The sequence below is a fragment of the Elgaria multicarinata genome, chromosome 2 (assembly GCF_023053635.1).
Source record: "Elgaria multicarinata webbii isolate HBS135686 ecotype San Diego chromosome 2, rElgMul1.1.pri, whole genome shotgun sequence".
NCBI classification, from domain to species: Eukaryota; Metazoa; Chordata; class Lepidosauria; order Squamata; family Anguidae; genus Elgaria; species Elgaria multicarinata.
Window position 1 is genome coordinate 165,962,824 of NC_086172.1, and position 121,896 is coordinate 166,084,719.

Consider the following 121,896-nt stretch of genomic DNA (forward strand, 5'->3'; position numbering starts at 1 on the left):
AAAGTAAATGATAGCAACCAATGAGTGCCAAAGGCACACAACTACTATAATAATGTAGTAAATACTAAAAAAACTATTTATTTTTATAACTTAATAAACAACCACAACAGTCATAGAACGCATTAGAATAGTGGTTCCCAATTGGTGGTCTGCGTAACCCACCCAGGAGGTCCACCATGGCTTGGCATTTGAAAAACAATATACAATTGTAGAAACATATAATCACAAAATCTCAGCAATACCACCTTCAAAGCAGTTGGCTACAATTCACAGGCAAGTTCCTTTTAAATGCAATCTCAAACACGTCACTTATTTCAGCTCACCCTAAAAACCGTGCCACTACACAGTATAGCATAAGTATATGGATTTAAAGCATCCATTTTTCAGAAGCAGGTAAGATTCAAGACTCAAGTACATTTTACACAACTGTTTCACATGCTAAGGAAATTTTGCAGAACTGCATCACATGCAAGTGAAATGGCCCAAAGTTATTTCCTTGTCTGGAGAGCTATGTAGAAACAGTGAGTAGCAATGAAGATGCAGGGCAGTTGTTAGATATCAAGATGTCTATCACATGAAAACACTTTCAGACAACATGTAAAATTACTGGCAAGAAAATGATAAGGTTTAGAATATGTCTAAAGTCATGAATGGCCACCTTTATAACTTTGATCTTGCATTTGCAATGCAATGCATAGCTACTGGGTTTAAAGGCCCAGAGCAGTTTCCATTAAAGATAATGGTTTTTGCAGGTTCAATGCTAATCTATTATCTCCATGGCACAAGGAATTATATTAGGGCGTGGAAAAGTAAAGGATAACTGGCATTATTAATATCATATTATCAGCATCAACAGCAAGAGACGGAGCCTTATTAATATTAAAATCACCATGCATTACACTCCGGCAAGAGACGGAGCCTTATTATAGCATCACCACCCATTATCAACAGCAAGATTATTATTATTATGATTGTTTATTTATATAGCACCATCAATGTACATGGTGCTGTACAGAGTAAACAGTAAATAGCAAGACTCTGCCGCATAGGCTTACAATCTAATGATTGTAAGGAGCATTTTTAACATTATCACCACCCATTATCACATCACCAGCAAGAGTTTTATTAGCATCACCACCCATTATCTGGACACGTAGATACTGGGAAATAAGTTTGCATGGTCTTACAACCCGGGCTAGTTTCCCTGGACCCCAAGCCTTGGTCAAATGTACCTGTTTCCCCACACATCCAGCATGGGAGCCCAGCCATCTAGCATGGGGAAAAGTCCTGCAATAATAATAATAATAATAATAATAATAATAATAATAATAATAATAATAATAATGGAAACACACTCTGTGTACGCTCAGAGGAGCTTTAATATACTTCATTGTATTTAGCACTTTAAAAATATGGACAAATGGAAGAGAAGGTGCATTTTTAACATTACATCACCATTATCCATTTTTCAGGGACAAAACTTGTAAAATAGCCATTTTAAAGTGGCTGAAGCAATGAAGCCCCTCTCTCAAGCTCTAGCCTCCCCCCGCCTTTCCCTAGCCCTGCGTCCCAGCCTCTCCCCCCTCCACCTCACCACCCCCATGCCAAATTAGGGAGGATGGTGGCCTTGCCTTGTCCTACCTTTTCCCACGTTGTCGTTGCAGAGTTGCCTCCTCCCTCCTCACCTCGTGTCCTGCTGCTGCCTGGTGCGTGGCTGGTGGATGTCCTCCATCTTTCTTCCGCTTCCGCTTGACCGGCCCACGCCTTGCCCTGCCAGGTTGTCCTGGCCCTTATGGCTTCCGTTGTCCTCCTGACCACCTTGGTCCGCCACCACGCTGCTTCCCCCCCCACTGCTTGTTCTGCCCCCCCCCCGGTTGCCTTGCCATTTGTCTTGGTGGCGGCGGGCCGGAGGCACATTTCTCTCTCCCCCCCCCCCAAACAAACAAGAGGGTGTGCAAAGCAAGGTTAAAATGATGCAAAGGGGGTATGTATGTATGTAACCTTATTATTTTCTCCCCTTTGTTCCACTGACTTGCTCCGCGCCGGGACGGGACGGGATGGGACGCGCCTCCCGCCTCGTTGCTTGTCCTTGCTGCGGCTGCGGCCGTGCCGGGATGGGCCGCGCCAGGCCGCGCCGGGCTGCGTCGGGCCGCGCCACCCGCCTCGCTTGTCCTTGCCGCGGCTGCGGCTGCGCCGGGATGGGCAGCGCCAGGCCGCGCCGCGCCGCGACGGGCTGCGACGGGCCGCGCCGCCCGCCTCGTTGCTTGTCCTTGCCGCTGCGGCCGCTTGTGTGTTCTTGGCGGCGGCGGGCCAGTCCGGTGGTGACAGCGGCGGCGGCGCCACAAGTGGCGGCATTTGCCGCAGATTGCCCTCACCTCGCCGCCTCCGCCCGCCTCTGCCTCGCTTGCTTGCCTTGCCAGGGCAGGGCCTGTTGTTTGATTCTAAAGATGGCCGCCGCTGCACCCGAAAAAAACGCTGCAGACAAGTAACGCTGCAGTCCCCCCCCCCCCCGCCCCAGTGTTTCAGCGGCCCACTCCGGATCCTCCGGATCGTGCTGTTTCCCCGGTGGTTACCGGAGTAATCCGGTGCCTATGGGCACCCTAGAAAGGGGTGAAATTGGAGGGTCAGAGTGGATTGCCGAGTTGGAAAGAAGAGGCCATGGATCCACTGGATACAACAGTCTCTTTGTTCTTGCCCCCCAGCACAGAAGGGAAGTTCCGCTGGCTCTGAGGCCCATCAAATGAAATACTCCTTTCAGGAGGACAGAGAGGCAAAATATATCTGCACCGTTCCTCCCATCCTGCCAGCAAGAGTTTGACAGGGATTTGGATGGATGGAAGCCACCAAAATGGAGCACTCCATCATTTAGGCTAAGAGCCAATAGAATTGCACTCTTACTGAATTGTAATAAAAAGCACCCCAATTGGCTTATATAAGTTCAATAGCAAGCAAGGCAGCCCTTGGCCACAGTCTTATAATCTAAAAGACATGACACAAAAGAAAAAAGGGAAGGGAAGGAAGACCCAGGAGAGGGAAGTGGAAGCAAATTTGGGCTCCAGTTTTTAAAGTCACAATGTTCTTACAATAACCAAGGGGAGGAGAAGCCAAATGAAACTAGTCTCCCAGTAGAGCCAATGGAGTGGGCACCGCTGTCCTATCACTCACTCTGCTGCAGCCAGATGGAACGACCACATAAATGAAGAAAAAATAAACCATATGCTGATACAAGACACTCCAGGGATTGCACCAAATTTAAATATCTTTTTGCCTGCCTACTCAACACTGTTTTGAAACTCAAAAGCTGTCAATAAAAGCTTGTCCAATAAAAGACATCACTATTTTGTATTTCACATTCATGGCTTTTCTTCACAGTCAATAGTTAACCCTTGAGTAGAAGTTCTCTTCAGCTCTTTTTATCCCCAAAAGTGGAACATATGACATGGTTTATGTTGGAGTGGCAGCTGAAGGAAGAAAGGATGACTTTATCACAGCCCCAAGATGATTTCCAGCTGGAGTCATTGGAAGCCAAATGCATTAATTTCAGCTACTCTGTCATCCACTCTCAATGCAATTTGTGCTGATCTCTGTTGTTACTTCTCTTTAGCAACTTTATGTTCCAATACTGTATGTGGTCTGGGATCAACAATGACTGAAGTACATTATGCTTCCTGCTGACAGATGCAATTTCTTGAATTGTTTCTGAATAAGAGATTTCTAAACCACAAGTGTACCAAACAGAAAAGCATGCATCTCGTTACGAACATTGTGGTGTGAATGCATGTGAGGATGTCCTGTTTACAACATTAGCTTCTGGAGAAAGCAAGCTGGAGTTTGACTACCACCATAGCAAATCATCATCCATGAAAGAGATTTAGGCCTTTGCTAGACCTACCAGTAAATCTGTGCTGGATGAGGGGAGACCCCACGATGCAAGTATCACGGGATGTCGCCCTAGTCTACACGTCAGGCACAACGAGCTCAAGAAGTGACCTGTCGTGTCCACCATTTTTTTTAAAGGAATGAAGCGCACGGACACTTGTGCACCAAGGAAAGTGGGTTGTTGTTGTTGTTTAAAAACGGGTTTCCCCGCTCCCCCCACCCAGCTCCTGGGAAGCGCTGTACCCCGTGCACGGCTCACGGCTCCGCGGCTTTTCTCGTGGTGAGCCGGGAAAAGCTGCGAAAATGGGCCACACGCTCGTGGTCTCGGGCTCAGCCCGAGATCGCAGGAAAGAGCGGGCCCAAAGGAGTAGGCTATATCCTGGGGCCAGGCAGGGTTGATCCCTGCCTGAGCTTGGGATCGATCCCCTGTGCATCATCTGGACGCACAGGGACGATCCCGGGTATCAGCCCGGGATATAGCCTGGTCTAGCAAAGGCCAAAGAAGCATTCACACATTGCACAGCAACAAACCAATCTTTGCCACAAGTGTATGTCTGTTCAACAGGGAGCTACTGTGCATCCCAGCCTCTGATGTGCGTAATTGTATTTTCAAACCCTTCTTTGTCAGATTCACGTTGAACTTTTTTGGTGCACACATTTAAAAACAGATCATATGCTAAACCTAAAAACATATTGTGTGGACAGTAAAGGGGCATCTATGTAACATTTATTATCTGATTTAATTGAACAGGGTCCTTGAAAGAAGCCAGCCATTTAACATTTAAAGTACAGATATGCACTAAATGGAATGGTAAAGGAGGCTGGGTGTAGAAATATATCAGGTAGTAGAATCAGAGTTACGGAGCAGAAGCCTAGAGCACACATTATATTAGCCAACAGCACACCGCAGTGATTAATATAACCTATGCTCACTATGATTTTTAAGATGCAGCTAGCTTGATATTATTGGCTTACCTTTTGAAAGGGCAAAATTCCATTCTGGAATTGTTATATGTATATGTATTTGGAATTGTCACTGTCACTCTCCAAGCTCCACTCACTTTCATCCTGCCTGATTAATGATTGCCCAATCATTCAGAAATACCTGAATTGTAGTCTAAGGGAACCTTCCAGTACCTATCCATATTAGAGCAGAGAGGTGGCAATTAATCTCCTAGAAATAAGGGGGTCAGCCTGTGCTCATGCTCTCTGAGAACACAAGTTTGTAGTTTTGGGTTTCTTCAAGACCTAGTTTTGGACCTGGATGCCCAGGTGATAGCTATGACCAGATTTGTCTTTGACCAGACTAGGATGCTGTGACAGCTATGCCCATTTCTAGAGAATTCATTTCTGGTTATGGTAATGTAATCAACCATCTCTTCTCAATGGGCTATTTTTATGTATTCCAAATCAAGGATTCTAATACAAAGTCTCTAGAGCATGGGCAGACATCTTGTGGCCCTCCAGATGTTTTGGTCTATAACTCCTATCAGTTTTTATACTGTTGTTTTTATGTTTTTGATGGTTTTTAAATTTTGTATACTTTTTCATGTTTACCATTTTTAACTGTTGTAAACCGCCCAGAGAGCTTCAGCTGTGGGGCGGTATATAAATGAAATAAATAAATAAATAAATAAATAAATAAATAAATAAATAAAAATAGGCAGAATAGCCAAAGATGAAGGATGATGGGAATTGTAGGCCAAAACATCTGGAGGGATGTAAGTTCTCCATCCCTGTTCTAGAGGGACTCTATGCAAAGGAATCTATGCAAAGGCTAAGAAATTCTACCAATCCCTTACATAATACAGTGTCTTGTTTAATCAGTATTTAAGTACCATCACATGTAATACTTGGTAAGTCCAAATAAGCTGAAACCAAATATTAATTACTGTCCACTTAAGTCAGTCTCCTTTGTGCGCACTCTTTCTCTTGCAACTTTCTCTGCTGCTTTATTTTGCTTGGTTCTTTCCTAGGGTGACTATATGGAAAGGAGGACAGGGCTCCTGTACTTTTAATAGTTGTTTAGAAAAGGACATTTCAGCAAGTGTCATTTGTATGCATTCAGCATCCAGTGAAAATCCCTCCATCACGATAGTTAAAGCTGCAGGAGCCTTGCTTTTTTATATCTGGTCTCTCAGGGCAGATAGTGTATTCTTATACAGACTAGTGTATAGTGCCATGGGCACTAATATTCCTGCTTCTTTCCCAATTTTTCTCCCTCAGTCCCCTCACCACAGAGGGGCTCGTTAATAACACAAATGTGGCTCATGCATAGTGAATCCCCCTCTAAAATTTGCATGTGGTGCAGCTCCACCCCTCCCTCATGCCTCCCGATTGGATGCCTCCATCCCCTTCCCCCTTCCTGCTGGTGGTGAGAGTCTAGGTGTGGCTGCGCCCAGGATCCGCCTCCGCATCACACTGATTAACCAAGCAGGGCTGTCCGTCATTCTGCTGGCAGAGGGGCTGCCCTGCCTGTTTCGTATGGAGGAATTAATTGCTGTTAAAGCTTGAGCTTTGATTGAACTTTCCAATTTTCTGCACATCTGCATTTCTCAAGCTTCAGTTTAAAACAAAAATGAGCAAAATCGGCCTGGTAAATCTGGAGTAATAAGCCTTACACTATCATACTCTTATATAAGATATAAAATGTGATTCTTATAGGCGGGGTTTACTCTGGCTTATTTTTATGTTTTATGTCTCTTATTGTAGCTGTTTTTAAATTGTTTTATTGCTGGCTATTATTGTGGTTTGTTCTTTTTGTATATTGTGTTTTTATTGTATTTTAGTATTCTTGTAAGCTTCCTTAAACTTTGTGAAGAAAAGCAGTGTCTAAATATTTGAATACATCTTAATTTGATTTAGCATGTTAACAGGAAGGATTTCCTATATTTACTTAATTGGCTTTTCACAAGCTCTGCCTGCCTCATGCTGTTTGTAGTGACTGGTAAAATATTGATTTGTCCGCACTTCCTCCAGTTTGGGCATTTCCCCCCCCCTTATTAAAGGGTGGGACTACAGTTTCTTAGGAGATTTAGATTCATGTAGCTTTTGTGGGGAGCGTTTGTAGCTGTGGGTTAATTTTCTTTGCTCTGAGAGAGTCCTGGAACTAGGGTGACTTTATGAAAAGGAGGACAGGGCTCCTGTATCTTTAACAGTTGTATTGAAAAGGGAATTTCAGCAGGTGTCATTTGTATACATGTAGAACCTGGTGAAATTTCCTCTTCATCACAACAGTTAAAGCTGCAGGTGCCCTGCCCTCTTTTAAATCTGGTCACTCTAGTATAGCTCCTGCACTTTAACTGTTGTGATGAAGAGGGAATTTCACTGGGTTCTCCATATATACAAATGACAGCTGCTGAAATTTCCTTTTCTATGCAACTGTTAAAAATACAGGAGCCCTGTCCTCCTTTTCATATGGTCACCCTACCTGGAACACAACTCTATTTAAAGGCCTTTGTATTTTAGAGATATATAGCTTAAGGAAGAGCATATGCTACCCCAATGGGGTATGGTAGGCAGTATCCAACAGGGCACAACTGTTAATGTAAATTGGCACTAGTGAAAACTTTTGCACAATGCCATTCTCTTGGTGTTGCTTCAGAATTTACACTACTGCAACATAATTTATATCAGTGGTTGCACCCCATTGGTTATTGCTGAGAATATTTTTAAAACAATATTTCTGTTTATGGCCAGTATCCAGTGGTGACTGTCCACAAGCAGGGCCCACCAACACTTCTCTTCCACCACCGGACAGTTCCGCCAATTCTGTTGCGCAAGAGGGGCCCACACTGCTTGCACATCAGAGATTTAACACTTCCAGGGGGCAAGCCCCCAAATGAGCAGAAGCATAATTTCTAGAACAGGGCAGGTTGGTGGAGCAACCTTAGCTCTGTCAACCTGCCCTGTTCCAGAAATGACAATTTCTGCTTGTTTCAGAAACGCTAAATCTCCATTACACAATTGGTGGGGCCACTTGTGCAACAGAATTGGTAGGGCTGGCCACTTTGTGCAAATTAAAACATATGGGTAATGCCTGGTAGTCCAAGTATAAGAGCTTCACTGTAGCAAGTGATCTCTATCCTGGGGGCTGTCTATACTCAGTCAAAGCCTCGCAGTAGCAGTGAATCTGTGCAGCGTCAATTATATGACGGAGGGCTTTTCCATGAAGCTGCGCAGTAAAAAAAAAGTCAGGGCCTTACCCAAACATTTTTGGTGGGAGCAAGGTCACCCCGGCTCTTCCACCATCTCACCTTGCTCTGTGGCCAATCCAGGGGGCAATCCCGGCAGAAGGAGACTGGTAATTGGTCGTCGAAAGCCAGGAAGAGGGCAGGGTGGTGACTCTTGTACCTGTATGACCACCAGAAACCCTGTGCTCCGTCTTTGGTGTTGGGACTACCCCAGGTAAGTGAAACCACAGGGTTTGGGGGCAACACGGCACCAAGTTGGCGCTGTGAAGTCAGCTCCCTGTCTATGCATGCATGTAGAATTATCCCTTAAAATTCATATGATGGTACTATACCTAGAGAAGCACAAGGCACTCCGAATGCTCCTATCTGTGGAAGTGGTATGTTTACTGTGTTTCCTTCTGCTCCTGCTGTAATTAAGACTGTGCCATTTGGTTTAACCAAAGTGTCAAGTCTAAGTGAGGATGGTACCATTCAGTTTTCACAATTGTAATAAAAACACAGTATCCCAAAGTCTTGCACAGTTGGAGGGACAGTTTAGACATTGGGCTCATCTACACCAAGCAAGATATTCCACTATGAAAGTGGTATGAAAGCGGTATATATAAATGAGAAACAACAACTTTTTTTAATAAAGAAATTCTGTCGGAGGGGACAGTCATTCAGTCTGTGGGATCAACAGGAAGGTTAGTGCAGTTCTCTCACTTTCTCTTTCTTTCTGGGGATGGAGAAAGGAAATTCTGCACGTTTTCCCCATAAAGGTAGTTTGGCTGAAACTGTGCTTTATCCAAATACCCAAGGGGCCTTTTTCTCTGTTGCTTTGTTGATGGGTAATGCACATCTGAAAGATAACATCATGCAGTTCTACTACATTAATCACTAATTTCTGCCTACCCAATTTCTCTGGGGAACCAAACTATTTAAGGGCTGCATCACATTAACAACCAGATTCTAATACAGCTTTGGAAAATTTAGTTTGGCATCAATCAAGTGGCTTCAGGATGGTGTAAGAGAGCTGTTAGATGACACCAGAAGGGATCCAAGTCAAGGAAAAGTGCTTGAGCTGTAAGTGAGGAGTGGGCATTTTTTCTGAGGGCTTAAACCACGTTACATCAAGCATGCACTTTCAACTTGCCACTCTCTTTTTTAAAAGCAAAACTACCCACAGGCACCTCCAATCTCAATCAGGACTACACTGCAAGAGCAGGAATCACAGAATCATAGGATTGTAGAGTTGGAAGGGGCCTATAAGGCCATTGAGTCCAACCCCCTGCTCAATGCAGGAATCCAACTTGAAGCATCCATGGCTGTCCAGCTGCCTCTTGAAGGCCTCTAGTGTGGGAAAGCCCACACTATCTTCCTAGAGAATTGGTCCCATTGTCGTACTGCTCTAACAGTCAGGAAGTTTTTCCTGATGTCCAGCCAGAATCTGCCTTCCTGTAACTTGAGCCCGTTATTCCATGTCCTGCACTTTGGAGGGTTAACTCTTTCCCTTATGTTGCTTTTTCCACTGAAAATCCCTTCTCCCCATAGTTGTTCCTTGCCTACATTTATAAGTAAAAGGGATGTGTAAAGGTAGAAGGGGGTGGAATATGGAAAAAGTTTACATTTCTGTGTGTGTGTGTGTGTGTGTGTGTGTGTGTGTGTGTTAAATGTCGTTAAGCTGCCCTCAGCTCAAATGCATTCAAATAAATAAAACACGTTATGATAGAAGGGCTGCTATAATTTCTGTGGAGAAAAGGGCAGCTGGTTTCTGCTGTCCTTCATTTTATTCTATTTCGCTGTGGGAGGCTGTCTATCTGGCAAAATAATAGTACTTTTAAACAATTCATGTCCATTTGTTCCTTCATGCTCTATCATTATCTCAAGTCTCTTTTGTTTTGTTTTTGTTTTTACAGGAAAGGTAAAATAAAGTGAAGTGAAGTGATTCACCTTAAGTCAAACACAGTTAAGCGACTCAGAGGCTGCCTGCACACTCCTCTTCAGCAGGGAGTGACATTTCTGTGTTCTGTAACAAACAAGTTACAGATGCTGCTGCTGCTCTGAAGGAAATTGTCACAAGGGTCCCTAAGCAAGTAATTTCTCTTTCATCAGTTGCTAGAGTATGGCTGTGTTTGGACAACACAATAGTTAACGGTGGGGTAATAATCAACTTGACAGTTGTTTATCTAAGGCTTGTTGTTGTTTATTTGTTCAGTTGCTTCCGACTCTTTGTGACTTCATGGACCAGCCCACGCCAGAGCTTTCTGTCGGCCGTTGCCACCCCTAGCTCCCCCAAGGTCAAGTCTGTCACCTCCAGAAATACTCCCCACATAACATGATAATAATCAACCGTGGTGTGGTTAGAATCAGCATTGAGTTGGCTATTAGTCCATGCTGAATTGACTCACTCATCCCCAACCCTCTCCTCCCCCCTCAGTCCTCCTCCTACCAGCCACTGCTCCCCCACCAGCCACTGCTGCCGAAAAACTGTCATGCCAGCTGGAATAGAATGGCAGCTGCACCTTTGACTGCTCTTGCCTTGTGACTCAGTGGCCAACGAAATAATTAACAGTGGCTCACGAAGTCACCAACGGTGCCCGCCACACAACACAATAACCAATGGTGGTCCAAATAGCCAACCCTGCACAACGTTGGTTCTTTGTGTGGGTTATTTCAGCCAAATAACCAGCCGTTGGTTAAAAAAATCCCTCCACACAACACGATAACCCATGGTGGGTTTAATAACCAACGGTCGACTATTTAAACCACCATTGGTTATCAAGTTGTCTGAACTCAGTTATTATGTGTCTGTGCTGGAAGTTCACTCTTGGCTAATCTGGGGTAGAAGAGCACAAGCTCCCAATCTGGGTTTCCAGAAATTTCCAGGATTAAAGGACAACTACAGAGGGATATGTATAACAAATATATATTAGGAAGTTGGGTCATCTGAGAATTGGGGGAGGCATGTAAACCTCTTTGCTTTCCCTGTGCCTCTTGCATCTACTACCAGGAGCCATCCTACGAAATCAGCAGCAATTCAGGTTAAAAAGAAGAAGAAAAGAAGCCTTGCCCTGTGACAGCTAACATCTGGCTGCTCTAGCAGCATTTCTTGATAAGAACATAAGAACATAAGAAGTACCCTGCTGGATCAGACCAAGGGTCCATCTAGTCCAGCACACTGGTTGGTTCACACAGTGACCAACCAGCCATCAGCCAGGGATGAACAAGCAGGACATGGTGCAACAGCACCCTCCCGCCCATGTTCCCCAGCAACTGGTGCACCCAGGCTTATTTCCTCGAATACTGGAGATAGCACACAACCAGGGCTAGTAGCCATTGATAGCCTTTGTCTCCATGAATTTATCCAACCCCCTTTTGAAGGCATTCAGATTGGTGGCCATCACTACATCTTGTGGTGGTGAGTTCCGTAATTTAACTATGCGCTGTGTGAAGAAGTACTTCCTTTTATTTGTCCTGGATCTCCCACCAATCAGTTTTATGGGATGACCCCGGGTTCTAGTATTTTGAGAGAGGGAGAAAAATGTCTCCCTATCCACATTCTCCATACCTTTTATAATTTTGTATACCTCTATCATGTCTCCCCTTAACTTCCTTTTTTCCAAGCTAAACAATCCCAGTTGATGTAACTTTCCCTCGTTGGGGAGATGCTCCAGCCCCTTAATAATTTTTGTTGCCCTTTTCTGCACTTTTTCCAGTTCTATAATATCCTCTTTTAGGTGTGGTGACCAGAACTGTACACAGGATTCTAAGGCCATAGCTAGACCTAAGGTTTATCCCTGGATCGTCCAGGGGTCAAACCTGTTCATCTCTAGGTGACACACAGGGGATCCAGTGCTCAGGCAGGGGCGAACCCTGGATTATCCCAGGATAAACCTTAGGTTTAGCTGTGGCCTAAGTGTGGTCACACCATCGATTTGTATAAGGGCAGTATGATACTGGCCGTTTTATTCTCAATTCCTTTTCTTATCGTGCCTAATGATCATGGCCATTCTCCTCCGAGACCTGCTTATGATTCATAAGTAGTTGGAACATCTGAGAACCAGGGAAGGCTTGCAAATGCCTTTGTACCTTCAGTGCACAGGTGGGAGCAGAGGATGACATCTGACAGGTCATGGACATACTTCTTCACACGGTGCATAGTTAAGCTGTACCACAAGGTATAGTGATGGCCACTAACCTGGACAGTTTTAAAAGGGGATTAGACAAATTCGTGGAAGATAAGGCTATCAATGGCTACTAGTGATGGTGGTTCTATATTACCTCCAGTATCACACGTCGTGTGGCTCTGTACACCAGTTCCTCGGGAACACAACCAGCAGAGTGCTCATGTCATGTTTGTTACCTTCAGATATTGGGTCTGATCCAGCAGGTCTCGTCTTCTGTTCCTATGGGGAAAACTGGCTCAAGATATTTTGCGGCCCCCCGACCCCAAGTGAAGAGGCTTAGCAATCGAGGCTTGATCCGTTATCTTAGCATCTAAAACAGAAAACTCCACAAGCTCCCAAAGTTAATAATAAATTAAATTTCCAGTTCCAAAGCGGTTGCCTAGGGTGGTCACATCACTATGCCTAATGGTACAGGCAGATCAATACACATATGGACACTATAATGCAATTAGCAAAAGTTCTCAAGTGAAGATGGAAATAGCCTGCCCCCTTGATTCTGCCTTCCCAAACATGGAGATTTTACTCATCCATTGGAGACACTTAAGAGGGAGGTTAAGTTTCAGAAATTTCAGGTCATATCATGAGAACTGGAAACACTTAATGGCAAACAACCACAGGGGAAAGCCATGAGCCAATGAAAATGCAACTTAAGGTGCAATCCTATGCATGTTTAGATGGAAAAAACCCTACAACTCCCAGCATGCCCCAGCCAGCATGGGAGGACTTTTTTTTGTCTAAATATGCATAGGATTGTGCCCTAAGTCTCCTGTTTTCATAGAAAAGTAAAACAGGATACTGAGAGGTACTCTTGGCACCAGTGGTTTGATTGCAGCATCCCTTGATAAGACCCTAGGATGCTAATAATATAGAGCATCTCTACATTAAGGGGAATTCATGTTGCTTATCTGGGGCTTTGCACTTCCTGCTTCTTTTGCACAATTGTTATGGGCTGCAATACAAAGGTGGAGAGGGGCAACCACAGGGTTTGAAATGAATACTTTTGCTGGATATTACCACATTAAAAGTGGTTCTTTTAATAGTGGGATTTCCAGGGAATAGCATGGATTATGTCCTGGTCCTTGACAATGTTGTGTAATAGACACTCCAACTTCCATCAGTGGCCAATCACGACTGTGCAATAAATTCCTCGTTTAGACAGAAACTCTCCTTCCTTGAACATTCGGTTTGACTAGTAGTGGGTAGAAATAACCACCACCTATCTGTTCATTAATTCGATGAAAGCAGGAAAAACAAAATAATGGGGAAAATTACTGTTACGTCCCAACTCTTACACTAAAGACAGCTCAAGTCGATAGACATACTAATGAAAACAAACCTGGGAGAAAGAGTAAATGGATGATAATGGTCAAGCTTTCTCTTGCCTGTGGGCTACTCTATCATTAGCCTGCCACTGTTGAGGAAGACTGGGAAGCACAACCTGCTGCATTTGACTTTTGCCACGGAAAATGGTGCAGCTATGTGTTTTACTGTGGTGTTAATTGCTTATTAAAATGCTGCATTTTTCTTCTTGGGTGATTATTAACTGCATGCATCCCTCAGCAGAAACTCTCCTTTCCGTTTGTGTTTGATTTGCACTCACAGCCCCCCTAGTGCAGAGCCTAGCCAATTGCTTTTATGTATTGATATTTGTTGAGATTTAGAGGTTTTCTGGAGGCTGCCCAATTGCACACCAGATGCATTGCAGAATGGTAAAACTGGCCACAGGCTCACACTCCAGTGCTGTGCTGTGCTGTTATTCTTGCCTTTCTATTAAGCCATTCTTCTTTACGGAAGGTTTTATGAGTAAGCCTTCCTTTTGATTACAAGCCACCAATTTCTATGGCCCTATGAGAATACACGTGATTTTCTTAGATACCAGTCCTGATTTATACCTTTGAGAAACCCAGCCTTGTCCCTGTCTACCAAATGGAGGTCTTGACAAAGTTTACATCTATCCTTCCAAGTCCATGCTTGGGGAATACTTTTATATGGAATTATCCACCATCTACTATACTAGTTGGGCTAGGCTGCCCATTGCACAGCATTACTGGCTGTGATCAAACTGAAGCTCAATTAAATCAAGATGGATGTACTGTTGGTGTGTGGTGTGATGAAACAAGGAAGAAGCCTGTTTTGGACTCGATTGGAAATATCAGGTTTGCAGCTGGGAGTGTGTTCTTAGATCTGGCCCATCCTTGGATGCCCAAGTAGCATCAGTGGCACAAATACTGCCTTGAGAGGGTTCCACCCTTAAAGGAAGCATAAAACTATTTTTAAATAAAATGAAATAAAACAGCCTTTTGCCACTAAAGGGACGTCATCAGACGGGTGGATTTTCGCATTTTCCTACCATTGCTATGGCCTCCTGCTGCTGTCCCACAATAGAGATGATCTCATTACATGCGGAGAGAAAGAGGAAGCAGCAACGATCACATGGGCCATTCAGAGCAATTTTTTATTGCTCTGCTTTTCCTGCACAGATAGCAGGAAATGATGGCACATTCCGTTTTTTGTTTGTTTTTAGAAGACGGATTAAAAGGGGTCTATTTTGTGAGGGGAAAATGAGTAGAAGGAGCAGGAGGTGCGTGGGAGGTGGACTACGTCATCTAAAGGACGCACAAACATCTGTAAGTGGGCAGTAGCGAGCATGCGATAAAACACTCGTCTGATGACACTCAAGGTTTGCACACTGGCTGTGATCTCTACAGACATATCCCAGCCAATATTATTCATGCTTTGGTAACATTCAGGTTAGACTATTTCAATGCATTGTATTTGGGACTACCTTTGAAGACTTCAAAAATGTCAGTTGGTCCGAAATACTGTTGCCAGGCTGTTGAGTGGGCCGGGCCACACAGAACATCTCTCACTAGTGCTTAAAAAGCTGGCCTAACTGCTGGTCCATTTCTGAGTACCATGCGAAGTGCTAGTGTTAATCTTTAAAGCTATGGTTTTCGTACACGTTGAACCTTGCATCCTATGAACAGGATCATACAAATTCTTCACCATGTGGTTACCTCTGGGTGGGTCGACTCAGGGCTCCATCACTCCTACCTTTTTTTCCTGGTTTGCCTCTCCAATTTCCACCTTCGTTTCTTTAGGGTGTCAAGCTAATGGTCTCTTTCACATGTGTTTGTGGTATCACCACCCCTTCTCCTTCCTCCTCCAGTTCATTGGTTCTTGTCATTGATGGACATTGTGATGGACAGGCGTCTTCCCTCCTTCGCTCTGGCTTTGTTGTCTAGCATATTACCAATTTAATGTTTCTTTGGCTGGGTGCTGTTTCTGTGGCAATGAGAGTGGGGTTGGAGCAGCAAAAGTCCATTCAACTGAGTCAGCACAAGCCTGTTTGTTCAACATGGCATGCTGGAGGAGGAGAACCGCCGCTCCCCGCCCTCCTCTTTTGTCAGCAAGGCCTCCCTTCAAAGCACCCCCCCCCCAACCAAGGACATAGCACGAGGATGGCAATTCATGGGGGAGGAAGGGCGCTTTAATCCCACAGGGAGGAAATAAGCAGGACTTTCTCCACTCTAGGAAAACACAGAAAATGGAGGGGAAGCACCGCGCTGTATGTGAGCACCACGCTGTAAAACAGCAAACCAGGCATGATGAGAGTGTGATAAAATGCTGGTGTGATAGAGCCCCCAGTCCACAATCTTGGTTATATTTATATAGATCCTTTTCACAGTCAACAAGAAAAGAGGATTAGTATTGCTGCAGCAAGAGACAATAGATACAATCCAACTGTATTATATGCACACAGCAGCTACGCACATATAGAGCCCTCTGTAAGACCCAATAGTTATGCTGATCTGCAGTTCAGCACGCAGGGAGCACTTTAATAGCCCCTTGATTGGTAGACTTGATTACTTCGAGCTTCTTTGGATTGAGAGGGAAATTGCACTTCTTTCCTGTGGCTTTGCTTCCTGCTTCTCTTGTGCAATTGTAATGGGTCACATTACATGGATGAAGAGGGGTGACCACATGGTCTGTAACTGAAATCGTGCCCTCCTCTTGGTGCTTGACCTCTAGTGGGTGTTTTGTAGCACAACATAGGTTGCACACGGTAGGAAATCCCATGATATTTCAGAAGAATCTGGATATCTAGAGGGTGGGGTTTTTTTAGAACTAAATAATCAGGGGAAGGTGTGGGAGACATGCAGGAAGTTGATGTTGTTGTCAAAAGGACCTGCAAACTTCCATGAGTGGTCAGTCGTGAGTGCCTCATTTCACTCATGCGAAGAACCCCTTCATCTTTAAAGAGATCTCTATCTGCACCACACTGGTAGATTGCCTGGGGTGAGGCATGGCACATTAAGCTGATGTGGTTCCACTGTATGTAACTGAAAGGACACATGTGTGGAAGCCTGCTTCCTAATGAATATTGATCCTGTAGTCCATCCAAGCGATCACATAGAAAGCCTTTCTCCTTTAATAAAATCCCATATTTATAGAAGCAGAAGATGTACAGGGATAAGTGTCTTCCCCTTGTAGAAAATTGGCAGTATCAGTAAACTGCTCTTACTGTTCACCTGTTGGGAGATCGGGAAAAGTGTTACAAATCCCTCCGCTCAGAATGTGTCCTCTTTTTGTCTTCAGAGAAAGAAAATTGTTATGAAAGCACATTTCTCCTTTTCCATTTGTTCACATTACAAGTTGCAATCACCTTTCAGCCCTTTCCTGACTCAATATGAACTATGCTGGGATAGAAAAGGAGCCACAACTGAGTTTGTCCGAAAATAATAAATAATAATAACAATACTCATTCAGTGGCCAAAGTATAATGAAAGATAATTTCTGTTAGCTGATTTCTTTCAAGAACATTAATTGGGGGAAAAGCGACCCATTTGATGCTATTATTAGTAATTATAAGATAACGGGCATTTCAGAGAGGGAATGAGCATGAACGGATAATACACAGCAGTTATATAGAATGTTACCATTTTACAAACAATGAATGAAATCCAATTAATTAAGGCTTAATGATATCTCCCAAAACAATTTCAGTACAGCATTCTGATGGACCTAATCTAAAACCCCAGTTCCTTTGGAGCAGTTCCATTAACATTAATAGGACTTCTTTGGAGTAAATGGTGGATTGCAAGGGTTTTTTTTTTTTTAGCTTGGTACACCTAGCATTTGCTGTGCAGGCAAATATGTGTTGGGGATGGGAGGTGCTGATGGGATGTCTTAGCTACTGTATTTATCCCCCCTTATTTTACTTCCCTTTCATATTTCCCCCCAAGAGTTTTCAAAATTACCAGAGTAATGTGAAGATGTCTCTTGGGTTCCTATACCACGCTGGTAAATTTTAGAGACACACAGGGACATCCTTGCAAGTTACACCCTTTGTCCTTTCATTCATCACACTTACATGCACCACTCTTAGAATCATAGAATAGTAGAGCTGGAAGGGGCCTATAAGGCCATTGACCATGGCGGCACCAGAAAAAAAAAATGGGGGGGGGCACAGAAGGGGCAAAGCATATTTCTAGGTGGGCGGCTTGTATCCCACATGTTCAGATCTCTGAAAGAAAAATAACGGTATATCTCACACTAAAACTGCCATCCCCTTGACTACAAGGGCTGTTGGGGTCAGTAAGTTCCTCCTTCACCCGTCTCACTACTGTGTGAACCAAGATCCCACGATTTCCACCACCCCACAGGGTTTCAGTTAGGAAATGTGGAATTACATGGGGGAGAAAAAACAGTCATCACAGATACAGTGGCCTTCCAGAAACTCTCAATCTGAGGGACACAAAAGCCATGAATTCATTCACACAATGAGCAACTGGATATTGATTTATTAAAAGTTTTTTTTTATGTATTGCTTTATAGACTGAGCTCACAAAGCACTTTACATGGCATTTTTAAAGCAATGAAATTTATAAAACTGTGCAATCAAAAACAAAAAAAGACGAACAACTCTTTGTCTTGGAGAAGCTGATTCTGTTTCTTCTCTTCTCAGGGCAAGATGGGAGTCTGCATGCCAGTGGTGCCACCCTCCACTGGGTCTTGGATACTGGTGCAGGTCTACAGTGCCCATAAGGTGCCTCATTAGGACACCATCCCTGTGGCTCATTGAGCCTGCAATGGGGCAGAGAGAGGTCTTAACTCCACACAAGTGCTGGGCACAACATGTGCCAGAGGAGTGAAAAAGGCTACATTGCATCAAACTGGAAGCCCTGTGCCTTATTTTAATGGGAGAGGTGGTTAACTCCGCCCCTGCTGGAAGTCCGATCCCATCCCTGGAAGTCCCACTTCCGGAGTCCAGCCCCAGAAGGAGGGATCATGGGATGGGGGTCATATGACTCCTAGATGAAGTCATCATACCTCCATGGACCAATAGGATGGGGGTAGAGACCCCTTCTGTACATACGGGGGACCGGAAGTGACCGCATAGGGGCCATTTCTAACCCCATGCCCAGAAGTCCTACCCTCGAGGAAGGGATCATCTGATGAGGTCATGTGACCTGTCTACAAACTCATCCTGCCACCTCACCCTCTTCAGCCACCATAGCATGAGGAGTTTGTAGAGGGGGTCACACGATCCCATCAGGTAAACCCTCCATCCAGGCCAGGACTTTTGAAATTGTCAATGCTTGGGATGGGGTTGGAAATGATCCCGCGTCTGCTACCGTGCCTTCCGGACTTTGCCCTGTGATTGATATTCTGTTCTACTGACCCTTGGACTCCTTCCGGACTGTGTAATGCATGTGAGCGGCTGACTGTGTTTTGTCCCCTGACTGCTATGTTGACCCCTCCTACCTAAGCCTGAACCCCAGTTAGGGATGTCGGGGAATCCATGTTGGGGGTGGAGCTTCACAAGCTTTTGTCAGCTCATTCCCATGGACGCCATTGTGTCTTCCACCAACTGGCCCCACTCAGTGTGCAATGAGCTAGGCCAGCCGGAGGAATTCATTAAAAAAAATGTCCAAATTTGGCTGCAAATTATGCAAATCTGCATAATTTACAGGCAGAATGTATGCAAATCCCTATTTGCACACATTAAGCCAACCAAAATCTGTAAACTCGCATGACTCGGGTCACAAAAGCTAACCAAGTCAGGTGTGCCACGGAAGTCCAGCAAGCTGAAAAGGGCCGGATTTCTTGGCGACAGACATCCCTAACCCCTGTATCTAACTGCTTCCAGTGCCCCACATGTATGGCAGGGGCTTAATGGACAAATTCATAAAGTAGTCACATGACCCCCATCAGGTGATGCCTCAATCTGGGATGTCCATGGATGGGGTGGGGCTTCTGGCACATCTTAATCACCCACATGTTTAGTTTTTTAACGGTTTTTAATGCTTTATGTGTGTATGTTCTGTGTTTTAGAGTTTTAAATTTTGTATACTCGTTTTTATCTTAATTTTAGAATTTCTGTAAACTGCCCAGAGAGCCCTGGCTATGGGAGCGGTATATAAGTGTAATAAAATAAATAAATAAATAAATAAATAAATAAATAAAACATGTGGGGCTAAACCCCCCTTTGAATAAGGGGGAGGGCTTAGAGTTTGATGTGAGGTAGCCTTTCCAGGAGTCCCTTGACCTCTTCACTCTGTCTCCCATTGCAGGTTCTCCCAGTGCCAAGTCCAAGCACCTTTCGTTGTACCACATGGAGACAGAGATGGGGAGGAGGTTGGAGATGTTCCCTTGAACAGGATGAAGGGAGGGGCATTGGCTGCGAATGCTTCCTCCCCTGAAGCGCTAGGAATGGCTGTCCTCACTTGGTTTCAGGCCCAGGGGAAGCGGTGAGCACACAGTTTTTCCTGATGTCCAGCCAGAATCTGGCTTGCTATAACTTGAGCCCATTATTCCGTGTCCTGCACTCTGAGATGCTCAAGAAGAGATCCTGGCCCTCCTCTGTGTGACAACCTTTCAAGTATTTGAAGAGTGCTATCATGTCTCCCCTCAGTCTTCTCTTCTCCAGGCTAAACATGCCCAGTTCTTTCAGTCTCTCTTCATAGGGCTTTGTTTCCAGACCCCTGATCATCCTGGTTGCCCTCTTGTGAACCCTCTCCAGCTTGTCTGCGTCCTTCTTCCTTTGCTTCAGATGATTTACACATGGCTCTTATGAACTCGTTTATCCAGGCTGTATATAACGGTCCAACTTATTTAGCTTCAGCAATAGAAGTGCATCCTGTGGTGTCAAACCATTCTTGAATTTACCACTCCGGGTATATCTTAGCCAGAGTTTCCCACACTTTTGGAGCTACTTCCCATGACTGTGGGGCTCACAGCAGCTTATCTATATGTCAGCTTCCTACAAAGCTGGTGATAAGCATCTGCCATCATGTGCATATTAAAATTTTTAGTGGGAGAACTGAGTGGGGTGTGTGTGTAGAGAGGGCAGGGGATCATAGGGTCACCCTATTTTAAACAGTGTGCTGGGTTGAGCGCATTGGCAGAAAGATGGTATATAGATGTAGCAAGCAAACAAAAATGCATTCAAAACAATGTTTGCAATGACATGCAGAAAGAAAAATCATAGAATCATAGAATCATAGAATAGCAGAGTTGGAAGGGGCCTACAAGGCCATCGAGTCCAACCCCCTGCTCAATGCAGGAATCCACCCTAAAGCATCCCTGACAGATGGTTGTCCAGCTGCCTCTTGAAGGCCTCTAGTGTGGGAGAGCCCACAACCTCCCTAGGGAATTGGTTCCATCGTTGTACTGCTCTGACAGTCAGGAAGTTTTTCCTGATGTCTAGCCAGAATCTGGCTTGCTTTAACTTGAGCCCATTATTCCGTGTCCTGCACTCTGGGAGGATCGAGAAGAGATCCTGGCCCTCCTCTGTGTGACAACCTTTTAAGTATTTGAAGAGTGCTATCAAATACTAATATTAGATGCCAGCTGCATATAAATATTTATTTATTTATTTATTTATTAAATTTTTATACCGCCCAATAGCCGAAGCTCTCTGGGCGGTTCACGAAAATTAAAACCACAATAAAACACCCAACAGGTTAAAAACACAATTATGAAATACAGTATAAAAAGCGCAACCAGGATAAAACCACACAGCAAAGTTGATTATAAGATTAAAATGCAGAGTTAAAACAGTAAAATTTAAATTTAAGTTAAAATTAAGTGTTAAAATACTGAGTGAATAAAAAGGTCTTCAGCTGGCGACGAAAGCAGTACAGTGTAGGCGCCAGGCGGACCTCTCTGGGGAGCTCGTTCCACAACCGGGGTGCCACAGCGGAGAAAGCCCTCCTCCTAGTAGGGGATCATGAGCAGGAAGACATCATGCAGCGAACTGCTTCCGGGAGACCAGTGGTTAGGTGATGAATTGGCCCTTGGTTTAATGCTCACTCTACACCAGAAGTGGGATACCTTGAAAAACTGCAGCGGGTTCAAGGCAGACTGCACAGCCCGTAATGGCTCTGCAATGGCTTCTGGCTGCAGTGAAGTAAGGTGGGAGAAGCAATGAAAGAGGAAGGAATTACAGCTCAGTAGTGACGTGCAGACTTTGCATGGAGAAGCTTCCCGTTTCCATTCCTGGCATCGCCACTTAAAAAAAAGGAGTTGGTAGCAGGTGAAGGAAAAGACCTTAGCCTGACACCCTGGAGAGCTGCTGACAATTAGAGTAGGTAATATGGGACTAGTCTGGCCTGTTATGAGGCAGCTGAATATAAAGTCAAAGATGTATACAGAGTGTGAGAGTTCAATGCAGGCTGGATGCACTTCTGTTCAAAGTCACCAAACGAGTTCATCTTCAGATTTGCCATGTTCAAAATCCTAATACCTGGATGAGAGCGAGTGGTGTTTTTGGCGATGGTTTCGGGGAGTGCCACAGTGGGAATCTCATAAGGTTCAGACGTACACAATTTGTGTGACCCCTTATGCCAAACACAGCCTACCAGTCATATAAAAATAAACCTAACTTGATGAAGAAGAGATCTATTGGACCATTGGAGCGCTGTATTTTTTTTGGGGGGGCGCACATGTTGTATGCTTGCAGTAATGCTCATATTCCTTTTTTCTGGGTCGTTTGAGACACAGATGTGACTTTTGCACTGTGTAATATTAAAAAGTAGTGTGAGATTCAGCCCTTGTTGATGGGCTACAGTCCAAATCATGCTTCAGCAGAGACACATGAAGTGCACCCTTCTTCCCGATAAGGCCTCATTCATTGAATTTGGGTTGGGCGAGTGTCCAGGCATCATCATCTTCAATTGTGGCCCTCCCACAATTCCACACCACTTCTCCAGTCTTTTTTCTTACCAGGAAAGAAAAGCTAGAATAGCTGTGCAATACTTGTTGATTGTCAACATTAGGAGCCCTCTGTCTGGATACCCACAGATTCTGAGCGTCATCAGATAGGGGTGAAATTGCCTTTCCTTAGTGTCACTTCCCCCCACCCCCACCCACTTCTGTCCCACAATTCTTCCTCTTTCTTCACACGGGGAAGAAAGAGGAAGTAAACAATGACCACATGGACTATTCAGTGGGTGTTTTTATAGCGCTGCTTTTCCTGTACACAGCAGGAAATGGAGGCACATTTCACTTCCCCCCCCCCCCAAAAGACACTGGATTTAACGGGGGTCTTATTTTGTTGCAGAAAGAAGACCAGAAGGAGCGAGAGACACATGGGCAGTGGATGTCAGTGTCAAAAGTACCCGCGATAAAACGCTCATCTGATGACGTTCTCTGTGTCTGAAGTAAGAAAAAAACTTCTATCGCCCTCTTAGCTGCCTTATAGTCATGCAGAGTCTCCTTCAAATTCCAAAGTGTCATATGATCCTGGATAGTCCAAAGGTTGTTGGGAGATCAAGAGGAGACAAAGTCCAAGTAACAAGCTGTGAAATGAAGGCTCTGCTTTTCTTCTTCATTTTCTTACATCTCCTTGGTAAGTACCGTAATGGTGAGTAGCTTCTAAGACTGGAAAATGGAGGCAAAATCATGTCTCTCCTCTCATTGCGCTTCTGTGCAAGAGAACCATCGATTCTGCAGTTCGTGACATATTTAGAATTCAGGCAGAAAAACTCATTTCCAGATGGACAAAGAGAAAGTATTGGAGTAGTTAGTGATCTACATATCCAGCACACTCACTGCAGCTCTGCAGCTTGGATTTTTCTTTCTTTGCTTTCTATTCCTGCCTACCCACCCTCCCCTTTCCATATGTAAAGCCTGAAGCTATGCAGTGTGAGCTGACTTCTGTTGAATATGCATGGCTATTTAACATTCAAAGACCATGATTCCTCAGTGCAAGAACTGATTAAAGCAGAAGGAAGAATATTTATAGAAATGTAAAAATCTGCATTAAGGTAACAACACTATGGCTGTCCGTGTGAAATTTGATGATGATGATGATGATGATGATGATGTAAAAAGCAAGCATCATAATGCATTAGAATCAAGCTACAAACAAACATTTACTTCCTTAAGATAAAATCAGTTTGCCCCTGCTGAGAATGTGGCAATATTATATTGCAATTTGCAGCATTTTATCATATAAAATAGCATGGTAATTACACAAGAAGGAATAACATGCAATCAAATAAATTGAATGTTTCTCCTGCACAGTAATGATAATAATACTGTATTTCAAATGTTCAAAATGCTTAATCTTATCTCATTAAGTTTTTACAACAACCTTGTAAAGTAGATCAGTATTATCTTTAACCGCCCAGAGATCTTCAGCTATGGGGCGGTATACAAATGTAATAATAATAATAATAATAATAATACAGATGGTAGACAGCAGTTAAGAGAAGAGTGACTTGCCTAAATCTGTGTTTTTTAAATGCAGACGTAAGTTGAGATTTGAAGCAAGAACCTCCCGGCTGACAGCTCACACTTTCAACCCCTACACTATGCTATGTTTCATATTTGTGACATTTTGTGAATTAGTATTTGTTTTGAAAAGGTTAGAAAAAAAATAAGTGAACGAGCATATCATTCACATCAGGTCATAGAGCAATTTAAGCATATGCATCTTAATGTTAATTTATTGATGGCACAATCAAGGCATGTAGCTTGTTGTTTTGTTTCACTTGACAGCAAGGTTTGCTCTGGTGTTCGACAGGGTGGATGACACCCTATCTTAAGCACCATGCAATGGGGAGTTTGAAGTATATGCCGAGCTCATGGATTCTATTACCGTCCTGCATTGCAGTTCATTTTCCAAGGCTGAATTCTCACTGAAGTTGTCAACCAGTGCCTGGGCTGTACCACTTTAGACTGCACATAGAGGCTTGCATGACCAAACGTTCCTCCAAACAAAAAACCCATTTCCTCTACACGGACAACTAGATGCTTTGTTTTGTATGTGCCCACGCTTTATTTTTTATATGGGGGAGCTTTCAATCAGATGAGTCCCCGCCTCCATATCACCTGCAATGATATAACCCACAGGTTTATCATCTCAGTGAGGACTAAACTAGAAAAGATATCTCATAGATCTCTTTAAATTTAAGCAGATAACAACTGTGGGTATGGAGCCATTGGGTCTGGACTGGGAAGGATGGGTTTCCTTGCTCTTTCCCCAAGCACCATTTTCTGAATGAAAATTGTCCTCCCTCAAAAGCTGCTCTTTTTTCCCATAGGGAAAACCTATCTCTGTCATAGGCGTGCTCAAGGGGTGTGCTGGGTGTGCCCAGGCACACCCTAAGATCTCAAGCAATAAGCACCAAATTGAGAGCAGGCATTGAGTGGGGATCCAGATGCAGCAGGAACAGTCTTCCAGCTGCTCTGCTGCCACGCTAGAGAACCACTGCCTCAGAGAGAGCACCTTTGCTCCCAGCATCAGGAGCAAAAACGAATCGCTCTGCTTGGAGCCTCGTAGCTGGGAGCTGCAATTCAAAGAGGCCAGGAGGAGGGTCCCTAAAAACGAATATCACCTTGTAAGCTCCTCTTCTGGCCAGTGTTACCACAAAGTCCCACCAATGTTGGGGCTTGAGGAGCTTCTCCTCATCCCCCGCCCCCACCTGCAACAGCTTTCCCACTGTCAGGCAAGCTGAATGTGGACTAGGGCATCAGTATCTACAGTTGCTTATTTTGTCAGCCACCAGTAGCTATTTCATCAGCCACAGAGTCGCAAGGCAAGAGCAGTCAAAATGGCAGCTGCCACTCTAGTTCAGCCGGCAGGATAGTTTTTTCAAAAGCAACGGCTGATGGGATACTAGTATTTAAGGTGACCCTATGAAAAGGAGGACAGGGCTCCTGTATCTTTCACAGTTGTACAGAAAAGGGCAATTCAACAGATGTTATTTGTATGCATGCAGCATTTGGTGAAATTCCCTCTCCAGTGACCAGATACAAAAGAGGGCAAGGCTGTTGCAGCTTTAACTGTTGTGATGATGATGGGATTTCACCAGGTTCCCCATATATACAAATGACACCTGCTGAAATTTCCTTTTCAATACAACTGTTAAAGATACAGGAGTCCTGTCCGCCTTTACACATGGTCAGCCTATATAATAGTGAGAGAACTGGGGGTGGGGAAGGGCAGGGAATAAGTGAGTCTGCTTCAGGGGGAGAAACGCTGTTCCACCAAGGGTGAGCTATTCCACCTGCTCCCTTCCCCCCCCCACCTGGAGGCTTTAAAAGCAAGGCTGGAGCTGAAGAGAGGTGCTGCTTCAGAGGGAGAAATGCTGTTCCACCAAGGGTGAGCTATTCCACCTGCTCCCTTCCCCCCCCACCTGGAGGCTTTAAAAGCAAGGCTGGAGCTGAAGAGAGGTGCTGCTTCAGAGGGAGAAATGCTGTTCCACCAAGGGTGAGCTATTCCACCTGCTCCCCTCCCCCCCCCCACCTGGAGGCTTTAAAAGCAAGGCTGGAGCTGAAGAGAGGTGCTGCTTCAGGGGGAGAAACGCTGTTCCACCAAGGGTGAGCTATTCCACCTGCTCCCTTCCCCCCCCCACCTGGAGGCTTTAAAAAAGCAAGGCTGGAGCTGAAGAGAGGTGCTGCTTCAGGGGGAGAAATGCTGTTCCAACCAAGCTTTCTTTTCTTTTTATCTTTTTATCTGGTTTGTTTTGCTGTGAACTTGTATTTAGTATATTTTTGAGTATTATTGTGATGTTGCTGATTACTATATTGTTAAATATTGTTGTAGTTCTAATTTTTGTAAACCGCCCAGAGAGCTTTGGCTATTGAGCAGTATAAAAATGCAATAAATGAAAAAAATGAAAATAAATGAGTCAAATCAGCAAATCAGTCAATGCTGATTCTAATCCACACCATGCTTGATTATTATCATATTGTGTGGGGAGTACTCCCTAGATAAACAACTGTCATGTTCACTATCATGTAATTCTTGCCTTGCCTAATTTAGTTCCTGATTAGGAAATCTAAATCATGATGGCCATTTCATGCCGGATCCACCATTTTATGATGGAATCGCCATTTTAATGCACAGCGCTAGGCCTCTGTAAAGAAGAAACAGCCTACAACTCCCAGCATGCACTGCCTACGAGGGCTGAACCTACCGGAGCCCAGGAACAGTGGGCACTCGTGTCCTCCCTGCTGCCGCCAACATACGTGCCTGCTTGCAAACGCGATAGCCTGCTTGCCACCGCAATCAGTTGCTCATCGGTGCGATCGCCCATTCCCTGATGTGATCCAAGATACTCCAGTCCCTGGAGGGGTCATTGCGCATTCTGCAGGCACCCTGCAGGCACCTGCTTTCCCTGGGAGCCGCCCACTTCCTCAGGAGAAGCAGGTGGCTGCAGAGCACCTGAGGAATGTGTGACGAATATTCCAGGGACTAGAGTATCCTGAATCGCGACAGGGAGTAGACGATTGCGTTTGTGAGTGGGCAATCACAGCAGTGGTACTGGGAAGGCCACAAGTGCCCACTGTTCCTGGGCTCATTTAGGTTCAACCCACCCAGGCAGTGCATGCTGGGAGTTGTAGTTTCTTCTTTACAGAGGCCTAGGGCTGTACATTGAAATGGCAGTTCTGTCATAAAATGGTGGTTCTGTCATAAAACGGTGGATCCATCATGAAATGGCCATTGTGCACAGCCCTAGTCCCGAGATGTAGTGTCAAGCAAGCAGGAGTTGTGCAAGTGTATCTCAATACCTTTTCCTTGCTTTGAAGGGATCCATGGCGGATCTTGGATTGGGCCTGTGATGCTGGGCGAGGTCAGGTTAATCTTTTCTCTGGTGGCACTTCCCAGAGTTCATCCCCTCCAAAGCTGTTTTTTGCTGTGGAGGAGATAAAAGACAGTTACAATATGGGTACCTGTGTCTCCCATCACCCCACCGTGGGGCTAATAGAAGCTGTTGAGGGGGACAATATTGATAAGGGACATGACACAGAGAGGCCTTAGCTAGACCTACCTGAAAGTCTGGGATGGAGGAGTGAAGATCTCGCATTGTGATTAACGCGAGATCCCTCCTCTGTTTACACGTAAGGTGTGACGACCTCAGGAAGAGAGGTGTTGTGCCCGCCATTTTTTTCATTTTCTTAAAGGACCGGCAGCACACGAACGCTCGTGTGCAGAAGGTAAGTTTTTTTAAAAATTTAATTTGGTTTCCCCGTTCCCCCCACCCTAACCCCGATGTAATCGCATGGAGCGGGGTCAAATTGCGGAAACGGGCTACACGTTCCGCGGTCTCCGGCTCAGCCCGGGACCGCGGTAAAAGCAGGCCCAAAGGGGAGGGCTATATCCTGGGGCAAGGGAAGGATGAGCCCTCCCTGATCCCAGGATCCCCTGTGCATCATGTGGACGCACAGGGACGATCCCGGGGTTCGCCCCAGAATATAGCCTGGTCTAGCTAAGGCTGGAGACAGGATAGAACCTCCCTCCTCCAGAACCCAATCTAATTCAGGGAGAGGGCAAGGGCTTCTTCAGTTAAAAGGATCAGGCAGCAGGTGATGGAAAATCTTCTGCCTGAAACTCTGGAGAGCCATTGCCAGACGGACAGCACTCAGCTAGATAGTGACCTGGAATAAAGCAGTATCCTTCATTTCTCTCAGGGCGGAAAGGAGGGGTCTGGGCTGCGTCCCCCAAGAAAGGACTATGCCTCTTGCTTACGGAATTAATATCTACTGTTCCATCTTTGTTGTTTACTGGTTCTGAGAGTGTGTTATGTCATCATTCAGAATCAGCATTGCTTCCTTCTCTCTAGGGATGTCTTGCATTTAGCTAATTGGAAACCATATAACTGAAAATGCCCATTATTACCACTTAATTAACAAAGAAAACCCCATAGTTTCTACTGCTTTCTTGTCCAAAACCAATATCTCAAATAGGTATGGAATAAATATGTCTCTCTAAGAATTGTTTTACATTTTTATAGACTTCACACTCTGATGTCAAGTTTATTTTTTTATATATATTTTTACATTGGATACACATAACCTGCCTGAAGCCCAAGAGCTAGGAGTCCAACTAATTAAAGCTCTTACCATGGCAGGCCCACCAGGGCATCGTAGCCCCAGAAAACACTTCAATGGTTATGAGTCATGCAGTCCGCTTATTCAGAGTCTCTCTTTCGCTTTGATGTGACCTGTAACTCGGTCACTGACAATGGATGCTAAGTAATGTGCACTCAATGAAGCAAATGAGCTCAGGTACTGGGGTGTGTGTGAATTTTTTGGCTCTGAGGGGGCTTGATGGGTCGAGAGTGTGAGGGGGAGGGGTTGTGAGGGATGAATTTCTGAAAGGACTCCTGTTTTGAGCTGGGTGTTAATAAGCAATTTCTGTGATAGAGGGGATGTGAGAAACAGGTTCTATTTCTGCCATATTTTTTATTGGGAGTCTGCTTTCTTTTCTATGTATCTGTTCCTCACATATTTATTTATTTATTATTGCATTTATATCCCACCTTTTTCCCCCCAAGGAACCCAAGGCAGTGTTCATAATCCTCCTCTCCATTTTATCCTCACATCAACAACCCTGTGAGGTAGGCTGGGCTGAGAGTCTGTGACTAGCCCAAAGTCACCCAGTAGGTTTCCATGGCCGAGTGGGGACTAGAACCCGGATCTTCCGACTCCCAGTCCAACACTTTAGCCACTACACCACACTGGCTCTCATATGATGCTTCCCACCCACAAACTCCCACCTCACCCTCTGTCCCAAGATGGCTTCTTTGCTAGTTGAGGAGGATGTGGTCCTGTAGCCAGGGGTGGACTATGGGAGCCCTGGTCCCTCTAAATTGCCTCTGCCCCTCCCCCTAAATTTTTGTACAAACAAATAATTAGAAACTTGTTTTTAATAGACCTGTAAACAATGTGAACTGCCCACCTACTTTTTTGCCAACCCTCTGCCCCCGAACCTTTAGGCTGGCTATGCATCTGGAAGGATGGCAAGTGAAAACAGTTGTTAGTAGCTTAACAACCACCAGAGCTTAACAACCTCTCATAACTCATAAGTTATGAGTGGCTGAAGAAGTATATCTGGAGATTAGCAGGCTGGCAGTACCAAATACCTCCTCCCTTTCTTAAAATAACCCTCCCCAATACACTCAACAAGCACAACAACCCAGCCAAGGCCTAAGCATACTGACAGCAGAATTATTGGCCTAGGAGGAGGTTGCATGTTGAAAGTCAACATATTATCGCCAACATGTAAACTTTCCATGTACTCAGAAGGTTTAACCTAGCCTTCTTCCTGTGACTCTAGCTTTCCACCTGCAGGAAGATCAATTTTAACATGAGGAGCAGTCAAGGAAAGAAAACTCCAGCAGTAACCTGAAGTGGTTGAATTCAGGAAAGATTGAATCACATCTGAATTGCCTTTCAGCCAGTGCCAAACAGCATCAGCGTGCATTAGCTATTTATTTATGTATTTATTTGAGATGCTTCTATACTGCTTTAAAAATAACATCTCGAAGCGGTTCACATATAACCGCCACACACCTGCTGGCCATGCCTCCTGGTAGCTACGGGTTCTCCATTATTGTGAAAGGGTGTCTCAGTGTGTGTAAATGTTATTTATTTATTTATTACATTTCTATACTGCCCAATAATTGAAGCTCTCTGGGCACTTCACAACAATTAAATCCATAAAACGCAGCATGATGAAACATTAAACAACTTTTAAAAGTTTAAAACTAGAGTATAAAGCCAAAGTAAAAACCAGCAGCAATACAAAGATTATAAGTAGCACTCCTTTATGTGAGCAGGAGGGCTGATTGATTATTTATTGCCTCAAGACTACAGCCTGCCCAAGGTGGCTTACAGTATAAAACATACATATGGGTAGGGTGACCATATGAAAAGAAGGACAGGGCTCCTGTATCTTTAACAGTTGCATAGAAAAGGGAATTTCAGCAGGTGTCATTTGTATATATGGAGAACCTGGTGAAATTCCCTCTTCATCACCACAGTTAAAGCTCTATACTAGAGTGACCAGATTTAAAAGAGGGCAGGGCACCTGCAGCTTTAACTGTTGTGATGAAGAGGAAATTTCACCAGGTTCTCCATATATACAAATGACACCTGATGAAATTCCCTTTTCAATGCAACTGTTAAAGATACAGGAGTCCTGTCCTTTTCATATGGTCACCCTACATATGAGTGACCATATGAAAAGGAGGACAGGGCTCCTGTATCTTTGAGCATCATCACACTGGGGGAAATAGTATTTCCTTACCGTCATTTCTCCACACTTCCTCGTTCTTTCCGGAGGGGTAAAAGGAAGTAAAGAAAGACCACGTGGCGTATTCAGAGGCTGTTTTTATCGTACCGGTTTTCCTGCACACAACAGGAGATTGCAGCACATTCTATTTACGTCAGATTAAATGGGGTCTATTTTGCTACGGAAAAACAAGTGGAAGGAGCAGAAGGCGCATGGAAGGCGGACATTGTCATCTAAAGGATGCGTGCACATCCGTAAGTGGGCAGTAGCGTGCGTGTGTCTGATGAACCCCTTTAAGAGCTGTATTGAAAAGGGAATTTCAGCAGGTGTCCTTTGCATGTGTGCAGCACCTGGTGAAATGCCCTCTTCATCACTACAGTTAAAGCTGCAGGAGCCCTGCCCTCTTTTGTATCTGGTCACTCTAGTATAGCTCCTTCAGCTTTAACTGCTGTGATGAAGAGGGAAATATCACCAGGTGAAATTCCCTTTTCCATATAACTGTTAAAGATACAGGAGCCCTGTCCTCCTTTTCATATGGTCACCCTATAATATCAATATAAGAAGTTCATAAAATGAATCATTTTGAACAAAATCAGGAATAAACAGTAACAAAAGCAGCAGATGTAATAACAGAAAAATCCTTTCAATTACTGACAAAAATAATAATAAAATGGTTTTAAAAAGTGTCTTAACTTAAGTACAACAGGTGGAGGCAGTCATATATCTCTTGGGAGAGAGTCCCGTAGTGCAGGGGCTACCACTGAGAAGGACCCATATCTAGTGCCTGCCAACCTTACAAAACTTAATGGTGAGTCGGCAAGTAGGACCTCTGGCAATGATCCCAAAACATGGGCAAGTTTATAAAGGTCCTACAAATAACCTAGACCTAATATATTAAGGCTTTAAAGGTCAAATTGGGCCCAGCATTGGGCCCAACTTGAACACACCAGAAACCAGTGCAGTTGGTACAAAATTGGTGTCTAGCTCCAAAAAGTACTCAAGCAGCTGCATTCTGCACCAGTTGAAGTTTCCGAGTTGTCTTCAAAGGCAGTAGAGCCTATTACAGTAGACCAGTCTGGATGTAACTATTTATATATATATATATATATATATATATATATATATATATATATATATATATATCCTGCCCCTGTTGGATTTGCAACCTGCAAAGGAGGCTAAAGGTAGCCAATTCCTGGTGGATTTTGCTACCACTGGATCATGAGAATGTGCAGGCAAAATGCAGCAAATTCTGGCAAAGATGTATACTCCCTGCTTGATTTTGCTGCACCTTATCCAGGAGAGGGGAAGGATATAGGTGAAAGATAAGCAAATCCTGGCAGGATTTCTGCCCCTATCAGATTTTAGGGATTTTGGTGGAAGAGTGAATGAGCACAACATAAATGCACATCTGTTGCTTGATTACAGCCAGCTGCTTATAGACTCCTTTTCGTTCTTTATTTTTAAAGTACATTTTGATGAATGTCCCTGTTTCCAGCAACAAATCTAAGTATCCCTGATTAGCTTTCCAGCAGCTTAACTCGAAGCCCAGAGTAGCATTGTGCTTCAGGGTGAACTGGTGATTTTTGCTCAGGAAATCTAAGTAATCTCAAAATTTGTAGTGGTACAAAGAGGATGTCTTCCTGCTTGCATCAATGAATGATGCTAGAGGCCCATAGTGTGAACTTTGCCGGCTATGCTATTTTTCTTTTGTCTTGGTGGGAGAGACTCAAATAATTGGATTTTTGGCTTGAGAAAGTCTTATTATGATTCCTGCTCTAATGGAATTGCTACCCACTTCTCCCAGTCGTCTTCTAACTGTGCCCAGCCACCCTCATCAGACACTGCCATAAAAATGGCCAACAACACAAAGCAATCTTTTATCCCTCTTGGAAATAAGACAGAGGTGGACATATAAGATCTGTTCACACATTCTTCTGAATGCTCGTATGGGGGGAAATGGTCAGTTGTTTTCACTCCTGCCCCACAAATTTTTGGGTGGGGTGGGAAATCTGAGAGCATCATCAGACGAACATTGTATTGCACACTCCTTACTGGCCACTCATGGTTTTCGAGGGTCCTCTTGATGACGACATCTACCTTCTGCACATCTCCTGCTCCTTCTGGTCTTTTTTCCGTCTTAAAATAAGACAGGAAAAAACCCTATAATGAGACCTGCCGTCATTTCCTGCTGTGTGCAGGAGAAGCAGCATGATTAAAATGTCCATTGAATGGGCCATGTGGTCGTGGCTTGCTTCCTCTTTCTTCCCCGTGTGAAGAAAGAGGAAGCTGTTTGTTGCTATTTTGGGACAGCAGCAAAACTCAAAGCGAAGGTAGGGAAACGCGATCCCCCTCCATCTGATGATGCTTTGATAGAGCCTTCATGAATACAAATTCTACATGCATAGGCTCTGTCGATGCCATTGCAGCCCCTTGAATAGGCAAGGTCCACATACAGTGGAGGAGACAATCTACACTTGTCTAGATGAAACGTAACAAGTTGGCAGAGATGACGTCAGCAGTCACGTGATGCTGTTGTTGTTACGTTTCTTCTGACTTTTAAAACCATTCCACTTTCCATTAAAATCATTTTAATACTAACAATGTGCCCCAACCTTTCGTTGTTTTCAACGCCGTGTTTCAAAGTCATGTCTCGTGACCATGGTCTTTGCTTCCTGTGAACAGCAATTTTGGCTGAAGTGGGAGTGTTGTGTGTTGGGGAGGTTTTAATCTTGCTCGCCCAGCGATCCCAAGCAGTCTGGGAACAGTGATTTTGGCTGTGTTGAGATCACTGGAGTGGGGAGGTTAAAGCCTCTCCCCAGTGATCCTGTGTGTGAGAGAGGGGGGGGGAATATGTGTGAATGGCTATGCAAACGGCCAAAGGCAGAGGCGCACAAGTGAGGGCTTTGCTAGATGAGGGGAGGGAGAGCTGGCACAACGCGACGAGGGGGAGGGGGAGGGAGGGCAGGCGGTGAAAGAGGGGACAGAGGCTTAATTTTTTTAAAAAACGCTTATCTTTCGGGGCGCACGTGGCCCCTTTAAAACGCTGCAGGGCTTCCCTCGTCCCTACGCGTCGCCCCGCCTCCCTGCCATCCCGGCAGGTCTAGCAAATCTCAGAGTCACAGGAAGAAGGAGGTTTACTTCAGAGACGGTATGAGCATAATGAAGAACGTTCTAAAGAAGAGTGTGCCGGGGTAAAACGTTAGAAGAAAAGGTATTTCGGTTGACTGGGCTCAAGTTGCATTTCGTAACGTAGCAAGGAAGGACGCAACAATGCACTTAAACAACGGTGTAATGAATAGTGTAGATGACGCCGAGGTTGAATACACTGGAGACGCTACATCACCTGACCTTTTGACAGTGGTCACTGAAAGCATTAAACCAATAGTCCCTTCTGTGATGGAGACCTAAATAACAGAACACAGGATGCTTTTTAGTTTTTAGAGTGACCAGATTTAAAAGAGGGCAGGGCCCCTGCAGCTTTAACTGTTGTGATGAAAAGGGAATTTCACCAGGTTCTCCATATATACCAATGACACCTGCTGAAATTCCCTTTCCTATGCAACTGTTAAAGATACAGGAGCCCTGTCCTCCTTTTCATGTGGTCACCCTATTTTACCTGTCCTGAATCTCCCACCATTCAGATTCATGGAATGACCCAAGACTTCTAGTATTGGGAAAAGCCTATCCACTTTCTCCATACCACACATAATTTTGTACACCCCTATCATTTTGTACACCCCTATCGTGTTTCCCTGTATTCATTGGATGGTGCATCAGACACATAAATTGTATGTAAATTTGTTTGTTGTAGTACTTGTAGTTTGCCATAATATCTGAGCCAATGTGGTGTAGTGGCTCAAGTGTTGGTCTGGGAGTTGGGAGATCCAGGTTCTAGTCCACGCTTGGCCAGGAAACCCACTGGGTGACTTTGGGCCAGTCAGAGACTTTCAGCCCAACCTATGTCACAGGGTTGTTGTTGTGAGGATAAAATGGAGAGGAGGAGGATTATGTACGCCACCTTGGGTTCCTTGGAGGAAAACAGGCAGGATGTAAATACAATAAAAATAAATAAAATAATTTATCTGGAATTTCTCTACAATCCACTACTAGTCCTTTATGAAGCAAGCAGCATTGTGTTGAGGGAACAGCAAAATGGACATTTGGGTACTTAACCAGGAATTCTTTATTGTTACAAACTTCCTGGGGGCTATCTATATGGGTTGAAAGCACAGCGGTGGCTGAGCAGTGGTGCTGCGTCAGTTACACGATGCAGCAGTCACTTCGCAGCCACCACCGGGCTTTCCCACAAAGCTGCGCAGTAGAAAAGTTTAGGTTTTACCCTGTCTTTTTCTGCCAGAGGAAGGTCAGTACGGCTCTTCCACCTTCTGTCCTTGCTCCAGTGCTGCATCGAAGCCGTTCCCGGGCGGAAAGCGACCTCCTATTGGTCGCCAGAAGGCGGAGGAGGAGGCGGGAGCGGCAAGCTGAATGGCCATTGGAAAGCCTGTGCTGCCTCTTGCGTTGGGATTACCTGACACCACCCCATAGCACCAAAAAGCATGTTATCCCCCCAAAAAAAGTGGGGGCAAACTGGTGCCACCAATGCAGCCCCCTGGAAAATATAAGGCAAAATTTTAGATTGGTGCATCAAATAACAAAACACTTTTCTAAACTTGTATTTGGGCTGACCTCATTCACTGTGTCTTTGAAATTATGGTGCAGCATTGGCTACTGCTTGAAGGTAGGGTATATATTATAGAATCCAAGTGTTGCAAAACTGTAGTAAAAGTGCTTCAATATAGTAGTCCAGGCAAGAAGCATTCTGCCGCAAAGCACCATTGCTGCGAAAAAAAATGCTGTAAAGCACAACATATACAAAAGGATAGGTCTTGATGCTGCATGCAGGGCAAGGGATATCAATCAGTGCTTTAGGGTACTTTGATGTGGCATTTTATGGCATGTGGTGACATCTGAAGTATATGGGCCACTTGATTTTTATTTTTAGAATGGCTTAGTAAACAGCATCTGTTTGGCATAAAGGAAAGTTCCAAGGGTCACAGTTTTCATTGGTGTTCTCATTTATGGTCATTCAGTGAGAGGAATGAGACATAGCATTTTACTGATAAGCTCACTGGTAGTATATTTATATTTCTTTTTCCTTTCTCAGGTGCTTCAAGCGCTGTGTACAAACGATGGATTCCAAACACCAATTTTGAAAACACTTCCAACTGGGATCATGGCCGAGTTCCTTGCGCCACCGATGTCATCCTTTTTGGGAGCAATAAGGTGCTTGTTTTATATGTCTATCTATCTATCTATCTATCTATCTATCTATCTATCTATCTATCTATCTATGGTACAATCAGTCTTTCTGGCAACTTATGGAATCATGTACTCAGTAGTCTTTGTTTTTTCCAGGTTGTGTCAGTCTTTGTCCAGTCATCCCACTCCTTAACAGACATGGTAAGCACAGCCATTATCATGACAAGTAAAACCAGAGCTTTTCTACATGAGGCATTTATTATGCGCTTGTCATTTCCTTACTCACAGTTGTTTACAAGTTCTTTAGATGACATCATGACCCTCTAGTTTTGTTTCTGTTTTTACACACCATTTTCTGAGAACTTTTTTAGAGCAGGGAAAATGCGGTATTCTTTAAAGAAAGTGAAAGAATATGCTATTTCCAGTTGTGTAATTGGGCTATTCTGCTATACCACTATGCCACCTAGAGGTAATGTAGCAGAAAAGCAGGAAAGGTGATACTCTTCATGAAGTGCTCAGATCTCAATTCTATGATGAAATCAAAAATAGATACAGCCAACTAACAGCCTTGTGAAGAAAAGCTCATTAGAAATATGAGAAAAAGATAAATGAAAGGTTTTGTCAGCTGTGCTGCAGCAGGACTAGACCATTTCCTGTAGTTTCTGCTTCTATTGTACAGCATGTGTTGGGGGGTATTAAACTAGAAAACAAAAAAACAATCCTAGAGCCACTTGCTGGATGTCCTGGACATCTTCTCTTTGATAGAAGACATTTTTAAAAGGGTGTTTGTTCACACTCGCACCCACTTAAAACCATGGAGCTATGGTCCAAGAAACTTGTTTCTGGTCTGGGATAGATAATTTTATAACATTTGAGCAGGACTTCCATGTTTTTAAAATAAAGTAGGATTTTTATGTGGGTTTATTGATTTTAAACATATAATTCATTGATGGTAAGGTCAGTAACGGATAACAAAGCAAGTGCTGACACAAAGGTTTATAAGTCCATTAGTACTGTCATGTGTGTCTTTAGTATTTCATTGATGAGAGTTGCACTGCTGTAAAATCAACCAAAAGTATCATTCCACAATGTGCCACGTGTGCTTTGGGGTCTGCCCTTGAACACGACATGGAAGTTGCAGCTAGTGCAAAATGCAGCAGCTAGACTGCTGGTGGGTACATCTTAAAGAGCCCACATAACACCAGTCTTAAAGGAACTGCACTGGCTGCCTATACGCTTCTTGTCGGAATTCAAGGTGCTGGTAATGACGTTTAAAGCCCTAAATGGCTTGGGACCTCGATACTTGAGAGAGCGCCTCTCCTTATATATGCCTGCCTGAGACCTTAGATCTGTTGGAGGAGCCCTTCTCCGCATCCCACCAATGCAACATATATGCTATGATGGGACACGGGAGAGGGCTTTCTCTGGGGTGGCACCCCGACTGTGGAATGCCCTCCCCTTTGAAGCCCAATTGGCACCAACATTGATTTCATTTCGACGCCAAGTAAAAACATGACTTTTTAACAAAGACTTTGATGGCTAAACTCACTGGCACATTGTTTTAACTGTTTTAACTGTATCTATTGCTTTTAAATTATATATTGTTTTAACTTGGATCATGGTTTAATTTGTTTTTAACTGTGTATATTTATTCTTTTATACTGTATGTTTTTATCTGTATGCCGCCCTGAGATCTTAGTGATATAGGGCGGGATATAAATATTATAAATAAATAAATAAATAAATATCAGCTAAATTCGAAGGGCGTAATTGAAGCTTTCTACAACCAGGGACTGCTTCTCAGATGAGTTTGTCTGCTAAGGAACACTTTTGTCTTGGCTTATCGTCCCTGCAACTTGCAGAGGATTCTGGGTGTGTTCTGGGACACTCTCAGTTCACTGCTGGGCTGGGGGATGCTGGGAGTTGTAATCCACATGTCTGGAGAGTGCCAGGTTGAGGAAGGCTGGCTTATACTCCTAAGAGCTTTATCACACCAGCGTTATACTGTGCAATCACTGCAAATTGCGTACAAAGGACTCTAAGTTTTCCAGCTTAGAATCTGCTTTGACTGTGAAGTACTCCCATGCATCCTGCTTTAATTGTGCTTCAAAGGGCAAAAGACCCGACCTATTTTAGTACTACTTTTGGAGCGAATCATTTGTTGTTTTCGGGTGCAGGAGCAGGATTTGATAGGTTTAAAGAAAAATTAAACAAATGCTTACATCTGCGTAAGTTTTAAAGATAAAGACATCAAAATTGGCATAATAATAGATATTAAGGAGAGCTTTAAGCATACCAAATTTGAATCGGATTGGGTCATCCATTGATTTTTTAAATTATTTTTTTACATTTTCCCCCTTAAACCCTTTGCAAAGGATCTTAGGAGCGCTGCCACTTGGGGTGTGATTTAGGTAACAACAACAACGGCGACAGCTTAGCGCTGTAGGGGATAATTCGAGGGAACCAGGTACGTGGGATGAAGCTATAAGTCACTACACTGTAACTTTATCTGGTTGAGCCAGCTACGGACACACTCAAACCAAAATGCTGGTTGTCTCCTGGGTTGCTAGAGTAAATGTGGTTGTCCATTTAACCTGTACAGAATACCTATTGTTACATACTCCCCAATTCACTGAATGATGAGAAATACCAGGGAGCTGTCTATACACACCCAAAGCCCTGCGGTGGCTGTGAATCTGCAGCCACTGTGGGTCTTTCCCTTGAAAGATCAAAGAAAAAAAGTCAGGGACTTACCCTGACTTTTTTCTCCAAAGTCACTGATGGAGGCATGGCCAAGTGGATGGCAACCCCTGATTGGTCACCGTCCACCTGGGCAGAGGACAGGGGTCGGGCCTGGTGCCAGAAACACCACACCTTTGCTGCAGCGTGGAGATTAGCTGCTGCCCTGCAGCAGTGAAAGCATGGCGTTTGAGCTCATCATGGTGGCACCCCACCACCGTATAGACAGCCCACAGGCTTATTTTCTTTTGGATGAGGTAACAAGCTTGATTGATAACTGGCAAATAGAGGGAGAAAACGTGGAGGCAGTGACAGACTTTGTATTTCTGGGCGCAAAGATTACTGCAGATGCTGACTGCAGCCAGGAAATCAGAAGACGTTTACTTCTTGGGAGGAGAGCAATGACAAATCTTGATAAAATAGTTAAGAGCAGAGACACCACACTGACAACAAAGGTCCGCATAGTTAAAGCAATGGTATTCCCCGTAGTAACCTATGGCTGCGAGAGCTGGACCATAAGGAAAGCTGAGCGAAGGAAGATAGATGCTTTTGAACTGTGGTGTTGGAGGAAAATTCTGAGAGTGCCTTGGACTTCAAGAAGATCAAAGCAGTCCATACTCCAGGAAATAAAGCCAGACTGCTCACTTGAGGGAATGGTATTAAAGGCAAAACTGAAGTACTTTGGCCACATAATGAGAAGACAGGACACCCTGGAGAAGAGGCTGATGCTCGGGAAAGTGGAAGGCAAAAGGAAGAGGGGCCGACCAAGGGCAAGATGGATGGATGATATTCTGGAGGTGACAGACTTGACCTTGGGGGAGCTAGGGGTGGCGACAGCCGACAGAAAGCTCTGGCGTGGGCTGGTCCATGAAGTCACGAAGAGTCGGAAGCGACTGAACGAATAAACAACAAAACAAGCACTGTAGACATAAGGCATCTTTGTAATGTTCACTTCATTTACAAATTAGAAGCAGAGCACACATGGAGGCAAAAGACACGCTTAGCAAGCAACAGGTTCAGTGCCCCAGATAAGACCTCCAGAAGCCCTCTGTATACAAAATGGTTTCAGTTTTCAGATAACTCTCTCTCTCCCTCTCTCTGGGCATGGCTAGACCAGGGGGGCGGAAGGGGATGATCTCTCGATTTGATGATTGCAAGATCCTCCCCCTTAGTCTACACACGGTGTGCGATGTCCCAGGAGGAAGAGGACGTCACGCCTGCCATTTTGGTGTTTTTTTAAAATCAGAAATGAGCCAGGAGCGCTCCATCGAAAAGGTATGTTGTTGTTGTTGTTGTTGTTGTTGTTGTTGTTGTTGTTAAAAAGCCCTCCTGCTCCCCCCACGCCACCCCTGATGGGCACAAAGCTCCTGAGGCGCTCCGTGCCTGGTTCCCGGCTCCTCACAGTTACTCATGAAGAGCCGGACAAAAACAGGATGCCCAACCTCATGTCCTGCAGTCTCGGGACAATCCTGAGACCGCGGAAAAAACGAGATTAAAGTGAAGGGCCATATCCTGGGGCAAGGGAGGGATCATCCCCCCTCCCTGCCCCCAGGATCCCCTGTGTGTCATGTGTACGCACAGGGATAATCCTGGGGTGATCCCCGGGAAATCACCCTGTCTAGCCATGCCCCCCTCTCTCCCTCCCCTTTCTCTCTGCCTTTCTCTCTTCCAAACTGCTAGCTGCTATTTTTCAGACGCTGCTACCTCAGCCACCTCCTCTCAGCTGCAGTTTGCCACCCTTTCCATGCTCCGACGAGTATCTCATTCAAAAACACAAGAGAGTTTCCCAACGAACAGGAGGACATCACCATTAGCTCCCATTGATGAAACATTAACGAACCTCCTGGACTGTTAACCAGCAATCCACCTAAAAAAAGGAATGGGGCCAGCGGCTGTAATGCTCTAATCGTCTTTCCTTGCCTACCTTTTCGATCTGTACTTTCTCTTAAGAAACCCAAAGCATCCAATCCCAACGCGGTAACTGCTGAACACAGCTCTCAGGCGTGTTCAGTAGGAAACACTTCCACATTTGTGAAAGAACCAGGCTACGTGACTGAGTGGGTTCCCCCCGCCTTCATCTGTGTTTTCTTGTTAGTGCATTTCTGCTTTATCCAAGGGCCTGAGCAGAAAGTGTCTCCTAAGGAAGGGTTGTGCTTCGAGGTGACCTTTTCCATCCAATAGCATAATTTGTAACTATCGTACTAAGGCGTTCTTAGAGCATTTAATAGGCGAGCCAGCATGCACAGATGAAACAAAACTATATTGAAGCAAATAGCCCTTTGTTGCTGCTGTAAACAATGATTGTGTCCAAATAATATCTGCTTTTTCATTTCCCCCCTTTCTTCAAACAATATTCATACTGGGAAACGGCAACTGAGGTTGCTACGGTGATGTGATTTCTCAGCTACTGAGTTACCAGCCGTTAAATGGCTGCATTCAGAACTGTTTATATTCTGCAGCTGCGTTGTACAGTGCAACATGGAAGTTCTGTCTTTTCCCACATGGTTTGGCCCACCTGCCAGTGCAGGCCCAGCTCCATACCTTACCACCACCAGAGATGAAGTTATTGGGGATGCAGGTCAAGGCCATTTTTGTTGCAGCATCTTGGCTGTGGGACCCAGGAGGCGCAATTGGTCATCTTTTATTTGTAGCATGCTTAATACCGCAAAACCTCCCAGGTTCCACAACAGGGGTGCGGCAACAGAAAAGGCCTTGTCCTACACTCCCCATATTTCACCACCAGTGGTAGTAAGACTGTTTTTTTTAGTTGGTTTGCTATTTCTCTTTTTTAAAATTATTTTTTAAGTTTTTAGCTTTTTTAGTTTTTAGGGTTTTTTTTAGTTGGTTTGCTATTTCTCAACCTTTTGTGATTTCATAATAGGCTGCAGAGTCTCTCTTTTGTTGGGTGTTTTAATGGATTTTTGGTGGTTTTTAAATACACTTTGTGAGCTACCTTGGGAGCATAGCTGGCAAAGTTCACTCTTTGCCCCCTAGCAGTGTTCATTGATGCAAGTGGAAATACAAAGAACCCTTCTTGTAACACTAAGATTTTTGAGATTACTTAGATTTCCTGAGCAAAAAACACCAGTTCTCCTCCCTGAAGCACAATGCTACTTGAGGCATTGAGGAAAGCTAGTGGAAAGTTAATCAGGAACATTCAGACTCGTTGCTGAAACCAGATTGTCTAAAAAACTCTATAAGTGTCTGCTTGTGTTTTAATAAACAAATTGAGACTGGGCTCAGACAACATGATAACCACTGGTGGTTTAAACAGTCGATAGTTGGTTATTTAACACCCTGTGGATTATCGTGTTGTGTGGAGGGATTTTTTTAAACCAATGGTTGGTTATTTGGCCGAAATAACTCAAACAAATAACCAACGCTGTGCAGAGTTGGCTATTTGAACCACCATGGGTTATCAGGTTGTGTGGTGGGCTCCGTTGGCTATTCCCTCAGCCACTGTTGGTTATTTTGTCAGCCACAGAGTCTCAAGGCAAGAGCAGCCAAAGCGGTGGCTGCCGGTGTAGTACGGCTGGCAGGATGGATTTTCGACAGCTATGGCTGATGACATACTGAGAGATGGAGAGAGGGCAGGGAATGAGTGAGTCAACTCGGCATGGACTAATAGTCAACTCAACGCTGATCCTAATTCACACCATGGTTGATTATTATCACATTGTGTGGGGAGTAACCCCTAGGTAAACAACCATCAAGTTGATTATTACTCCACGATTGATTATGGGCACATCTACACCAAGCAGGATATTCCATTATGAAAGTGGTATGGAAGCGGCATATAAAAGGCAGGAGCCACACTACTGCATTATAATGGTACTGAAGTGCACTGACAACTGTTGGGGCCCAGGACACATCTACACCAAGCAGGATATAGCACTATGAAAGTGGTATGAAAGCAGTATATGGTATGTGTCAATGGGTCCCAATAGTTGCCAGTGCAGTCCAATAACGCTATAAAGCAGTAGGGTGGCTCCTGCCTTTTATATACTGCTTTCATACCACTTTCATAGTGGAATAACTGCTTCATGGAGATGAGCCCTATGGTGTTGTCTGAATGCGCTACAGTCTGAAATCTTATGTAATATTGGGCCTGCTAAGAATCTCAGCTTTCTTTTTGAGACTTGTAAAGCAATTTTCCAGCCATAATAATATTTACTGAGGCTCAAACTAACCGTAACAGCAGCAGCTCCGTGCGTTAGAATCAATGATCACACCTAAGTTACAATAACCTGGTTTAGAATTCAAATATGTCATAGGGATTGATCTTTATTCTCTCCAGATGTTTGTCTGTAGCTTGGAAAGCAACATGATTTTCTACACATGCTCAGTCAGTGTTCAGGCAGAGCTGGTTGCTTTATAGGTACATGCACAACAGCTATTTAATATTTGTGCGCTTACTCTCAATGAAATTCTCTTTGAAACTCTTGACCACTATGATTTCATAGCAACCACAAGCAGCCTTTTTATTGGCCACTTATCTAGACCTAACCCCCCTTTTTCTTAGGTATGTTACCGAAGTATAGTTAGGGGGTCGGGTGGGGTTGGGGACAGTGGAAGCGCTACAAGAAGGTACAAAAAGGCAGACACCATCACCAACATTCTTGAGAAATTCTTGAGAGAAAAAATGAGATTTCTTCTGACAATTCTCCAAGAAAGCTTGTAAATATCGAGCTGATTCTGAAAACTGGATCAAATTCTTCCATCACTGGTTAGAATGAGAAGCTGACAAGCAGGATATGACATTTTGTTTTCTCCCAGCCTCCAGTAATCAGTGGTACACCTCCCTTCTCTGTGGAGGTTCCATACCCCCTTTCCAGATGAAATGTGGGGTACAATGAATGTGTGTGTGTGTGTTTGGGAGAAAGCAGGATTGTGGCGGAAGGCTACATCTTTGATTTATGTGTATTCATTGGAAGGGTTTCTAATGTGTAGATGCCTTCACACATGCAACTATACGTGCACAGTATTCTCTCTTCTTATGATTTGGAAGCTCTATACCGACTTTCACATGACTACCTAGGTCAGGGCTGGAGTTTTCCACCTACCAGTTTCCCCACAGTGTGCTTTCATTCTTCTCCATGTGGTTTGCCATGTTTAATAATATCCATCCATAAATCTGTCTTCCATGAATTTGTCTAATTTACCTAAGATGGAGAGAGACCCAAGAGATGTGTCCTCTCTGAGAGGCAAGAGCATGAAGGAGGAAGCAAGGTCAGCAACCCTAAGAGTAGCAGTCTAGTATCAGAAGGAAGGTCAGCACAGATTGGAGGACAGTATAGGAAGGTTGGTGTTCCTCTCTCCAGCTATTCTTTCCATGCAGACACATCAGTCCTTTATTTTTGAAGATAGCTGAGTTGCACCCACACTTCCAACACTCAGAACATATCCTCATAACCTGTGGCTGGTTCAAGGCTACCTAGTGAGCTTAACTCTCACCAAAAAGGCCTACCTGAAACAACTTTCTGAACACTTTTCTACCTGAAGCCAAATTCCAGTAAAATGGAGCGGGAAAATGTCCCAAAATAAATGGCTCTGGTGTCAGAAGGAGGCCATTGCTCCCATCCTTTTATACTTGAAAAATCCCATGGGAGATTTAAAAACAAACAAACAAACAAACAAACAACACTTTCTATTGGTTGGGACAAAAAGCATCCCAATGGCAAACAACAATAACTTTCTTGGAATATTTTATATAATGAGCTTGTTTTGGTTTTCAGAAATAAAACTCTGCATGAGCAATTTAATCTGCTTCCCTAAATCATTTAGTTGTGGAAAAGGGTTTCCCCAACACGTTACATTGGCCCAAAAGCCAAAGTCAGATGATTTCTTGGGGGTATTTTATGTCCCAGGCACTTTGAATATACAGAAAGAAATTTGCAAATGGTAAGTGGCTGAAATTTGAGACACTATTGTGCAGGTGACAGTGGCCAAGGAAGGCTGTTGTCTGAGTTCATAGCCTGAAGGCAGATGAGACAGCCCCTTTGCTGAAGCTAAGCCGAAGCTAAGCAGGTCTGGGTCTGGTCAGCGCATGGAGAGGAGACCACCTTGGAACCAAATGTAGCCACTTTGGATTCTGTGACAGAAAAAAGGTGGCATAAAAAGGAAATAAATAAAATAGGTCTGCTTCTGTGTAAATTCTGCAATGAAAAGTACAACAAGGTAATGGTTTTGTCCACCCCTGTTGTGGAAACGGCTGATTGTGGATTTGAACCCGGGTCTCCCCAGTCTTAGTACAACATTTGAACCACTAGATCACATTGGTTCTCCTTTTCCCCTGGCAGGATCTGAGCCAGGTAGTGCAGGGAATGCTACCCCAAAGTGGTATGAAGAAGAGGGTCAGTAAGCTTTTCATTAGTTTGGTTTGGTTGCATGTATGTCTTGTTTTTGCCTCTTTCCTGTATTTGACGTTGTGTTTCTTTTGTGCGAATGCATGTATTCAAATGGCCACTATAATTTTATGTGCCATAATGTATTTAAGCTGCTTAAACTGCTAATTACTTGGATGTTTTAATAAGACACCATGCTGTGTTTAACTGGTCTGTAAGCATCCACATGAGGAATTTTGTAACTCTGTGTGTAATCATTTTAAACAGTGGCATTTTTAGCAGAAAGGAGGTCTGCAGGTAGAATATTTGGAAGTGTGGATATTACTAGAAACTTAAAGCTAAACAGTTCTTATTTTCACAGAAAATGTGTTTAAAGTTGCCTTTTTAAAATAATAATAATGAATGTGTACTATTGGAAAAGCACTTCCCATTCTGAAACACAAATTGAGAGTTATGGAGCCCTGGAGGTTGCTCCTTGGGATCGGATTCATCGTTGTTGTGGTGGCTGTGGTTGTTATTAATAATTTAACATTATTCTCCAAGATTTTCTGCACCTCTTTGAGCACTCCCTTCTCCAATTACATTTCTCCCTCAGAATTTGAGGTGTGGTGGGTGAACACAAGAAGTCGCGGTCCCCTGGTTGTGGAATGCCTTCCCCAGAGATACCCACCTAGCCACTTACCTTGATGTCTTTTTGATGCCAGGCAAACATTGTTTTATTTTCCCGGGCTGCTTAAATTTTTTTAATTTAAAACTCACACGTACCACCACCAACAACAACTTCTGAATAATCCTGTGTTTTTAGCATGGTTGTTTTAGCTCTGTGGAATTAATCCCTTCTTCTTGCTGTTTTCATGTATTGTTTTTGTGATGTTTTACTCTGTAGATCTTGGCTTTGGGATGCTTGTTTTGATTTTTTTAGTTGCTTTGCTTATGGTTTTATTGATTCTTGTTTCATTGGAATTGTGGTTTTTAATAAGTTTTATTTTGTATGTCGCCCGGAGGAGTATTATTAGGCGACTGATAAGTGGAATAAATAAAAAAAGCTCCTTGATCATATCAATGGCACCATGGTAAGTATTCGTTGTGAAATACAATAGATCTCCTGAAGGAGATTATGCATGACCTCCTTTTCCCCTTCTCCATCAATCCCAGTTCCTATCAAACTAGTGTACAGAAGAAACCAGCACTGTAGAGGATGGGAATATATCACATGATATGTTCCTATAAGAACAGAAAAAGGGTCCTGCTTGATTAGCCCAAAGGCCCTTCCTGTTTAGCATCCTGCTTCCCATAGCGCCCATCCAGATTCTTGCAGGAAACCCATGAGATAGGCATTAGGTAATAGTGTCTCCCTGTGCCACACACACACACACACACACACAGAGCAATTGTCATTCAAGGGCACACTGCTGTCTCTCTGAACATGGCATATGGAACTCTGCTTCACTTGATGTGTGAAAGGCTTCATCATTACAGGCCTTCAAGTGCATCCTAAAGATTCACCTGAAGTATCCCACACCCCAACAGGGACCCACGGACAAGATCCTGTTGGAGTTGCTCCACCTCTTCATTATCGCAATCTGCTCGTTCACCTGATACTAGCTTTGGCCAGACGAAGGAAGTGGTGAGAAGGAGGAACATTAAATGCCACTGCCTACTTGCTCAGAGCTCCATCACACCGGGGGTTAACACGCTCCCTACCTTCGCTTCTCCGCCCGTGTTTTCGTTTCTCAGTTACTTCGGGGGATTCCACACGTTGTACTGAGAGCGCTTCCATGCGCCCCCAGTGCGGCCCCAAAGCGATCGTGTAGCTTGCCTGGAGAAGAGACGAGGAAGAGGCGTCCTTGCCTCTGCCGCCGCTGCCACCCACCTACTTCCTCGCCTCTTCCTCGCCTCTTCTCCAGGCAAGCTACATGATCGCTTTGGGGCCGCACTGGGGGAGCAATGAAGCACTCTCAGTACGACGTGTAGAACCCCCTTCCTCTTTTCCTCTTTTCAAAAGAGGAAGTACAGAACGTGCACGAGGCCCATTGAGTTCACTGTTCTAATGGTGCTGCTTCTCCTGCACACAGCAGGAGAAAGCAGCAATTCCGAGTTTAAAAAAAAACAGACAATGAGTTTTTTTTGTTGTTGCACAAGGAAGGGTGGAAGGGGCGCGGGAAGCAGATGTCGTCATGTGAGGGCCCTGCGCAAACTCCGTGAGTGCCCAGTAACGAGCATGCTCGTCGGATGGAACTCTTCGTTTACAACAGGGATAGCTCACAACTGAACACTAGACTAAGCCATGGTAAGCCATATTGCATGTCAGGCGGGATTTGCATAATTGCCCCCTGGCTGCGCTTGTAATGTCAGCTGAACTTGGGGCCATGGCTTGTTGGAAGTTTATGCAACACTTAAAAAACCCTCCAGCAAGCCATGAGCCCAGATTCAGCTGATAAGACAACCTACAGCCAATTGTGGCTGGCACATGCTGTGGCTCACAGCAAGCCACCATGGCTTGTTTTTTGATCATGCAAAAATATTGTTTCTTGGAAAATCCATTGTCCTGACACATAATGAGGGTGTTTGGACAATCACACTGGTAAAAGAAGTAACCATGGCTTCTGTACCTGCTCCTGCACATACTGCACAGGCAACCAGTATTTACATATTTATTCATGGTGCACCAAAGGTTGCTATTTCGTCTGAATCCAGCATGTGGTGCTGCTGGGGTGGTTTGTTACCTACCCTAAAACCCCTACTGCAAGTAGAGATGGCCATCGTGGGGGAATTTGGCCATTTTTTCCTTGTCAGATTTCCCCAGAGCCCCAGCTCACCTTGCGTTTACAAGCTGGGCCATGGGCTTTTTCCTGAAATCTGGGAACTTACTCGGGGTTATTTCTAAAATTGCCATTTCCCTAATGTGGCACCTGTGAGCACCATTTGCGCAATTTTTGGCCGCAAATTACTTTCTTTACATATAAAACTTTTCAACAAATTTCAGTTGCAAATTGGGCCAATTTGTATAGTTTGTGCAAATTACAGCCAGAATTTGCGCAAATGTTTTTTATGCAAAACAATAATTTAAGGAAATTCTGTTTCGCACCGAGTCAAGCCAGCTGGCAGAAGATGGAACTGAGTCTGGAGGCCAAGGCAGCAAAAGCTTGTGGAGCTCCATCCACCAATTTGATTCCTCTGAGATCCCTAACTGCAAGTTGTGGGTTGTAGGGTAGGTAAGAAGCCACCTCCCTCTGTGCCATGCACTGGATTCGGAGCGTTGTAAGTAATTATGCAAGTAGCAGTTGTGCGGGGGCAGGAGAAGAAGTCACAATGGGTGGTTTGTTTGTTTTCACCAATGTGATTGTCTGAATCCAGTCCCTGTGAGGATTAAGAACGTAAGTGCCATGCATCAGACTAAGGGTCCATCTAGTCCAGCACTCTGTTCACACAGTGGCCAACCAGCCGTCAGCCAGGGACCAACAAAGCAGGACATGGTTCAACAGCACCCTCCCACCCATGTTTCCCTGCAACTGGTGCACCCAGGCTTACTGCCTCGAATATTGGAGGTAGGACACAACCATCAGGGCTAGTAGCCAAGGATAGCCTTCTCCTCCAGGAATTTATCCAACCCCCTTTTAAAGCCATCCAAATTGGTGACCATCACTACACCTTGTGCTAGTGAGTTTCATAATTTAACTATGCGCTGTGTGAAGAAGTACTTCCTCTTATTTGTCCTGGATCTCCCACCAATCAGTTTCATGGGATGACCCCCGGTTCTAGTATTTTGAGAGAGGGAGAAAAATGTCTCCCTATCCACATCCTGCAAACCATGCATAATTTTGTACACCTCTATCAGGTCTCCCCTTAGCCTCCTTTTTTTCAAGCTGAACAATCGCAGGTGTTGTAACCTTCCCTCATAGGGGAGATGCTCCAGCCCCTTAATCATTTTAGTTGCCCTTTTCTGCACTTTTTCCAGCTCTATAATATCCCTTTTTAGGTGTGGTGACCGGAACTGTACACAGGATTCTAAGTGTGGTCGCAGCATCGATTTGTATAAGGGCAGTATGATACTGGCTGTTTTATTCTCAATTCCTTTTCTTATAACGTCTAACATGGAGTTTGCCTTCTTTACAATGGCTGCACACTGGGTGGACATTTTCATTGAGCTGTCCACCATAACCCCAAGATCTCTTTCTTGTTCGGTCACCCCCAGCTCAGATCCCATTAGGTTATACTTAAAGTTGAGGGTTTTTTTGCCCCAACGCGCATCACCTTACGCTTGCTTACATTGAACCGCATCTGCCATTTGGAAGCCCAGTCCAATGGGCAGCTAAGCTCAGGGAAACCTCATGGAGGTGTGATGGCAGATGACATCACTGTCCCTACTAATCAAAATGCCCTGGTGCTTCAACCTTGGCCCCCTTGGTGCCACAACACAGGAGGGTTTGGCTGAAATGTTTGCAAAGATTCAACTACTTTTGGCACGAGCAACGGAATGCTTGTGCACTCCTATGCCATCTAAAATTCTGAGATTTAACAATCCTGGTACCCGAGTGTGGTCAGTGCAGCACTGTTCTCAATACCCACATTTTAGAATCAAAAGTGGACATTTCTCTTCTGCATCTTTCATGCCTATGACATTATGAGGAGCGTGAGTGTGCTGCATGAGAGGCAGTAGTTAGGTGACTTTTCTCCCATTATTCTCTCATCTTGTACTTGACGTTATACAAAGCCACTTTAACTAGAGATTGCAGTAAATTCTGTAAGGATATTTAGTTGTCATAAAGTGAAGAGAACAGATGCACCCATTATTACGCTACAATTCCCAAAACAGGAAATCGTTCTATCTTCCAAGAATAAAGACACGGCCGGGGACAGGGGGGACATGTTCCATCCCTGTGCTATTTTGAAGTCTCCTCAGTACAGAGTCTCCTTCACATTCCTTTTAAAAATCTCAGCATGTCCACACACTGCACACACCATGTTATCCAGTATTAATCTTGCTCTGGTTTTAACAGTGCCCATAAACCAGCTGTAAGTGGCAATCTAATAGGAACCCAGGAGAAGGAACGGGCTGCTATACTGTGCTTCCCAGCTGACTGCTTCGCCCCTCACATTTTCAAAAAGGAGGTATGGCATGAAATATTTAAATAGCCCTGGTAAGTCTTTCCTCTCCTACAGGGTTTTCTTTGAGAACCCAAATCCTGCACGGCTCCCAATCCCCTAAAGCTCCCTCAGCGGACCTAATTTCTGAAAGTGGCACAAGGGGATGCATGAATAGTGGAAAGTAGGATTAGCAGCACACCCACACAATTGTTCTTTTACCATTGAAGCCATATGGCAGCATGGCCACATACATCTCTGCACATTGCAAAGCAAAGCTAGAGGCAGGGAATAGCTTCTTTTGAGCAGGGGCGGGGAAGCCCTGAAGCTTATTCAGCTTGAGGGCTGGATTTGCCATGTGATGAAACCTTTGGAGGCTGCGTGCCAGCGCTGGGTTGTGTCCAGAATGGGCATAACTGCCCCACTGTGACTCTCATACATGCAGACCTCATCCACATTATTCTCTCTCTCTCTCTCTCTCTCTCTCTCTCTCTCACACACACACACACACACACACACACACACACACCCTTCTCAGCTCCTTCTCCTCACCTGATACATGCAGATCAGTGTGTATGTATATGCGTGTGTTCGTGTGTATTATTTTCATCACCATAGCAACATGCTGGGAAGGAAGATTTAACCCTCTCTTTCTAGGGTGCCCAAGTGACCTCTTTTACAGGGGACCGTCCTCTAATTGAAGGGCTGCAAGGTCACCTGGTTACAGTCTTCCACATTATGGTGAGATCCGCAACGTTTCTCTTTAAATTATCTCTAAAATTGCAGCTATACATATAAATTAGCACATGCAAATTTTATGCAAATAAGTGGCCTCTCTCGTCCTCTTTTTGACTGATGCATTTCTTCTGTTTTTGTCGATTCATAAGTGGCCACCCTGCCTTCACCCACCACCTTGCAATTGGGATGAAAATAGGGCCTTCAACCTTCCTGATCCGTGCTGATCAGCTGAGGATTGGAGAGGGTCTGGACAATCCCCATTGTGGTTCCAGGGGAGGGGGAATGGCTTGGTATGAATTGGGGGAACCTCTCAGGCCGCCTTAGGCCTTCAGGATGGAGGTTCCCCATCCCCACTTTAAAAGGTCGAAGAAAGTCTGGAAGAGAGATTGCTGCTTGTAGCATATACACTTACCCTACTTTTGCTTCTGGGTAAACAGGTTTTGCAGTGGGGGTTGTTTGGCTACAAAATATGCATAACCTCTTTGACCGTGTATTCTGTTAGTTTCCAGGCCCAATTTAAGGTGCTGGTTTTGACCTTTTGAATGGTTTGGGACCACATTATCTGAAGGAATAATAATAATAATAATAATAATAATAATAATAATAATAATAATAAGAAGAAGAAGAAGAAGAAGAAGAAGAAGAAGAAGAAGAAGTTTCTTACCAGCCTCTCCCTCTGGATCAAGGCAGGGAACAAAACAGAATACAGAAATATTATAAAATATATAAAACTGATTAAAACATATAAAACTAATACATTATTAAAACAACAGCCAGACATCTTCAAATTCAACAGGGTAGGCCTGCCAGAGGAGATCAGTCTTTATTGCTTTTTTATATTCAGAAAGACTGTTGAGTTGGTGGATCTCTCCCAGCAGGCCATTCCACAGACTGGGAGTGGCAGAAGAGAAGGTCCTCTGGGTAACAGTTGTTAATCTAGTTTTCGCTGGCTGAAGTAAATTCTTCCCAGAGGGCCTGAGTGTGTGGGGCGGATCATACAGGAGAAGGCAATCCCGCAGGTAACCTGGACCCAAACCATGTAGGGCTTTAAAGGTAATAACCAACACTTTATACTTTGCCCAGAAACTAATTGGCAGCCAGTGTAGTGATTTTAAAGCTGGTGTAATATGGTCACCCCTAGATGTACCAGTGACCAACCTGGCTGCCATATTTTGCACTAGTTGAAGTTTCCGGACTAGCACAAAGGTAGCCCTATGTAGAGCACTTTGCAGGAGTCGAGCCTCAAAGTTACCAGTGCGTACACTACCATCTTTAGGTGTTCTGACTCTAGGAAAGGTGCAGCTGGCGTATCAGCTGAAGCAGATAGTAGGCACTCCTGGCTGTCACATCTATCTGGGCTGTCATTTGGAGCGACGGATACAGGAGCACCCCCAAGCTGCGAACACAGTCTTTCAGGGTGAGTGTAACCCCATCCAGAACTGGTTGACATAGCTCCAAACCCAGGTTGGGGCTTTTGACAGTAAGCACCTCCATCTTGTCTGGATTCAGCTTCAGTTTGTTTTTCCTCATCCAGCCCATTACCGCCTCCAAGCATTCATTCAGAGGAGATACACTATCGTTAGCTGATGCTATTGTCAAAGGCATAGAGAAGTATATTTGGGTGTTGTCAGCATACACCTACCGTATTTCTTCGATTCTAAGACGCCATCGATTGTAAGACGCACACTAATTTCAGTACCACCAACAGAAAAAAGCTTTGATTCTAAGAAATAATAAACGCACCTGCGATTCTAAGACGCACCCCGTTTTTAGAGATGCTTATAGGGAGGGAAAAGTGCATCTTAGAATCGAAGAAATACGGTATATGAGTCTCCCCAAGCATTAAAATCAGAAGCAGAGGCCCTATTCTCTGGCCCACAAGCAAGAACTCTTAGGCTGGCAAATACTAGGCTTTCTCACACCTTTGGAACTCCCTCCGCAGGGCAGTATGTTAGGCCTCGTCACTGCTGGCAACAAACAAACAAATAAACAAACAAACAAACCTGAAAACATTCCAGTCTGCATTTGGTGTTCAGAAACCATTAGCTGCTGCTACTGCTGTGTGTTTATGTTTTTAAAATATTGTAAGCAACTTTGTGAGGACAGTCTTCCCTGAAAGATGGATGAAAAGTAATCCTAATCATAAAAAATAGGTCAAGGCCTGGCGCTGTGGGACTTGGCAACGTTCATGAATCTAAGCCCTACGTTGGGATTGTGAATTCAAAAAGCCTTTTTTTAAAAAATCATGACTTCCAACTCTATCTACCCCAGAAGACGGTAAAACAGGGAAAAACCAATTCTGTAGAACAAGCACCATGTGGCTGTTGAATATGGACATTACTGAAGAGAAAGCTCTGCAGATCTATGCATGTGGAGGGAGCCAGTTTTATTAGCTCAGGCAGCAATCCTCCCATATTTAGGAGTTTGCCTCTGTCTTTGCGCAGCAAAGGGTGGTCATAGGAGCTCTTGATATTGGCAACATACCATTCTTAGCCCGTGTTCTGAATTCCCAGGGCGTTGCTTTTGTGGAACACACACACACTGTGTTGGCAGATCACGTCCTCCTCTTCGATTATGAATAAAGGGCAAAAATGCATGCGGCTTTGGTTCACGCTGCGGAGGAATGAGGTGTTGTTGTTCGCTTCTCACGGGTTCTTTTTCAGAACCCTCAGGAAAGGATCAAGAGATGGTCAGAGAAGAAGAAAAATACTTATTAAAAAAGCACGGATGCCACTGGGAAAGAAGAGTTTCTCTCCAGTGACTGTTCCCCCGACCCCCTCACCCATCAAAGATCTAAGGCCAACAAGTAGCTCCTTCAGGGTCTGGTCTATTGTATCGTTGCTATTTAGGTTCGCAAGGAGAAGGAAAACAAATGAGCAAGATTGCTTTTGGGGAAGAGGCAGAAGGCGACAATGTCTAAGAAGAGTTTGGGGTCCCAGAGGTTTATTCTTAGCCTCCTAATTGGTATGGGAAGAATGTACTAAAGCTTGCTTCAGGATTCTTGTGGCTGGCAGAGAGGTTGATCTTGAAATGCCAACTGCTCTCCTGAGAGGCAGTTCTTAACCAATTGCAATGTTCCGCTCAAGTCCTAAGGGCCGTGAATGCTTCCCCACTTCTTTCTTTTGCTTCCGTTTTGCTTTTAAAATAGGATTGCGGGTTAAAATAGGAGGTGAGAAAGAGCTTGTGATTATTCACATCACATTTAATGGTGAAAAATTCAGGGGAAAGATTTCAGGGCTCCGGCAGGGAGGGGTATATGTATCTTAAATGGCGACAGTTTTAGAGAGTGACAGCCAAGACCACTGCTGATGCAGTGGGATATGGTGGGATGCATGGGGCTGACTCACATGACCATTTTGCGGCTGACTCAAAATCAACTGAATTTCTGGGCCGTCCCTTCTGCTCCTAGGCAAGTGGCAAGTGGTATTGGGATGATACAGCGGAAGCATGTTATGATTAAGCTGACAAGGGGCCTTTCTTGACTATGAGTTTGCCCCAGGGTGGATTTGAAGTGGCGGCAGGTCATCTATATGACACAGCTGCCATCCCGAAGCCATCCAGGGGCAAACCTCCTAAACTCTGCTCCAAAAAAGTCGGGTAGTTGCCCCAGCTTTTTTGGACACGGAGGTGTGCCACAGCTGATGGGGACCGCTGATTAGTCGCCATTGGCTGGAGGAGGGCTGGTTTGAGCGCCGCACGTCCCTCTCTTCCTCCCCCTCTGGCTGCCCTGTTCCTTCCCTTTTAATTTTTTTTTTAATCTATAGATGCGATCCTTTGCATCAATAGATAAAAAATAAAAGGGAGGGAGAGGAACGGGACAGCGAGAGGGGGAGGAAGAGAGGGACCTTGCCTCTGACCTCCCTCTCGCTGCCCCGTTCCTCTCCCACCCCATTTTTTCTTATCTATAGATGTGATCCTTTGCATCTATAGATAAAAAAAACTCTGTGTGTGTGTGTGTGTGTGTGTGTGTGTGTATGTGTATGTGTGTTAGGAACAGGGCAGCAAGAGGGAGGTCAGAGGGAGGAGAGCCAGTTCGAATCCTCCTGTCTTTCTCCCCCTCTCACTGCCCTGTTCCTTCCCCCCTCCCCAGTGCTCAGCGGTGGCAACTCCACACTCACGCTCCTTCTGGTGCAGATGCCAGGAAGGAGCGTGAGTGTGGGAACCCGAGGCCTCCCGGTGCCAACGCGCTGCTGTCAAGACGGGGCCAAGGAGACTCATCACACAGGGGGAAATCGCATTTGCTTACCATTGCTTCTCCGCCTGCGCATTTGTCCCTCACTACTTCCTCTTTTGAAAGAGGAAGTAAACGACCTGCACGTGGCCTATTCAGTGCGCCTTTTTGACAGCAGGAGATAGTGGCAACTTCCATCTTTAGAAATAAGTCAGACTTACTGGGGTGGGGTTTTTTTGTGGCGCAAAGAAGGCTAGAAGGGATGGGAGGCGTGCGAGAGGTAGACAACGTCATGAGAGGGACCTGCGATAATCCATGAGTGCCCAGTAACGAATGTGCAATACACTCGTCTGTTGGAGGTCTTAGAGAAGTGTCATGTAGTGAGGCATTGGGTGTATTTGGGAAGAGGATCAAGGCTGGATAAAGTTTATAAAAACAGAGATTTTGTATGAAAACTGAGGACCTTCTGGTAGAAAAGTGTGTGTGTGTGTGTGTGTGTGTGTGTGTGTGTGTGTGTGTCTGTCTCCAGGCAGCTTTTGTCAGCCCTGTCAGCTTCTGTACATGTGTGTGTGTATTTAAATATAAATAAACGGCCTTGTGCTACTGTGAAATTCTGCTGAGCATAAGTCAGGCTAGGAGGGCATTTTCCAGGGTAGTGACTAAAAGCTCCATCACACTGGGGGTTAACATGCTCCCTACCTTCGCTTCTCCACCCGTGCTTTTGTTCCTCAGTTACTTCCTCTTTCAAAAGAGGAAGTACAGAACGAGCACGAAGCCCATTGAGTCCACTGTTCTAATGGCGCTGCTTCTCCTGCACACAGCAGGAGAGAGCAGTGATTCCGAGTTTAAAAAAAATCAGACTTAATGAGGGTTTTTTTTTGGTCACGGAAGGAAGGCCAGAAGGGGCGGAAGGCGGCCGACGTCATGCGAGGGACCTGAGCAAACTCCGTGAGTGCCCAGTAATGAGCGTGCAATAAAACGCTCATTGGATGGAGGTTTAAGTGGGAGGTCTTTCTACCCAGTATATCCTTTGGATGTCTGTTCAGGCAGTGCATCAGGTCCAGCCTTACTTGACCATCTCAAGTGGAAAATGCTCTCCACCCCATCCCCAGTTTTCTGATCTGGCACCTTGGCAGGAATGCATGCATTTTTCTGGCTTGGACTGGTCACTTTCTCCCAATATGTGAGAGACAGCACTATTGGTCAAGGCTCCTAACCATGCAAGCAGGTGGAGAGGCAGCCAGCCCAGGCCACACGCTCTTGCAGACATCAGATGTATGCGTGCATTACTCTGTTCATGTGTGGTGCATTGCTGCTGCATTGCAGCATTTGTAGGCAGCAAGCACTTACCAGATGGAGTGCTGAATGAGCAGAAGCTAGGTATGGGAGGACAGAGGTGTTGGGTTATTGTGCCAGAACTTTTCTCTCTCTGGAACTCTGTTTGTGCTCAGAAACAAACACACATCACGCAGGTCTTACACAGCAGAGCTGGTTTATTTCCTTCAGGCTTCTGTGCAGTTCAGTTCAGATCAGCACACTGAGGCATACACAGAGAGCAGTGATCATAGAGCAGTGATCAGTAAGCAGTGATCAGTTCCATTTTATACAAGTGAGAAACTATATACACATCTACACAATTGTTATCTACATTACATACAGCTGTGATGAGGCTAACTTAGAATCTTGGCAAGGTTCCCAGAACAGCCTCTATCTCAAGGTAATTGCCCACAGATAGACTTTCTCTGTTTAACCCTGAGATAGCTATACACACACAATTTTAATGACTAAGCAAGTATTTCTTTTCATATACTTAATAGTCCTCTTCTTGCGCATGTTGTTTAAATTGTGTTACAATCTGAGACTCAGCTTTAAAAGCATCTTTTTGTGTTTTATTATAGAACGTTCCACCTGTCCTTCTTCATTTTGTTTTATTTTGAATACCCATTTACTGTTAATGGCTTTACGACCTTCAGGTAAAGGTACTAGCTCCCACGTTTCATTTTTTTCTATTGCTCTGATTTCTTCTGACATTGCTTCATGCCAGCCCTGAGCTTCTGTAGGTTCCATTTCCTGAATTTCCTCAAATGAAGTAGGTTCATAGGCTATCAGTAAAGCTCTATGAGAAACCTGTTTGCTTTGGTATTCATCTGAGTAACGAATTGGAGCTTTGCATTCCCTTTCTGATCGTCTTGGCATAGTTACAGGCATAGTTTCCTCTTTTACAGTTTCTTCTCCCTCTCTCTCTTGCTGAGATTGTTCAGGAATTTCTTCTGTTTCTACAGCTTTCTGTTCTACAGGCAAACTTACATACTGTTTTGTTTCCTGCATTTGTTCATGAAAAACTACATCTCTGTTCACAATTACACTTTTGTGATATGGAGACCACAAACGATAGCCTTTTGTTTGTGTATCATATCTCAACAGTTTACATTCTAAACCTCTTTGAGCTAGCTTTCTTGGTCTGTTTTCTTTCTGAATATGAGCAAAACATTTACTCTCAAAAACCCTTATATGTGACACTCTAGGTTTTTTTTTGTAAAACATTTCATATGGAGTTTTTTCATGTACAGAGTGGTAAAGCCTGTTTAACAAATAATTTGAGGTGGACAAAGCTTCTGCCCAGAACAGATTAGACAATCCTGACTCTTTCAATAGAGCTCTTAACATGTTCTGCAAGGTTCTGTTTTTCTTTTCTGCAACTCCATTTTGAAATGGTGAATATGGAGCAGTAAGGTCATGTTGTATACCCTCATCACTGAGGAATTTTTTTAATTGGTTGTTAAGAAATTCACCTCCCCGGTCCGTTCTTAGATTAGCTATAGGTTCTTTAAATCTATTTTTATTCCACTTAACAAACGCTTTGAACTTTCCAAAAGTTTCACTCTTTTGTTTTAACACATACACAAATCCAAATCTACTGTAATCATCAACAATAGACAAGAAAAATCTGTTTCTTCCTTGACTTGTCTCAAAAGGACCTGCAAGATCTGCATGAATTAATTCAAAAATTCTTTTTGTTGTTCTCTCACTATGTTTTGGAATGTTTGACTTATGACACTTGGTTTCACTGCATACATTACATTCTACATAGTTAGAACATGGTTTGATTTTCACCCCTTCACATAATTCTGGAATCTTAGAAATTGTTTTATAGTTGGCGTGACCAAACCTTTTATGAGCCAAATGGATGCACTCTTGGTGTGGTTTGCAACTGGCTATTGTTTTTGTTGTGACTTTGCTGGCTACAACTTCATTTTCTGTACAAGTATTAATCACATACAAAGATTCTTTCATTATTCCCTGCACACACACCTTGTTTCTTTGTTTTATAGTACAATTTTCTTTAGTAAAACAAACCTCATACCCCATTTCTGTTAACTGAAACACACTTAGAAGGTTTGTTTCTAATTCTGGTACATATAAAACACTTTGTAGTTCAACTCCCAGACAATCAAAATATACATTACCCACACCACATATCTGGATTTTTGTTCTATTTGCAAGGATAACACACTTTTGCTCTGAAGTAGAAGTTTCTAAGGTTACAAATGAAAGTTTGTCTTTTGCCATACTTATTGAAGCCCCAGAGTCTAAAAACCAAGGATTCATTGTTTCTTTGACTCTTGCTAGAAGACGCTTCTTTGTTGATTCAGCTTCATTCATGTTGTTTTCTTCTCTCCACTTTGCTGTCAACAGCTTTTTCTTCTTCTTGTTGCAATCCCGCCTTAAGTGTTCTGTGGAACCACAATTAAAGCATTTCCTTGCCTTTAATGCAGCCACCACGTCAGAAGATTTATGGCTTTGTTGAAATTCAGCCACAGGATGTTTAAGGCTCTGTTGTTTTGAAGCTTGTCTTCTTTCATAGGTTTCTAGTAGTTTTCTAGCTACATACTCGAGGGTTAAATTTTTCTCTTCTTGACTTTCCATCATGGTGACAACCGCGTCGTACGATGAATCAAGACTTGACAAAATCACATAGACTTGGTGTATAGTTGTAAACTCCATCCCTTGTTCCCTGAGTTGATTGAAGATTTCTCTCATGCTTTTCAAATGGTTTGACATAGACTCCCCTGGTTTTAGCTTCATTCCATACAGCTTCCGGGTTAGAATTATTTTACTGCCCGCTGTTTCTCTTTGATATACAGCTTGTAGCGCATTCCAGCACTCTTTTGATGTATTCAAAAACTGAATGAAGGAAATTTGAGAGTCTTCCACAGCTAATGCAATAACTGCCATTGCTTTTGCATCGTCCTTAAACCATTTAGCATTCTGTGGATCTGCTCTATCTGGTGGATCCTCTGTGACTACATACCACAGTTCAGCCTGAATCAGATACATTTGCATTTTGTAAGACCATAATGCATAGTTAGAGTCATTCAGCTTTTCTAACAATTGATGCAAACCAGACATATTAGCTCCTGCCATTCCCTCTGCTTTAGGAATTGGTATCTCACCGTCCTCCTGCTCAGAGTCCTCCTCAGAGTCAGCCAACTGAGATTTTTCCTCACTTTGCAGCACTGGCTTTAGCTTGATGTCTTCCTCCATCAACAGTCTTCTTTTTTTAGCAGACTCCTGGTTCTGGTTCTGATACTGCACCGTTCCCACCAAGTTCTGGTTCTTCTGCCTGGGTTAGGCTGGCGTAGGCTTGCCTGGACTGGACTGGGCTGGGCCCATAACCTTTGTTGGGTTATTGTGCCAGAACTTTTCTCTCTCTGGAACTCTGTTTGTGCTCAGAAACAAACACACATCACGCAGGTCTTACACAGCAGAGCTGGTTTATTTCCTTCAGGCTTCTGTGCAGTTCAGTTCAGATCAGCACACTGAGGCATACACAGAGAGCAGTGATCATAGAGCAGTGATCAGTAAGCAGTGATCAGTTCCATTTTATACAAGTGAGAAACTATATACACATCTACACAATTGTTATCTACATTACATACAGCTGTGATGAAGCTAACTTAGAATCTTGGCAAGGTTCCCAGAACAGCCTCTATCTCAAGGTAATTGCCCACAGATAGACTTTCTCTGTTTAACCCTGAGATAGCTATACACACACAATTTTAATGACTAAGCAAGTATTTCTTTTCATATACTTAACAAGAGGGCTGTGTGCCATATAAGCTTGTGTGCGGCTCTAAAGCACTTGCTTTGCATGCAGAAGTACTCAGGTTCAATCTCCAGGCAGGACTGGGGGAAACACTGCCTGAAACCCTGGAGAGTTGCTGCCAGTCAGTGTCGACAATACTGAGCTAGATAATCCAATGGTCTGACTCAGTATCGGACAGTTTCCCATGATCCTGTATAGGTATGGTGGAGGACAGGACATCGTCCTATTGCCAGTGTTGAAGTAAGCTTCAACTGCTAATCCAGGCAGCTTCTGTACATGGAATGGACGAGAGGTATCATAAGAATATAAGAACCAAGCTGGATAACACCAAAGGTCTATCTATCTAACCAGCTACCAGCAAAGTCCACAAATTAGACATGAGTGCAATATCACCCCCCCACTCATGTTCCCCAGGCAACTGGTGTAGGGATACATGCTTCTTCTGAATCTGGAGGTAATGTACAGCCATCAGAAAACTAGTAGGCATTGATTGCATTATCCTCCATCCTATGTAAACCACCCAGAGAGCCTCAGCTATGGGGCGGTATACAAATGTTAATAATAATAATAATAATAATAATAATAATAATAATAATAATAATAATAGTCTAATCCCTTTTAAAAGCTGTCCAAATTAGTGGCCATCACCACATCTTAGGGTGACAAATTCCACAGTATATAGAAGTGTATGGAAGGTCTTTTATCTGTCTTGAAGCTCCCGCCATTCAGCTTCATAGGATGGCCCTGGGTTCCAGTATTATAAGAGAGGGTGAAAAATCTCTACCTACTTTTTCCATACCAAGCATAATTTTGTACACCTCTGTCATGTCTCCCCTTACTCACTTCCCCCCTTCCCCCACAAGCTAATCAGTCCCAGGGCCCATCTACACCAAGCAGGATATTCCACGATGAAAGCGATATGAAAGTGGTAATAAGAGGCAGGAGCCACACTACCGCATTAAAGCAGTATTAAAGTGTACTGACAACTGTTGGGGTCCACGACACATACCATATACCACTTTCATACCGCTTTCATAGTCCTATTTATTTATTTTATTTATTTATTTATTACATTTTTATACCGCCCAATAGCCGAAGCTCTATATCCTATATCCTTCTTGGTGTAGATGTATCATGGGCCCCAACAGTTGTCAGTGCACTTCAGTACCGCTACAAAGCAGCAGTGTGGCTCCTTCCTTTTATATACCACTTTCATACTTGAAAGGTTGTCACACAGAGGAGGGCCAGGATCTCTTCTCGATCCTCCCAGAGTGCAGGACACGGAATAACGGGCTCAAGTTAAAGGAAGCCAGATTCCAGCTTGACATCAGGAAAAACTTCCTGACTGTTAGAGCAGTACGACAATGGAATCAGTTACCTAGGGAGGTTGTGGGCTCTCCCACACTAGAGGCCTTCAAGAGGCAGCTGGACAACCACCTGTCAGGGATGCCTTAGGGTGGATTCCTGCATTGAGCAGGGGGTTGGACTCGATGGCCTTGTAGGCCCCTTCCAACTCTGCTATTCTATGATTTTATGATTCATAGTGGAATATCCTGCTTGGTGTGGATGAGCCCTCAGATATTGTAACTTTTCCTCATAGGGGAGATGCTCCAGCACCTTATTCTTTCGGTTGCCCTTCTCTTTATTTTTTCCACCTTTTTAAAACTGCACATACATAGATTTTTATATATCCATACCAATGAATAATATGAACTGCTATAAATACAGCTTTCTAGCAAATATACATAAGCTTCAACAAAATGGACCAGATATCCAACTAAGGCAAGCTCTACACTAATGCTTTAAAACAGTTTATAACAGTAGTGACAACTGTTGGGGCCCAGGACACACTCCATATACAGTTTCAAAATGTTATCAAAGTGTCATATCCTGCTTGGTGTAAATCTGGCAAAAATATTGATTCGAAGGTGGTGTTTATATACCATCCGTTGAAAGTAGGTTCTCAATTCCTCCCCTCCCCGTTATTTTGGCCATTTCCTTTGTGGGCAAATTCTATATGTTTCATTTATACAGCCAGTAGATGTTGCTGCAATGTTGTGTGATTCCGGAAATACAGCACCTCTTTGATGGCAGTTTTATTTATTACTGTACTTCCAGCAATTTAAACAAAGGCAGAATAATAAAGTTTTAAAAAGATGGGAGAAGCACCGGAGGTTGATGACATCATAAAAAGGACCTGCAAACTTCCATGAGTGACTGACCACAAGTGCTCAATAAAAGCCTCATGTGAAGAGTGCTTAAATCTTGAGCCAGCCCTGTATTGTATGGACTTAAGACCAGGAAATGGATACTTCTTTAATATAACATCATTTTTCCTGTCGGTGTATGAGGAAGTGAAACCCTAATCGATGACTTTACCAGGGATCAAGTGTAAGCTTTTCCCATGACATATCTCAGAAATAAGCTATTTTATGAACACACCCAATCAGAGCAATCCAAAAGCAGGCAGAGAAGGGAGATTCTATGGCAGAGGAACCACCAAATCCAAAGCACTGTTGAGCTAACACTAGCAAGGCTGAAAAGGGACAACTTGAGGAAAAAATAAGTACGTCAGCTCCAGAGTTGACATCCTCCCCACACGACAATTCCAGGGGCGTGTCAAAGAATAGGAGGAGTTTGGTCTGGCGGAACCAACCTTTCCCAAACCTTTTGCTGTTACTGTTGGAGCATGAATGGCAGTAGTACCCCAGCAAGGACTGAAAGAGGTTTGTCATATGTATCAACTGTAGGTACTGGCATGAATGTCAACAGCCTTTGCTCATTCTAAATGTCAGGTTACTTAAACCTGCGGAGCTTTGGAGGCTGTGATACCTTTAAGGCCTGATGTCAGGAATGGCTGGTGCCAAGAAAAACACTCCTGTTCCTTCCGAAGAGCAGCTGCACTTCATATATCTGTATCCTGTTTTCCCATCCTATCCAGTAGCACTGAAAAACATGACAGATAAACAATATTTGTGTTATTTTATAAAAGAAGATGTGAAAATTATGCCGCTTGTTGTTTAGCAAAGGGTTAGTCTATCATTGCAAGTAGTGTGCTGTGTGTATGAAGGGCAGAGGATGGTATTTTTGGTATCGTTGCTTGTTTTACTTCCTCCCAAGCAGTAAAAATATATATATAAAATGGTGGACACATAAATATAGGGTATTTCTTCTCCGAACCTTTCCTTCCTTGAGCATGATCAATACATCATTTAGCAGCAGTGCTCCCAGCAAAATGAACATCAATTCCACTATTGGCAATAGCCCAGCGCCAAGAAGATTGCTCCATCAGGTTGTGTAAGAATAAATGACAGCCGAAAACCAGCTCAGGCTGCCTAATGGGCTATATTTGCAGCCGTGTTTTTGTAGTGTTGCAAAAATAAATAAATTCAGAGGCACTTGGGCTAAGACAAAGCAAAGCAAGGCAAAATGAAGAGATTTGCTAGAGCAACTTTCTGAACCTGGGATTCTCCAGATGTTTTGGACTACAACTCCCAGCATTCCTGACAATTTATTTATTTAAAATATTTATATCCCGCCCTATATCACTAAGATCTCAGGGCAGCGTACAGATAAAAACATACAGTATAAAACAATAAATATACACAGTTAAAAACAAATTAAACCATGATCCAAGTTAAAACAATATATAATTTAAAAGCAATAGATGCAGTTAAAACAGTTAAAACAATGTGCCAGTGAGTTTAACCATCAAAGGCTTTGTTAAAAAGCCATGTTTTTACTTGGCATCGAAATGAAATCAATGTTGGCACCAATCAGGCCTCCAAGGGGAGGGCATTCCACAGTCGGGGTGTCACCACAGAGAAAGCCCTTTCCCTTGGGTGATGCTGGCTGGGGCTGATGGGAGCTGGAATCCAAATCAGCTGGAGAGCACCAGAATGGGAAGGCTGGTCTAGAGAAGCAAAAGTATCTGCTTTCAGCCCTGGGAGAAGAAGCAGTGAGTACAATTCAAAACACTCCGTAAGGGCCCAATCCAGCTGGTGAACGCTAGGAACTTTAGAACTTTTTTGGTCTAAATATGCATAGGTGAGGTGGAGCTGGTACACTTGTGCAGACTCCAACTCTGGTATGCATGTTTTACATGAAATGCAAAGTGCTCGAAGAGTGTTAGCTAATATTTTTAGAATACTACTTTTAAGAAATTGTTTTATGGCTTTTATGTAAATCACCTTGAACACTTACATAGAAAGCCAATATAGAAACATGTTTAATATATAACACATAGTAGGTAAATAAATAAATCCAGATGTGAATGTCAACATTCACCAAATGTTGAAAATCTCTGTTGCATAAAATATAAGAAGGCGAGGTCTGTCACCGGAGCCTGTACGTTAGCCTTTCCCAATTTGGTGCCCTCTAGGTGTGTTGGATTACATTTCCCACCATCCCCAGCCAGAATGACCAATGGGAATGATGGGAGTTATAGTCCAACATATCCGGGGTTGGGGAATGCTGCTATCGGTTGTCTGACTGAGTAGATCCATCTAATCAACCAAGTAATGAATTAAACATAAAGGTACACAGATAAATACTAAATACTGGTGAGGGCTCATTTCTTACGTGCACAGTTACAAGATGGGGGATACTTGGCTCAGCAATACTACAAACAAGAAGGACCTTGGAATTGTTGTAGATCACAAGCTGAATATGAGCCAACAGCAATATGAGCAATATGGCTGCAAGAAAGGCAAATGCTATTTTGGGCTGCATTAATAGAAGTATAGTTTCCAAATCGTGTGAGGTACTGGTTCCTCTCTATTCGGCCGTGGTTAGGCCTCATCTAGAGTATTGCGTCCAGTTCTGGTCTCCACAATTCAAGAAGGATGTAGACAAGCTGAAGTGTGTTCAGAGGAGGGCAACCAGGATGATCAGGGGTCTGGAAACAAAGCCCTCTGAAGAGAGACTGAAAGAACTGGGCATGTTTAGCCTGGAGAAGAGAAGATTGAGGGGAGACATGATAGCACTCTTCAAATACTTAAAAGGTTGTCACACAGAGGAGGGCCAGGATCTCTTCTCAATCCTCCCAGAGTGCAGGACACGGAATAATGGGCTCAAGTTACAGGAAGCCAGATTCCAGCTGGACATTAGGGAAAACCTCCTGACTGTTAGAGCAGTGCGACAATGGAACCAGTTACCTAGGGATGTCGTGGTCTATCCCACACTAGAGGCCTTCAAGAGGCAGCTGGACAACCATCTGTCAGGTATGCTTTAGGGTGGATTCCTGCATTGAGCAAGGGGTTGGACTCGATGGCCTTGTAGGCCCCTTCCAACTCTGCTATTCTATGATTCTATGACTTTGCATTTAGGTATTACAAAATACACGTGCCTCATATCTGTTGAGAACAGCAAAGTACAAAACATGAGGTAAGGCAGATGTCTCTCAACAGGCAGCTTCTGGCTGGGGGATGAATTACCTGCAGTTGTCTTTTCCAAGCTGGCTTTCAGGGTAGCACAGAGAGTGTATGGAACTGCCACCTGCTTCTAAAGGCCCAGGCTTCAAGATCGAGGGTGCCTGACACTGGGTGAGTGGCTTCTGTGGAATCCTGTGGCTTACACACCCCATCACAGAATTTTGGAAATTTGGCGGTGGTGGTGAGGAGGCTGAGTTTCCAGGAAGGAGTCCTAAAGTTTGCTTCCAAATTCAAGTGGCAATGAAATTTCCTCAGCCTGGCACTGCTATTCAATCATTTATTGAGCCACCCAATTTGCAACACATGCTCGGTCATTTTTACAGGATTTGACAGGCTGTGTCTGTTCCTCTCATTCAGGAAAGGTCATTAAGCCTGATCATTAAAAGGAGTTCTATCTGTTTATTATTGGCTTTCAGCGTGCCCAGCCTCATCCACACTTTGGGGGGTGACTGGCTGGCTGCACGTAGCCGTGCTAATGGGATTCTGAGGGAATGTTTCTAATCTCCAGGGGACAAGCATCAACAGCATTCCTGCTTGATGAAGCTAGCAGAAAATTAAAATATGTCCAAGTGCATCTGTACAGGATAAAGAGGAACGTTTCACAACTTCTGCTTATGCTTCTGTATCTCTATCTACACATGCCTCTCTATAACCTTCCGTGTTCATTTATAGCCTAACTATGATGCAGAAGATATACCAGCGTTCGCATATCGCAACCTTGAACCAATATTGCTCTGACTACATGTACCAAATTTATATAAACTGACACTGCAAAAGAGAGTTTACATTATTTTTATTGTGGCACTCTAGTTATGGAACAGCCTTTCTCTGGCATCTTCTTTATGGTCTTTTTGGCACGAGGTGAAGATTTTTTAATTCACCCTGGTCTTTTAAAATAACTTGTGTTTTGGGGTTAATTGACTTTTATATTTGTTATTGTTTTGTGTTATTTACTTTTAAACTGCTTTCTTGAAGGGTGGTATAGAAATATTTTAAATAAATTAAATAACAAATAATTCCACGATTGTGGCTTATAAATAAACCTATCTGCCTTCACAAATTCCTGTCCAAACTAAGCCAGTGATCATCACCTAGAATGAGCGTGGATTCAACTGTTGTGGTCCTCTGTCTTTGAGAGCTGATTCAATTCTATCATTTATTTATGAGGCGGAATGCGACTTTTTTGCTCAGTTTTCAGTTTTTTCTCCTGAAAAGAGATGAGAAAATAGGAGAGGGTAGGGTGACCATATGAAAAGGAGGACAGGGCCCCTGTATCTTTAACAGTTGTATTGAAAGGGAAATTTCAGCAGGTGTCATTTGTATATATGGGGAACCTGGTGAAATTCCCTCTTCATCACAACAGTTAAAGCTGCAGGTGCCCTGCCCTCTTTTAAATCTGGACACTCTAGTATAGCTCCTGCACCTTTAACCATTGTGATGAAGAGGGAATTTCACCAGGTTCTCCATATATACAAATGACACCTGCTGAAATTTCCCTTTCAATACAACTGTTAAAGATACAGGGGCCCTGTCCTCCTTTTCATATGGTCACCCTATTCGCCAGGACACTCAGCAATACTGGCTTATCATTATTTGAACATGGGCACCTTGTGACATTCAGTAAAGTGCACGGCAACCTGGGTGTTCTTCTACCACACAAGTAGTTATGTGAAACATTCCTTCAGTGCTTTTAGGGAATCAGGAGAGACTTTGCTGATGCTGCAAGTTTTTATAATGGAACAGAATATGTCTGACATTCATCACTGCCAAAATCTTTTGAAGTTGGCCTGTCTGGTTGGATTCGTACACGGAGTAACTCAATTTAGCAAGGTGATTCCCCAGCAACCACCCAGGTAAGGATGCTATAAGGCCACTGCCTTTGAGCAGCAGAAAAACTACGTATTTATTGTGAAAGGCAACAACAGGCAGAAATTGAGATTATTCTGTGATTCTTAAAAATACAAAAATCTGTAAGAACAACACATTAATCTAGGCGAGAGTATTCAGAGCATGCAATAAAATTATCTATATGTTTAAACTAAGACATCAAATATTTATACACCGCAATTACATCTATTCATATCTACAGCATTGCAATTAACTCCAATTAATAACATTCATTAGTGTTCTTCGAAGACTGTAATTCATGATTAAAAATAGGGATGCATCTGTAGAATCTTATAGTGAAATAGAAGGGTTTTTTGTTCGTTTTTTAAAGCTAACCATTTCTACTCCTGGAAAGTAAGTTCTAGCTAAATCAAGATGGGGGAAATACTTTCTCCAGATTAGCTCCCAAGGAGCATGATCCAGACATTGTTAAAAGCTTTTAAATCCCATTGACGTCAACCAGATAGTTAAGCATTACGTGCATGAAACTCAGCAGTCCCTTCCCTTAATGAGGTACAAGGTTGGAGAGTGGTAAAAGCCAAAAAGCAGCACTGAGGCCTAGCAGTTTTGAGGTAAAATGAAACAAAATGAAGGAGGCCACTCTCCGGTAGAAGCTGTCACACTACTACTACTACTACTACTACTACTAAGAAACAAGGCCTATGTGGGAACAGGCCTAATCTCCTTCAGACACATAAGAGATACCATTCAAATAAAATAGTTGCTCTTTATTTTCAAGACATTTATCTTTCCCTTGGATAGGGGGCAGATTTCACCAGCTCTGACAGAGCTAAATACAAAAGAGCCAGGGGCCCTGACTGACAACTGTTCATTTTCCCTTCCTTCTCCATGCAGTTGCTTCTCTTTCAAAGGATATGCATAAATATAAATAAAATGAAAATATGCATAAAATAGGATGACCACATGAAAAGGACTCCTGTATCTTTAACAGTTGCATAGAAAGGGGAATTTCAGCAGGTATCATTTGTATATATGGAGAACCTGGCGAAATGCCCTCATCATCACAACAGTTAAAGGTGCAGGAGCTATGCTAGAGTGACCAGATTTAAAAGAGGGCAGGGCACCTGCAGCTTTAACTGTTGTGATGAACAGGAAATTTCACCAGGTTCTCCATATATACAAATGACACCTGCTGAAATTCCCCTTTCAATACATCTGTAAAAGATACAGGAGCCCTGTCCTCCTTTTTATATGGTCACCCTACATAAAAGATAGAGGATATGCATAAATATAAATAAAATAAAAAATATGCATAAAATAACAATATTGGCATATAATAAACATTTTATATATAACTGTACCAACACTGAAATGGTCCTGACACTCAACAAGTACTGAACAACTTTTCTCATAGCATGTATCTGTGCTTTCCACCCCTTCTTTTCCATAGAACACACACAAATATTTTGTCTGCTATGCTTTTCGTTCTGCTCTCGCTCTTGCATCAAGGGCCAGATCTACACTAAGCAGGATATAGCACTATGAAAGCGGTATGAATGCATTATATAAGAGGCAGGAGCCACACTACCGCTCTAAGTGCACTGACAACTGTTGGGGCCCATTGTCACATATCATATACCACTTTCATAGCGCTATATCCTGCTTGGTGTAGATCTGGCCATGGAATTATTCAACGTTTGTACTTTCTGGATTTTGCAAACTCACAATTATTATCAGTCATATTATTACAGGAAATGTCACTCCCCATGCTCATCAACCAGGCCTCCAAGAAAGCCACGCTGGAGTGACAACACAGCAACCCTTGCTGCTGCCACTTTTTGGGGGGTGGGGAATGGCCAAATTGGAACTTTCAGTCTTAATTTCACCTGTGTATGAACAGATTTCAGCAAAAAGAAAGAATATTAAGTAAAATATAATGGTCTTCTGGAGAGAAGTGAACAATACATCTTTTTAACAGAAGAAACGCATATTGTAGTTTGGTGATGATATGGAGAACTTTCCGAGATGTTCTGAAATTAAAATTTCTATGTTCCCTGGGAAGAAGGAATGACATTTAAGCCAGTTTAAGTTTTCAATATAGATATGCCCTTTTTCTATATTTGAGGAAAAATGTGGGGGTGGCTTTCCTTATTTTATTATACATACAGGGCCTGCGAGGTGCCATAGCATATGACTCAGTAGCAAATGCAAGCCTGTATATTAGGCACTGATCTCTTTGCTTTAGTGTGTATGTGTGTGTGTGAGAGAGAGAGAGAGAGAGAAAAAGAAGGAGGGACATTGAGCTGGGTTGGTACTATTGCTATAATTATTTTGAGGTATAAAAAGTAACTGCAAGATGTGCTTTGAAATTACACAACTTCCCTCCCCCAATTAAACCTTAAATATATCCTGTACGTCCTTTGAACCTTGCTATGATTCTTGACCCATCCCATCTTTGCGCACCTATGTACTGAAATCCCAAATGGTGTCCCTAAGTTACCAGCCCTGGCACAAGGTCTTTCGATGCCTGCCGCCACCTTGCACCGATTCCTCCCCACCGGCCCGCCTGCCTGCCCCTGAATCAGGCCCCGTCCTCCTTATCTTTGCTGCTGTTGCTGCCCTAGCTCTATTGAGAGCTGGGCAACTGGAAACAGCAGCCTCCCAGACCTGAAGAAGCTCTTGCAAGAGTTTGACTGCGGGGCTCTAGAAGGGTACAGAGGGTGGATAGCTAGGATACGGAGGGTGGATAGCTAGTCCAAAGAGCCTCCCCGGCCGCTCTCACACTGTGGAAAAAGGCATGTCAGGAGAGTGGTGGGCGGGTCTTTCTAGCGTGCACTCGGTAAGTGGCAGGGCAGTGACAGTGGGCCCTCCCTGCTCCATCACCTGATGTGGGCACCACGCCTGCTTCATGGGTGGGCTGGCCCTGTAAATTACTTTAATCCCTAGGACTGCTTAAGGCTGTCGGACTGGTTTCAAAAGCCCTCTGCTAGCAATTGGTTCAGACCTCTGACAAGAGCCATCTGGCATCCCTGGGCAGGGAGAGACAAAGAGAAAAGGGAGTGTCACAGAGAGTGGGATTGCGGAAGGTGGCAGATAAAGAACACTTGTTGTTCTGGCCCTGCTCACTATTGTAGCCCCTGACAGAGAAAATGCGGCGTTCAATAGAAAAAGGTTTCCCCAGCCCTGCTTTAGGCCTTACTTGCTTTCAGACCAACTGCTTCCTAACCCCAGTCTGAGCAATGTTATTCTGTGCAAGAATATGTTTCCTGTCATCTGTCAAAAGGGGGTGGTGGTGCCGGGTGAGCCTTCTTCCTAAGTTATAAAGAATCTGAGAAGGTCTCTCCTTGCCTCTGCGCCCTGAAGCTCTTGCTATAAATCATGGGGCAGCAGAATCTTCCTGAAACGCTGGGTCAGTGTCACAGTGTCCTGCACAGAGATTTATGAGGCACTGCCGTGGTAGCAACTATGGACAGCCAACAGAAGGATGCTGACAGCTCAGTGTATCTCAAGACTCCTCAGGAGGAAAGAGTAGAATGAATTGCTGTGGTAATACTAGTCAGTCAGCATGATGGTGTGAAAAATGGTTGGGATAAATAGGAGAAGGTGAATCAGCCAGTTGAAGCTGAATGATGTTAAAACTGTGTCAGGCTCAGCGTCAGCAGCTGGTACCCTCAGGCAACCGACAGAAGCTGAACAGGATCCACTGACAATGAAGCCTCCTCTGCCTCCCACACCCCTCCAGTTCACCAGGTGTCTGGGGACTGCCATTGGAATTACCCACAATGCCCTAGAGCAACACTATGTCAGAGGCATTGTGGGAAATTTAAATGGTGGCTCCTGCTGCCCGCTGCTGTCGCCACTCACCATAAGGCATTTTCCTCCTGTTCTATTACCTCATAAAGTAGAATCTGAGATAAAGAGAATGGAAGCAGGTGTAATAGAGAAATCAAATACAGAAACAGAATCTGTGGAGATCTAAATAGACCGAATAAAGCAAAGTTCATTCTCCCTACACTACAAGATTCCACCCCCCCCCCAAAGATAGCCAGTCCAACTGCCTTCTCTCAATTGGATGAATCCAGTGGATTCCAACAAAACTTTATTTAAATTAATTAAAATATTTATAAATCACATTTCTACCCTAACAGGACTCCCAATGTGATGTAGAATTTTCTTTTTAAAAACAAATTTGAGTGAAAACAGAGCTAGCTTTGAAATAGCCTGAATAGTGAAATAACCCCCAATTTATAAATCATTAAAAGCTGAATGGAACAGACATGTTTTAACCACCTGCCTGAAACTGAACAAAGATGAGGCCAATCTAACCCTGCTAGGGAGAGAATTCCACAGTTGGGGTGCTGCCATAGAAAAGACCCTGCCCCATATTGTCTTGTAGGGATGTGCGAATAACCAAAATATGCGCTCATTGAGGTTTTCCAGATTTCATCTTGAAGCTCGTTCTGACTCTTGCCTGTATCAGATTGTGAGTTTTGTTGTTGTTGTTTGCACTGCATGAAAATTTGTGCATTTTAATGCACATTTCCTCAAAAGTGTGCAACTATTGTGCATATTTTTCCCATTGTTTGTGCCCATTTTTCAAACATGTGTTTTAATGAAAATTTTAAAACTCTTTTTTGTTGTTCTGCAAATTGCATTGCAAGCTCAGAAATGTGTGAACTTTGACTACAGATTACATTTGGGTCCAGGTTTTGTTCTGAAAGATGCAAACTGGGTAAATTTTGGTCAAAATCGAATGAATTTCTCATACATCCTTAGTGGTGCAATCAAATTAAAAAACATCTCGTCCTGACTTGTCTCTTGGGACGAGATCTCTCACTGTTCCCTTCATATAGTGAAAGAAACAGCAGCCTACAACTGCTTGAAAGCAGTGTGTACAGTACTAAAGGGGAGCCCAAGTACATGGTGCCAATAACATAAATGCAACTTTGGTTAATGTATTTGTAAGATGCATGGCAGCATTCACAGAGTGTTGTGTGAATATCAAAATCTGGAGATTTCAAGGAGCAAAATATATTTGGGTAATGGCCTCAGCATAATATATTGGGTGTCAGACCTTGCCCAAGGTTTCATGAGGTCTTTCTACTAAACGGATTGGATTCAGAGTAGTGCTTAGCAGAGTACCGCTTGCGCTGGGGAGGCGATCTCCACAGTCCCACTTGCCCCCTGCAGCCCCACCCCCCGGTGCTTCCTGAAAAGCTGCTGTGGAGGGCTGGAGAACCCTCTAGAGACGCATGAAAGGGGTCACAAGGTGCAGGCAGAATCGGAGAAGAAACTGGCTGAAATCACCTTTGTGCTCCTTTCCTCCAGCTGGGAACCTCGATTAGATCCTGGTGCCTTCCATGAACAGAAGAAGCATGGAATGATCAGGTCCCATTTTACCTTTGTATAAAAGCGAATATGTACACACATACACACACACACACCTGAACAGCGATTTGATCGTCATTAGTTATTGGAAAACCTCATATCCGTCATTCGCCCCCAGTTGAAAAGGGAAATTGCTCCGTATGCGAAACTATTTGGACAGCTCTGACAAACTGCTGCCACCTGCAGGTAAGAGCCGGCAAGCACACCCTAAGGACAAGGGCAGATCAAAATAAGCAGAAAGCAGTTAGCTGGGTAATAGTAGAATCTGCCTTTCCCCCTCCTTTCCCCTTTTAATCCCAGAGGTACGGCTTCGTGTAAAGAGACTTGCAGGAATGGAAGCTTCTGCATTAAAAAGCCCCGCGTTCCTCTCAGAGGCATCTCAATCAATGCCAGATGAGCCAAAAGGCACTCAGCCCTGGCTTATGGCAGAAGCAGCAACGGCAGGTCCAACGCTGCAGCCTCCAATCAGCGTCGTCACGCAGGCGTGATGGCGAACGAGCGCTTTTGCAGTGCTCCCAAGTGCTCCCAGCATTGCGGAACAGCGTGTTCTGATGATGCAGCCTGTGACATGCGAGCAGGACAACGCTGGCACGATGCAGGTGGTGGTGGAGCAAAGCAGAGAGTGCTCTTGGCTCGCAGGGAAGAAACTGGAATCGCTGCAGTGGACACCGGAGAGAGCCGTTACTATCTTGAGAACATTTCATTCTTTCCTTTTCCTGACATCTGTGCGTGTGTAGGGGTGGGTGTGTGGGTGTAGAGGATAGAGGGTTAGACTTGCACGTGGGGGAAAATGTGGGTTTGAATACTCAGGAGACTCCGGGTCAATTGCTAGCTCTCAGATTAGTGCTCAGATGAAGGAAAACGTGATAAGTATACCCAAACTTTTACAGTTTTTAGGCCAACCAAAATGTCACAAGATAGTGTGCTAGGTTTCACGTTCTCTAGAGTCTAAACAAAGCAAGTGGGATGGAGGTGTGTGTGTGTGTGGGGGGGGGGGAAGCTGGCTGATGTTGAAGCCATAGAGTCTGCATTTAGCAACAGCTGAAAGATGCAATGTGGGATTGTTTCTACATGCAGACTCCATGGCTTCCTTTCCCTTTGCTTTGTTTACCATCCAGCTTGATAAAGAACTCAATAGCTTGCTAATTATTTTGTAACCTTTGGGTTGGTTTAATAAAGGTAGTTTTTTTGTCCCCCCTCCCGTTGTATTAATTTATTGATTTTATTTGTACCCCGCCTTTCTACCAAAAAACAAAAGCAGCACTCAAGATGGCTACCAACATGGCTACTTTTGTTTGGTTGTTGTCATCGTTGTGGTAATGCTGGCTCTGACATTTGTAGAGACACTGGCTTGGATCAGACATAATGAACCTGTTCAGACAACATGCTAAACCATGGTTTGTCCACTAACCATTTTGAAGCAAATGTTCAACATAACCATGTTGAAATCATGGTTATGTAGCCACCGTGGTAAGGAATAATTCACATGGCATGCTAAGTCATGGTTCACATGACACACTAAGCCATAATGCTTAGCTCAAACCACCATGGCTTAGCATGTTGTCTGAACAGGGTCAACCATGGTGTGATGCTACACTAGAGGCCTTCAAGAGGCAGCTGGACAGCCATCTGTCAGGTATGCTTTAGGGTGGATTCCTGCATTGAGCAGGGGGTTGGACTCGATGGCCTTGTAGGCCCCTTCCAACTCTGCTATTCTATGATATCATTCTATGATTCAATCAAATTCTGGTTAGGAAGCTGCCTTATACCAGGATAGACTATTTGCCCATGCACCCACTATTGTTGACTCTGATTGGCAGCAGAGTCACAAGCAAAGGTTTTTCCTGATCCTTTTTTCCTGTAACTTTTTAAATGTAGATGCCTGGGATCGAACCTGAGATGTTCTGCATGCAAAGCTTATGCTCTGCCACCTAGTTGGCTTGTAGAGCAAGCCATCACCTACCAGCTGTCTATGGTTTGCTACTTCCCAGAAGGGAGGGAATCCACAGCACATTAGGGAATGATCCCGAGGCTTGGGCCACAGCTAGACCTAAGGTTTATCCTGGGATCATCCAGGGTTCGCCCCTGCCTGAGCACTGGATCCCCTGTGTGTCACCTAGATGAACAGGTTTGACCCCTGGATGATCCAGGGATAAACCTTAGGTCTAGCTATTGGTCATGTAGGCCAAGCCCTGGTTTGGCATTATGTCTGAACCAAGCCACTGTGGAGTTAAATGTTGATGATAATTCATATTTCTGAAGAAGCTAGAAAGGCCAGGTGCAATGAAAGACTATGAAGAGTTGTGTAGGTGGAGATCTAAGCAGGTTCAGTGTTCAGCTTGACTTGCAGAGGTGGGAAAAGCTGCATTAGTTGAAATTTTCTCTTCAACTATTAAAGCTACAAAAGGCCCTGTATTCTTCTAGCCCTAAAAAAAGTAGGTTTCCATATGTGTAATATCATGAAAGATCTTAAAGCCACTTCACATGTTATAAAATTGCTACATGGAAAGCACAGCCATGTAGGAGATCATGTGCGATGATGACATATATGTATATTTCACTGCACTCATGTGCATGGGGAAACCATAGAATCATAGAATCAGAATAGCAGAGTTGGAAGGGGCCTACAAGGCCATCGAGTCCAACCCCCTGCTCAATGCAGGAATCCACCCTAAAGCATCCCTGACAGATGGTTGTCCAGCTGCCTCTTGAATGCCTCTAGTGTGGGAGAGCCCACAACCTCCCTAGGTAACTGATTCCACCGTCGCACTGCTCTAACAGTTAGGAAGTTTTTCCTGATGTCCAGCCGGAATCTGGCTTCCTTTAACTTGAGCCCGTTATTCCGTGTCCTGCACTCTGGGAGGATCGAGAAGAGATCCTGGCCCTCCTCTGTGTGACAACCTTTTAAGTATTTGAAGAGTGCTATCATGTCTCCCCTCAATCTTCTCTTCTCCAGGCTAAACATGCCCAGTTCTTTCAGTCTCTCTTCATAGGGCTTTGTTTCTAGACCTCTGATCATCCTGGTTGCCCTCTTCTGAACACGCTCCAGCTTGTCTGTGTCCTTCTTGAATTGTGGAGCCCAGAACTGGACACAATACTCTCGATGAGGCCTAACCAGGGCCGAATAGAGAGGAACCAGTACCTCACGTGATTTGGAAGCTATACTTCTATTAATGCAGCCCAAAATAGCATTTGCCTTTCTTGCAGCCATATCGCACTGTTGGCTCATATTCAGCTTGCAATCTACAACAATTCCAAGATCCTTCTCGTTTGTAGTATTGCTGAGCCAAGTGTCCCCCATCTTGTAACTGTGCATTTGGTTTCTATTCCCTAAATGTAGAACTTGGCATTTATCCCTATTAAATTTCATTCTGTTGTTTTCAGCCCAGCACTCCAGCCTATCAAGATCACTTTGAAGTTTGTTTCTGTCTTCCAGGGTATTAGCTATCCCACCCAATTTGGTGTCATCTGCAAATTTGATCAGCGTTCCCTGCACCTCCTTGTCCAAATCATTAATAAAAATGTTGAAGAGCACTGGGCCCAGGACTGAGCCCTGTGGCACCCCACTCGTTGCCTCTTCCCAGTTTGAGAAGGTTCCATTGATAAGTACTCTTTGAGTCCGATTCTGTAGCCAGCTGTGGATCCACCTAATAGTTGTTCCATCTAGCCCACTTTTAGCTAGTTTGTTAATCAGAATGTCATGTGGTACTTTGTCAAAAGCTTTGCTGAAGTCAAGATATATGACATCCACAGCATTCCCACAGTCCACAAGGGAGGTTATCCTATCAAAAAATGAGATCAAATTAGTCTGACAGGATTTGTTCCTGACAAATCCATGTTGGCTTCTAGTAATCACTGCATTGATTTCAAGGTGTTTACAGATTGACTTCTTTATAATCTGCTCCAGAATTTTCCCAGGGATGGATGTCAGACTGACTGGTCTGTAGTTCCCAGGTTCCTCCTTTTTGCCCTTTTTGAAGATAGGGACAACGTTAGCCCTCCTCCAGTCGTCCGGCACTTCACCAGTCTTCCATGATTTTGCAAAGATAATAGACAAAGGTTCTGAGAGTTCTTCTGGTAGCTCCTTCATTACTCTTGGATGCAGTTCATCGGGCCCTGGAGATTTAAACTCATTCAAGGAAATTAGGTGTTCTTTGACCATTTGTTTATCAATCTCAAACTGCAATCCTGCCCCCTCAACTTCTGCTTCACTTTTTCCAGGGGGGTCATAGACCCGCTTTTGGGAGAAGACTGAGGCAAAGTAGGAATTGAGCACTTCAGCCTTTTCTTCCTATATGTATCCTTTTTTGTTTTCAGGTCATCTCTAAGCTTTTTGTGGAGCCACATTGGTTTCCTCTGTTGTCTTCTATCTTTTCTCCTTGTTGGAATTGTTTGTAACTGTGCCTTTAAAATTTCCTTTTTTAAATACTCCCACCCATCCTGCACTCCTTTTCTCATTAGGCTCATTTACCATGGGACCTTACTTATCATAGTTCTGAGTTTATTAAAATCCGCTTTCCTAAAATCCAGAGTACGTGTATGCCTACACTCAACTTTTGTCTCCTTCATCATCAAGAATTCAAGTATGACGTGGTCACTTTCCCCCAGAGTTCCCGTAACTTTTGGGAGAAGACTGAGGGGTATGTGTCCGTAGGCTTTATGAGCTTCGGTAACCCTTCAGTCACATCTCTAATCTGTGCTCCAGGGAGACAGCACACCTGGCGAGTCCATGGGTCTTCACGACATACTTGGGTTTCAATCCCACGCAGCAGGGAGTCTCCCACAACGACTACTCTTCTCTTCTTCTTGGTTGACCTACCTTCTGCCTCTTGGTCACTGTTGCATGGTGTCTCCTGTACTTCCTCTTCTGCAAACTGTCCTTCAGTCTTATTCTCCAGAAGCTGAAAGCGGTTGCTTAACTCCAATGGCTCCACCGGTGCAGAATGCCCTCTAATTCCTCCTCTCCTAACTGTCACTCTTTTCCAGGGAGTTTCCTCTTCATTGGCTTTCTTCCCCTCAGCATACTCCACTTCTGCTTCAGCTGGCTGTTGTTCTTCAATCTCATGTGCTTCTTGTTGCTGTTGCAGTTCCACCGTTCGGTCTAAGAACTCCTCGACTTCTCTTATTCCTTGGAGGGTGGACACTCGCTGCTCAAGTCCTCTCACTTTTTCTTCCAAAAGTGCCACCAGCTTGCACTTGTTGCAGGTATACGCCATGTTGAGCTCAGGCAGAAACACGAACATTGCACACCCTTTGCAGGTAACCCACTCTAGGGACTCCTTTCCATCCATATTGTCGATTTCTGCTTTGGTTTTTTTCCTTTTTGATTATAGTAGAATTGCCTTTGCTTTGTTGTGTCCTCTCTGAAGATACACAACTATATGAGTATGACTTAAGGGAAAGTAAGATCTTTTTGGAGTTTTTTTTTTTTTTTTTTTGGTGGTGGTGGTTTTGTGGGTTTTTTTCTCTTTATGTTTTTCTTTGTTTTTCCCACCTCTTTTATTTTTTTTATTTTTTATTTTATTCTATTTTATTTTTTTATTTTATTTTATTTATTTATTTTTTGTTTTTTAGAGGCTTCCCCCTTGGCCTCCGCTGCCGAACACCCCCTGTCAAACTCCTGTTTGCTCTTCCTGTTAGCTCGCTCCCTGTTTGCTCGCTCCCTGGGAATCTGGCTTACTTTTCTAGCTCCTACTTGAGCTGGGCCAGCTGCTCTTCCCTGCTTCTGCTTAGCTCCAAGTCAGGAACCAGAATGAGGTCACTGAAAGGCCAACAACAATCAACAGCAATTAGGCACTGATTGCTGAGTCCAACTGACAATCAGGCCACTCCCCCTTCAGCTCCTGCAGCAACTATCCACACCGACCCTCTCACTCAGCAGCACATGGCAAGCACACAGCCTCTTTGAATTGGCAGCCTCCTGGGTTTCCTTGAGGCTTCTCTTCTTCCCCTTTCCTTGGTCTCCTCTTCCCCTACACTCCCCCTGTCAAACTCCTGTTTGCTCTTCCTGTTAGCTCGCTCCCTGTTCGCTCGCTCCCTGGGAATCTGGCTTACTTTTCTAGCTCCTACTTGAGCTGGGCCAGCTGCTCTTCCCTGCTTCTGCTTAGCTCCAAGTCAGGAACCAGAATGATTGGCATGGCCTTCCCAGTGCCTTCACACCACATGTACACATAGTGAAACATATGTGCATGTGTTGCCACCAGATGTGACATTCCACGTTGCAAGTTAATTCCCACTTCAAAGTGTGTTCCTTTTTTCAACATATTGTAATGAGATGATCAAGGTGACTTCCCAGAAATCCCTCCTAGATCAGTGACTCTGATGATTAAAAAAAAGCATGATGTATGTATGTGGGGAGGGCAAATTGCTTAAATCCTAACCCATTTGGACAAGTTTGGACTCTTTGATCTCCTTTTATTCTAGAGCTTAGCCTGATGGTCCTCCATCCCTGATCTTTTGGGTAACAAGGAAGTGACTGTTTTAGAAAGGGGCTTACTGCTCTCCTCTCCTCACAGCAGAATGTACTAATTCAGTTTGTGTGAACAAAAAACCTGAGGCCAGAGGGGGGGAAAGGATAGGAAGGCTGTCCATCCCCTAGAAATCTGATGGTTTTTTTTTAGTGAACTTTGGGACATCTGCTGGTGGTGGTGGTGATGTCTTAATGCAGGACCGCTACCTCTGCTCACCCTGAATATGCATACATAAGTACCTATATTACGAAATGCAAGGAAGTCTCCAGTGATCTGAGTCTAGCGAAAGCAAACTGGCACATGGAGAAGTGAGGTGAGCACGCAACAATGTGAAGTGGCCCTTTGTGTACGGCTGGTTAAACTTTTAAATTCTGCAATCCAGAAATCTGAATGTCGCAAGTACACTTTGAGCAGGAAAAAAATATGGGATCGTTAAACATGATTTATTCGATATGCGAAGTACAATCAGCATTAGTGGGACAGCAGCACCCGCAAGGGTTTAGGCATACAGGAAAAAGCCTGAGCTACCGGAATCAGCATACCCCACAGAGTAATATAAGCAAAGAAGGAACAAAAATAAAAAGACATTGCTTGAACACACAAGGTCCACAATTACAGGCTCTTTTACACCTTTACACAGATATGCCTAAGGAGCGGAGGTGGGGCGTTGCAATCATGCACCCTCCATCCCTGTGGAGTTGAACATGTGAAAGGGGCTATAGAAAACCAGCAGGTTGTAGGGCTGCAGTCTAGGAAGGGTGTCACGTTGCTGAATCAGCGGGGCCTTCAGATCTTACTGCGTTTTACTTTCCTGCCAAAATTCGAAATGGGAGACCTGCAGTTTGTGGGGCCCAGGATTCGGGCAGCATTATTGCACCCAGCTTGTAAAATTACTCCAGGAAACTTAGCATATGGGGCATCCAGACAGGAAAAGTCGCCTTCCTGTTTTTCCAAGGGTCTCGTCATCAAACTACTTGGGATTGGCGTGAGACTGCACTGTACCTTGGGTGGTAACTTTGAATGAATCAAGCATTGAATCAATATTACTAAAGCTTATTGTATTTGGAAAGTGTTTGTAGCTAGTGGGAATTGTGTAGGAATGTTGTTAACGTTATTCAACTATGGGATCCTGGCTTGTCTGGAACAGCCCAGGCAAGAGATGCCTTGCAACATTTCTGCCTTTTGTTTGTCTTCTTTTGCTGCTTTAGTTCATCCCTCTGAATGGAGAATTCATTATGGCCCCCGGTGCTGGGTTTGCAGCTTTCGAAGGCAGCTACAATCCAGGATGTGAGACAGGTATTGTGCTCAGCCTACGTTAATTAGTCATGCAAATGAAGCACTTTGAGAATATGCCTCAGTTAACGCTGCTGCTCACTTGAGTCATTCTCTCAGTCATAATTAACTTTTCCCTGGAGCCCTCCAAAGTTTTGAAATTACATTTAGAACTTTCCTTGCCATAACAATAGAAAGGGATTGCGAGGAGCTCTAAAAGGAACTCTCTCCAAACTGGGAGAAAGGGGTTCAGAGTCAGCAAGCGCAAAGTGATGCATGTTGGGGCAGAAAACCCCCAACTTCAGGTATAAGCTGATGGGATCTGAGCTAACATTGACTGACCAAGCAAGAGATCTTTGAGTTGTGGTGGACAGCTCAATGAAACTGTCAATCCAGTGTGCAGCTGCTATGAAAAAGGCAAATTCCATATTAGGCATAATTCGGAAAGGAATTGAAAATAAAACTGCCAATATCTAGGGTGACCATATTTTGGAAACCAAAAAGGAGGATGACATGGCCAACCCCAAGGGGGTGTGCCCACAAACATGTCCAGCCCCCAAAGGGGAGTGTTTACCAACATGTCCAGCACACAAGGGGGTGTGCCCACCCAAACACAGCTTTGGTCACATGTCTGATTTCACAGCACACAAGACAAACCTGTTCTATATAACATTTTAATGTTAAAATTACTGGAATAAAGAACAAGTGAGACATTCAATGTATCTGAAATAAACTTCACTCATTCCTACTTTTGTAGCTTTTGCTGTACTTTGTAGCTTTTGCTATACTCTGTGTAATACAGTTTTCCCTTTCCTCAAATATCTTTTCTGACTGCATCATTTACTAGATAACCGTAGTCTCACCTTTCCTAACGTCTAACACTCTTTCCCCATCACCTTTCTCATATCCATACTAACACATTCAGCATATTGCTATCACTGAACAAATGAAGCAGTTGACAAGTACAGAAAAATCTAGTACAACAAACCAGCAACCAAGCATTCAGAAAGAGTATAAACTACTATTCCCCTGCAAACATCACCATGGAACAAAATGGATTAAAGGCTACCACCTCTTAGCTTGTTTCAACTTCAACCAGACATAACAGCCAAAAACAACCAAGAAAAACACACCTACCTCATTAGCAATACCTAATGACAAAAATGTTGCAGAAAAGGAAGAGGACAAGAGAGAGAAATATCACCACGTCATGCCAGTTATATCAAACAAATTGGAAAGGAAGGTCTATGGGTCTAAAATGTATTATTTAATAGGATAAATCACCTCCAAATCATCCCCCCAACTCACAAAAAACTACAGCGCCCCCCCTGCAAACATGCACAGGGATTCATTCAGTCAAACAACCAGGCATTCCATTCAGACATCAATACACACACACACACACACACACATTCAGGATCACCCCATGCACCCATTCTCTCTCTCTCCCTCTCTCTCCCCCCTTCTCTCTCTCTCTCACACACACAGACACACACACACAAATACCTCAGTCTTACCTTCTAGTTGCTGCTGCTTCTTCTCCTGCAACTTGCTTCTTCCTTCCTTCTTCTCCTCCTCCTCCTCCTGCTGCTTGCCTCCTCCTTCTTCTTCTTCTTCTTCTTCTTCTTCTTCTTCTTCTTCTTCTTCTTCTTCTTCTTCTTCTCTTCCTCCTCCTGCTTGCCTCTTTCTTCTTCTCCTCCATTGAGGCAGGGAGGGGCGGGGACGCGTTCCCGGAAGTCCAGGAACATGTCCCTCACAGGCCAAGTAAAAGGCCCCACCGAAGCAGGGAGGGGCGGGGATGCTGTCCCAGAAGTCCAGGGACGCGTCCCTCTAGCCCCTTCCCCGCAATGATGGGGTCTTCTACTTGGCCTGCACAATCGCAGAGGCCAAGTAGAAGGCCCCATCAAGGCAGGGATGGTAGCATGGGCAGGCCTTAAACCGTGTGTCTTGGAAACATGCGGTTTAAGCCTGCCCAAGCTTACATCCGGGCCTCTCCTTGGTCGCAGCGGTGACATCATGGTGGTGACCAAGGAGAGGCCTGGATGGAAGCCTGGAGGAGGGCCTTAAACGGTGTGGGTTTTTTGGGGGGGGGGCATGTCTTTGCCTGGACAAAATGGGGGGAAACTGGGATTTTCCCCGGACACATTTTGGCCCCCCCATGTCCGGACATGTCTGGCCAAAACCGGAAATATAGTCACCTTACTAATACCAGTAGTCACCTTACCAATATCATACTGCCTTTATACAAATCTATGGTGCGACCACACTTATTAGAATATTGTGTACAGTTCTGGTCACCGCAACTATGGGCACTGCAACTATGGGCATCATCAGATGAGTGTTTTATTGCACGCTCATTAGTGGGCACTCATGGATTTTAGCGGGTCTTATTCATGAAGTTGTCTGTGGCCCACGTGCCTCCTGCCCCTTCTAGCCTTCTTCACCTGACAAAAAAAGAGCCTGGGAAATCCAAATTATTTTTAAAGACGGAAGTTGCCGCTATCTCCTGCTCTGTACAGGAGAAGCAACACAATAAAAATGGCTTCCTGAATGAGTCACGTGCAAGTTGTTTACTTCCTCTTTCAAAAGAGGAAGTAATGAAGGACAAATGTGCAGGCAGAGAACCAATGGTGGTTCTTTTAATTATTATTTTTTATTTTTTATTTTCCATTATTTTTTATTTTCCATTGTGAATATCACCAAAACAGAACAGAACAAACCCCATACATTACTTATATAAGATTATTGTCATTTTCCATAATGTGTATCGTTCATTAAAAAAAAAAAGTAGAGAGGGCCCACAACCCATATATATATATACATATATATATATATATATATATATATATATATATATGAATTTAGTAGCAGTAAGTAAATATGATACCTATAGTTTAAGACTGGATTGAAATAGAGAATTGGGGTGCTCTATGTTGCCTAACCAATGGATGGTGTTTGCATTTGTGTTGTACCCCGCCTCGATCCAAAGGGAGAGGCGGGTAACAAATAAATAAATATATAAATAAATAATAATAAATATAAAAATTATTATTATTATTAATAATAATAATAATAATATAAGAAGAGCCATGCTGGATCCGACCAAGGGTTCAGTTAATCCAGCATTCTCTTCACCCAGAGGCCAATCAGCTGTCCACAGAAAACCCACAAGAAGGACGTAAGTGCACACCATGTCTGTAGAATGGGTGGCTCTGTGCATTCCAAGGTATAAAAGAGGAGCAGACGTACTTAGAATCATAGAATCATAGAATAGCAGAGTTGGAAGGGGCGTACAAGGCCATCTAGTCCAACCCCCTGCTCAATGCAGGAATCCACCCTAAAGCATCCCTGACAGATGGTGAACAGGGAAGCCAACTCACCTTCAGTTTCTTGTGGAGTGCATATGGAGCTCTAGATAAATGGGATGTTGAGGCTTTATCTGTCGGTTTTGGGGGGAAAGTATGGTCCGGTGCATTCTAAGTTGACCAGGAGCCAGGCCTAAATTCTGCAGCAAGGCCCTTGCGGTCAATGGGTCTTATGAGTATACTGCATTAAGTGCAAATATGTGACAGCTACATTAATATTAAACAGAAAGAAGGTTGTTAATGAATTAAATATGAATTTCAGTAATATACTGTGTACAGCAACCCCTGTGTATTGTTTATTTTCATATTAAATTCCCCAGCAGAGGAACTGTGGGATGTAGTTCGTGGATGGCATGTTTACAGTTGCACTTGCAGAGAACGGTGGCTGGGTAAAAACCAGTGGCTAACACATTGCTAATAAAGTTGTCATGTTTATCGTCATCCATAGCTTCCCACGGGCTTATTCACATGCTGTTTGTGGAAAATCCTCTCTGGCGACTTCTACAAGTTCTACATGGTGTTCTCTTAATATGTCTGGGGTAATAAACCAGATATTGCAATAATCGTTGTATCTATATCCCCTTTTCACCATGTCGGGTTGGTTGTTTTCAAAAACGATTGCATCCCTCAGCTCCAACCATTAGCTGTGGAGCAGCACCCGGATCAAAGAAGTGGCTCAGGAGTCTCCAACCTTCTGGGGCCAGTAGGAACATCTGGAAATTTCAGTGTGTGTTGTGGGCACTAACACAAGATGGTTGTTCTGGTGGTCATGGCCAAACACAAAGCATCTATTTCCCAGAAAGCAAATGGATGAAGCTGAAGAACTTGCCCTAAGTACAAAGCAAAGGTGGGGGGTGGTCTAAGTTCCAAAACTTAACCACACTTTTTTTTCAACTCATAGTTTTCTGCTCCAGCACCTGATGTATTCTCTCTTCATCACAACTGTTAAAGCTGTAGGGGCCCTGCCCTCTTTTCTATCTGGTCAAGAGGGCAGGGCTCCTGCAGCTTTAACTGTGGCGATGAAGAGGGAATTTCCCCAGGTGCTGCATGCATACAAAGGTGACCTGCTGAAATTCCCTTTCCTAGGCAACTGTTAAAGATACAGGAGCCCTGTCCTCCTTTTCATATGGTCACCCTACATGTTACAAATGCTGGTTGGAGTGGCAGTTCAATCTTTGTTTGACATTGGCTATGAGACAGCATCATCTACCTCAAAAGAAAGCAGCAGGCTAGCTTAGGGGGCACAGGGCAGGTTGTGTGTTCCCACAGCTCTCCATCCTCTGACACCTTCCTGCCACCTCCCATCATCTGCTGCCTGAGGCAGCTGCCTCATTCTTCCTAATGGTAGGGCTAGCTCTGGGCCATAGCTTGAGAGAGCTCTGTTAGGGTGACCAGATGACCCGGAAAACCCCGGAGACCTCTGGAAAAACAGGGCTTCTCCGGGGCAACCGGGGCTGGGCCCCGATTTACCAGGGAAAAGGCCCAGAGGATGCATTCCTGGGAGTCTGGGAACACATCCTCCACCCACCCACCCACAACGCCAATCTGGCCTTCCCCTTGATTGGCACGATCACGCTGGCCAAGGAGAAGGCCCAGATCGGCGCTGGGAGGGCCTAGAACGACGCATTCCCGGACTTCCAGGAACATGTCCTCCAGCCCACCCACCCCAGCACTGTTCTGGCCTTCTCCTTGGCTGGCGCGATAGGGAGGAAATTATTATGCACTGCACATGGGGCTCCAGATCAAGGTGATCAATGATGAAGAAATGGATTTTGTCATCATGTCTGAATGTTATCATCTTAGTTTAGCTCCAACACAGTAGAGTAGATATTTAGTTGTTTGCTTGCTTAAAGCATACCCCACTTTTCAGCTGAAAAAGCTTCTATAGCTGGTTACAAAGATCAGAAATAACACACTCCCTACCTGTGGGCTTACATTGTAAAAGACACTGCACAAAAGGGAAAGGGATTGGGAGGGAGGAGGGGAAAAAAAAAAACCAAACTCATGCACTAGACACTTAGATACAAAGTTCAGGAGATCAAGCTGGATCTAAGCACAATGGAAAGGCTGCCCCTTCCTGAATTGAGCATTGGGGTTGGACTCGATGGCCCTATAGGCCCCTTCCAATTCTACTATTCCATGATTCTGTTTTTGGTGGCTGGGAGGGGGCTCTCAGCTGAAGTGGCATCCAGTCATGATGGAGAGTGCCTAACCGCTGCTTCCTCTCTGTGTAATGGCTTCAGCAGTGGTGCCTTTACCATGCATGAAACACAAAACTCTAACAGATCCGATAACACTCTCGCACACACGCCTATTGACGTCATGAGAATCACTGTAGATCCAGACAGACAGTGATGCATTAGGTGCCGAGATTTTCCCACCGTATTATGCAAGGCCAAAAAACAGAAAGCAATTTGGAAAGAGAGAGAGAGAGAGAAAAGGATCCTGGAATTCTTGGAATGCCATAGTTGGAAGTGCTCTCTATTAGTAATGAAAACTTAGATAATAGGATTTCAGGGGAGCTATAAGCTTTGGCACTAGAGGTCGTATTCTGTGATTTAAAATGTCAATATGTCCAGGATGATTTCTAGAGTCCTTGCTCTCAATTATCCTTCATTATGAGAAACAAGAGCCATTCATATGAACCGTCTTACCACATAGAGTGGGCCATTTACCCCATGTGCCTGCAGAACTTTAAAAAAATAATCTCAGCATTAATTCTATCTGGATTTATGAACAAATATATCAGTGAAGCGAAATGGGCTCCATGTACTGCTCTGATACTGTATTTGTCATTGTCTTTCTTTTATTAGCCTCCAAAGTCACATTTACCAGTGCAGATAATTACCAGTGGTATGACCCCACATTGTGGCAGGCAGCAACCTCCTGGGACAACCTAGATCAGGGCAAGTCGATCTTCACCGTGGATGAAGAACGTGTCCCATGCCAATACGACGATGTTATCTTTCGGCCCGAAACGTCCTTCCGAGTGAACATCGAGTCACCTGAGCAGATGATACAGCTTCGGAGCATTTCTATAACGGGGCAGGTAAAAAAGGACATTTGTGGGATGAAACCGATTCTGCTCCATCACTTTTGGAGTTCTCAAAAAGAAAACCCTAAAAGGTTACAACTGAAGATAGACAACTTCTTCCAGTGTACGTTGGGTTGCCTGGGGAAATCGACTGAGCTGCTTCCAGACATACTGGCGTTCTTTTCTGAGCCAGTTGAATTTGGGAAGCTGCCCACCTATATACATTTCCCAGGGGAGAAGAGCATGCACTCCAACTGAGAAAACCTAGCAGACCGCCTTCCTTTATATTCACCCAGGCAACATTTACGATCTTCAGAGGAGGCCCTGCACATCATTCCAAGACAAAGAGAATGTTGTTGTTGTTGTTGTTGTTGTTGTTATTATTATTATTATTATTTATTTATATAGCACCATCAATGTACATGGTGCTGTACAGAGTAAAACAGTAAATAGCAAGACTCTGCCGCATAGGCTTACAATCTAATAAAATCATAGTAAAACAATAAGGAGGGGAAGAGAATGCCAACAGGCACAGGGTAGGGTAAGCAGGCACAGGGTAGGGTAAAACTAACAGTATAAAGTCTGCGCAACATCAAGTTTTAAAAGCTTTAGGAAAAAGAAAAGTTTTTAGCTGAGCTTTAAAAGCTGCGGTTGAACTTGTAGTTCTCAAATGTTCTGGAAGAGCGTTCCAGGCGTAAGGGGCAGCAGAAGAAAATGGACGAAGCCGAGCAAGGGAAGTAGAGGCCCTTGGGCAGGCGAGAAACATGGCATCAGAGGAGCGAAGAGCACGAGCGGTTGTCATGTTGTCATGAAGAACCTCGATAGCGGGCCTTCTCTGTAGCGGCACCCACGCTCTGGAAAACCTTGCCTCGTGCGGTCCGGGAGGCGGAAAATGTAATATCTTTTAAACGCCTCCTGAAAGCATATTTCTTTAGACAAGCCTTCCCTGGACTGCAACTTATTCTGGTTTTTTAAAGTGATTTTAAAGTTTTAAATTGGATTTTATGGTTTTAGTTGTCAACTGCCCAGAGAGCCTAGGCTGTTGGGCAGTATAAATATATAATAAATTAACAAACAAATAAATAAATAAGAGGAAGTAGGGGGAGCTCATATGACCATTCAGCTCCTGGGCCTTTAAAAGACCTGGGGAGTTGGCTATAGGACAAATAGTGTCGCTGAGGGCTCAGGAGATTCATAGTCCACAAGGGAAATATGGTGATCTAAGAACCCCATGTGAACAGGCTTATGTCGGTCCAGGGAGAGGTCACAATAGTAGTTTATTATAAAAACATCCTCATCACCAGCATTCCTAAAGTGTACCTTAATACAACTGTAGACATGTTTATAGACTCCAGCGAGGCCCAATTATGGGATGGCCCATAAGCTACAGAATGGTTGAAAGAGCTGGGTGTGTTTAGACAAAAGCCTTAGCTAGATGGGGCTTTACCCTGGGGCGATCCCTGGGATCGTCCCTGTGCGTCCACATGACGCACAGGGGATCCTGGGATCAGGAAGGCTGATCCCTCTCTTGCCCCGGGATCTCGCCCTCCACTTTAGGCCCAGTTTTTCCACAGTCTCTGGTTGGAACGTGTGGCCGCGCATCACGGTTTGTCCCGGCTCCTCGCGAGGAGCTGGGACCCGCTCATGGGGCACAGAGCTCCTCAGGAGCTCTGCGCCCATTGGGGGTGGGGTGGGGGGAGCGGGGGAATTTTTTTTTTAAAAAAGGACTTACCTTTTGCGCACGAGCGCTTGTGCGCTCCTGCCTCTTTAAAAAAAAAATGTCGGGCGCGATGCCTCTCCCTCTGAGGTCGTCACGCACCATGTGTGAACAGAGGGGGAGATCTCTCCATATAAATAACGCGGGATCTTCACCCCTCTGTGTTGCTAGACCACTAGGTCTAGCTGAGGCCAAAGGGGAGACATGACAGCAGTCATCAAATATAGACGTGACCCTGGTCTTCAAATATCTGAAAGTCTGTCATGCAGAAGTTGGCATGTCATGTAGAAGTTGTCCTCTGTTGCTCTAGAGCAGCGTTCCTCAACCTGGGGCGCTCCAGATGTGTTGGACTACAACTCCCAGAATGCCCCAGCCAGCTGGCTGGGGCATTCTGGGAGATGCAGTCCAACACATCTGGAGCGCCCCAGGTTGAGGAAGGCTACTCTAGAGGACAGGACTACATCAACAGGACTAGAACCAATGGGTGGAAGTTGCAGGAAAACAGATTTTGGAAAACGTTAGGAGAAACTTCTTAATAGTGAGGGCCGTTTGACAGTGGCAAAGACTATCTCAGGAAGTGGTGGGCTCTGCTTCACTTGGAGGTATTTAAGCAAAGTCTGGACAGTCTCCTGTCAAAGAAGCTGCACTGCAGACCCTACACTGGGCAAGGTGTGTGTGTGCTGGAATCCTAGATAATCTGCAATGTCCTTTCAGTTCATTTATTATATTTCTATACTGCCTCATATCTGAAGCTCTCTGGGCAGTTCCCCAAAATTAAAAACCATTAAAATGCATTATACGAAGTATAAAACCGTCCCCGTAAAGGCGTAAAACGGATAGCACACACAACAACGTATATCTAAAACAATTTCAAGCCATCAGCCAGAGGCCATCCAGGACCTGATCAAAAAGACTCGTTCCATGCTGCCAAATGCCTGAGCGAAGAGGGCAGTTTTAACTTGGCGCTGAAAAGATGGCAATGTTGGTGCCAGGCGGGCCTCATCAGGGAGATCATTCCATAAATGGGGGCCCAAGTTTCCAACGTTGATCAGCCTTCATACCTGCTTTGGATTTCACATGGCCAGTCCATGGTAGCTTGTTTGTGTGAATCAGGCCTAACGCCACGGTTATTGTGATGCTTATATGAAGTCTCAGAGCCGTGCTTTTCTCCATTAAACTATGTGGTTGCTGGTGCAGAACTGCAGCAGTTTATATTACCTAGGGAACCGGCAGTGGCTTTAATTAAACCATTTTGATTGCAATTTGCGATTCAGCGAACTGACCTGCTGCTAGCTACAAATGTGGATCTCTATGTTTTGTTTCCCACCCTTCATCCATGAACTGGAATTAGAAGTTCACCAGTGACAGCGCCCTGGCAGAATACATGCAGAGCTCGTCTGCAAAGCTACAGTTCCATGGGCAGGGGACATTCCAGTTGTTGAACACCAGGTGTCCAGACAAATCTGGCTGTGAATGTGGAAATGCTGCGGTAAGCTTCTTGCCCTCTAGCACCCTCCAAGGTCAGGGGTAGGCAGACTCTTTTCTGTCAAGGCCCAGGGCGTCACAAAGATATAAGCATCAGTGCAGCAGGTGGAGTCTTCTGTGGGGTCTTCTCTTGCTGATCCAGTGAAGGAGGGAGGGGAACCAGGTCCTATATGTTCATGATCTTTCAAACATCATCTGGACAAATTAGCAGAAGCATAGCTTCCAAATCACGTGAGATACTGGTTCCTCTCTATTCGGCCCTGGTTAGGCCTCATCTAGAGTATTGCGTCCAATTATGGGCTCCACAATTCAAGAAGGACGCAGACAAGCTGGAGCATGTTCAGAGGAGGGCAACCAGGATGATCAGGGGTCTGGAAACAAAGCCCTATGACGAGAGACTGAAAGAACTGGGCATGTTTAGCCTGGAGAAGAGAAGATTGAGGGGAGACATGATAGCACTCTTCAAATACTTAAAAGGTTGTCACACAGAGGGCCAGGATCTCTTCTTGATCCTCCCAGAGTGCAGGACACGGAATAATGGACTCAAGTTAAAGGAAGCCAGATTCCGGCTGGACATCAGGAAAAACTTCTTGACTGTTAGAGCAGTGCGACAATGGAATCAGTTACCTAGGGAGGCCGTGGGCTCTCCCACACTAGAGGCCTTCAAGAGGCAGCTGGACAAGCATCTGTCGGGGATGCTTTAGGGTGGATTCCTGCATTGAGCAGGGGGTTGGACTCGATGGCCTTGTAGGCCCCTTCCAACTCTGCTATTCTATGATTCTATGAAATCTTACAGTAGTGTAAGGCTTATTACTCGAGATCTACCAGACTGATTTTGCTCATTTTTGTTTTAAACTGAAGCTTGAGCCCTGTAGACATGAAGAAAATTTTGAAAGTTTGAAAAAGTTCAAAGCTCGAGCTTCAGTAGCCAAACAGTATGTTTCCGTGCCCTGGCCAGGAGCTTGAGGCAGTTGGGGAACTACAGCTCCCTGGGTGCAGCCACACAGTTAGGCTGTCGCCGCCAGCAACGGGGAGGGGGAAGGGAACGGAGGCAGCCAATCAGGACACATGGGGGAGGGGCCACACCACATTCACATTTCTGAGGGGAGGATTCATTATGCTTGTGCCACATTTGCATTATTCATGAGCCCCTCTGTGGAGAGGGGCAAAAAAGCAGGAAAGGAGCAGGACCATGGCAACATGGGCTTTATATTAGTATTTACATGAATAAACTAGCTTGCTCTCTGAATGCCTATACTTCCAACATAGGTAGAAAAAGGGCCACCCCTCTCTGGAAAGTCCCGCAGTGACACCTGTGAACCAACCGTATTGGAAGGAAATGTTTAATAACCTGTAATCCTATGCTGGTTCCAGTTAGAATGTTGTTGAAAACAGTGGGATTATGATATAGTACCACCTCTGCTTTGGATCTTTGTGGGAGGTCTTCACGGCGCTGAGTTGGCATCACTCCACCGCCAAACCCCATGGTGTTGCTGGTGCGGGGGTGGCGGCAAGTAATCTAGATTAAGGGAGGCAGCATGGGGTTTCCAGCGGCCATTAGGCTCGCCGGGCCTGCCCCCTGCCCTGGCGGATGGCGACCAATCATGGGTTGCCATACGCCTCCACCACAACTCTGGAGTGAGGATAGATGGCGGATGTGCCGTACTCACCTTGCTCCGGACAAAAAAGTCAGGGTAAGTCCCTGACTTTTCTTCTCAGCTTCACCGAAAAGCCCCAGGGTGGCTGCATGGTGGCTGCTGCATTGTATAATTGACACAGCTCACCCCAGGGCTTTCCATGTGTTTAGACAACCCCTATCTCTGTCTAAACACTGGCGCTTTTTCTGTTATTCCACCAGTCTCCTATAACTAGGCACAGCTTCTGCTGAGCAGTTCCAGCTCTGTGTGCGTGTAAGAGAAAGTGAAGGGGTGTTGGGGATGGTGTTCTGCTTCATAAACTGACTCTTGAGACCTTCCAAATCGTGTGAGGTACTGGTTCCTCTCTATTCGGCCCCGGTTAGGCCTCATCTAGAGTATTGCGTCCAGTTCTGGGATCCACAATTCAAGAAGGATGCAGACAAGCTGGAGCGTGTTCAGAAGAGGGCAACCAGGATGATCATGTTAGATCATTGTTCTTTTCACCCAAGGACGAGATCCAAACAGCCCTTAAGCACGACTCCACCATTCCAGCGACAGAGGGTTCATGGTGGAGTCGTGCTTAAGAACTGGGCATGTTTAGCCTGGAGAAGAGAAGATTGAGGGGAGACATGATAGCACTCTTCAAATATTTAAAAGGTTGTCACACAGAGGAGGGCCAGGATCTCTTCTCGATCCTCCCAGAGTGCAGGACACAGAATAATGGGCTCAAGTTACAGGAAGCCAGATTCTAGCTGGACATCAGGAAAACTTCCTGACTGTTAGAGCAGTGCGACAATGGAACCAGCTGCCTAGGGAGGTTGTGGCTTTCCCACACTAGAGGCATTCAAGAGGCAACTGGACAACCATCTGTCAGGGATGCTTTAGGGTGGATTCCTGCATTGCGCAGGGGGTTGGACTTGATGTCCTTATAGGCCCCTTCCAACTCTACTATTCTATGATTCTATGGTCCCAACCCAAGCAGACTGACAATAGGGTAATGGTTTCTTTCTATGGTACCCTTTGGTTGCCTGTGTTGGAGATATCAGAAAGTCAAGTCTTTTTCTTCAGTGAATCATCTAACTTTTCTTATTAAGGTCCGTGACAGAATCTGTGCTGCCTTGCTCCAGAATTCCGGGAATCAATGCCCAGCAGCTGTGTGCAAGGACCCACTGAAACCCATCGGTCATTGCTGTGAAATATGTGGTGAGTGAAGGCTGGCTATTGTTGCATCTGGGTAGGGGAGCTTTCCACCAGTCCCTTGCACATGGGATATGTGCCTATGGGCAACTGATTCCCTTGCCATATGCTCTGTCAACAGGTGTAGCCGCAGGAATGAGTCATGGTAGCGCGCATGCGTTGCATCCCAAAGGTCTCCAATTCGGTCCCCAGCATCTCCAAGTAGGGCTCAGGAAGACTCTTCTCTGAAACCCTGGAGTCTGTGTAGAAGCAATCCAGACCTAGGGATGTCCATCCTCGGGAAATCTGGCCCTCTTGGTGCATGCTGTGCTTCCATGGCAGGCCTCACTCAGCTTGCATTTCCCCAAATTCTGGGGACTTTATACGTTGTTGCTGTTGTTGTTGTTGTTGTCGTCGTCATTCTCAGCTGTCATTTGCACAAATCGTGACTGAAATTTGTATATTTTGCACAATTTGCACAATTTGCAGTTGTACTTTGCCCAATTTGCACAAGGTATGAAAATCTGCGCAAATTGCGCCTGTAATTTGCGTTAAGACAAAGCCACCAAAAATGCACACCACTTGGGCGAACTCCGCACAGGCCGCGTCAGGCCAGCTAGCAGAAGACAGAACAAAGCCCCGGGGACTGAACCAATGAACGATGTCGAGCTGCACTCGCCAACCAGGTTCCTAAACGGAGCTAGACGGGTCAAGGGTCTGACTCCGTGTAATGACGCTTAGCGTGTTTTTATCTTGGCGGCCGGGTCTGCACAGGATCAGCCAGAGCAGCTCTCTGTATATGGTTTTAAAATTCAAACAAGAGATCATACCTTTTGCATTTTGAACCAGGCCTTTGCTTTTGCAGCTTGACTTAAGAGAGATTTTAAAACAAACACCTTACAGCACAAGAATCCCTCTTGGGCTGTGTCGTGACACATGCAGGGAGAGTTTGCCATAGGACAGGGGCTGGATACCGTTTCCAGGTGGAGGACTGAATTCCATTTCAGAGAAACTCTCGCGGGGGGCGGGGGCAAGGCAAGGGGGTGTAGGGGAGCAAAGGCAAAAGAAATGGCAGCATGTCGTAGCATAAGCTTTTGCGGCTAGTAACTAAGCCTTAGAAAAGACAGTTCAATTTTTTATGATGAGGAAAAATGTGCGCAAAGTTCAGGAAACCACCAAATGATCAGGCGCGGGCCAGGGCCAGGGGACATTGACCAACCAGATTGGTGCCCCAGGCCTGTGGTGCAGTGAAGCCCCCTTCTTTCTCTCCCTCCCTCCCTTCAGCATCTTTTCTAGCACACCCTTTGCAAACCCAGGCTCTGATCAAGGTTTACGCTCAAAGCTTAAGATGAAATTGTTTAGTTTTGCATCTTTAAATAAAAAACAAAAAACCTCACATTTGAGTGCAACCATAACTGGGAAGGTCAAAAATAAATCGGATTAACAGTGCAAATCTAAGCATGTCAACTCAGAAGTAACACTCACTGTGTTCAATAGGGCTTACTCCTAAGTTGGTATAACTGACCTGGGAATTTTCAACCGAAAATTAAATTGTTGAGTCCTTTGCAAAAATGTGATTAAGTATATTTTCATTTTGTCTATCCTTTGAGAAGTCCATGGATATTTCTCCACCACCCGACCCCCATTTTATCCTCACAACAACCCTGTAAGGTAGACTAGCGTAATAGAGTGGCCCAAGCTCATTCTGTGTACTTGTTGGCTAGGTGGGTATGTGTCTCCCCAGTCTAATACTGTTTCCAGATGTTTTGGAGCATCTCCAAGAAGCCTCTGCCAGCATGGTCAATGGTCAGGGCTGCTGGGATTTGAAGTCCAAATATCTGGAGATCTAATTTCTACCCACCCCTGCACTACGCCACACCTGACTCTTTATACATTAGACAATCATATGGAAGCTCAAAATGGGAGCTCTTAACTGCATGGGGAGCCAATGTATTTTTTTCCCTGTCCTTCTTCTTAAGAGCTCCAAAGGACATTTATGGGATTATCCCATTTCATCTACAGAAGAAGGTTGCAAGGTAGGTTAGCCTGTGAGAGACAATCACTTCCTGAGACCACTTCTCCATACTTATTTATAGACCACCCTCCCTCCATGGAATCAGGGCATCATACACAGTTCTCCCACCCCCATCATTTTTTATCCTTACCAACCACCCTGTGGGGTAGGTTCATCTGAGACATAGTGACTGTCCCTAAATCACCCAGCGAGTCAGCTTTGTGTCTGAGTCAGCATTTGAACTCTGATTTCCCCAGTCCTAATCCAATGCTCTAATAAACGCTACTGGCTCCCCAGGTGAGTTTCATGTGGAGCAACCTGGGGAAATTAGCTGTTGAATCAGAAAGGCCAGCATCCTCTATGCCTCTGGGAAGCCCACAGGTAGGACATGACGACAACAGCTGTTGTTCCCCAATAGGCATGGGAGAATCAGCAAAGCTTGAGCTTGTTGATTCTCCAAGCTCCACCTTAAACCTTGGTCATAAGTGTGTGTGAGGGTTGTGCCGGTTGTGCCCAGGCACACCCTAATGTCTCAAGCAACAAGCGTCTCCTCAATCCTCCCCCCACCTGCAATGGCCCTTCCACAGCCAAGCAAGCCAAATGCATCGTAGGGCATCAGTGTCTTCAGAGTTTAATAAAGAAATGAATTAAAAAAAAGTGTCCTCTATGATTGAGTATTCAATAAATGCTCACCTTTTAAAAAAATCCCTGGGTGCACACCTTAATGAAATGTGCTGCACATGCCTATGACTTCAGTCTGCCTCATTTTTGTCTCCGAAGGTGAGCTTTTATTATTTATTTATTTATTACATTTTTATACCGCCCAATAGCTGAAGCTCTTTTGTTGTTGTTCGAACGGGAGCACAATTTTTAAAGTATCCACCCAACTGTGTAATTCCTTCCATTACTAAGGCGTGAAAATGCATATCCCTGCCCTCAAATGTGCTTGTATAACGTGCACATTTTATTTATTACGTTTCTGTGCCACCCAATAGCTGAAGCTCTGTGGGTGGTTCACAACAATTAAAACCATAAAATACAAGATCATAGAATCATAGAATAGTAGAGTTGGAAGGGGCTTATAAGGTCATTGAGTCCAACCCCCCTGCTCAATGCAGGAATCCACCCTAAAGCATCCCTGACAGATGGTTGTCCAGCTGCCTCTTGAAGGCCTCTAGTGTGGGAGAGCCCATGGCCTCCCAAGGTAACTGGTTCCATTGTCGTACTGCGCTAACAGTCAGGAAGTTTTTCCTGATGTCCAGCCGGAATCTGGCTTCTTTTAACTTGAGCCTGTTATTCTGTGTCCTGCACTCTGGGAGGATCGAGAAGAGATCCTGGCCTTCCCCTGTGTGAAAACCTTTTAAGTATTTGAAGAGTGCTATCATGTCTCCCCTCCATCTTCTCTTCTCCAGGCTAAACATGCCCAGTTCTTTCAGTCTCTCTTCATAGGGCTTTGTTTCCAGACCCCTGATCATCCTGGTTGCCCTCCTCTGAACACGCTCCAGCTTGTCTGCGTCCTTCTTGAATTGTGGAGCCCAGAACTGGACGCAATACTCTAGATGAGGCCTAATCAGGGCCGAATAGAGAGGAACCAGTACCTCACGTGATTTGGAAGCTATACTTCTATTAATGCAGCCCAAAATAGCATTTGCCTTTCTTGCAGCCATATCGCACTGTTGGCTCATATTCAGCTTGCAATCTACAACAATTCCAAGATCCTTCTTGTTTGTAGTATTGCTGAGCCAAGTATCCCCCATCTTGTAACTGTGCCTTTGGTTTCTATTTCCTAGATGTAGAACTTGGCATTTATCCCTATTAAATTTCATCCTGTTGTTTTCAGCCCAGCACTCCAGTTGATACAATGATACAATACAATATGAAAGTTTAAAACTACAGTAGAAACAATAAAAATAATAACCAAATAGAAGCTAGCAGCAGTGCAAAGATTTAAACCAGAAACTGGGGAACTAAAATGCCTGGGGAAAATAAAATGTCTTCACCTGGTGCCAAAAAGAGCACAATGCAGGCGCTAGGCGGACCTCTCTGGGATATGATCACAAGCTTGGGAATATGAGAGCTTTGCCTGAAAAAAATTGCTCAGGTGCAAGCGGGACAAATCCCTATTCCCCAGCAACTATTATTCAGAGGCATATTGCTTCTAATCCTGGAAGTAGTCTGAGTTGTCGTGCAGGGGCTGGGGAACTCTGAGTTTGCCTCCTGCCTGCGACATGGTAGACCATTCGCTTTCCGCACTGTATTCCAGGGAACGCTGGAGTTCTTCAGAAGCTCATCTGTAATTCCTCAGTGAGAAGGTTAGTCATGGCAGCCAAGCTTCCCTGAAAGATAGCTTGCCCACTCTCACTACCTCTGAGCTTCCCGTGTAAATTGAAGGCTCAGGAGAATGTTCAAGGTCACATTCTCAGTCCCTGAGAGGTAGAGGAACACGCTAAGCCTCCACAACCTGGCCAGGGTCCAGGACTGGTGAGGTGGAGCTCAAAGAGGAGTTGAAAATAAATGGGCCCAGAACAGATAGCAGAAGACAGACAGGCTGGAGCTGAGGATCCACTCAGAGGTTGGAAACCGGAGCCATCACAGATAGGTGCTTCAGTACCTTGGATAGGTCCCTGGGAGCTGATGACTCATTTTGAACAAGTGCTTGGTCTTTACTGAGCCCTTTCATATTCCCTGGATCTGACTCAATCTTCCATCCCCAAGGCCTTGTCCAGAAATGGAGAGACCTAAAGTCTCTATGAAAAGGAGACAAAATAGGCCTGTTCAGATGACATGCTAAGCCATGGTTAGGCTACTAACCCTTTTCTAGCAAATGGTTAGTGAGCGTGTTTAAACCATGGTTATGTAGCCACCATGTTAGGAATGGTTCATATGACCCACTAAATCATGGTTCACACAACACGCTAGGCCATAATGTTTAGTTCAAAATGCTTAACCACCGTGGCTTGGTGTGTCGTTGTGAACAGGGTCTCTGTCTCTTCTTCAAAACCTCTTGCTGGGCATATTCAAGTGGACTTGATGGAGAGTGAGGCCCATGGGGACAGGATGCTGGCCATTTGGTGGTATCCAGCTCAAGGACTTGAGTCACCGAGGATCCCTGGATTGGGGCCCTCTGGTTCAAGTGGTCCCCAATCGCTGGACATGGGTTTGGGGTCAAGGCCCTGATAACGCCGCTCTCTCCTGCCTATACTGCTGGCCTTTCTGGTCCTGCAGGTGAGTCAGTATTCAGGTAAATACTGGTAGTCTGGCTTGTGACAGACAGGGCTCCATCCTAGGACTAGGGTTGCCAACAGACCAGAGAAAAAAACCCTGGCTTGAACTGTTCTAGTGCCCACAACAATAGCCAGAAATCACCGGATGGAAGCTTTCCGCACCATGGAGATAAAGCATGATCACCAGCTGACCCAAAGCCCCTTGGTGTGTTGTCTATACCTCATGCTGATAATCATCATCTCAGCCTGCGTAGAAGTGGAAGATAACCAATTACTAAATAATTTCAGCCCATTTTTTTTATTGCCAGAGTACAGCTGCTAGGAACTCATGCCAATCCACAGTTGGGAACGAGAGTAACTGAAGGCAACAGTAATGGACCTAAATTGAAATGCAATTTAAAGTGAAAAATGTGTCCAACAGGCTAGTGACATTTCTTTCTCCTCCTCCATATGGTTCTTGTCTGTTAGTTTACCTGGGAGGCAAATGAGGGTGGGTTGTGTGTGTGTGTGTGTGTGTTTGTGCAGTGTTTCCAATTCCTAATTACCATATGAAAACTCAATTCTTTAGGGTGTCACCATATGTTGCTTAGGCGAGTCTTTAAAAGCAATTAAAACAACATCTTCCAGAAACCCTGTGCTATGTTGTTGTTTTTATTTAATCCTCCAGGGAAAAACTAATCAACTAATTCAACCCCCTCCAAGGGTATGTACAGCTCAGTGATCTGCCATTTTAATGCCTTATCATAGAATCATAGAATAGCAGAGTTGGAAGGGGCCTACAAGGCCATCGAGTCCAACCCCCTGCTCAATGCAGGAATCCACCCTAAAGCATCCCTGACAGATGGTTGTCCAGCTGCCTCTTGAAGGCCTCTACTGTGGGAGAGCCCCCAACCTCCCTAGGTAACTGATTCCATTGTCGTACTGCTCTAACAGCCAGGACGTTTTTCCTGATGTCCAGCCAGAATCTGGCTTCCTGTAACTTGAGCCCATTAGTCCGTGTCCTGCACTCTGGGAGGATCGAGAAGAGATCCTGGCTCTCCTCTGTGTGACAACCTTTTAAGTATTCGAAGAGTGCTATCATGTCTCCCCTCAATCTTCTCTTCTCCAGGCTAAACATGCCCAGTTCTTTCAGTCTCTCTTCATAGGGCTTTGTTTCCAGACCCCTGATCATCCTGGTTGATGACCATGGGTAAAGACATGGCTGGGCACACCCTGTGCCACCCTATGCCCACTGATTCTGTGCCATGAAAATTCAAACTTATTGAAATCTATAGTTGTTATTATTATTATTATTTATTTATATAGCACCATCAATGTACATGGTGCTGTACAGAGTAAAACAGTAAATAGCAAGACCCTGCCGCATAGGCTTACAATCTAATAAAATCATAGTAAAACAATAAGGAGGGGAAGAGAATGCAAACAGGTACAGGGTAGGGTAAGCAGGCACAGGGTAGGGTAAAACTAACAGTAGAAAGTAACAGTAGAAGTCTGCACAACATCAAGTGTTAAAAGCTTTAGGAAAAAGAAAAGTTTTTAGTTGAGCTTTAAAAGCTGCGATTGAACTTGTAGTTCTCAAGTGTTCTGGAAGAGCGTTCCAGGCGTAAGGGGCAGCAGACGAAAATGGACGAAGCCGAGCAAGGGAAGTAGAGGCCCTTGGGCAGGCGAGAAACATGGCATCAGAGGAGCGAAGAGCACGAGCGGGGCAATAGTGTGAGATGAGAGAGGAGAGATAGGAAGGAGCTAGACAGTGAAAAGCTTTGAAGGTTAACAGGAGAAGTTTATATTGGATTCTGAAGTGAATTGGAAGCCAATGAAGAGATTTCAGAAGCGGAGTAACATGGTCGCTTCTTTGCATTCCACCTGCTCCCTTCGCTTGCCTCATTCCAGATGCAACGGCTCAATTCTTGCAGAATTTAGAATTTGGAAGGAGGAATGGCGAGGTGGTAGGAATCTAGGCATGAATGCGTGGTGTTCAAGTGGCTGAACAGGACTGCAGGATGTGAGGGAGAAAGGATGAAGCCGTGCAAGGAAGGAACAGATGCTCCTGCTGTCTGCAAAATGGTGCTCCTGGCAGAGCGGCAATCAAATAGGACTAAGTCCCATTAATGTTGATATAGCAGCAAGTTAAATGGGCCTCAGTCCCTGTGTAACCAACACAACAGCAGTGATTCTATTCATGAAGATGGCTCATTAAGTCATCTCACACAAAGCTGCTTTAAACCGAGTCGGATCACTGAATCCTCCTGTCCCAGAACTCTGACTGGAAGCGCCACCCTAGAGCCTCGGTCACAGATCTTTTCTAGCACCGGCTACCTGTTCCTTTTAATTGGAGAAGCTGTGGATTGAACTGGGGACTTTCTGTACAGAAAGCATGCTCATAAATTCCTGGAGGCGAAGGCTATCAATGGCTACTAGCCCTGATGGTTGTGTGCTATCTCCAGTATTTGAGGCCGAAAGCCTGTGCGCACCAGTTGCTGGGGAGCATGGGTGGGAGGGGGCTGATGCACCATGTCCTGCTTTGTTGTTTCCTGCCCGATGGCTGGTTGGCCGCTGTGTGAACAGAGTGCTGGACTAGATGGAACCTTGGTCTGATTCAAGCATGGCTCTTCTTACGTTCATTATCACTGGGCTGGATCAGAATCTGCCTTCTGCAGACAGAAGGGCTCTGTGCAGGGAACATAAGAGCATTAGAAGTGCCCTGCTGGATCAGACCAAGGGTCCATCTAGTCCAGCACTCTGTTCACACAGTGGCCAACCAGCCATCGGCCAGGGAGGAACAAGCAGGACATGGTGCAACAGCACCCTCCTGCCCATGTTCCCCAGCAACTGGTGCACCCAGGCTTACTGCCTCGAATACTGGAGATAGCACACAACCATCAGGGCTAGTAGCCATTGATAGCCTTTGTCTCCATGAATTTATCCACCCCCCTTTTAAAGCCATCCAAATTGGTGGCCATCACTACATCTTGTGGTAGTGAGTTCCATAAGGTGTCTCTGCCCAAGGATAGGGATCTCTTCTTCCCCCACACCACCACAACTCCCTCCATTCAGTTGGGGCCCTGAACCCTCTTGGTAACAACTTCAGGAGGTTGGAGGGTGGGAACTGACATGGGGAGGATGGGATGGGGAGGCCTGCTTTCACCAGCCCAGTTGCACAGGGCTAAATCTGGATTCGACCTATTGAGTTATGGATCCCTCCACTTTCACAGCTGCATAGTTTCTCAGGGCCTTCCAACCAAAATTATGTGGATGGTCTTGCAGAAGTAGCTGGGATGAGAAGAACCAGGGTTTAATAGTCACATTTTAACTTCATTCCCCCCCCCCCACATGGTGTGGTACGGCACTTGCTGACCTGGGAGTATACATGCATGTAACTCAAGTGCACACAAGCATTAGGTTGGAAGGGACCAAATGGGCTTCTAGTCAGCTGCCTGCCAGGAGGGAAGACCATTTATCCACCCACTCCTCACAGACCCAGGCCATAACGTTTCACCTGCAAGAGATCAGGCACACTGTAGAAGAAAGTGCTAGCGGAAGAAATAGCTTCAGCAAGTGAGCCAAGTCACACGCTACAGGGCCACGCAAACCCCGTCCCACAAGTACTCCGGGGGTGCCAAATCTGAAGCAACTTCATTGGATTGCAGCAACATTGGAGAATGATCTTTGACTCTTGCTCTGGGATGCATCAGGATCCAGCTAGAAACAACCACAACACCATAAACCCAAGCTGCTAGTGTTATGACAGCCCACTTATATTTTGGGAGCTTGCTTGCAACTGTGAAGTCAATGACTCTCTTTATGTCATTTCCTCTTGTTCTGTTCCAACTGCAGGAGCCACCATCTCCTTGAAATACTCTGATGGTTTTGACATTGAGCTGTACCGGGACAGAATACTCCACACTTTTCTGAGTCTGGTATGATCATTCTAAACCTGGATATGATTTAAATAGGGGAGTGGAGGCCCTCAACCAGTGTGGGAATAACTATAACCATAACAAAATAGCTATCCAAGAATAGGGAGAGAAAGTTTGGGGGCCCAGAGGCACATTATACTAGGGGATGCAGCCTGGTAGTATGGCATCCTTTTCATGCCTTAATATCCTGTTCAGTCCTTGCCATCTCCGGATAAAAATGCTACAGGAAGTTGGGAAAGACCTTTGCCCAGGATCTTGTGGGCCAGTAGGTGGACCAATGAACTGGCTGGCTCCATTTGATCGACTCCATAGTATTCTTGCAGACATTTCTGATTGGCTACAGTGCATGCGTGTGTGTTTTATTTTTTATTTTTTATTTAGTGTTACAAAAAAGAATATAAACAAAAAAATAACGAATACAAACAATCCCCTAACAATTATTATCAAACCATTACTTATGTATGATTGAGAGAGAGAGAGAGAGAGAGAGAGAGAGAGAAGAAGAAGAAGAAGAAGAAGAAGAAGAAGAAGAAGAAGAAGAAGAAGAAGAAGAAGAAGAGTTGATTAATACAACTTCTAGGGGAAGGTAGTTAATCAAAAAAAGAAAAAAAAAGACTAAGAAAAAATTATCTATAATTGTAACTAAATATACAATTAATTATAAATGTGCTATATTCCCTTCATTTATTGTTATAATGTGTTTTATGTGTGTATGTTATGTGTTATTTGCGTTTTGCAAAGCCCAAGAATGCAGGTGTTCAAGTGGCCATATCAAAGGTGCACGAACCACAGACTTTCCTGGGAATCGTACCGCGCAGCTCCATCTCATTCATCCAGATTGTGCTAGTTGACAACAGGACCGGGTCACAGATTGGGACTCGCGCCGAACAGCTGGCTAAAGACATCATGAGGGACATAGCCGAGCACGGTAACCCTTTCCATGCCCTTGCTGCTGTAGATCCTTGTTCCAGTGGCCCCATGCAAAGCCTCCATATTGCTGGCAATGTGTCATGCCTTGTACAGGTGCCTTCCTTGAGGGAGGGGCCGTAGGGTGCACCTGCTTTGAATGCGGAAGGCCCCAGCTTCAATCTCTGGCATCTCCAGTTTAAAGAGTCGGTTGCTGTGTGTGAACCTAGATGCTGCTACCTGTCAGAACAGTAAATGATACTGGGTTAGAGGGACAAATAGTGGATTATGGTGGCTCCAATTTCAGTGAGGCTGTGATCATAGAATCATAGAATACTAGAGTTGGAAGGGGCTTAAAGGCCATCAAGTCCAACCCCCTGCTCAATGCAGGAATCCACCCTAAAGCATCCCTGCCAGATGGTTGTCCAGCTGCCTCTTGAAGGCCTCTAGTGTGGGAGAGACCACAACCTCCCTAGGTAACTGGTTCCATTGTTGTACTGCTCTAACAGTCAGGAAGTTTTTCCTGATGTCCAGCCAGAATCTGGCTTCCTGTAACTTGAGCCCATTATTCCGTGTCCTGCACTCTGGGAGGATCGAGAAGAGATCCTGGCCCTCCTCTGTGTGACAACCTTTTAAGTATTTGAAGAGTGCTATCGTGTTTTCCCCTCAATCTTCTCTTCTCCTTGCTGGATTCCATCCTGGGTTCTAGCCAGAACCAGCCAGATCTCTAAAGGAGCTCTCCAATGCCCTGCACATATTTCGAGGGTGGGGTTCAGCACCTTGGGTAGCTCTTTCAGAGTTCTGGCTAGTTTGGACTAGAATGGATTCATGGCCCTACCAAAATTGGAGCCACCAGCCTCCACTGACAAATGCTCTGATCTGGGACAGGAATGGGAGAATTTCCTGGTCCTGGGTTTGGGGTGCTCATGCAAAGCTGGATCTCTGCACAATGGAAGGATGAGTCAAGCTGTCTATGGTGGATTTGCGTGTGTGTGTGTGTGTGTGAAATCCTGACCTCTGTGGTACCACAGAGAGCTCCGTGATCCCTTAGGCATGCACAAAGGGTGTGCCAGTCACACCCTAATGATGTCTCAAGCAATAAGCATCGAATTGAGGGGGGCATTTCTCCTCATTTCCACCACCCCCACCTGCAGTGGCAAGCTGAATGCAGAGTTGGGCATCAGTACATACAGTCTTTAATAGGTAAATGAATAAAAATAACGGCCTTTTTGACTGAGTATTCAACAAATGTTCACCTTTTTTAAAAAAATAGAAAATAAAATTCTTTGGTTGCACACCCTAATGAAATATGCCTCTCACGTCTATGCCTGGTCCCACCCCCTTTCCCCCCAAACACTGACCATTCAGTGGTTTCCTGGTCCCCCCGGCCCCATTCTAAAAGGGTTGAAACACCTCTCCTAAGGCTTAGTTTTAGGCAGTCAGAGCTTTAAGCTTAAAAAAACCCCACATGCTGGTATTTTTTTGTATTTTAGGGCTACTTCTTTTGCCTTGAGCCCTGTCCCTTTTGGCTTCAGCGCCACTGTCCACTGGAATGCAGCCCCCAAGAACTTCCCTGACATGGAGTTCAACCCTTATGGTGAAAGAAGTTCAATGTTGCTGGTAGAGTCCATTGAAATAGCGCCCAAGGGTACGGTCCTGTGCATGTTTAGACAGGAAAAAAGGCCTACAACTTCCAGCATTCCCCAGCTAGCCATGCTGGCTGGGGAATGCTGGGAGTTGTATTATCATCATCATCATCATCATCATCATCATCATCATCATCATCATCATCATTTATATACCGCCCCATAGCCGAAGCTCTCTGAGCAGTTTACAAAAGTTAAAAACAGTGAACATTAAAAAGAAATATACAAAATTTGAAACCATAAAAAGCATAAAATACAAACAAAACAGACAATATCCATTTAAAAACAACTATTCTGAGTTGTACGACTTTTTTATTGCCTAAAGGTGCCTGGGATTGTGCCGTTAATGTTTCAGGTTCTGCTTCCAGTATCCTTTTTGCAGCAGTCCTGTGCAAAGCCTCCAGAGTGGCAGCCATGCCCCTCACCTTGCTCAGCTGTCTGCCTAGAAGCAGTACATGGGACGTTCAGTCACTGTTTCAACAGGCGATGCAGTTTTAGACATCCGTCCGCGGTGTGGATTTGTCAGGCGTCAACTTCTCAGTTTTGCCCCGACTGCCTTTCGTTTATGTGCTGCTCAGATTAATTTGGCCGCTCTCGTCTCATTGGGCGAAGGTTTCCTAAAAGCTCAGTAAAAGAAAGCCTGAGGGGTCTGACTCTGCCGACGAGCAGGGTGACAGTTTTTGCCTGGAGGTCTTGGCCTATCAAAGGCCTCAAGGGACAATAAGGACGTTTTCTAGCGTTCATGGTGCCTTCTACACATGATCTCAGTCATCCTCGCAAGAACCGTGTACAGTATCATCATGCAGTTGTTGAGTGTGGGTTGTTGAAGCGTGCGTTGTTTGTTGAAGTGTGGTTTAGTGTGTTGTTTGAACCCAGGTCATTTCCTGCTTGTTGGCTTATTAAACCATGCAGTGTGGCTTGTTAAGCATCCTGAACAAGCCACGTGTCCTCAAGATGGCTTGTTCGAGAAAAATAAGCCACACTGCCTGGTTAATGAGCCACCCTGTGCAAAATGTCCTGGGTTCAGACCACACGCTAAAGCACGGTTCAACAACAACAACCCACACTCAACCACTGAGTGTGGCTTAGTGTGTGGTGTGAACAGCCCCAGCGAGCGCATGGATGAAATGGGGATTGGACCAAAGGAAGCTGCTTTATTCCAGGCCAGCCATCAGGCCCCATGAGGTCTGTCGGGCAACAATTCTTCAGGGTCTCTGGTAGATGCCATTAGCTTTCAACTGGAAATGCCTAGGACCGAACCTGGGACCTTCTGCATGCAGGGCAGGTGCTCCTCTTGTTAAGGCACGATCCTTTCGCTACTTTTGTGCAGTATTATATTACATGCTACATCCCTTATTAGACAAGCTGAGCCAGGTTTCCAAATACCTGCAGAGCGCCAGTCTGCCCACCACCTCCGGCACATGCCAGCCCCTTCCTCACTCCTGCCACTGGCTGCAGGATCAGAAACGGTGCCAGGTTGTGGCATTTCTTGCCCTTTGCAGGTTGCGCTAACTGGACTCCCAGTTAGTTTCAAGGCATCATTCAAAAAGCTCTAACGCAGACTTCCCCAACATGGCACCCTGAAGACGTGTTGGATTACAACTCACATCTTCCACAGCCAGCACGATGTGAGTTGTAGACCAACACGTCTGCAGGGCGCTGGATTGGGGAAGGCTGCAGAAATAGCACTGAGCTAGATACAGCGATAGTAGCTTTCCATTACTGGAACCTTCCAAATCCCTTTCAAAGCCAGTTCCATATAGAGCATGTGACAGTGAGGTCACCAGTCCTGACCCCGTGATACAGAATGCCAGACTTGCGATATATTATAGTAACATTGGCTGCGACTATGGCTCTGTATGGTGCTATTTATGCCATTCTTATTTTGAATGATTTTGCTTTAGCGTGTCCATCGACTGCTATGATTTTTATTTAGCCTTAGCCACCCTAAAGGGGCTTTTACAACTGTACAGCAAGATGTGAATGGAATGAATGGCACTGCAATCCAGTGCACACTTTCCTGAGGGTAAGACCCTTGGGACACAATGGAACTTCGGCCTGAGGAAACACAGGATTGGGCTGTGAGTGAATGAATAGTCCCACGGTGTTCGTGCTTGTTTGTGATTCTGGGAAAGAGAGGCAGTGTGGTATAGTGGCTGAAGTGTTGGACTGGAAGTCAGGAGATCCGAGTTCTAGTCCCCACTCGGCCATGGAAACCCACTGGGTGACTTTGGGACAGCCACAGACCCTCAGCCCAACCTACCTGAAAGGGTTGTTGTTGTGAGGATTAAAATTTTATTTATTCATTGCATTTCTATACCGCCCAATAGCCGAAGCTCTCTGGGCGGTTTACAAAATGGAGAGGAGGAGGATTATGTATGCCGCCTTGGGTTCCTTGGAGGAAAAATGGCGGGGTAGAAATGCAATAAATAAAGAGCATTGTGGCGAGAACCCTGGAAGGGCAGAGTGGGTGAAGAGCTCAGCGGCTGCCTTCATTTCCTCACTCTGGGGAGAGCGGTGAGGGAGAGGGGTCCAGAAAGCGGTTACTGATGTCATGCAAACATATTGGACGTCCGGTTCAGGCTGTAATATTTCACTGCTTCGCAGGAGAATCCTTCAGCATTGTGGCGGGCATTTTGCAAGCGGCCACCGGCAGTAACTGGAGCACTCAAGGAGCAGGCAGCCCTGCGGGTAGCGTGATTGCTGTGACGGTTGTCAGTCTCCTCCTTATCCTATTGCTGTTGGGAATTGGCCTGCTGCTTTACAGGAAAGGGACATTAAGGTAACGGGGCTGATCCACCCATTCAGAAAGAAATGGATTAGGGTTCCTCTCTCTGTGGTGCATCCTCTCTGGCTGCCTAGACCACCCTTCTCCAACATGGTGCCTTCCAGGTGTGTAGTACTACAACATCCAGCTGGTTGGGGTATGCTAGGAGTTGTAGACGGACACATCTGGAGTGCCCTGAGTTGGGGAAGGCGGAGCTAGACTGACTTTAGGCGGTCTTCTCCTGCAAAGGCTGTATGGCTTCCCTTTTTTTCTGGAGAAGACATATACCAGCTCAGAACTGTTCTGGCTTCTGCCAGATCACACAGCTGACAACATCCTCATGTTTATGGTAGTGTTTTTTCCCCCCTTTCTCCTTCCTAGGGCCAGCACTGCACAGTCCCTAAGTTTTTCAGTGAATATGGAGGAGGCCCCATGCTATTGGATGGAGAGGGTTTGCCAGATGACGGCCCTGTGCTCTGCCCGAGATTGACCAGCATCTGATCACCGTCTCAATAGGGCCCTGTAAACACAGGCTGCAGATGCCTAAGAAGGCGTAGCAGCTGGTCACGGTGTATGCATACATACCCACCCAGCTGAAGTCCCAATTGCCCCCTTCTATGCATGCTCCAGGGTAATATGAGTTCTCTGTGTGTTCCACCAGCTGGCAAACCAATGCTTCATGCTCTGTTTGCTTGAGATGTTCCTGTTCATTAATGCTAGTCTTCCTTTTTTCTACCAGGCACCAAAGCTCCTGGGCTCTGCTTGTTTTCCTTGCTCATGTCAAGCTGATTAGCGTTTCCTAGCAATAAAAGAGCAGCTTTGTTTAATTTCCCCCCCAAAAAAACCTTCCAAACTTTCATCATTGATAATATAGTGTGCATTTCCCTGTGATGTGAATTTGAAAAGCCGGGCGTTCCTTTGAAGCAATTCCTTTTCCTCCTACATTTTTGCTCTTTTTTTCTTTTTTTAATGGATGGGGTGTTTGAAGGAAATAAATGTGAGACTGTTTATATATAGGATCAGAGTAACCAGAAAATGTATCTGTCTGTTTATTTATTTATTTTTAAAACTGAAGAGCTAAAAAGCCTTGGGAAATAAAAAGGTCTTCACTTGGTGTCCCAAAGATACAACATAGGCTTCAAGCAAACCTCTCTGGAAAGGATAATCCACAACTGAGGAAGTCCTCTCCTTAATAGCCACCCACCTCAACTCATTTGGCAGAGGCACCTGGAGAAGGGCCTCTGACTTGTGATTTTAGGGTCTGGGAATGTATATTCGGAAGGAGATGATTGTTCAGGTAACCTGGCCCCAAGCCATTTAGAGCAGTGGTTCCCAATTAGCTAAGTACTGCAGAGACCCCTTGTTTTTCAAATGCCAAGCCATGGACCCCCTACTTTTGAAAATTTTGTTATCTCTATGGTAGTTACCTGTGCAAAGCAATTTTTTGGAGAAAATAAGGGGCAGCCCCTAATAAGCAAAGGATTTTAGGCATACTAAAAAACAGACCATAAAATTTGTGATATTTGTGATATTACCACACAAAAATGACAATGATTTAGTTAGCAATATTTATTTATTTATTTATTTTATTTATTTATTACATTTTTATACCGCCCAATAGCCGAAGCTCTCTAAAGACGAATTTAATTTTACTAACATCTAGTTTACAATTGAACAAATTATGACATGTCTAGCAGCTACTAAACCTAAATGTGATGGGAGAAATCATGACTCTTTTTGTCCTGACCAATCCCTTCCACATCCGGTTCAATATTTCCTACTTTTAATCTCAAATCTGGATCAGCATCAAGCTGATTTCTATGCTTGTTCTTCATAATAACAAAATGTTGAAAATGTTTGCTCACGAAGATATGTGGAACAAAAGGGAACTAGATGCTTCAAAGCTTTTTCACCTAACTGCTTATAATCAGGAAAAACCTTCACCCAGAATTGGTCCAGTCTATATTCTTTGAAAAATGATTTCAATGAACCATCACAAGTCACGTCAACAAGTGCATCTTGCTCTTCCGCAGATAGTTAGTTGTACATCACCACATTCAAAAGGATTCCTTCTCCATCCGTTTTCAGGATTAGGTGCAGGGAAGTAATCTCTGAAGCTAGCCACTAAATCACGCAGGTGCTTTCGCGCATGACGTCACCGTCGAAGCAAGCGGAGCGTGGGAGACGGCGTATTTTCTTTTATTAAAATGCAGACCTAATAGGTGAATGGTGCGATGGACCCCCTGGCGTGGGTCCGTGGACCACCAATTGGGAACCACTGATTTAGAGCATTGAATGCTCATATCAGCAGTTTGAATTAGCCCCGGAAATGGACTGGTAGCCAGTGCAGATGATAGAGTACTGGTGTAATATGACCTTATCAGCTAGTTCCCGTTAACAATCTCACCGCCCTATTTTGGACCAGCTGGAGTTTCCAGATCATTTTCAAAGGCAGCCCCACATACAATGCATTGCAGTAATCCAAACGAAATGTTACCCGATTGTGGATAACGATGGCTCAGCTATCTCTGTCTAGATAGGATATATCAGCCTAAGCTGATAAAAGGTACTCCGTGACACCGAAGCCACTTGTGTCTCCATTGACAGTGCTGGATTCAAGGCACCTGAGTCTTTAAGATGAGGACAACCTCCTCCAGAAAAGGTTGAATATATCATGCAGCCAGACAGAAGAATGGCCCAGTAGCAGCACGTCCTCCTTGTCTGAATGGAGTCCCAGTTTACTGGGCTCTCTTCCAGTCTCTAACTGCACCCAGGCACTGGTTCGGAACATTGGGATGACAAAAGCACCCAGAGGAAGGCCTCAGATGATCTTCATGTACACAGGCCAGGCTGATTCTGAGAGGAGGACTTAATCCCTTTTTTCATTAGCTGTAGAGTAAAAATGCTACCAAAGACCATAGAGTGTTTTTCTGGTGACCGGGGACAGGGCCTTCTCTGTTGTGGTGCCTCACTTGTGGAATACTTTCCTCAGGAAGGTGCCAACAGCTGGTATTTTATATGCCAGGTGAAGACTTTTAATTCCCCCAGCTTTTTAATCTCTACCTTTTCCTGTGTAAGCAACGTTGTGGTTGCCGTTGTTGATTTCCCACCTTTTCTCTTTTTATAGATCTCTCCCATCTGTGCATTTTACCTCCTTGTGGAACCGAAAAAGGGATGTGGAACCTGCGGGAGAAACAAGCGAAAAAGGGTTTGATAACCCCATATTCGATACACCATCCAATCCAGTGGTAAGAATCCTATTGTTGATCCTTTGTTTTAGGACCAAACTACACATTAATATGCATTAAGCATGTAATTAGGAATTGAGTGCTGGTGGGTTCCCCCCCCTTCTTTGCTAAATAGCAGCCATATGGGGTCCCAGTCAGGACTGGGACTGGGACCACTTCATGGTGGGAGGGGACTTAACCATTTGCCCCTGCTGTAGTATCTGGACCAGGCCCCAAAGCAAAGGCAAAAACAAGCATAAAGCAAACCTATTGTGGGGCTTGGCCCTTAGAGTGAAGCAGAGGTAGAGGGAAAGGTTTTGTGCAGCATCAGCAACTTTGCATCCATATTACAGATTTGCAAAAATGTATTTTGAGTATAAAATCCAGCTTTTGCTTGTGCAGAAATGGGGTTATCATGTGCGCAGCAAATGAAGAGCCTCAAGCCTCGCTTTGTGAAATAGAAGTGCTGCGTTGGCAGTATGGCTTCATCTCAACCCATAAGATCTACTTTCTCTTCAAAGCATTTAAGCTCTCAAATGATATATATATATATCTCCATCCAACTGTATTAAACACTTTGGTCTCTCTCTTCTAGGCTTTTGCCGGTGTGTGTTCTGTGGAAGAGGCGCTGGAGGAGATGGCAAGCAAAAATAGCCAGCTTTATTACATTAATCCTTTGTATGATGAAACAGAACTTAGTGCTTAAAATCAAAGCTGTCATAGGAAGACAATCCTGTCATTCTGGCTAACTCCTCCTCTACAGTACTTTGCTTGTCGTTTTATCTCAGTGCGCTCACGTCCCTGGGAAGACCACGTAACCATGCTCACGCACAGTTCAAAACGCACCATTCATCTGTACAAAAGAAATAGCCCCTGCAATGCACCCAAAATTACTTTGTAACTCCCAGGCTTAAAGTATTGGTTAATTTTGTAAGAGGAGAATATAACTGACCACTGGCTGAATATGATACAATCTGCAATTCCATTCATCATCAGTTTGAAGAATGTGCATGTTTACTCAATTTCCAAAAGGATTTCCTATCACAATAAAAGCATTTACAGCACACTTTGTGTCATTTATGCATGGCTGTTCCCACCCAATTAGTCCTCTCCCTTAAGGGATAATAATGGCCATGATGCAGCCAAAGTTAAGAACTTGTAATTTCAACGGGAGTGTTAAGTATGTGCTTAAACTCTACCATTGAAATCAATGGGACTTAAAAGTAAGGCTGAACAAACCTGTCTGTTTCACTTTCTACCACTTTCACATTTTTGAAACATACTTCCTTTCCCCCCTTTTCCACATAGTTGTGAATTTGGGGAGTTGAAACTGCACAAAAAATGGCACATGTGTTTGTAGGCATTTCTCATAACCTATGTTTTGTATGCAATTTCCCCTAGAGTACACAGTTTTATAACATTTTTTGGGGGGAGAATTGCAGCACAAAATTCAGCAAGTGCAAAAATGAAAGAATAATTGCATTCTAGTTCGTGTATTAGGGTTAGTGCATATCTTAGTTGGATCCCACCTAAGAGCTTTAAGAAGGTTGTCAATGGCTACTAGCCCTGATGGTTGTGTGCTATCTCCAGTATCCGAGGCAGTAAGCCTGTGTACACCAGTTGCTGGGGAACATGGGTGGGAGGGTGCTGTTGCACCATGTCCTGCTTGTTCATCCCTGGCCAATGGCTAGTTGCCCATTGAGTGAACAGACTGCTGGACTAGATGGACCCTTGGTCTGATCCAGCATGGCTCTTCTTGTGTTCTTAATAATACAGGAAGTCACAGAATAAGACCAATCAGAATTTTTAATTCCATTTTGCAATTTCAGCTTGAATTCCTATTGAAGTATGAAGTGTGTGGATTTTCTGTGTTGACAAATCCTGTTTTGCTGCCTCCCTCTCTTCTCTCTCGCTCCCTCTCCTCCCTCACAGCACAATGGCTGTGAGCTGTTTCCATTGGAAACTACTTGTCAGCTATCAACCTCAGTTATGTTGCAGTGCCATATTTCTTCTTATTCGTGTTAAGCCTTACACTAAAATTTCAGCTACAATTCAATTGTGGTTTCAGCAACAGGCGATAAATTGCATCCAAATTCTCTGGGAATTTTGGAATAGTTCCTGCTTCTAAAGAAATTGTCCATCAAAGTTCAGGAGAGGTCCACCTGGCGCCTACACTGTACTGCTTTCGTCGCCAGCTGAAGACTTTTTTATTCTCTCAGTATTTTAACACTTAATTTTAACTTAAATTTATTTTTGACTGTTTTAACTCTGTATTTTAATTTTATATCAATTTTGCTGCGTGGTTTTATCCTGGTTAAATACAATATAAAAGCTCAACCAGATAAAAACAGCAGCAATGCAAAATTACAAATTTAAAACACCACGTTAAAATGTATTCATAGATTGTTAAAATGCTGGGAGAATAAAAAGGTCTTCACCTGGCGTCTAAAAGCACATAATGTAGGTGCCAAGCGAACCTCCTTAGGGAGCTCATTCCACAGCCGGGGTGCCACAGCAGAGAACGCCCTCCTCCTGGTAGCCACCTGCCTCACTTCCTTTGGCAGGGGCCCACGGAGAAGGACCCCTGAGGATGACCTTAGGGTACATATGGGAGGAGGCGTTCCTTCATAGAATCATAGAATCATAGAATAGCAGAGTTGGAAGGGGCCTACAAAGCCATCGAGTCCAACCCCCTGCTCAATGCAGGAATCCACCCTAAAGCATCCCTGACAGATGGTTGTCCAGCTGCCTCTTGAATGCCTCTAGTGTGGGAGTGCCCACAACCTCCCTAGGTAACTGATTCCACCGTCGCACTGCTCTAACAGTCAGGAAGTTTTTCCTGATGTCCAGCCGGAATCTGGCTTCCTTTAACTTGAGCCCGTTATTCCGTGTCCTGCACTCTGGGAGGATCGAGAAGAGATCCTGGCCCTCCTCTGTGTGACAACCTTTTAAGTATTTGAAGAGTGCTATCATGTCTCCCCTCAATCTTCTCTTCTCCAGGCTAAACATGCCCAGTTCTTTCAGTCTCTCTTCATAGGGCTTTGTTTCTAGACCCCTGATCATCCTGGTTGCCCTCTTCTGAACACGCTCCAGCTTGTCTGCATCCTTCTTGAATTGTGGAGCCCAGAACTGGACACAATACTCTAGATGAGGCCTAACCAGGGCCGAATAGAGAGGAACCAGTACCTCACGTGATTTGGAAGCTATACTTCTATTAATGCAGCCCAAAATAGCATTTGCCTTTCTTGCAGCCATATCGCACTGTTGGCTCATATTCAGCTTGCAATCTACAACAATTCCAAGATCTTTCTCGTTTGTAGTATTGCTGAGCTTCAAGATAACCTGAAGGCGTTCCTACAGATAACCTGGCCCCAAGCCGTTTAGGGCTTTAAATGTTAATACCAGCACTTTGAATCGGGCCTGGACCTGGACTGGCAGCCAATGAAGCTGGAAAAGGACTGGCGTAATGTGGTCTCGTCGGCCAGTCCCTGTTAGTAAGCGTGCTGCCCTGTTTTGTACCAGCTGAAATTTCCGGTCCGTTTTCAAAGGCAGCCCCACGTATAACGCATTGCAGTAATCCAAACGAGAGGTTATGAGAGCATGGATAACTGTAGCTAGGCTATCTCTGTCCAGATAAGGGCGCAGCTGGTCTATCAACCTAAGCTGATGAAAGGTGCTCTTTGCCACTGAGTTCACCTGTGCCTCAAGTGACAGTTCTGGATCCAAGAGCACCCCCAAACTACGGACCCGATCCTTTAGGGGGAGTGCAGCCCCGTCCAGGACAGGTATAAAAATGTAATAAATAAATAAATAAATTTATATACAGCCGGGTGAGCAATACACATACCGAGGGCCACATTCTGGCCCCACTGGTCTCCCCCCTCCACTGCCACCAGATTTGCCATGGTGGCAGAAAGAAAAAGCATCATTTTTTTCTTGTTCAGAAGCAGAATCAGGTTCCTGAAAGGTAGAAAGCACCTTGAAAAGTGAAATCCACAAAAAATCAGCCATTTTCTCCACAGAGCATTGAGAACTCACATATTTTTTCCTTGGAATGCTTGACTCAGCATCTTAGGAGCTGCATAGGCAACCGGGCAGTGATTTGTGTGCCTTGAAAAACAGCCCTGGCACAGATGTGTTTCAATGACCTTCGCTGTTCCTTCTGTTGCTCTTACAGAGATTCTCCAGGCGGAAGGCTCAGCAAGTATTCCCTTCCTTCAGCCTTTTACTTAAATGTGTGAGACTCTCAGATTTCTCGTTTCATCTTATCAGAGTCTGACATTTGGTCTTGTCGTTTATTTGGGATTTTCCAGGTGGTTTTCTGCTGCCAGAAAAAAGAAATGTACCTGCTAGCTCAATGAGGAGGGGAAGATAATAGGTAAAGGTACAATTCCTTCTTTATCACACCAGCGAAAGCTTCAGGAGCCCTGCCCTCTTGACCAGCTACAAAAAGAGGGCAAGGCTCCTGCAGCTTGAACGGTTGTGATGAAGAGGGAATTCCACCAAGGGCTGCATGCATACAAAGGACACCTGCTGAAATTCCCTTTTCTATGCAACTGTGAGCCCTGTCCTCCTTTCCATAGGGGGTCACCCTAGGAGAGGAATGGAATAAGGAGAGAGAGAAACGTGGGTTGAAAAAGGGAGCGAGTGGAGAGAAGAGGTGAGGGCAGCAGGAGGGAGAAGCAGAGCTGAGAAGGAATCAGCAGTGTGGTGAAGAAAAGAAAGAAACAGACAAAGCAGCCTTCACGTAGTAGAAGAGTGAACCACCATGACAGAGACGGGCCACAAAAGACTAAGGCCATGGCTAGACGAGGGGGGTGGAGGGGGGTGATGTCGCGATATGATGATTGCGAGATCGTCCCCCTCAGTCCACATGTGGTGTGCGACATCCCAGGAGGAAGAGGATGTCACGCCCGCCATTTTGGCTTTTTTAAAAACGGAAACGAGCACAGGAGCGCTCCTATGCAAAATGGAAGGTGTTTAAAAAGGAACACCTCCCGCTCCTCCCACCCCCTCCCCAATGGGCACAGAACTCCTAAGGAGCTCCGTGCCCCGTGCCCAGGTCCCAGCTCCTCGTGCTTACTCGCGAAGAGCCGGGACAAAAATGGGCTGCCCGGCCACACGTCCCACAGTCTCACGATCAGCCTGGGATTAAAGGGGAGGGCGATATCCTGGGTGAAGGGAGGGATCATCCCTCCCTGCCCCCGGGATCCCTTGTGAGTCATGTGGATGCGCAGGGACGATCCCAGGGCGATCCCTGGGATATCTCCCCGTCTAGCCATTGCTTAAAAGAACTGGGACAAGTAACTATTGTCGGTCTTGCAAGATTAGCACTGCACTTACGTTGAACTGTGGCCCAAAGTTAGAGTTCTTGGTTTATCATGTTGTTAATATTGTTATTTATCAAACATCCTAAAGTTAAGTAAATTCTATTAAGTATCTCTCTGAAGAGTTTGCAGTCTGCCCCTCCTCTTCCTAGTTACAGTAGTCCAACACATTTGCAGGGCAACAGGGTGGCAAGGCTGGTAGAAGCCGTTTAAAGCACAATCCTATGCGTGTTTAGACAGAAAAAAAGGCCTGCAACTCCCAGCATGCTGCAGCCAGCCATGCTCTGTGTGTGTGTGTGTGGGGGGGGGTGTTAAAGAGAGAGAGAGAGAGAGAGAGAGAGAGAGAGAGAGAGAGGGCTTATCTACACTAGGTGATATCGCGTGGATCATCCCCTGTGCATCCACATGATGCACAGGGATTCCTGGGAGCAGGGAGGGATGATCCCGCCATTTCCCCAGGATATCACCATACCTTTTTCTGTTTTTCCTGCAGTCCCAGGACGATCCCAAAGACCGCGGGTGGTGTGGCCGGCTGTCCTGGCTTCTTTCCTCTTCCCCGCAAGTAGCGGGGGTCATCTGAAGAAGGAACCAGGATGGGAAGAGTCCAGGGTCATTGGGGGTGAAGTGGGGAGCAGGGTCGGGGTTTATTTATTTACTTTTTCACTGGAGCGCAGGTGTGCTCCACCTCCTGTATTCTTACAAACAAAAAAAATGCCGGGCGTGACGTCCTCCTTCCTCCTTGGATGTCACGTGCCACGTGTGAACGCAGGGGGAGGATCTCACGATCAGCATATCGTGAGATCCTCCCCCCTCCCTCCCAGATTGCTGGGTGGTGTAGACATGCCCAGAGAGAGAGAGAGTTTTCTCCTTCATATGTCACAAGAGTACTGTGTGGCGTAGTATGACCTAGCTTTCCCTGTGCCACAAACTTTAATGTAGCAAGACATCTGCCTGCCTCCCCATTAGTTTTGCTCCTGCCCAATCTGTGACTCACTGCAAAGGTTATGACAAGAAACCGGTTGTGGCCAGTTTTCTGCCGACAGCAGTTGTGCAAATGCCTCCCGCTTCCCTCTCCAAAGACAGACAGCTCTTTCCTAACCCTGCCATTTCATTACAAAACTTCCTCTTAAAAAGGCCAGCTCCTGAATCTCTCATGAATACAAAGGAGATGAAAACGTATACACATTTGCACTTCATTGATGGGAGGGTGTCTTACCAGAAGGTAAGCTCCAGAAGAAGTTACCGCAAGCCGATGCTGTATGTTGAAATGTTATTTTTAGTGGCTAGAAGCCCTCTTCCTTTTTCAGAGACTTTGGAACTCGTTTTGACATATATTACGAGCCCTGCCAAAATGTGACAGCTACTCTATAGCATTTAAAAGCATTACACACCTGTCTCCAAGATAATGGCTCACTGGAGATGTTCAGATGAAAATTGAATTTGTCTTCCAATATGTTGCCTGCCCAAATCAGATGTACCTCCCTACCCTCTTCCAAACCTCTGCACAGGCTGGTTTACTGTTATAAATGGGAGCGGGAGAAGGGACGCAAGTGAAGTTAATCTTTCCCATGACCTTCAGGAAAGGTTTAGAAATAAAATCATGGCGTTAGAAGGGGACGTCAAAGGTTATCTGTTCCAACTGTTGGCAGGAAATCTATTGCTGGAGTATCCCTGATAGCACTTCTGAGCAGAGGCTTGGTGAACACCTGAGAAAGGAGAATCCACCATTTTCTGAGGCAGTCCGTTCCATTGTAAAACACTTGAACAGCTAAACGTACTTAACTCCTTCAACCTGTTCACATACGACTTGGGCCTCAGCTAGACCTAACTTTTATTGCGTGATGGAGGGGTGAAGATCTCGTGATGTTTTTATCATGAGATCCCCCCTCTGTTTACACGCGGCACACAATGGCCTCGGAAGGATGTCGCGCCCGCCATTTTTTTTTAAAGAAACAGAAGATGCGCACGAGTGCTCGTGTGCCAAAGGAATGTCTTTTTTTTTAAAAAAAAAAATTCCCCCCACTCCCCCCATCCCACCCCTGATGGGTGCAAAGCTCCTGAGGAGCTCTGCGCCCCGTGTGCGGGTCCCGGCTCCTCGCAAGGAACCAGGACAAACGGTAATGCCTACACACGTTACGTGGTCTCAGGCTCAGCCCGAGACCACGGAAAAAGCAGGCCTAACGTGTAGGGCGAGATCCCGGGGCAAGGGAGGAATCATCCCTCCCTGTTCCCAGGATCCCCTGTGCATCATGTGAATGCACAGGGACGATCCTGGGGATCACCCTGAGATTTCGCCCCATCTAGCTAAGGCCTTGGTCCCCAGGTCATTCACTATCTATGTTTCCCTCAGCTGGATACATTCCATTTTTTTATATCCTTCTTAAATTGCAGTGCCTGGAACTGGACACAGTCCAGGAGAAGTCTGATCAAAGCAGAATAGAATTGTATGATTATGTCTCAAAACTGGAACACTACTTGTTGATACAGCTTAGATTCACATTTGCCATTTTAGCTGCTGCATCATAATGCTGGCTCATGTTTAGCTTGTGGTCTATCTTAAAAAACCCAGATCGTTTTCACAAGTATTGCTGTCAAGCCAAGTATCACCCATGCTGGTGTTTGTGCAACTGATTCTTCCCTAGCTAAGAGGAGACATTTACATGTATTTCTGTTCAAATTAGTTTTCTTAGTTTGGGTACAGTTCTCCATCTGTCAAGATCATTTTGCTTTTTCCAAAGGTATTCACTACCTTTACCAGTTTGGTGTAAGCTGCAAATCCCCTCTGCTGCTTTATCCAAGTCATTTATAAATATGTTGAACAACACTGAGCTTGTCAGTTCTTTTTAGGTTGATGGGGACACATTGATGAGCACTCTTTGGGTATGGTCATTAACAAGAAAATTCATTTAACACTAGCATCAGCTAACCCAGCTAGCCAACAAGAATATCATGGGGGACCTTTTTGAAAGCCTTGCTAAAGTCAAGATATACTATGTCCACAGTATTCCCTTGATCTACCAGGCTAATAACTCTAAAAAAGAAGGATATACTGTAGATTAAAACTTGTGAGATTCCTGCCTAGGATATTCTTTCCAGGCCTCATGAGGGACAACTAGGGATGGATCCTTGTGTGTTTTTCTCAGATTGCACCTTTCATTCTGCCATCCACTCATTGATGGAACTGGATATTTATAGGGATGTATGTGGATTTTGTTCCATGTGTGTCTTAGTGCAAGCGTGAATTAGTGTTAAGCACACATGCAAGGGTGAATGTGCGCAAATCCCTTACTCTTCAACCCCAAAAGGCTCCCAGAACAGCTGACGAAGACCATCCATAAGGCAGACCCTGCCATGAGCTTGCAATCTAACAGATTCAACACAAAAGGAAAAAGGATTGGGGTGGGGAGAGGGAGATGTACAGGATTACAACTAGATAAGACTTTGATTTGGACTAATTTAATAAATTCTATCGCGATAACGGAGCACTTTGAATGCTTGAAAGCCCATACAAATGTCAAGTATTATATTTGTTGCCCCCTGGATACATTCCAGTTTGTTGATATCCTTCTTAAATTGCGATGCCTAGAACTGGACACAGTGCAGGAGGATAATGGGGTCAAGTTACAGGAAGCCAGATTCCAGCTGGACATCAGGAAAAACTTCCTGACTGTTAGAGCAGTACAACAATGGAACCAATTCCTTAGGGAAGTTGTGGGCTCTCCCACACTAGAGGCCTTCAAGAGGCAGCTGGACAGCCATCTTTCAGGTATGTTTTAAGGGGGATTCCTGCATTGAGCAGGGGGTTGGACTTGATGGCCTCATAGGCCCCTTCCAACTCTACTATTCTATGATTCTATTATTATGATTATGATTATGATTATTTTCTATTTTCATGACAGAAAAAGCTTCACTAATTACTGTTCTTAAAGGAAGAGGAGCAAAGACAGTTAAAAAAAAAAGCTGACAACCTATGTAGGACCAGATTCCTATTCCACATTAACTCTCCTGGAAAGGTTATTTCAAGGTTTTTATCTTTTGTCCCTGCTTCCACTTTTGCCTCTTTTATCCTGCAGTTTTATTCGATTTCTGCCATCTTTTCCCTCACAGCTACTAGTCTCGGTGTTTGTCGGGGTGTGGGAATTGCTGTCTTCTGGACCTGACTAAGGGCCACAGAAAGAAAAGCCATAATTATAAGGATCGTTGCTCCGCTCCCTGGTGAAACGCCATTTCTCAGCCAGCTTCAGGGAGAGGGAGGGGGAGACCCTCATACAAATGTATGAGAGCAAAATTGAGTCTGAGTCACAGGAGGATGTTTTGATCTAAGAAGAGAGCGTGTCGGGGAAAACATGGCAAAATGCAGCGTTTGACAAGAGGAAGCCGACAGGTTCGGATGGCATAAATCAACGCAGGTTAGCCCCTTGGTATTTGGGAGTCAGGATTCCCTGCGCTGGTGAGGATTAATTCTCGACGCATTAGCATCGGCAGAGGGAGCTTAAGGTCACTTACTGAAAAGATTTTAATTAAAGCAGTGATCAATTCTGTCAGCATGCTAACAAAGCACATTCTGTTCTCTTCCTGCTGGAGACACGTCCCGTCAACCGAGGAGAAACGTTGCAGGAGCTCAGAACTTCTCAGTGGGGGAACTGGGAGCCATGCATTTGTGCCTGTGTACAGTGCTGGGTCCGGGTTTTTGAGGGTCCTTGGCAAAGCAACCTTCCCTTGCTGTCACCAGCAGCTATTACTCCTCTTCCTCTTCCTCATCATTGGTACCACTTGCTTGCTTGACAGGGAGTCAGTAGGCCATGGCATCTCCTCTCCCCCCCCCATGGTCTGGGCCAGAGCAAGAGGCTGGTGAACAAGCAGGTTGCCATGGTGAAGAGGAGGGGCAATTCCAGGAGCTCCTGTCAGTGGGTCCCTGCTGGGGTGTGGTCCTGCAGCGGCTGCCTGGCCATGCCTACCGTTGACGCTGAGGAGACTCATCAACTTAACAGTCTTTTAGCATTTAAGAAAGCTATAATGACTGATCTCTTCTGGCAGGCCTATCCAGTGGAATTTTAGGATGTTTTTAGGATGTTTTAATAATGCATACTATGTTTTTTATTCAGTTTTATGTATTTTATACTTATTGTTGTTCTCCGCCTCCAGGGCCAGTGCCAGACTATTTTGTGCCCTAGGCAAGGTGAGCTACTTTCACACACACACACACACACACCAAAAAAATGCCAACTTTGATTTTTAAGAACATATGTTTCCTGGAAAAAATAAGAAGCACAAAACTTGAAACTGCTAAATTTTACATCATGCCAATTACAGCATGACGTCTATGGGTCTAAAATGCATTTTTTAATAGGAATATCACCTCCAAATCACCCCCCAACTCACACACGCGCGCACACACACACACTCAGCACCACTCACTCCAAACAAACAAACACATGAACACATGCATTCACTCAATGACCCCATGCACCCCATTCACCCATACACTCTCTCTCTCTCTCTCTCTCTCTCTCTCTCTTCCGGGCGTGTTCCGGAAATCCAAACATGGAGCCGCCCCACCCCCACCCCAGCGTCCCTGGCTTCGCTTCAGCTGGGTGGGCGAGGGGTGCCATGTCACCTGCCCAGGCCTAGCTGAATCCTCGGGCCAGGCCAGCTTACAGCCAATGCCTGTGAGTGCTGCACTGTGCCCGGCACCCCTCTTAGCTTGGCGCTCTAGGCGGCCACCTAAGTGGCCTCTATGGTAGCACCGGCCCTGCCCGCCTCAATCCAAACAGAGAGGCGGGTAAGAAATAAATTGATGATGATGATGATTGATGATGTGTGTTCCA

The 121,896-nt window shown here is 44.7% G+C and overlaps 1 protein-coding gene across 1 annotated transcript; it reads left to right on the top strand.

Annotated features, from left to right (window-relative positions):
* The first annotated feature begins 1,990 nt into the window (after window positions 1-1,990).
* AMN (amnion associated transmembrane protein) lies at window positions 1,991-111,447 on the top strand. Its single transcript, XM_063118492.1, has 14 exons — window positions 1,991-2,485; window positions 9,968-9,972; window positions 19,816-19,992; window positions 35,909-36,056; window positions 36,189-36,233; window positions 80,563-80,650; window positions 86,805-87,040; window positions 90,094-90,231; window positions 92,959-93,067; window positions 102,113-102,195; window positions 102,937-103,123; window positions 107,355-107,529; window positions 110,642-110,762; window positions 111,337-111,447. The coding sequence occupies exons 1-14, from the start codon at window positions 1,991-1,993 to the stop codon at window positions 111,445-111,447; spliced, it is 2,118 nt and encodes a 705-aa protein (XP_062974562.1).
* Window positions 111,448-121,896: the final 10,449 nt, after the last annotated feature.

Excerpts from the sequence above, each read along its gene's own strand:
- AMN (XM_063118492.1), top strand. The coding sequence starts at position 1,991 with ATGTATGTAACCTTATTATTTTCTCCCCTTTGTTCCACTGACTTGCTC. Across the intron at positions 36,057-36,188 it reads TCCTTTTTGGGAGCAATAAG|GTTGTGTCAGTCTTTGTCCA; the intron begins GTGCTTGTTTTA and ends TGTTTTTTCCAG. Across the intron at positions 36,234-80,562 it reads CCCACTCCTTAACAGACATG|TTCATCCCTCTGAATGGAGA; the intron begins GTAAGCACAGCC and ends TTGCTGCTTTAG.